At 41.2% G+C, this 144,179-nt stretch overlaps 3 protein-coding genes and 1 pseudogene across 3 annotated transcripts; 3 read left to right on the top strand and 1 right to left on the bottom strand.

Moving 5' to 3' along the window:
• Positions 1-4,474: 4,474 nt before the first annotated feature.
• LOC137281098 (uncharacterized protein KIAA1958-like) lies at positions 4,475-5,922 on the top strand. The gene is made up of 4 exons (XM_067812230.1): positions 4,475-4,841; positions 5,059-5,116; positions 5,424-5,608; positions 5,738-5,922. The coding sequence occupies exons 1-4, from the start codon at positions 4,475-4,477 to the stop codon at positions 5,920-5,922; spliced, it is 795 nt and encodes a 264-aa protein (XP_067668331.1).
• A 2,095-nt stretch (positions 5,923-8,017) lies between these two features.
• Positions 8,018-10,031, bottom strand: LOC137281096 (sodium-dependent glucose transporter 1A-like). The gene is made up of 3 exons (XM_067812229.1): positions 9,909-10,031; positions 9,373-9,664; positions 8,018-9,096 (listed from the first exon to the last, which is right to left on the bottom strand). Exons 1-3 carry the CDS (start codon positions 10,029-10,031, stop codon positions 8,018-8,020), a joined length of 1,494 nt encoding a protein of 497 aa, XP_067668330.1.
• A 31,885-nt stretch (positions 10,032-41,916) lies between these two features.
• On the top strand, positions 41,917-42,934 carry LOC137281095 (uncharacterized; annotated as a pseudogene).
• A 13,574-nt stretch (positions 42,935-56,508) lies between these two features.
• Positions 56,509-119,537, top strand: LOC137281776 (enolase-phosphatase E1-like). The gene is made up of 7 exons (XM_067813391.1): positions 56,509-56,648; positions 102,998-103,257; positions 103,892-105,087; positions 112,882-112,956; positions 114,078-114,167; positions 116,089-116,204; positions 117,034-119,537. The coding sequence occupies exons 2-7, from the start codon at positions 103,013-103,015 to the stop codon at positions 117,229-117,231; spliced, it is 1,920 nt and encodes a 639-aa protein (XP_067669492.1). The 5' UTR covers positions 56,509-56,648; positions 102,998-103,012; the 3' UTR covers positions 117,232-119,537.
• The last annotated feature ends 24,642 nt before the right edge of the window (positions 119,538-144,179 follow it).

The following is a 144,179-nucleotide window of genomic DNA, read 5'->3' as shown; positions in this document are numbered from 1 at the left end:
TCTTCAAGTTGTATATGATCAAGTCCCGAAGCCCTGTATTATTGTGGATGATTTGAATGGGCACAGTCTACTTCGGGGTAGTGCAACAATAAACACTAAAGTTAAATCACTGGAGGAGTTTTGTTCAGATCATGATTTACGTATTTATAATGATGGTTCAGATCTCGACTTATCAGTCACCAGTTCAGATCATGATTTACGTATTTATAATGATGGTTCAGATCTCGACTTATCAGTCACCAGTTCAGATCATGATTTACGTATTTATAATGATGGTTCGAGCACATTTTTACATCCTGGTATAGGAACCTATTCAGATCTCGACTTATCAGTCACCAGTTCAGATCATGATTTACGTATTTATAATGATGGTTCAGATCTCGACTTATCAGTCACCAGTTCAGATCATGATTTACGTATTTATAATGATGGTTCGAGCACATTTTTACATCCTGGTATAGGAACCTATTCAGATCTCGACTTATCAGTCACCAGTTCAGAACTGCTAAGTGAATTTGAATGGTCAGTTCACGATGACCTCTGTGGAAGTGACCATGTTCCTACTATACTAATTCCTGTAATTCCACCTGATGTTCCTCCATTATCGAGGCGGAATTTTAAAGGTGGCTAACTTGACTTTATATGAAACACTGTGTGCCGTCAAACTTAAACCTTGATGTGTTATTGACGTTCCTGGTGCTATTAACATGTAAATGGGTTGTCAGTCCAGATTTGAACAGGTGATATTCAACGATGTCGTATTGGTAACACCAGATACACTCATGAATACCTATTGAAAGGTGAGGATCCTCCATTTTGCAACCCCTTGTGATGAAAGAATCACGATCAAGCGTGTTTGCATCACCGAGTTGAATATTCCATCACGGGAATACCTATTTCACTCACATACTATGAAGGATCTTTTTACTGACATCAGTCCTCACTTAACTATTGCATTTGTAAAGGAATTGGATTTGTTAAATGAATTGTAAATAGATATTCTTTAGTATTGTTAGTCTAGATTAATAACTGAGATAGTTACTGGCTGTACCCTCAAAGGGTGTTGATGTATTCTAAAATTATTGTCCTCCTGAGAGTCCAAAAGCATTCGATGTAATTTTAAGTCTACCAGGTTTTTAATCGTAGTATTCATGGTGTTATAATTCTGGCTACGATTTCGTACACTCTCCAGCGGCTGAAGGGAGGATGTAAATCCAACTAAGGTCTATGTAGGTAGCAAAGGTACTGCAAGTCCCCATATTCCCTAGTATGGTGATCTAACGTCAGTTGTTGGAGATCTATAGCAGCCCGTGTTTTATATTGTATCGTCTGCTTTAATTAAGTTTACTAGAATGTTTTACTGTGTTATACACATATCTATGATACACTACTATTTCACTGTCCATCGTGACAGGTTCCATTCTTAAAAATATTTTCATTTTTGTCATATAAATTGTTTTCGTCACTTTATTGCTGTGATATTGCTGATACGATGTTAAATTTTAACTCACTCACTCATGTCCATGTCTAAAACGTTGAAGGAAGCTGCGCATGCTTGTTGACAAGACGTAATCCTACAGCAAGTGTTTCCCACTAACATGGCAATGTCCTCCATCGCTAAAGAAGAATGAAATATTTATAACATATTCATACTTTTTACTTTTTGCTGACACACAATATGTGTGAAATGACTTGTGTCTCGATAATCACCCAATGTAGGCTGTGGACAAAACTGGGGACATTGGTTAAAATGTTTTATGGAATACTGTGTTAACATAAGTTCGAAAAGGGGACAAAGTGTCACGGTCATATTGAAAATAAGATCAAGGTCACCCAAATAAACTGGTATCTGCCTAATTCCTCAACGTCACCAAATTTGAAGACATTCGGTACAGCAGTTCATCAGACTTTGAAAATAAGGTCAAGATCAACAAAATGGATGGTTTTCATGCAGGCTGCAAACAAATTTGAATGCATTGGGTACAACAATTAATGAGATATTGCATTAACAAGAGCTTGAAAAGTAGTCAAATAGAATCGGTGACCTTGAAATTAAGATGCATGGACCCCGCTTGGGATTTATATCATTCCTTAAGCTGATGGCTGCTGTAGTCAGATTTTGCCATGATAAAAAAACACAAAACTTCTGGGCATAAACACCTGGTAGGTTATTAATTTACTTTGAAGGACTCGTGACCCTCTCAAGAGGACAAGTTCAGCTTGCCTATGATGACATGTGTACTAGTAATGTTGACAGAAATGATTGCACCTGTACCTCGTGGAAGGTCGTGGAAGACCACTCCAGTGGAGCATATATAGCAATAAACACGCAGTGATCTTTGCGTACGGGACATATGACGGCATTTAATCTTCATGGGGTGCCATAGTCAATCATTTGTCAATACAATACCATTTGAGGGTGATTACGGCACATTTTAGGCAAATTATTGGTTTACCTAAGGTGTTTCCTTTAAATTAAGTGGTCGAGAAATATATGTTGTTGTAGACAACGTTTATTCAGAATAATCCTTTGAATGACCTTCAATGTTGACTCTAGCCGAACACAAGCACGTGTTTAATTTGTTCAAACTCAGCCGTGTGGTTGGGCAGCGCTCGATTTCCCACTTGCGTATGATGTGTGCAAACAACATTCCCCAGCCGCGATATAGCTAGGATATTGCTAAAAGCGGCGTTAAACCAAACTCACTCAAACACGTTGAAGCAGCTTTGTAGCAATAATGGCCACAGTTTCTTCAGCTATGGGCACGACGACTGTCGGAGTTCATGAAACTTAGGCAATAAGTAGTTATGAAAGAACGTGGAGGGTACATTGACCACACAGTGACAAAACCATGCAGCAATCACACAATACGCATTATACAAAATACATTATAAGACCGTGGAAAATGTAAGTAAATTAGTTTTTACTCCTGTCAGTGACTTGCTGGATCTCATATAAATATAAGGAGATCTATCTTTCTCAACTTACTTATGTCCTGATATTACGTTAAAGAATGTAGTATCAGTATATTATGCCGCAACTGATGATATTGTTTATAGATTAATAATATATATTCTTCATTCTCAATGTAATATTTCTGTCTTAAAAATACTGGCTTAAAATGTCTTAAAACAATGTAGAGGAGTATCTTCGCTTATTAACGGCGATTCTTAGTTACTACATCTAAATCTGGCTAGACCAACCTTAACCTGTAGTGGTAAGGGGAGATAAGGCATGTTTCCATTTGTGTTTCCATTAATGTGACAAGTGATCATCTTCCATATGTCATTGAGATAATCTGAGTGTACAAACAGTCATCATTCACTACCAGAGATACCCATACAAATCCCTTCATATGACCAGTCCATGTGATTCTGCCCCCACTCCTAATGATAAACGTCAAGGATCTTTTTACCACTATTGCTTCTCATTTAGTTATTGGTCTTTTAAAAGAAATTGATTTTTTGGTTGCATTTTGAATATGTTCTGTAAATAGATGTATTTTAAATATTGGTAGCTTAGATTAGTAACTTGTATTGTTAGTAGCTGTACCCTCAAAGGGGGTTGAAGTATTGTAAAATTATTGTCCTCTTGAGAGGGTACGTAATTCCCAAAACATTCGATGTAAATTTAAGTCTACCAGGTTTTTAATCGTAGTATTCTCGTCATTTTAAAGTTGGCTAGCATTTTGTACACTCACCAGCAGCTGAAGGGATGGTGTAAATCCAGCTAGGGTCCATGCAGGTAGCAAAGGTACTGTAAGTCCCCATGGTCCCTTGTACGGTGATCTACCTTCGGTTGTTGGCGATCTATAGCCCGTGTTTTATAATGTATTGTCTTCTTTAATTACAATGTTATATTTTTTCATGCTGGTTTTATATTCATATCTGTGATATTCTAGTGTTTGTACTGTCCTTTGTCGACAGGATTTTATATTACACATATATTCCATTTCAGTGTTAAGTTCCCGTCATGATATGTATACGTTAGCACCCTCCTCAAGGGTGATATGGATATCAACGCTCGAGCCGTAAGGGGGTGGGGGGTGCTAACCTACTTACACCACGTGGGCGCTGAATGTCAGCGTCCATTGCTTGTCGCACGTGCCTTTCCTGCACCGCCAAGGTTATGTGTACACGTGGTTTGGGGAAATAAGTCAATGTGCAAGATGAATTCTAATGATGAGCTTTGTCGGGCCTCGCAAGAAGCGGAGGCATGCCATATCAACAGCGATAGCGACTCAGAATTGTTGGAAGCATCTCAAATTATTGAAAAAGAATTACAAGAAAAAGGTAAAACTTCTGAATGTTTTTATGAGGCTAGTGATGGTGAAATTGGGAAGCGTGCGTTGGATGCTGTGCCTACTAACACCCAGCGGCGGGATAAATGGGCGTACAACACGTTTACTGCCTGGGCTATCGCCGTAAAAATCGGAGAGGGGTTGGACGAAAACCGGTTACTCTTTTGGAAAATATGGGACTTGACGAGTTGGCGTATTTCATGTCAAAGTTTGTTCTGGAAGTCAGAAAAAAAGATGGCTTGGAATACCCCCCGAATTCACTCTTTCAGATAGTTATGGGTATACAATCATACATAAAGACTGTTTCTAAAGTAAATGTTGAATTTCTCCAGTCTGATGTGTTCGAAGAATTCCGCCAGGTTCTTGACGGAGAGATGAAAAGACTGACACGTAACGGATTGGGACAATGCGTTAAGAAAGCTGAAGCTATCAGTGTTGATGAGGAGGAGCTGCTATGGAGGAATGGTCAACTTGGAGACCGGAACCCGCGAGTACTGGTGAACACCTTGCTTTACCTGAATGGCAAACATTTTGGACTTCGTAGTGGCCACGAACACAGAAATCTCACAAATATCCCTTAAGATGGGTTCTGAAGGACACGTGTACTTGTGTTACCGGGAAGATTACTCCAAAACTGTGCAAGGGGGGCTGAAGCACAGAAGAGTTACCCCTAAAGAGATCGAACATCACACCAGTAGTAATCCTGCCCGATGCCATGTTCGTCTGTTTAAGAAGTACTTATTACTATGTCCTTCAGACGGCCATGAAGACGCTTTCTACCTTCAAGCTCTTCAAACTCCGACAGATAAGTGTTGGTAAGTGTTTCGTGAGTTTACAACTTCCGGTTTTAAAGTGACAGTGTAAGGAATGCCAGTAGGCATCAAGATATTAAACTAAATATTATGATCAACGAAATGAAACCTGTTTCACATTCAAACCAGACCACTCGCTCAAACCAGTGTATATACTTTATCCTATACATGATAGTCAATGAATAGCAGATTTATTGTTAGAAATAAATGAAAATAAAATTAAAGATGATAATTATTGAATATATGCAGTACACCCAGCGTTCAGTATTGGATTGGTCAGTCTATAATTACCAATTCTCCCATGTTCCAGGTACAGCCGACAGCCACTGGGTCACAACACGCTACAGAAGATTGTCCCTGAAATGTGTCGGAAGGCTGGTGTGCAGAGCTACAAGACGAACCACTCACTTAGGGTTACCACGGCAACCCATCTGTACCAGGCTGGGGTTAGCGAACCATTGATAATGGAACGAACTGGACACAGGAGCGTTACAAGTGTGTATTATTTTTCACTAAAGCAATCATTTAAGTGGAGAAAGTTCGTTTCTTTCAAACTAAAGTTGCATTGTTGAGCTTAACTACATATGCTACATTACTAATTTGATCCAATTTTCTTTCAAACAGGTGTGCGCAGTTACACCAGAACCAGTGAGGACCAGAAAGCCATAGTAAACGCCATACTGAATGACGAACAGCTGGGAGATGCTGGCACGTCAACGGAGACCGCATCATGGCCAGACCAGGAACATGGCAAGGCCACCTCTGCAACCTCTAGCTCTGTCGGCAGCACAAACCAGGCACCAGATTGACATGGACAACTGCGTTGTAAATTTCACAATGAAATAAATCCAAACATCCTTGTTCATGTTATTATTTTAGATTGGCACCTGGACGGAATCGCTGTATTCACACCCTTTTGATACTTTTATAGAGGTAATTTTCAAATATTGTTTCCAGGCGAAGCCGAGAAACAATATTTGAAAATTACCGATGTCCAAAATTCCGTGGGGAGATAAGTCAATGACCGAGGCGAAGCCGAGGTGTGACTTATCTACCCCAGGTTAGCTAGTCCAGCTGCCAAATAACATACCCGGTTGTTAGCATCATATCAACCTCTGCACGTGCAGATAGAAGGTTGATACATAGAAAATCAACCTGCAAGAACAATGGACATAACACACCCTAGTGGTGTAAGGCTGAAATATTGCCGATGTGACGTTAAATGTTAACTCACTCAGTCACCTAATGATAAACGCATCACGTAACATTGATAATGTAGACGAGAATAATCCATATACAATAATTTACACCTAAATCACATCTCTGCTCACATAAGATAACTGCACAGACATCCTACAGGCACCTAGAGCAATTATAACGTGTATTCCTTTTTACCTTCAATATCCCTTTACGCACCTTAATATCAACACTGTCAATAGTTTTACAAAGGGACGTACCCCATATTACATGATAAAGAACCCTATTGAATTTATCAGGGGTGGGGGCAGTCACGCCATTATTTTTTTTTCAAACGTCCACAATTCATTATAAGCACTGAACGGGTCTCCAAGTCCAAGCAGGAGGGCATGTACAGGCTGCTATGTTATAAAGTTCATATGTTGTCATTATGCGAACACTTGTACAGCTCCAATATCCACTACAACTGCTCAAAGACGCTTTGTTTCCCTCGATCATTGGATGTCCATCACAACACCGCATTGTATTTTCAGTAACCTCTCCCTGTATAACATACAACTCTTCCAGTCAATGTGCACATCGAGTTCTCGCATTCCTACGAGGTACCCTTTCAGAGCTGGGTGCACTAGAGTCAGTGCCCTCAACCACAAGACTCCGATCCTTCACCGACAAAGGGGCGCAACCCACGGCATACAAGTTGCCCTATTCAATCGTGGGTCCATGAGGGAGGAGCTACTAGCATTTCCCAGGTCTCACAACAAAAAGGTTGCCTTTCACTAGTGTCTCCGTCATGATGTGCCATTAAGAGACACCTCGTTATTCAAACCACCCCTCCCATTATTACTTATAAACATAAAACGCTCGAATATGGTAGCATCTATTTGAGTGAAATTCTTCCTCGAGCGAGGAATTATTTAAGGCTGTTTCTAAATTCCATCCCAAAGTAGGTTCTGATCTGATCTTCATTGATATTGTCCTTAACTCCCCCAAACAATGTGACTAATCCTACACGGTCAATCAAACCACCTTGTCAAAGACAAAAGGACGTGTCTGTCCTTTTGATGGAAGACTCGGCATGTGGAATCTCTCTAAGCAAGATAAGATAAGATAACACTTTAATATCCCAAGGGAATTTTGTCTTACAGCACACCAGGTCATAGAATACATTGTTAAGATAGCAGATAACAGTCATCTAAAGGTATGTTAATTGCAACATTCTTTAAAACATATACGACACATATATACAGTCAACACACATTATGCATGGCTTAAAATGGTTGATTACCAAGGGGATGTGAAAATATTTTAAAATAAATCATTAACACATTCATTGTAAAGGCTAATGCTCGTTGGTATGAAGGACTGTCGAGCGCTTTTCAATCTCAGCAGCGGTGGGCGGGTACGTCGTCCTGAAGGCAAACATTTTTACTGGGAAGTTGGGCAATGACTGGTATCTTTGATTATTTTGAGTACCTCTTTGAGTGTTTGCCGTTCCAACATTCAAAAGATATACAAACAGGAAATGAACGAAGGTATGCTACAAGAGGTATCGGGACCAGGAAATGTGCTTCTAACAAGGCGGAACATGTATTGCACTCACATCAAAACTTCGTATTTTAATGCATTTAGCGTGACATAATTAGTTCTGTAACAAATGCCCATGTTACACGTTTTAACGCGTGGCATCTTGTGTTTTGTGTGGACAAATTATGTTTCCATATCATTCCTTGCGCTTTGATTCTGCTCAATAAATGTTTCTTCCATGTGCTTCTCATCAAAAGTACGTTTCGACTCAGGTGAGCCATACTTCTCCACAAGTGTCTTTACAATCAGAACAGTGGACAAGAAAAACACGAAAGCCAATGTAGCCTCGATAAAAGCGAGGTAAATGTACCATTTGTAGGATATTGTCTGAAAGAGATAACCTATCAACAAAGGATTCAAAATTCCTTGCAAGTTCCCCGCTACAAAAATGATTGACGTCACCATTCCGGAGACCTTCATCACATCATGTTCAACATATACAAGTATAGTTGGGAAGATGGCTGACATTCCTACTGAAGCAAGAACCATGCAAATCCAGATCCCTGAGTCAGACTCATAAATAATGCTGAGCCAGACACCACCTAAAGACAAAACACTTAGACCATTAGAAACGTACAAAAGCTGACGAGGTGTCAGGACGCGATCCAGGAGCACACAGAACAGGCGAGAAGTTGCAAAACCTGCCCAGCAGACTGATGCTAAATTGACAGTCTTTTCCTTCCTCCATCCAAGATCCTTTACAAAGTATGCCATCATGTAGCCGTAGATGACACTTGTCGAAGAACAGTTAAAGAAAAAGAAGAATGCTACATTACCAAGGACAAGCACTTGCAGCCAGTTGGGAAGTACCCGGGGATTTCGATGATTTTCATTTCTTGTTTCTCCCTTCGTGTCTGGCTGACCATAAAAACATTCTGCAGTTATCATTACTCCTGACAGAACATTGAGCGAAGCTGCTATCATGTATGAATACTGGATGCGACTTTCAGAAGGGACACAACTCCCTGGAAGAAGGACATTGTTTTCAGTGAAGTTGCCGGGCATGGGTCCGTCACTGTTGTTGAATAACTTTGATATATCATGGGTGTCACAGAGCGTAACGTTGAACGCCTTCTTTTTAGCCAGAAAGGGTCCTGCGATAAGAGGTCCTATCACGGTGCCGATGGCAAACACAAAGTGTAGAATCTGTACGAAAATTTTGCCCCCAACGCCCCAAGTGCTCAATATGTCAACATTTCCACCTGAAAAATAATCAAACGTGTTTTTTGTATTGCTGAAAACTGTTTTGCAATAGAAAATCGGATCGTATTTCGATATTTTGTTAAACAATACTAATAACGGTTATGCATTTCTGCAATTCAACGTTTTAAGATTAATACCACAACCAAATGTCTTGTTGCCATTTTCAAGATAATGCCATTCACACCCTTCCAGTCAAAGCACAATTACTCTTTTTCCAGGAGGTGTCAATGTTCATTGCTTTTATTTTTCCAAACATTAGTAGTAGTAGTGCTTACCTGATTCAAAGGCTGCTGTTAATAATCCATTTACACCAAATAAGCAAATGGTCAAAATATAGTTTTTACTCCGTGGTATAACGCCAACACTAGCCGCCATCAGTAGGGAAAAAATGGCCACAAGTGTTTGTCTGTGTTTGGCCAGTTTATCAATGAGGACCCCCATGAAGACCGATCCTACGAGTCCTCCTACCGCAAGGGACGTATAGAAGACTGATGCCTGCTCTACATTGCTCCCAGTGATCTGAGCCAGGTCCAAGAATGCTGGGCCATGCTGGGCACGGCTGATGCCCTGGAAACAATAATGGGGAATGCAGGATGAATTTCACAGTTAGGAATGGGTATATAGCGTATTTGAAGATTGGGTGAACTCGCGAATTCAGACTAAACTTTCATATATGCAAACTGTGTGCACGACTAAGTGTCTGAATAGAGACTGTTGAGTGTCTAAGTAAGAGCTCTAAAATATTTTCAGAACCCGTGGTTTGCAGTGTCAACCTCACAGCAACTTTCCAGAACATGCATACGAGACTCACCAGTGCTATGAACGCAAAGTAAATTATGAAGGTGTGGATGAACTTCCGGCGGTGCTGAGGATCCTGCAATTGCTTCCGGAAGTGAACTGTTTCTGACGTTGGTCTCACAGATTCAGGTCCCATGGTAAGCTGGAACGATGTATTTAAATTGTAGTCTTGAACACTGGTTTAGGAAGACGTTAAGGATAGGAAGACTACATGAGGGAGAGTGTTGAGAGATGAGCTGAAATGTGATCCCAAATTACCAGGAACCGCCTTGGTTTATTCACAAACGCCCGTTTGTATTGGACAGTTATTATTAAACCTATTGTCATATCGTAACACGACCAGTAATCGACTCTGCCCGAGAGATTTCTCTCGTTTTTGCACAACAGGTACTGGCATTAAAATCTTCGTTGTTAGAAATAATACAATGAAATACCATCTGTTAGTTTATCATATACAGTGTGGTTTCTGTACTAATAACAAATGTATGCAAGATTTTTCCACAACAAAAACAACAACAACAAAATACTTCAGTGTCACAATCAAACAAGGCCTGTTAAATTTAAAGCATCACACATCAACATCATTATTTTGACACTTTTCGACCATCTTAATGAACTATGATTTCGTGTAGTCATAGAAGAAGAATGGCCATTGCCAGTAAACATCACTGATATTATGCTACAAGTGGCTTACCACATGTATATCAAACCAGAAGGATGGGAGTGACATACAAAGCGTGAAACCAGCTGAAGCTATACATTCCTACTGAAAGTAATTTGCCCATCGTTCCTTCCCAGCGTCCCAAGATGGATTGCCAAAACGAATCAACTGGTCACGGCAAAAAGTAGATTTCCGGAAACCTACATGAAACAGCTTCCTGTCCAAAGTGAATATTTTCTATCAAGTGGATATGTCAATGTGTGTTTGGAGTGAGCTCTTTGTTCCCATAAAGCCATTCAGACAAAGCCCAGAATCACAACGGAAATGCATCTATAATTTTGACACACTGTCACTACACGACAGTGCAAATATCCACAAGCTAGCCTAACAGCCTAACTTTTTCTAAGATATATATATACACATGTATTCACTTGAAACTCTCTAATTATAAATGGCCCTGCTACAGGCCAGTGCATACTCTAGTGGCTACCCTGTAGATCGGAATTATTGTTAACCCAATGGCACAAGCTGCTTCCATGGCAACGATCAACATATCCCTGACACCACCAAGAGATCAATGTGAGTATATGACTACACGATTTGGCATCATCTCTTAGGGGTGTTCTCATTTTGCCAATGAGGGCCACAACCTTTTTTACAACCTCTACAGTGGACATTTGGAAATCACTCTAGACTTAAAATCATTGAATACTAAACTCTGGCTAACCCAGGAACTGGAAACACGTTGAACGAGTGCCTCTGCCATTGTAGAATGACTTGTAAACTAAATTGCTGCTTTTAATAACTAAGCTCTGTATTCGTTCGCTGCTTTTAATAACTAAGCTCTCTATTCGTTATGAACTATGTTCAGTATGATCAGTGGGTGAATATACTCAAGCACACTAATAGTATCCTGGCACTGGACTATAAACACTAGCTTATAGCCAGTTAAAGTACAGGCAAAAACATCATACACATCTATTGTACAACATGATTACAAGAGAGCAGTATGAGTTCAAAGCAATTTCATCGGATTGTGAGTACAGTGACAGTTTCCAGCCCCTTATACTTTAAACACATTTTGGATGCCCCGATATATAGTCTTTATTTCTAAACCACCAGCGAAAGGCACCTTGCTGAATATTTCACAGATCACACTCACGCAGGCATCTACAGTGTAGGCATGTTCCTATCAACAGAGACACGAACGGAATGCCTGAGGCGAACTGAATGTCTGAGGTCAGAGAAATAACCTCCCGTTAAAAACAACTTGAGCGAGCGTGTGTGTACTATAACACATTCATTCACCGATAAGAAAATTCACACTGGCCCCTAGTCTGGTGATCTATCTTCTGTTGTTGGCAATCTATAGCCTGATTTTGTATTGTTTTGTCCAAATAGTGATAACAGTTTTAACTTTCCACGCTAGTTCTAAATGTGATATTCTAGTTTTTTTTACTGTCTGCGTTTTGTGATATACACATATTCCATTTCATTGTTAAATGTTCTCGTCACGATATGGCTGAAATATTGCCAATCTGACGTTAAATGTTAACTCACTCACTCACTCACACTGACTAAATGTAATGAAAAGTTACCATCGCCTCTCATTTCGTCTTCATCCAACACATACTGAGAAGATAAGTCAAGATTACCAAAAGCTTGTAAGAGGCCTCCTATCCTTGTTTGTATGTACACATGATAAGACCATAATAATCCGAATTCTCTTTGAAATGATATTACTCTTTTACTGGACTTACGATTCCTCCCTTGCAAGTACAATCTACAAAACAATCTTCAACTATTACACATACTACATTCAGATCAATTCAAGTAAAATACCTTTGTAGTAGATTGCAATGGCCATGTTTTATCTGTTACCTGTATATCGCGCTGTGTCAGCACCTGTCTTGACTGGATCAAGGACTATGATTGTAAACCTTCGCTCTACACGCATTTATAAGTGCAGAGTCACACTGGCAGATGTGATTACGACTGGGCGCATTGCACCTGCTCAGTAGGTCATCACTTGGCCTTCTTATCTAGAGACGATGACATTCCACTTGTATTCCGTTACAATTGACCTCACTGCCTAACGCGTGAGCTAGCCCTAAGGTCGGGTTCGACTTTCCGTAAGGGTAATATGATATGATTCTGAAGCTGCTAGAAATCTCACCGCATGCTGTAACTCACCAAAACACACTGGACTCACTCCAGCCATCCACTTACTCATTCAGTCGCCTCCTGATTCTTATTGGTAAAGTCGTCAGACATAAACTCCCTTCCTCACTCCAATCATTCAATCACTCTCTCATTCACTCCCTCCATTCACGTATTCATACTAGCCAAACCTAAACCCACTCCTCAATCAGTCACACCAACCAACCACTCCAACCACTGAATCATACTCGCCAAACGCGCACAGTGCCTCTTCCTCAATCCCTCATGGCAGTCATTCAACCATCCACTCATTCATTCACGTATTCATTTTCCACCTACTGAACGTCCTCCTAACAAAGTCAAACCACGATTCCATCCACCCATAATTCATCTAGTTCGCTTACCTGCTGTTCCTCTGCAACTGATCAGTCTTCTCCGGACAGACCACTATCACTATGTGATATGTGTGTGCAACACATACAACTCGTGTCTGTATCTACAGGAGCCGTACATGTTTCTCTAAAAAAATACCACGGCCATTTGCAATGATTACCTCAGTTCTAACAAGTGTTTTACAACGTGCAACTCTTTATTTGGTTAAACGGACAAACATGCATGTGATTCTGCCAAATAAACTGCGATCATAATCACGGCATAACTTAAAACCTCGCAGGTTCCTCTTATGCTTGTTGATTGTGTTCAACTGTCTTATCTTTTCAAATTGTTCACATGATCTAGATTAGATGACGCTTTTCGGATACGATCGTTCTGTGGAATTTGTCCAATTTGGTTCTTAGCAGGTGTTAGATAAGGAGTTAAGAGTGAGAGACATCATATGGCATCCACACAGAAACTTGTGCCGGAACAAAGAAATGTTTGCGAGGATTTAGTGGTCAGGACAGCAAAGTCAAGAAATTGGAAGGCACCAAACCTAAAGCCCAAAGAAACTGGAGGGCACCAAACCTAAAGCAACCCCCCCCCCCCAAACCCCAACCAAAAAAAAAAACAAACAAAAAAACTGGAAGTCGCCAGACCTAAAACACAAAGTCCAATGGAGAATCGGAGAGACTTCCAACTTGTTGGAAGCACGGTATTTCGTACAAGAGGTCTACATGCTGATGTTTTCTTAAATCGTGTCAATCGCATTTGGTTCCAATAGACAACTAGATCACTGATCACTGAATTGTTTTTGGCTTGGATACTTCTCAGGATGTATATCGGATATTCCACCATATGGTAAAATCGTGTTTTTAATCTCTCGGTCTTGACAAGAGGTTATTACTTATGGAGAGCCACAACGTGGTTGTTTTGCCTTGCCTCATGATCACAGATGCGTGTCATGACTGACATGTTCTGGAATTATGAACAGAAGTTGTTCACGTTTTGTTGGTTTCTCGTACTTCCACGTGTGCATAAGGGTAGCCTAGTAGATAACGCCTTCGCTCGTCATCACCCATGTTCCTGAAAAGAATATTGCTGAAAGCGCAATAAAACTAAAGTCACTCATTCTAACTTCTCCACTTTTCAAGATTGAATTAAGTTAACGTGCCCTACTAAATGATCCAGCAAATCCTGCTTGTTATCTTCCAACAAGCAACGATTGGCGACGTGTTCTAGAGAATGGCACCCTCTGTCTGGTAAAGCACGCGATACGACATCGCAGCAAAATTTTGGGTTTTAAAAGAAGTTATTTTTATCCCCCTGGCATGTAATGCGTGGGAAATAGTCGACGCATCGTCTGTCTGCCCGTCCCTCCATCCATTTTAGACCAAAATTGATAGATATGGCTATTTACAGATTTTGGGCATTTTTACTTATTTATTTATTATTATTTACAGATTAAGATTGAAATGGAGCAGAGAGGGTTCAGGTGATCCTGGCACATTCAGGCCGGTAAGGCTCATCATCAGCTCAGGGCCCTTGCCCCCTCTACACGCAGCCCAGACAGCGAATGGGACTTCTCCCAGGAAACACTGCCTAGTCGAACCCACCAAGAACTTTCCGGAGAATATGGAGGCTCCCCAACACTGCAGCCTTTAATTATTATCATTATTATTGTTTTGCCATGGAACATTTTGGTGTTTGTCTAATGGTGGGGTGGGCTTCTTTTCCGGAGCAGAACACAAAAACCGTGCAATATTTTTCTGCAAAACTTGGTAGATATATCAATCGGAACCTAAAGTGGTTTCTTTTGCCATTTACAGGTTTTTGTGATTTAGTATTTTCTCGATTTCCTTTGAAACGTTGCAGACTCGAAAGTGATAGGTGAGTTTCGTTTCCGGAGCAGAACTCAAAAACGTCTTAATATCTGTCAGTAAAACTTGGTAGATATGTGTGGTAGACCCCCAAGTTGTGCCTTTTGGTATTTACAGATTTTTGTGACTTATCATTTTCCCAGTTTCCATGGAATCGGTCTGCCTTAGTCTCAAAATGGAGGAATGGGTTTCGTTTCCGGAGCACAACTCGAATACTATGTAATATCTTACAACAAAACCTGGCAGATATTTGAGGCAGATCAGTCTGTTATAATGGTTTCCATTTAAACAATTCTGACATAATCTCAAAATGGAGGGATAGGCTTCGTTTCCAGAGCACAACTCGAAAACCATTTCACATCTTTTAACAGATCTTGGCAAATATATCAGACGGATCTTGAAGTACCTTTTGCTGTTTACAGATATATGGCATTTATATTTTTCATGACTTCCATGGAAACGATTCAAACCTAATCTAAGAAAACATCAAGTGACTGTCAGATGATTTGTCCTTTCAAATATGTCAGGACCGGAGTGGATATGTCATCTTCTGATGACTCTTGTTGTTTTGGACGATGCAATGCACAATCACGTCTTTATTTAACATTATAACCTATACATCAATTCGATATGTCTATTTATATTTATATTATATTTAATATGTGAAAAATGTCATAAAGACGAAATAGCCACATACTTTTGAAATAGCACATTTCCCTTGGTGCTTAAGAGGAATCAGTCGGAAAATCGCCAAAATTCAATAACTTCAGCTTCGTCCCATTATCATCCGACAGAGGATGTCGTGTCAACACGCTACTCATACATCATGTGTCACTGTAGACATCTTTCATAATTTAAACGTCAGGGTCTTACCATCAGCTTCGCCCTTAGGTTCTGAAACCGCTCATTTGTGGAATAACCTCGGTAGACGTGTATATTAAGCTACATTGACACTTGGGCCTACAAAGCACTAAGGTGATTAAGTAGGTCATTAAGTGAGTTAGTGAGTTTAGTTTTACGCCGCACGCTGCAATATTCCAACTATATGGCGGCTGTCTGTATATAATCCAGTCTTGACCAGACAATCCAGTGATCAACAACATGAGCATCGATCTGCACAACTGGGAACCGATGACATGTGTCAACCAAGTCAGCGAGCCTGACCACCTGACCACCTGACCACCTGACCACCCGATCCCGCATTATTGCAGCTCCATCTCACAGGATACCGGTGGCTTAAAAGAGTAGTGAGTAGCTTAGTTTACTTTTACACCGGACTCAGTAATATTTCAGCTACATGGCGGCGGTCTGAAAATAATCGAGGCTGGACCATACAATTCCTTGATCAACAGCATGAGCATCAATCTGTGCAATTTTGAACCGATGATATATGTCAACCAAGTCAGCGAGCCTGACCATCAGTCTCCTCTTACCATAAGCATAGTCGCCATTTATGGCAAGCATGGGTTGCTGAAGGCCTATTCGGGTGCTAATCAAATCGTCCCAGGGACAAAATGCCCCAGACGTTTGGCCAAAGTTGCCCTTGGTTTGGTCAGATCGCCCCAGTGGCGAAGTCATAATGTCACAATTCATAATGGTTTAATATATGCCATGAAATGCATAGTTTTGTAGTCTTCACGTAATATTGCGTAGTTATATTTTCTGATCACATGACACGAAACCGATGACACGATCTTTTGAGTCGCATCGTACGACATTCATGCGGGTTACTTATGAATTCTTGGGCAAGGTCCTTTGGGCAAGGTCCTGCTATAATATACATTATGTAACAGAGTAAAGTGAGCCCAGTCTATTTAGTCAAACACACCTGTAATGAATTTGACGAAAGCATATGAGCCGTATTGAAGCTTCTGATTTAGCCAATGTGGAAAACGCCTAAGAATGAATTGCACAAGAAATGAAATGAAAAGTGTTTTGTTTATGAATGTGACGTGAACCAATCGAACCTCATTCACCAAGATCCAAATGAAACCGCCTGCATGCGTCAAGAGACAAAATATGAGCATATGAGGACAATAAGCATTTTATAAATTTTAGCGTAAAAAGAATCTTCATCTTTCAAAATATTCCCACAAATATCCAAATGCAGTCAGACATTTCCAGACGAGTCCATGCTTGCAGCAGCATCTTTACAAGTTTGGAAATACCGTTTTCCACATTCCGAAATCACGTTAAAAACAATAATGAATAAATGGAGAATACATTGGGACCAAAGTTTCACAACTGGATACATTGAGATTGCCATGTCAGCTTTTGACTGTTTTCCAGGTATGGACATTTGGTAAATATATTTAGTTAGAAGCCGCTACTTAGACCTTTAAATAGTGATGCTTCCATGTTCCAGAATCCAAAATCTCAACACTGAAAGACACTTCCACCAATCAAGGTATTCTTTCTTCGTTCAGTTGGCCCCATCGCGGTATAACGTTCAAGGCTGTGTGAAACAAACTCTCTCTCTAGAGAACTCTCGTCAGTAAACATTTTACGCAATGCGTCTATCATTAGGTGTTTGAAGACTTGGAGATAAAGTATCTATATTCGTGTACAGGTTTCATGACGTGTGAGCGACACCGAATGCATTACATGGCAAACAAGATATGGAAGCTATCCCTAGAGCGTTTGCGAATAACGAAAGACCAATGTCACCAGTCGAAGAATGTCACTGACATGGAGATCAATGTATGGAATTTTGACGTAGTCCCGACGGGAAGAATCACACTGACCCAAACACGTCAGTGTATAAGTGCACGCTGGGTATCCATGTCCTGATGGAGTTCAGCTGTCACCCAGCCATGGGAGTAACTGAGATAAATGCTACTGAACGACCTCCTGTGTAGTACACTGTAAACAATTACTGTGGTTGCCAGCAGATTACCGTATTAAGAATGGTCGTACCGTAAGTACAGCACCGCACTGTATACACAGGCTTACCATGTAGGTACGATAATCTATTGGCAACCAACTGCCAGGCATTATGCCGTAGTTACAGCACCACACTGTAGACACAGGCTTAAAGTGTAGGTACGATAATCCATTGACAACCAACTGCCAGGCATTATACCCTTGTTACAGCACCGCACTGTAGATACAGGCTTACCATGTAGGTACGATAATCTATTGGCAGCCACCTGCCAGGCATTATACCGTAGTTACAGCACCGCACTGTAGAAACATGCTTATCACGTAGGCACGCTGATCTATTGACAACGTGGGCAGAATACCAGAAATAAGCTGCTCTATTCAGAGGCAGTTAACAACCCAACAAAACCAATAATGTATCAATTGGTGATGCGCATGTTCCACACTGAAAATCTATTAAATATGCAGGCGTATATATAAGTACAGACGAATCCTCATTTGAACGTATAAAATCTGTATGTGAAAAGTTACGAGGGCTCGTGAACACTAATCGTAACAATGGATTTACTATGGTAGTCTTAATCCTATATCGGCACCCGTGGCGAACCACCTCCTCGTGGTGGGTGCTGGGTAACGCCAAGAGCTCGCCGACACCCCTGTAGTGGATCGGGGGGGGGGGGGGGGGGGGGAGGGATATTTGGTCCACCAACCCGTTGGCCGTGGGTTGCGGCCCTGTGTCGGCGGAGGAGGGGATCCTGGTGGTTGAGGGTAATAGGAGTCTGCAATCGTGTTCCTGTTGCTCAATACACCACTTTGGCCCTGACTTCGCCTAGACGGGTGGTCGAATGGGCCCGGTTCGACCAATCGGTTGGTCACGCCAAGCCCTGTGCTACATTTGTTTATTGTTGTCAGAAATATTACGAAATTATAATTATGTCTAAAGACTTGGCGAATGTTTTGACCTTAGGAATGTTGTTTGTTTTTGCCTAGAGTCCTATGCCAGAAGGCGGTGGATCATGGGCCAATCTGGTGGAACTATTAATTTTTTAATTTTTCTGCTGGAGTATATCATCCGGGTATCCTTGGTGCTGCAAGCTGGAGATCCGCTTGTTTTTAGCATTGTCCTTGTGATGCTCCGTGGTGGGTGGGGAACTCGGATGATGAAATCTCAACCCTAAATATGGCTTATGAAATCCCCACAAAAAAAACCAAACGTCCTCGTGAAAATGATGTTGATGATTATGACCTTCGACCTTCCAGATCAATTGAGTTTGGGCCACGCTTTCTTGTGATTGAATCCGTTCGCAGTTGCCAAAGGTATTCAAGGTATTGCCGGGGAAGTTAAGAACATTAAACGGTTACGTTCAGGTGCACTGCAGATTGAGTGTGGGAAACGGCAGCAGTCAGTCAATTTGATGAGCATAGAATCGTTTGTTGGAATTCCGGTTACTGTATCTGCTCACAAGACGTTAAACACGACCAAAGGGATCATCAGAGACCGTGATCGGTTGTTTTCTGACATGACTGAACTTGACATCATGACTGAAATGAAAGATCAAGGTGTGCTCGGCGTCAAACGCTTTTCAATCCGAAAAAACAATGAAAGTGTTCAAACCAATACTTATCTGTTCTCCTTTTCATCTCCGACAGCTCCAAAATCATTGAAGGCTGGTCATTGCAATATCAAGGTTGACGTGTACATTCCGAACCCGCTCCGATGTTTTAAATGCCAGAAGTGCGGCCACGGTGTAAATACTTGTACATTGTCCGTTGTGTGTGCTCACTGTGGTGAGAAGACACACATAACAGAAGATTGTACTAGTGATTTTAAAAAATGCACCAACTGCTCAGGCGACCATTCCTCGTTTTCTAAACAATGTCCTGTTTGGAAAGAGCAAATGGAAATAAACAAAATCAAATTCACTCAAAATAGCTCTTTTTCTGAGGCAAAAAATCTGGTAAAAAGTTCTGATCTTCTAGAAGGTTATGCTGCAGTAGCAAAATCAACATCGGAATCACGCTCTAAAATAACAAAATCATCCACAAGCTGCCAAACTACCTTGACTTGGATAAACTCCGATTCTTCACAGCTTTTATCCCCTACTGTATCATCTCAGACTGAGGAATCACTTCCTAGTACCTCAAACTCGTCTTCTGATCACAAATCTCAGTCACATTCAAGGCCTCAATCAACAGCTGATAGTCAGCAAACGGTAAAAAGTTAACCGAAGCCAAAGCCTGATGCTTCAAAACAACAAAGTGGCAGAGCTCCTAAAGGGTCACAGAACAAAATTCAATTGTTCAATAAATATGGGTCTCTTGAAGACATGGACGTTTCTGAAAACGTCCATTCTACGGCACATAGCTTGTCGTCCTCCAAAAGAGTGCGGGGTAGATCCCCAATAAATCCACCCAAAAGATAGTTTATTCCTATAATATTGTACAGTGGAACTGCAGAGGATTGAGGACTAATTTACCTGAATTACAGCTATTAGTCCAAGATTTTACACCTTCAGCGATATGTCTCCAGGAGACATATTTAAAACAAACAGATACATTTGACCTTTAATTTCATTTTAATGCATATCATTGTTTTTCACCTCCGGGTGATAGGGCGGGTCATCCATTCTAGTCAGACAAAACGTTATTCAAAGCCCGGTTTCACTAAATACTAATATGCAGGCTGTTGCTGTGAGAATTACTTTACATGTAGCGTTTACAATATGCTCACTCTATATTTCGCCGTCTTCGACATTTGCCAAAACTGATCTTCAAGCCCTGTATGACCAACTCCCGAAGCCCTGTATTATTATGGGAGATTTAAATGGGCACAACCCACTCTGGAGTAGTGTAACTACAAACACTAAAGGTAAATTGTTGGAGGACTTTTGTTCTGACAATGATTTATGTATTTATAATGATGGTTCCAACATATATTTACACCCTGGTACAGGGACTTATTCTGCTCTCGACTTGTCATTGACAAATTGTGAACTACTAAATGAATTTGAATGGTCAGTCCACGATGACCTCTGTGGAAGTGACCATTTTCCTACTTTATTAAAAGCTGTAACTCCATCTGATGTTCCTCCATCATCCAGGCGGAATTTTAAAAAGGCTAAAATGGCTTTATATGAAACACTGTGTGCTGAGAAACTTAAATCTGAACGTTTTATTGACGATCCTGATGCTATTAAATGCTTTTCTGATGAACTGAATTCCATAGCTGATGAGTGTATACCAAAATCCTCTGTAGTTCCACACATAAGAAAACCATGGTTCAACGATGAATGCAAACAAGCTAGGAAGGCAAGGAAAAAGGCAGAACATTATTTCCGTCGCCATCCTATGGTGCATAATTTAAATAAATTTAAGATTTTAAATGCTAAAGCGAGGCGTACTTTTAAACAGAACAAACGCCAATCTTGGCAAAATTATGTATTATGATTATAATGAAACGTTTTCTATTCATGAACTCCATACTGCTCTTGATCAAGCTCATGACACTGCTACTGGAGCTGATAACATCCATTATCAGCTTCTGAAGCACTAACCAGAATCCTGTTTAGAGACGCTCTTGTCAATTTTTGATGATATTTGGACTTCCGGGAAATTTCCTACTTCATGGCGTGATGCTATAGTAGTACCAGTACCTAAACCTGGACGTGATCATACGGATCCATCCAATTATCGTCCGATTTCATTAACTAGCTGTGTTTGGAAGACCATGGAACGCATGATAAATAATCGACTTGTTTGGTACTTGGAAACAAATAACCTTATCACAGATATACAATGTGGTTTCCGTAAAAACAGAAGTACTGTCGATCATTTAGTGCGTTTAGAATCCTTTGTGAAAAACGCGCCGATTAATAAATAACATGCTGTGTCTATCTTTTTTGATCTGGAGAAGGCATATGACACAACCTGGAAGTATTGCATTCTGAGAGATTTACATGATTTCGGTTTGCGAGGTCGTTTGCCTGAATTCATATGCAATTTTTTAAATAACAGACAATTTCAAGTCCGCGTGGGTTCTACCCTGTCTGATCATTACAATCAGGATCAGGGTGTTCCACAAAGCAGTATTTTGTCAGTCACAGTTTTTAGTATAAAGATAAACAGTTTATCAAAAGTTTTAAACGATTCAATTGATGGATCGTTATTTGTGGATGATTTTAATATTTCTTGTCGTGGTAAAAATATGCATACCATTGAACGGCAACTACAGTTGTGTTTAAACAAGATTAATAAATGGTGTCTTGAAAACGGCTTTAAATTTTCTAAATCGAACACTAACTGTATACATTTTTGTAGAAAATATAAACCACATAAAGACCATGAACTATCTCTAGATGGCACACCAATTAAAGTTGTGAAGGAAGTTAAGTTCTTAGGTCTCATTTTTGACTCACACTTAACGTTTTTACCGCATATTAAATCACTTAAAACTAAATGCCTGAAAGCACTTGACTTGTTGAAAGTGGTTTCAAATTCTAAATGGGGAGGGGATCAAGCTACCCTTCTCCATCTATATCGATCTCTCGTGCGTTCTAAAATTGATTATGGCTCCATTGTCTATGGTGGAGCCTGCAAAAGCAACTTAAAACTATTAGATTCAGTCCATCATCAAGGTCTAAGACGTTGTCTTGGCTCCTTTAGAACTTCACCTGTTGACAGCCTGTATGTCGAGGCTGATGAACCATCTCTTGAGCAGCGACGTATAAAATTAGCTTTACAGTATGTAACAAAACTATATTCAAATGAGTCAAACCCTGCATATAACTATGTTTTCAATCCCCTGTATGAGGATTTATACAATAAGAAATCTTCTCTTGTTCTGCCTCTCGGTTTAAGAATAAAACCATTTATTTCTGCTGCCAGCATTGAGCTGGAAAACATAGCTCCTTCCCGTCTTCTTTCTTCTCCTCCTTGGCAACTGGTTAGGCCACAAGTTGACCTAACATTAACGACATTTAAAAAATCAGAAACGAATGAGTTACAGTATAAACAAGAATATAATCAACTGAAACATAAATATAGCAATTATAAATCCTTATTTACAGATGGGTCCAAGGACGGATGCGTTGTGGCTTGTGTCACTGTCATTGGATCCAGAACAATATCGTCTAGACTACCAGATAACAGTTCTATTTTTACAGCTGAAGCTAACGCCATACTAACAGCTCTTAAATATATTCGAAGACACCCAAAACGTAAACAGTATATATTATATTCCGACTCTCTTTTGTGTCTTCAGGCTATTAAAAATATCTCTTGTAAACATCCACTTTTAATAGAAATTATTGAATTGTATAATAATCTTGCCACTGGCCAATACGACATCGTCTTTTGTTGGTTACCCAGCCACGTAGGCATTTCTGGTAACACAATGGCCGATCTTGCTGCCAAGGCAGCACTCAACAAAGCTGTGACACCACTTCTTATTCCATACTCTGATTATAAAGCTAGCATTAGAACTTACATCCGTGATCTGATGCAGAAGAAGTGGGACACCCAAGTAGGTGTAAATAAATTACATGAAATAAAACCGTATATTGGTTACACCTACTTGGGTTGTCAGTCCAGATTTGAAGAGGTTATTTTAAGACGATGTCGTATTGGCCATACTAGATATATTCATGTGCACCTGTTAAACGGTGAGGATCCTCCGTTTTGTATCCCTTGTGATGAGAGAGTCACGGTGAAGCATATTCTGCTTGACTGTGTTGAATTCTCCATCACAAGGGAAAAGTATTTTACAGTTAAAACAATGAAGGATCTTTTTACCAGCGTTAATTCATATTTATTGGTTTTTTAAAAGAAGTTGATTTTTTTATGGAATTTTGAATGTTATGTTGTGTAAATAGATGTATTTTAATGATTGGTAGTTTGGATTAGTAACTTGAATTGTTGGAGGCTGTACCCTCAAACGGGGTTGAAGTATTGTAAAATTATTGCCCTCCTGAGAGGGTAAGCAAGTCCACAAACATTCATAGTCTACCAGGATTTTAATCGTAGTATTAGTGTTCTTTTAATTTCGGCTAACTTTTCGTACAATCGCCAGCAGCTGAAGGTATGGTGTAAATCCAACTGGGGTCCATGTAGGTAGCAAAAGTACTGTAAGTCCCCATGGTTCCTAGTGTGGTGATCTACCTTCTGTTGTTGGCGATCTATAGTCTGTTTTTATATTGTATTGTCTAAATAGTGATATTAGTTTTAACTTTCCATGCTAGTGTTAATTGAAATTGTGATATTCTAGTTGTTTTACTGTCCTTCGTCGACAGGTTTTTGTGATGTATATATGCTCTTTTTCATTGTTGAATGTTCTCGTCACGATATGGCTGAGATATTGCCGATGTGACGTTAAATATTAACTCACTCACTCACTTAATCCTATATCTGCAGCACGTATCTTGGGGAAGGTAATCTTATCATGTGGCCTCTATGGACGCAACGTATGGGGCAAACTGTCTCTTAAAGAGTATGAAGTGCTCGAAGATTTACAACGACAATTTTGTACAAACGTTCGGGACTACACAAGCGCACTCCCAGGATTGCTGTATCGGATGCCATACAACATATAACAACCAACTATTCAACCACGTCTTCATACATTGAAATAAACGCCTATCAAGACTGTCATACATTCATTCATCCATTATATATTACTGATACATACACAACCGATTCAACCGTGCATCACATAAATTGAATAAATGACACCCTTAACCAGTCATTCAACCGAGCATTCACAAACTTGTAACAAGTGACTATTTAACCAACCAACCAACCAACCAACCATTCAACTCAAAATACTTTATACGACTGATTTACTTACCAGCTAGTCGGCAACTCCTTGATATAAGTAAAATATCTCATTGTCTAATCATTCCCTCAACCACGCCGTGATGTAGCTGAGACAAATAACTAACCAGCCATCCAAACATGCCCTGGTGACACTAAACCCAGGCAAGCTAACCTACCAGTCAGCTTCATCGTATCATACAGCTGTAATAATAGCCTCAAAATCCATCCACTACTCTATACTATGACGTTTGTGCATATATATTTCATTTGTTTATTTCTTTCATTCCGTTTATTACAACTTGTATTTTTATTCCGCTTATTGCAATTTGTATCTTCATTCCGCATATTACAACTTAGGCTTGGTCTGGTTTCATTTTTCAATTCCCATTTTGTAACAGTTACCAAATGTATGAATCTGAAATAAGACACGAATGACTACAATGTTTTAATTATTCTGTCGGAGGGAAGAAATCGACCGACTGACCACTAAACTCAAAGCCTGCCAATCAACCAATCAGCCACTCCTTCCATACATTTTATCAAATTCAACCATATAGTGATACTTTTCAGACAGCACTGAATGAGAATTAGTCGACAGCTTTATTTTATGAAGATCTAGCCACCCTACAATATTGCCCAGTATTTAGATATCCTGTTACACGTCTGACCATATACATACAACCTGGTGTTGAGAATCACGAACATTACTCGGATCAGTTGTCATGATATTCAACCGATGCGTATGTGTATCGAAAAGTGTCAAATATGTTGGTAGTTCGTGTGTTTTCGTCGCTCTTCGCTTAGGCTACACGGTTGGTAGTCAGATATGGACAGGCTGTCATGGCAAGACAGGCTCCGGTCCAGCTCGATTGGAGGAGAGCATGTCATGTACTGGTTGAGCATGACCTCGACATTGCTTTACATTGACGCCTTGTAGTATTGTGCTGATTAACTCTGAGGTAACAATTTATTCCGATGTAACGAATTCATTTGTAGAATAGACAGTATTGAGAAAAATACGTTTTAAACCAGTGACAATAATATTGTTTCTAAGATACTTCAGTGAAAGATCAAAGGCGCCGACAGTACTGTCGCCCTGAACTGTTATATCGTTAAAGCACTCGGACGCAAGTGTGCTCGTGCTTTAACTATAATAGTTCGGGGCGAAAGTGTGCTTTATTACACTATACATGGTGGTAGAACGAACTGTAATTCTTAATCGATGTTATTTGCGTACCTCATATAGGTGTTCAATTTAGCTGCGAATCTTTTAATGATAGGTACTATTATTGATGTAAATGCCTTACATATGCACATGCTGCGGGGATGATGTAAATCCAACTAGGGTCCATGCAGGTAGCAAAAGTACTATAAGTCCCCACAGTCCTTCGGTTTTTGGCTATATATAGCCAGGTTTTACATTGTACTGCCCAAATAGTGCTATCAGTTTTGACGTCCCATGCTAGTTCTAAATTCTAAGTGTGATATTCTAGTTGTTTTACTGCCCTTCGTCGACAGGTTTTCCACAATATACATATATTCTTTTTTATGTCACGTATGTTCTCGTCACGATATGGCTGCAATATTGCCAATGTGACGTTAAATGTTAACTCTCTCATTCACTCATGTTCAAGGTGTGTCCGTGCGTGGGTGTGTGCGTGTATGTTGTGTGATTGGGGTTTTCATACTCTTAGAAATGCGATTAGTGTTTTGGGTTTAAAGTATATTTCCACCAGCTTTGATCAGGACACGAAATAACAAATAACTGCACGATCATTTCATATTTTGTAATGGTCTACATTGACCCCCCTTTGTCCGGACACCCTGCTTCCCGGGCACTTCTTCTGACAATATTTACTAGTAAATTTTTATTCCTAGACACCAGTGGCTTCTTATTTTCGTTAATCCAGACCCATTATGTTCGGATTATCGGAATGTCTCTGTCAGTTCATTATGAATGTCCAATCACATGCCAGACGGGTTAATATTTCTATTGTCAAGCACAACAGAATTCCTGGGCCGAGTAGTTCTTGATGAACATATATCGATAGTCAGGCCGACTATAAATAGATGACACATGTTGGGTTACACTTCAAGATTGTGGAGGTACTCTGATTTATTGCCGTGTGTACGTACATCGCGTCTGTGTGTTTATTATGGAATGCGAGATCGTGAGAATGTCCCTTACATTATTCCATAGTTTATTGAACCATGGAGACTCGTTAAACCAGTCGACCGATATTATGGATAAAAGGCGTTGTTTGTAAACGTCCTCACAGGCCGAACTTGTCGTGAAATGTTACTCGACGTAAAAATTACATTTTGTTCCTGAATGGCTTGGGGCAGCTGCACTTCCGATTTACGCCCCGTTAAGTGAGAGGATCCGAGTGTCCGCATGCTGTGATTATGATTGTTGGATTTTGACCAAGGAGATTCGCCTAAGTGGGCAACGTCCACGTTGTTTTGGACGCTCCACTGGCACTACGTCGACCCGCCGATATAAACTGTCGGGTGAAGTTGAGTGATTTTAATTTTGCGCCGCCCCCAGCAATAGTTCAGCTATATTGCGGCAGCCTGTAAATACTCGAATATTCTAAGATAATCAAGTGCTAAACAGCGTCTCAAACTACCTGTCGAGCAAAAGAAATTACACAACCATTTGGTGAAAGCTAGTGATAATTATTCGATTGTGAGGAGGTCCGTGTTAGAACTGAGTTAGCTTGTGTATGTCATCGATTCCCCATTAAGCAGATCGATGCTCATGCTGTTGATCACCGGCTTGTTTGGTTCAGACTCGATTATTTATATAGCGTCGTTATATACGTGGAATATTGGGATGTATGTGACATGAGTATCATACTTGTGTTTTCAGTCTTTTGTTTGCAGGTCTTCACCAACTGCCTTACGCCTCCATTTGCATTGTTTTGGTCACGTGCAATTTTCAAGTGTTTACTTTCTTTTGTTTGTCATTATAAATTGATTACTGTGGAAAACAACATATCAATAAAGGTCCTCACTATATTTAGCATTAAAATTAACAGTTTAGCTCAAGTTTTAAATGATTCAATCGATAGTTCACTTTTTGTGGATGATTTCAATATTTCCTGTTCGCGTAAAAACATGCATAGAATTGAAAGACAATTGCAGTTATGCTTAAACAAAATAAATAAATTGTGTCTTGAAAACGGCTTTACATTTTCTAAATCCAGAACGAATTGTTCACATTTTTGTAGAAAATATAAACCCGATAAGGACCCAGAACTATTCTTAAATGGCACACCCATCAAAGGTGTTAAGGAGGCCAAGTGCTTGGGTCTAATTTTTTATTCCCACTTAACATTCCTGCCACATATAAAATTCCTTAAAGCCAAATGCCTGAAGGCACTCGATTTGTTGAAAGTTGTTTCCAACCCAAAGTGTGTGTGTGTGTGTGTGTGTGTGTGTGGCGGCGGAAGGGGGGGGGGGGGGGATCAAGCTACCGTCTTACACTTATATCGATCACTGGTCTGTTCAAAACTCTATTATGGCTCCATCGTATATGGTGGAGCCTGCAAAAGCAGCCTTAAACTTCTTGATTCTGTCCACCACGAAGGTTTAAGGCTTTGTCTTGGGTCTTTCAGAACTTCACCTATTGACAGCCTATACGTCGAGGCCGATACACCATCTCTTACACAACGTCGTATAAAATTGTCTTTATAATACAGTACTAAATTATATTCTAATGACTCTAACCCTGCCTACACCTGTGTGTTCAATCCGCTTTATGAGGATTTGTATAACAAAAAGATTTCTTTCGTTCCGCCTCTAGGGCACAGGATTAAACCTTTTATTTCTTCTGCCGGCATTGAGCTGCAAAGTATATCCCTTTCCAGTCTTCTTTCTTCTCCTCCTTGGCAGTTGGTTAGGCCCCAAATTGACCGAACATTAACTTCATTGAAAAAATCCGAAACTAATGAATTACAAAATAAACAAGAATATCATCAATTAAGAAACAAATATAACAATTACAAATCCTTATTCGCAGACGGGTCCAAGGATGGTGGCGCAGTAGCTTGTGCCAATGTCACTGTATCGAGAACAATATCTTCTAGACTACCAGATAACTGCTCTATTTTTCCAGCTCAAGCAAACGCCATATTAACAGCTCTTAAATATATTCAGAGACACCCTAAACGTAAACAGTATATAATCTAGTCAGACTCTCTTTCGTGTCTTCGGGCGATTAAAAATTTATCATGTAAACATCCACTTTTAATACAAATTTTGAACTTTATAATGATCTTGCGACTGACCAATACGACATCGTCTTCTGTCGGTTACCCAGCCATGTTGGAATCTCCGGTAACACTTGCCCCGGACCTTGCTGCTAAGGCAGCACTCAACAAATCTGTGACACCACTTCTTATTCCCTATACTGATAATAAAACTGCCATTAGATCTTACATCCGTGATCTCATGCAGAAGAAGTGAGACACCCAAGTAGTTATCAATAAAGTACATCTAATGAAACCATATGCTGGTTACACCTACTTGGGTTGTCAGTCCAGGCATGAAGAGGTTATTATACGACGATGTCGTATTGGCCACACCAGGTATACGCATGAATACCTTTTGACAGATGAGGATCCTCCGTTCAGCATCCCTTGTGATGAAATAATCACGGTCAAGCATGTCTTGCTTGACTGTGTTGAATATTCCATCACAAGGGACAATTATTATAAATCAAGAACTATGAAGGACCTTTTCAGTAAATTTCAGTCTCATTTAATTATTGCATTTTTAAAAGAATTAGATTTGTTGTCTGACTTGTAAATAACTAAGTATTTTATTATTGGAAGTTAAATTAGTAACTGAGATTGTTAGTGGCTGTATCCTTGAGGGGGTTGAAGTACCGTAAACATATTGTCCTCCTGAGAGGGTACGTAACTCAAAAAACATTTGAAGTCAAATTTAATCTTCCATTTTTTGTAACCGTAGTATTTCTGTCATTTTAATTTGTGGCTAATTTTGCATACAATCACCAGCAGCTGAGGGGATGGTGTAAATCCAGCTAGGGTCCATGCAGGTAGCAAAGGTACTGTAAGTCCCCATGGTCCCTAGTATGGTGATCTACCTTCAGTTGTTGGTGATCTATAGCCTGTTTTCACGCTAGTTTTATGTCTTATTGTGATATTCTAGTTGTTTCACTGTCGTTTGTCGACAGGTTTTTACCATATACATAAATACCTTTTTTCAAGAATGTTCTCGTCACGATATGGCTGCAATTCTGTCGATGTGACGTTAAATGTTAACTCACTCACTCACTCTCTATAACACCCGTGAAGGTCCAGGGTAGAACAGGCCTTCAGCAACCCATGCTTGTTATAAAAGGCGACTCAGCTTGTCGTAAGAGGCGACTAACGGGATCGGGTGATCAGGCTCGCTGACTTGGTTGACACGTGTCATCGGTTCCCAGTTGCATGTTGCATGCTCATGTTGTTGGTCACTGGATTGTCTGGTCCGGACTGGATTCCATACAGACCTCCGCCATACAGCTGGAATACTGCTTGGTGCGGAGTAAAACCAACTCCCACACACTTACTATGAATGTTCTTTTGCACTTTCTCCCATTCTTTTCACATTTTGTAAGTTCAGAAATTGTGCGATAGACAAGCAAAATGGCGGATCAGACTTCTAAGGAGGGGATTATATGTCAAAGACTCAAAGAGCCAGACTACCAACGGAAATTCGTCCACTCTGTTGTTCTGTTCATATCGCACATGGTTCCGGTAAGACAATGGAGAGTTATGATTAATCCGACGTACTTCCTGAGGCAATGGTCTCCTTGAAGGATGGGTTAAACTATTCTAATCGTCAGCTAGTTGTGACGACGACCCGGATCCGAGTCGTCTACACTCTCACACACACGCAATACCCCCATCCACCCACTTCAATAATGAATTTCATCTTCCCCATGGTATTTTTTGGGCATAGCGAAACAGCAATATCGATTACATGAGAGATAGTATGTAAGTAAATTTCAACTTTAATCCTCTCTTAACATTACAAAGCCAGTAACTGAAAGTGACTAAAGTGATATATTTATATCTATTTGAATTTGGTGGTCCGCGAAATATACAGCTAACGAAACGCAATTTTCGAGAAAAATGAAATCTAATAAATGTGAGCGTTTATGTTAATATCTTCTCAAAATGAAGATCCCGGATCTCGTTTCACACTGCGACTGTAGATTTACTGCATTACTTTACCACAGATTCAAGACTATCGTAAAGCTATGATGTCATTGCGAACTCAGCTCCTGTTATCTCAGGCGCTCAAATCTGCATTGCAAGTAGTACACTATCACATACATGTGCACAATGCACGTTTGATGCATATCCCAGTGATGTGTAGATTGATACTCATGGTGTCAATCACTGGATTGTCTGTTCCATACTGGATTATTTTTCCGAGCGCCGTCATATGGTCAGAACATGACGTTAGACGAACAAGCCAACATTATAAAATGCTGCACAGAAAATACATATTGGATAGAAAATCATCCCAAAGCAGCAGGTGAGTACTTTCTTTTCTACATCAGTATAGATAATTACGTGAATTGTATTGGCATCAATCTGGAACATGCTTCAGTCTACTACACCGCCATATCTGTGGGTAGTTTCGTGGGAACCCTGACTATGGGCGTCCTGTTCGACAGACTGGCCAATCACAGACCACTCTTGCTGGCCAGCGCCAACATCGCAGCAGCCGTGACCACTACAGCTGTACCATGGAGTACCAACTATTTTCTGACAATATTTATTTTCTTTCTGAACACCACCTTCTGTACAGCTTTCGACACAGGTAAATCAAAACTTACTACATCAAGTCAGTTAGGTTTTAAATGAATAACATTAACAGATGAAGAAATATAAGATTTGAAATGTGGAATGAGAGCTTTATTCACCAATGAGGAGTGCCGGTATGTTAGGCTGTCTATGTTGTAAAGTACACCTGACTGCCAGGTTGGGGGCACCCGTGGCGAGCCACCTCCTCGTGGTGGGTGCTGGGTAACGCAAAGAGCTCGCCGACACCCCCGTTGTGGACCCGGGGGGATATTTGGTCCACCAACCCGTTTGCCGTGGGTTGCGTCCCGTGTCGGTGGAGGACGGTAGTCTGGTGGTTGAGGGCAGCAGGAGTCTGGAACCGCGCTCCTATTGCTCAACACACCACTTCGGCCCTTACTTCACCTAGACGGGTCAATCGGCTGGTCACGCCAAGCCCTGTGCATGGTGACTGTATTTTGCACATTTTAACTATTATTGGGTATTGGCCGTTTCTATGTCAAATATATACACTATTTATTGATTGAACTGCCTAGAGTCCTATGCCAGAAGGCGGTGGCTCATGGGCCAATCTGGCACTATTGACCTCCAGGTTCAAATTGTCAGCAATTAAACGTAGGGTCTGAACCTGTTTGGCAATATTTGCTACCTGTGTTGATATTGCTTGAGTATAACATCCTTGTAGCCCTAGTGGTTGTCGTTGGTTTCCACTACAGCACTGTCCTCGTTGACACTCGATGGCGGGTGGGGAGCAGGGATGTCGAATGTTTACCTTCAACATGGCTTCCCCACAAATCACTGGTTCTCGGTACTCAACTAAAAGACGTCATATTGATATAGACACTATTTCGTCTTCTGATGATGAAAGTTCTGTTTTAAAGGTAGAGTCATGGCCACGATTTCTGGTTGTGGAAGGTGCTAAGGGTCTCCCGCTTAAGATAAACCCTTTTGTTGTCTCTAAGGCTGTGGAAGGAATATGTGGCACTGTGCAAAATATTACTCGTCTCCGTTCTGGCTCTTTTTTGATTGAATGTGCTAAAAGGCAGCAGTCTCTAAATTTGCTCAAAGCAACCCATTTTGCTGATACTGAGATTGTTGTATCTGTCCACAAGACATTAGATTCGTGTCGAGGCATTGTTCGAGATCGTTACAAAATGTTTATCTGACATGTCAGAAGAGGAGATTGTGGCAGAACTCATGACTCAGGGGGTGACATCCGTGGAACGTTTCACTAGAAAGGTTAATGACAGGGTTGTCCCTACTACCACCTATCTGTTTACTTTTGCGCTATCCAAACTACCCAAATCCATCAAAGCTGGATATCTTAACATCGGTGTGGATACATATATCCCAAATCCACTCCGTTGTTTTAAATGTCAGCATTTTGGTCATGGGGCAAGTTCTTGTAACAACTCCCCAATTTGTTCCCGCTGCAGTGGAAATCACGAGAACACTGATTGTACAAATGCCATGAAATGTCCAAACTGTAGTGGTGAGCATATGTCTTACTCTAAGCAATGTCCAGTGTTTGAGAAAGAATCTAGGATTATTAAAATCAAATATTCAAACAACATTTCTTTCTCTGAGGCCAAAAAATTAGTTGCCGACCAGACACAAAACAACAATTTAACAAAACCATATTCTGCCGCAGTTTCTTCTTCTATCCAAAAAGTGGATTGTATGTGCCAGACAGCCATTAGCTGGGTCACCGATCAGCAAACACTCCTCTACTCGGTCAGTGCAGTAACTTCAACAACTGACACGCAGACTGATGTACCATCTACCCCCCAGTCTCAAACAGTTGATCGTAGACCAGAATCTGTGCCAGAACCCCATACTGGGAAAAAAACTGAACCAAACAAAACTGTCTTTTCCAAAGCAGAAAGAAAACAACATAAAAGAAAAGAAGCAAAAGCTCCTAAGCACCTTGGCGTATCTTTGAACGATTCTGTCGAGGTTCGTAACAGCTTTGAACCTCTGGATATGGAAACCTCTCCATTACAGTGCAGAGGACCTTCCCCTCATTCACGATCTCCTGTTAAACCACCATGACTTCCCCCACCTGTTTATTACAATGGAATGTTAGAGGACTTCGGAACAATTATAATGACCTCCAGCTATTAATCCAGGATTACAAACCATCAGCTTTTTGTTTACAAGAAACCTTCCTCAAGACAACTGATACATTAAATTTAAGACAGTACGACTCGTACCATTACTTTTCACCTGCAGGTGACAAAGCAACCGGAGGTGCTTCTGTTCTGGTACGACAGGGGGTAATTCACAGTCCAGTTTCTCTGAACACCCCTCTCCAAGCTGTTGCAGTACGTTTGACACTGAATATTGTTTTCACCTTGTGTTCTTTGTATATCCCACCGTCCTATTCTCTCCACCAGTCTGATCTTCAGGCACTTTACGACCAACTTCCCAAACCCTGTGTAATAATGGGTGATTTGAACGGTCATAACCCACTTTGGGGCGGTAATGACACTAATGCAAAAGGAAAATTACTTGAAGCTTTTTTCTCAAATAACAATTTATGCCTTTTTAATGATGGTACTAAAACCTATCTACACCCTGGAACTGGCTTGTATTCCTGCTTGGACCTATCAGCTGTTGATTCCAATTTACTAAATGAATGCGAATGGTCCGTTCATGATGACCTCTGTGGTAGAGATCATTTTCCTACTGTATTAAAGTCAATTACACCATCTGATGTTCCTCCGTCTTCGAGATGGAATTTTGCTAAAGCAGACTGGGCTCGCTATGAAACTCTTTGTTCAGAAAAGCTAACACCAGATGTTTTCATTGATGTTCCCGACTCTATACAACACTTTTCCGATAGGCTTCACAAAATAGCTGATGAATGTATTCCGAAATCCTCTATCATTCCCCACATACGTAAACCTTGGTTTACTGCAGACTGCAAACAAGCTAGGAAGGCACGGAAGAAGGCTGAGCAATATTTCCGTCGTCATCCAATGGTCCATAATTTGAATAAATTTAAAATACTCAATGCAAAAGCCCGGTGTACTTTTAAGCAAATCAAGCGCCAATCATGGCGAAATTATGTCTCGAAGATAAATTCACGAACGCCAATGTCAAAGGTATGGAACATGATCCAGAAAATTAAAGGTAAGGGTAGCAAATCAAGCATACACCATCTCAAATGCGGAGATGAACTGCTGACGGATAAATCTGATATCGCCAATAAACTGGGTGAAACACTTGCGAAACATTCTTCCTCAGCTAACTATATTCCTCAATTTCAAACATACCAGAAACAGCAGGAAAAGAGTATTCTCAATTTTCATTCAGATAATGGGGAAGATTATAATGAAATCTTTTCTATTCATGAGCTTCATACTGCTCTTGACCAATCCCATAATACTGCTACAGGAACTGATGGTATACATTATCAGCTCCTAAAACACTTACCGGAATCCTGTTTAGAGACACTATTGAATATTTTCGATGACATTTGGACATCAGGTAAATTTCCTCCATCCTGGCGTGATGCCATAGTTATACCTATTCCCAAACCTGGACGTTACCATACCGATCCATCAAATTATAGGCCCATTTCTTTGACTAGCTGTGTTTGCAAAACCATGGGACGCATGGTCAATAACAGATTAACTTGGTACCTGGAATCTAATAATTTAATCACAAATATCCAATGTGGTTTTCGTAAAAATCGCAGTACCGTTGACCATTTAGTTCGACTGGAGTCATTTGTCAAGGATGCCTTTATCAGCAAGCAGCATGCAGTGTCGATCTTTTTCGATTTAGAAAAGGCTTATGATACCACCTGGAAGCACGGCATCTTAAAAGACTTACATGACTTTGGTTTACGGGGCCGTATGCCTCAGTTTATATCACAGTTTTTAACTGACAGGCAGTTTCAAGTCCGAGTGGATTCTACACTATCTGGTCATTACCATCAGGATCAGGGTGTCCCACAAGGTAGTATTTTGTCTGTCACTTTATTTAGTATCAAGATCAATAGTTTAGCTAAAGTTTTAAATGATTCAGTTGATGGTTCACTTTTTGTGGATGATTTTAATATTTCTTGTCGTGGGAAAAATATGCATACTATTGAACGGCAATTGCAACTGTGCTTAAACAAAATAAACAAATGGTGTCTTGAAAACGGCTTTAAATTTTCTCAATCAAAAACCAATTGTATACACTTCTGCCGCAAATATAAACCACACAAGGACCCAGAACTCTTCTTAAATGGCACTCCCATCAAAGTTGTCAAGGAGGCCAAGTTCTTAGGTCTGATTTTCGACTCACATTTAACTTTTCTGCCGCATATCAAATCCCTCAAAACTAAATGCCTGAAGGCACTCGATTTATTGAAGGCCGTGTCCAATTCAAAGTGGGGAGGTGATCAAGCTACCCTTCTACATCTATATAGATCACTTATCCGTTCGAAGCTTGATTATGGCTCAACTGTATATGGTGGAGCCTGCAAGAGCAACTTAAAATTATTAGATTCCGTCCATCATCAAGGTCTAAGACTTTGTCTTGGCTCCTTTCGTACTTCACCCGTTGACAGCCTGTATGTCGAGGCTCATGAACCATCTCTTGAGCGGCGCCGTATAAAATTAGCCTTACAGTATATAACAAAACTACATTCCAATGAGTCAAACCCTGCATATAACTGTGTTTTCAATCCTCTGTATGAGGATTTATACAATAAGAAATCTCTTGTTCCACCTCTTGGTTTAAGAATAAAACCGTTTATTTCTGCTGCCGGCATTGATCTGGCTACTACAGCTCCTTCCCACCTTCTTTCTTCTCCTCCTTGGCAGTTGGTTAGGCCACAAGTGGACCTAACGTTGACCACATTTAAAAAATCAGACACTAATGAACTACAATATAAACAAGAATTTAATCAATTACATACTAAATATAAGGCATATAAATCCTTGTTTACAGATGGGTCCAAGGACGGTGGCGCAGTGGTTTGTGCCACTGTCACTGGATCCAGAACAATATCTTCTAGATTGCCAGATAACAGCTCTATTTTTACTGCTGAAGCTAACGCCATCTTAATGGCTCTTAAGTATATTAAAAGACACTATAAACTTAAACAGTATATAATCTATTCAGATTCCCTTTCTTGCCTTCAGGCTCTTCACAATATTTGTTGCAAACATCCACTTTTAATTGCAATTTTTGAATTGCATAATGATCTTGCTACTGGCCAATACGACATCGTCTTTTGTTGGTTACCCAGCCATGTAGGCATTTTCGGGAACACAATGGCTGATCTTGCTGCCAAGGCAGCTCTCAACAAATCCGTGACACCACTTCTTATTCCATACACTGATTATAAAGCTTCCATTAGATGTTATATCCATGATCTGATGCAGAAGAAGTGGGACACCCAAGTGGGCATTAATAAATTACATGCAATAAAACCTTCTATTGGTTATACCTATTTGGGTTGCCAGTCAAGATTTGAAGAGGTCATCATGCGGCGATGTCGTATTGGCCATACGAGATATACACATGAATATTTATTGAAAGGTGAGGATCCTCCATTTTGTATTCCTTGTGATGAAATAATCACAGTCAAGCATGTCTTGCTTGACTGTGTCGAATATTCCATCACAAGGGATAAATATTTCAAATCACCAACTATGAAAGATCTTTTTAGTAACATAAGTTCTCGTTTAATTTTTGCATTTTTAAAAGAATTGGATTTGCTAACGGATTTGTAAATAGATAAATATTTTATGATCGGAGGTTTAAATTGATAACAAAGATTGTTAGTGGCTGTATCCTCGAGAGGGGTTAAAGTAGTGTAAAATTATTGTCCTCCTGAGAGGGTACGTAAGCCCACAAACATTCCAAGTAAATTCAAACTCTCTGCTATTTTAATCGTAATATATGTGTCCTATTAAATGCATGGCTAGACGTGCCTCAATTGCTAACAACTGAGGGGATGGTGTAAATCCAGCTAGGAACCATGCAGGTAGCTAAAGTAATGTAAGTCCCCATGGCCCCTAGAGTGGTGATCTACCTTCGGTTGTTGGCAATCTATAGTCCATTTTTATGTTGTATTGTCCTCTATAATTAAACTGTTTTATAACTCCTTACTAGTCTTAGATGGATATCTGTGATATATACTAGTGGTTTTACTGTTCTTCGTTAACAGGGTTTTAGTTTCTTATATTATTTCATTCCACAATGTCATTCTTACTTGTTCCCGTCACGATATGGCTGCAATTTTGCCGATGTGACGATAAAATTTAACTCACTCAACTCACTCACTGCCAGGTTCGGGTTTTAAAAATCACGTCTTAAGCAACATTTGATGCATATTAATGTTAAAGTTGTATTTGTATACAAATCTCGCGAGAGGTTCTGCAAACTAATGATAGAAAATCAAAAATAGATCAGATCCAAGAAATCGAGAAATTCCAACTAAATGCCTGAGGCATTCCTATGGGACATTGGGCTATATTTCGTGCTCATTACCAAACTAAGTCCTTGAAAAGCACAACTGCTTTACGTCACTGTAGGTCTATGAAGACATCTCGAATTACCTTTCACAACGGACATCATGCGGATCTGTTACAGTGGTCGGACATATTCCGATACTCTTTGCAAGAATACCAATTTTCCTATCGAACTATCCCCAAATTAGCAAACTATTTGACCATCAACATCCGTGACAGCCAAGCGTGGTTGTACACTAGGTCCTTTCAAGTAAGGTCATATTTGGCGGCCGCACAATTTGTAACCAGAATTGGTTCTTGAATATACGCTTGACACCGGAAATCTGGTACTCGGACCAGGCTGATCCTTGTCTTGTCCGTGGCAAGCTGGCGCGCGAGACTTGGAGTTCGTCCAGCCGTTTTCAGATTGTGAGAACATTCGACCTGTAGAGCTTCTGCAAGCACTATGTGCCGTACCATATGTTTATCTGTAGCACGACTTAGCAGTAACCCGTTCGTGAAGCGTCATAATTTTTCCATATATACAAGCCCTGTGTTTTACTTGAGGTTATTGACAGAACAGGAACCTTAATTGTACGCGTCAAGAAATGGTTGCATGTGCCATAAGGCGCTGTGTGAGTGGGCAATATCATCATCATCGTCGTTGTCATCATAATCGACACTATCACCAACATCATCATCATAAACGCTCTCCTCGTCATGATCTCCTATCCTTGTCGCCATCGTTGTCATCATCATCATCATCATCATCATCATCATCATCATCATCATCATCATCATCGTCATCATCGTCATCACCATCATTTTCATCGTCGTCGTCATAATAGTCATCGTCTTTCTCTCCAAATCTCCTCCTCCTCCTCATCATCATCATTATCATCGTCGTCGTATTAATCATTGCCCACTTCATCCACCTCTTCATTCTCCCCGTCATCATATTGGTCAAACATTACACTAAGCATCTGATGCCCATGGGTAAAGCGAACCTGGCATAAGTATTGAGAATGCAGACAGCTGTACATTAGGGGTGACATGTGGGGACAGGTTACTTCAAACAACTGCACAACTAATGCACACGTCTTCCCACTTGGCACCGACATGGTATCACAATGAACCCCATATCACCAGATAACGTTAGTGTCCATTCTTTCTGCACACAGCCCCAACAATCACGTTTGATATAATGAACAGTTGTTAATACAATTCGTTGCGTCCTGTAAGTGACTGTGACCATGCATTCGGATTGTCGTGATTAAACCCCTTAAAGGGGCACTGATGCGGAGCAATTTCCGTGGACTGGTGTAAACTTTTGTTATTGTTTTTCTCCAGTGAGTACCCGGATGATATCCCAGAATTCGTGACTGGTTCGTGACCTCTGCTGCGCAGTCCGTATGTGCAACTGATGGTTTAATTATAGACAGATCAACTGAGGTGAAGTCATTTTTACTTCATTACAAATGTATTATGAAAACAAATGAAACACTTTGAAGTTTAATCATCTGCCAGTGGTAGAAATGGTAAAAAAACTATTAGGACGGGAAAATATCGAAGCCAATGTACGTCTCTATATTTTGTCTCATAACCCTAATTAGTTTATTGTCATATTTGTATGATTTTGAAAATTAATAAAAGAACACACGGTCTGCTTATACTCATAGTAAATTTCTAACATAACAGCAACATTTATACATTGTATAGATTGCCAATGTGGGTCCTATTTCACACACATACGCGATCTAGTGTGTGTTTTCTGTCATATCGATTCTGCGGAATGCTACAACAAATAAATTAAAACAAAATGCAAATAATGAATGTAAAACAGACTAATTTCATAGCAACTACAGGCTGTCAGGCTACTACCTTGTTCAGGAATGTATCCATCAATATCCACGCAAATGAAATCGTATTCCATTCATCTGCAGCTGGTAAATAATCCTGCTCTGTGTCGCGTGTCTTACACAACTGTCTAATTTGCGAAAAAGTAACACATCGTTTCACGTCTTTCGTTGGTGAAAACCTGATAAACCTCTCACTGGTCACCAAAGATAGCACACCTGGCAACTAATTGTATGATGTCCGCTATTCTAAGTAATTTAGTTAACGAATAATGAGCAATCAATCAATCAACGCAAGGGTGGTTAATTCTTTGAAGGGAGGATGTTGTTTTTACAATCGCACTTTACGATAGGGTGTAGTCATCTACACACACTACCTTTTGACAAAAGTAATTAATCAATCAGTACGTTATCGGCTAATCCTTTGATCGATGTTTGTTTTTGTAACTCAGCTGATAAACCCTCTTGCATCACTTACATGCACATATTACATAACATACAATACATTTGTCATTACAGACTTTAATTTATAATGTTGAGTATTTACTCCAGACATGAGAAATGCCAAATGGGAACCTTTGTTGAGTAACCTGAGTGGTGTTACTACTAATTATACCTGTTATAAATTCATTAATTGACCATCCAGAGAATGATGACAAATAACACGTGTAGGTTTACACCATCAAACGCGAGTTACAGCAAGGAAGCTGTAATCTCTGTGTCGCATGCAGCCTGAAAACACTTATGGGCCGAAACTGTTTTGAGGATAGTTATTACCAACGGAATTTCGTTACATAAGTAATACATACAGGCATTAACTGTGTACTTGGGTAAATAGGTGAAATAAGGGGGTTTTTTTTACGTAAGAAATTTTTCAGATTTCTCCACCAAAGGCAAAGTCGTCGTTTATTGTTTACGAATTCAAATAAATCAACTGTGTGTTTTTATTATCATAAATAATAAACCACTGTAGCTGCCATAGCTACCAAACTTTACGTATGATATTTGCTATCACAGCTGAACCAACACTCAAAATTACCTAAATATGAAGTTTTGCAATCTTCCGGAGTGAAACAAATGGCTTGCTACCTTCCTGTAGACATCATATGTTCATGTAGCATGATTAAATATCGAGGTTAAAAACAGAGAAATGGGATCAAATTGAGTAACTATACCATCCAAGCATCATATTTTCATGTAACATGATTAAATATCGAGGTTAAAAACACAGAAATAGGATCAAATTGAGTACCATCCAAGCATCCGAAAAAAACTACATTGCTGGGATATTTTGTTACGATCATACAAGGAATACCATGGATATTTTTAAATAATGGCATATGATGGGCATCCGGCCTCCTGACTCTTTTGGGTGAAGAAATTCTGCTAATATGGACAGGAGCCCAGTTCCTTTGTCCGTCACGGTCGAAGGAGCGGGCGCTGACCAATTTGCAGTTTGGTTCCGTAATTAGACCGTTGGTGAGAAACATTATTCGCTCCGCATCAGTGCCCCTTTAAGTTTTCTGCATTGTGACAACCGTATTAGAATACGGATCATCTATATATAATTAGTGATAGTCGGTGTAGAATTTCAACGAAGGTTTTTTAACAGTTAGTTTGTGGGTAGCTTTTTTGCACACGGGTACTTAAAACATCGCAAAAGGAAGAGCTTTGTTTACATTTGAGCTCATGAAAATTTTAGTATACATTTAAACTGTCCATTTCAATATTATTGTGTCTCAGAGGTTAAAATGTTATAATAATATTATTATTGTTTGCTTCAACATTTTAACATGTCACATTAATAGTTTTTATTTTGTGTTATGCTGTCTCAAAGATTTAAATATTGATATGTTTTGTATTGGATATTTGGCTTAATAAATTAGCATGTCGCAATTAAGTGTGCACAGTTATATTCCTTGGTAATAGTTGTATCCAAAGGTCAGGTGTTAGCTTCCCGGATTCGATGAAATTTGATCCTTCAGAATAAAGCACGTCCCAATGTTTGAGGAATTTAGCAAACTGACAGGATCAACTAAATTGGAGGGATTGCCTGTCTCTTCCTCCAGTCATTTACTCTCTCACTTTCTTCCTCTGTTCCAGGTGGAAACACGGACTTAATGAGCACATGGGGTATTGAAGGCAAGATTTAAATGCAATTTCTTCAATTTTCCTTCGCAATTGGAACTATCATTTCTCCCCTTACAGGGGAACCCTTCTTGTCGGAAAGAGGCGCCATCAACACAACATGCCACCAGTTCGTTATGACAGAAACAATATCAGAGTCAAATGACACTGAGTCAGACAACCTGTACTTGAGGTATTCAACTTCAATCGCATTCTAGTGATTGCGTTCAACAAAAGACCCGTGTACAGTTTGTTTACTTAATTGCTGGAATACTTTTCCTGATGTCTGGTATTCGTATCTACTTAGAGTCGTGTCTAAATAGGGGAACGATGACCTCTGATTCCAAGGACGATCACCGGAACCCTCGTGTCCGTCCAAGATGGCTGTTCGGTCTGGTGTTTTCACTGCTAGCTTTGGTGAACTTCTTCCATTGTGCTTGTGGCATGGTCATAATTGGTTAGTTAATGGTGTTCTGTGTTTCTGAACGAGGTTGGAGTAAAGACAGAACGGCGCAGCTGGCACCCGGGCTCTGGGCAGCTGTAGCTGCAGCTAGGCTCCTGGGAGTGTTCATCATCCGATTCCTGGCTGCGGCAAAGCTCCTCTTTATCTGCAACGCCACGGTGACTCTGACCTTGGCAGCATTGTGGCTAAGCGTGGTTGTGGACAGTGATTCTGGCTTCATGGTTTGCATCATTGTTGTTGCTGTTGGACTCGGAATTATCTTCCCAACTGGGATTTGCTTCGTGCAGAATGACATAATGAAGGTTACTGGTATGGTGACTTCTATTATCATGGTAGCCGGACTTTGACAGGGGATGTTGAATCCCCTGTTGCTAGGCTACCTGATGCAGGAGGTGTCCATGATGTGGTATCTGTACTTGTCGTTTATTGACGACGTCATTTGCTTCTTGGCCGTCATCGCGCTGGTGGTTGTGGTGAAGGTCCTGGTATCTAGGCATGGTGTCGATCAGGAACCACGGATAGAAGCTGAGGAACTAAGGATTCAGTGAGGACTGATGAAAGTGTTACAGATGACGGGTAGCATCTTGTGACGTAGTATGTGATCCATGACACACTGGAACACACTGACACACATTTGAAGATTATTTACACAGACTAGGCTTCAAATTCGTAATGGAAAGGGTGATGCTGAATGTGCTGATGACGAAAGCAACTACAAAGATAGCTTGTGAAATATGCCTTCATCTTATCCAAAGTGAGTGAGTGAGTGAGTGAGTGGGTGGGTGGGTGGGTGGGTGGGTGAGTGAGTGAGTGAGTGAGTGAGTGAGTGAGTGAGTGAGTGAGTGAGTGAGTGAGTGAGTGAGTGAGTGAGTGAGTGAGTGAGTGAGTGAGTGAGTGAGTGAGTGAGTGAGTGAGTGAGTGAGTGAGTGAGGTTTCACGCTACTATTAGCAATATTCCAGCTACCCCACGGCTGGAGAACACCAGAAGTGACTTTCACCCTTTGTAACCACATGGTTAAACAAACCATGGCGGCTGTCGTAACAACTCGGAATTATCTTCCCATGGCTGTTGTCGTAACAACAGTATTAACTACTAGGCTATCCCCATCCGAAAACTGTAAAGATGACTTGCGAATATACAGCTTTTTCAAAAGGGTTCCACCATGATCTCCGTCAGTACTCCAACCTACAAAATTGAAACAATGTTTCAAACTAGCACTCTGAACTTGTATGTATCGGACTGCCAATCAATTACTGAACCCAAGAATAAGTCAGTGTTCAAACAGTTCAAAGAAGAAGGTTTTATTGAAGCCCACTCGCCACCACACGTATGTTATGGTCCTATGCATGAACTCAGGTCACAAATCCGTTGAAAAGATGCGTGCGGACAGCCATTGTTTAGTAGCTTCTGAAAGTGTGAAGGACTTCGGTCCTGCCCCACAACGAAGCACATGTAACAGGTCTTACCTTAGGCAAGTTAGTTTGTTCATGTCACCTAGTATGGGACGGGTAACGCAGCTTGCGTTAAGCCGTTAAGCGCACGTGTGTGGAAAAGACGCGTTATAAACGGTCATTATTCATTATTATTGAGCAATGTCTTAAAACTCTGTACCGTCAGTGTACATGATCTCGCTGAGCCTACCCTCTATCACCTTGGTCTTTCGATCTAGAAAACTGCCTTAACAGCAGTGTATGTAAAATATGTTTCCAAAATGAGTTAGTTACACGTGTTCCAAATAACTGATAGGCATATGAGAGGCTTGTCATATAGAAATTTGCAAATTTGTTCACCTTTCATTTGTCTGTCATTTAGTTCACATTGATCACGCGCATTACGATAACATATATTCCCAAATAGATTCACGTTGAACCTTATCGTAACAGCCTGTCGAAGAAAACGCCAAGCGGTACACTCTGAAACAGAATCCAACAGAGGTCTACTATATTTACAAAGAAGTATGAAAATAAGAGGGAAAGATCCCTTCAACACCCATAAAAATCAATATTTACAATTACAATCTTGACTATAAAATATCAAAAGATGAGCGTTTCCCATGACGATCCTGGTTAGAATTGATCTTCTTTGTGCTTGTCGAAAGAGTCGACTAAAGGGTCCTTCACACTTGATTCACGACAGGAATCAAGGAGAACCATCCAGAAGAATATATTTCCAAACTTCGAACCGCATTCGTGAAAGAATGTCAAAATATACATTTTTTTCAAGCTTAGTTAGAATGCAAATCCGAAATGCTATCTGACGTTTCCGCGACAGGTTGTCACGTCTTAAGGCGATTCAGCGATGTTCTGATGACGCCAAGGCTCATTTGAAGAGCATCCGGGACGTTCTGACTGCATTCGGGATGTATTTGAGGTACATTCGAGCTGTAGTCGGGATGTATTTGAGGTACATTCGAGCTGTATTCGGGATGTATTTGAGGTACATTCGAGCTGTAGTCGGGATGTATTTGAGGTACATTCGAGCTGTATTCGGGATGTATTTGAGGTACATTCCAGCTGTAGTCGGGATGTATTTCAAGTACATTCCAGCTGTAGTCGGGATGTATTTGAGGTACATTCCAGCTGTAGTCGGGATGTATTTGAGGTACATTCCAGCTGTAGTCGGGATGTATTTGAAGTACATTCCAGCTGTATTCGGGATGTATTTGAGTTACATTCGAGCTGTATTCGGGATGTATTTGAGGTACATTCGAGCTGTATTCGGGATGTATTTGAGGTACATTCCAGCTGTAGTCGGGATGTATTTGAAGTACATTCCAGCTGTATTCGGGATGTATTTGAGGTACATTCGAGCTGTATTCGGGATGTATTTGAGGTACATTCCAGTTCTAATAGGATATTCGAATATGTGCAGAATATTTAGAATGCAGATGGAATGCAGTAAGAATACTTCGTACGCAGTTCAAATGCACCCTAAATGCTGTTCGATAATTTTTCCACTTCGAATGTACCTCGAAAGTTTTGAACATGTTCAAAACATTCGGGCATGTTACAAGAATTGACGTAAAATCGAATATATAGATGGAATGCATTCTGAATGCAGTAAGAAGTTTTAAAATTCAGTTAGAATTGCAAGGAATCTCCAGAAATTTCCATTCCGACAGCATTCCTGCTCCTTCCGCTTCAGGTGTGAAGAGGATATTATGGACGGATCGGGTGGTCAGACTGGCTTAATTGGTTTAGACCCGTCATCGTATCCCAGTTGCATAGATCGATCCTCACGCTGTTGATCAATGAATTGTGGTGTCGAGACTCGATGATTTACAGACAGCTGCCATATGTAATATTGCTGACTGCAGCGTAAATAAAGTTTAGTAAGCACTTCCTTTGAAAAAAATCAGGAAAGCGTGTTACGAATAAACATGTGGAAATTGCATAGGACATGCAGCATGACATGTGTCATTGAAGCGTCAGTTGTTGAAATTCCGTCCATTTGTTTGTCATAAACTGGTTATAACAGCTTGGTCGCTGTAAACTTGATGAACAACATGACACTCGCTCGGATGTGTCTCAAACGATGGAAATGTCAAAGGCTGGACATGTTAGAATATGACTTGACATGAAGGGAAAGAATTATGGGAAAGTTGAAATACTCCATTTTCTCATACAGCTGTGTCAAGTCGTTGTGTGCCGATCTCAGCCCACGTCTTGGACACACGCAGTAAGATCTGATTCTACTTCTCGCTATCGTACCCGTGAAGATCCAAGTGATATTTCGTCTTCAGTAACCCATGCTTGTCGGGATCGGGTGGTCAGACTCACTGACTTCGTTCACACATGTCATCGGTTCCCAATTGCGTACAGTGATCCTTATGATGCTGATCTCTGGATTGACTGGTCAAGACTCGATCATTTACAGACTGGCGCCATATAGCTGGAATATTGCTGAGCGCGCCGAAAATGTAAACTAACTCACTCATTCACTTACTCTATCGCTCAACACTCGGGCCCCCAGCTTTGACGAATCAACGAAATGATAGTCGACGGAGGATTAATGACACTTAGTCACGAAGTTGAACTGGAATAACAGGCTCCGAACTAAACGGATCAGCATCTATTACGCCTGGACTCAAATGTTCCAAACAATTTATATGAAGGATAAGATATCATTGGGTCCGGCAAACTCAGTTGTAACAAACAAGGTCCGTACAAACACAGTCTTGACTAACGGAATACCAGGATCTCGGAGCAACGGGTATCTCGGACTAACACCTTCAAAATTCCTTTCACTCCTACTTCTCACATCTTTTCCGATAACACACAACCTTCTTTGAAAATTGTTTTAAGCGTGCATAAAATCACAAAGGAACTCTGAAAACTGAAACAACTTCCACTGGAGGCAGCAGGCACTCAAAGTTGATGTCTACACGTTTATAATATAGACTAAGTATGACTTTGTACATATTATTTAAAGTACAGTGGAAGCTGTATAAACCGGCACTCATTGGAACTGAAGAATTAATCCGGTTTAGACAATGTGCCGAAATGTAGAGCTGGCGATAATGTAAAAGCCGCAGACTGGACTGAGATTTTATGCCATTGTCGACAAGTTGCCGGATTGGACGGATGCCGGTTTTGACAGCTTCCACTGTGTACTTACCCGCACTTGAATTCATACAGCGCATACAGTCATTTTGCACAACGTCCAGAGCAACCACAGGTTTACTATCGTAAAGCATGGCTATATGCGTAGATATATTTCCATGACAACAAATCACAATTAACTATAGGGAGGAGAAAAAGAAAGAGTCCACGTAAACAAATTATGGGTGAATTACATGGATCTAAATCACGCTTACGGGTAATTTCACCTTTGCTGGTAATTTTTTTGTTCTGAAATATGCGTCTAAATATCCTGTTTACTAGGAGTTGTTTATTTATTTTGTGGTTTTATAGACAAACAACGTATATGGGATTCGTTTGTGAAAACACAGGATGAAAAACTTTGAAGTATGTTGCCCCCATAATCGTGCTAGCTTTCTCCGTGCACAGCCATAAAAGTGTCCCAGGTTTGACAGGCTGTGTTCAGTCAGCTGTGGGCCCGAAAGTTTTCTCACGGCAAACACATCAAAGTTTGATGTTTTCCATTTTGCGCAAGACCGATTGGATTTGTGATCCTCTTAGAAAGATGTCTTAATTCACGTTTGAAATGATCACATGATGTGCAGCCCTAGGTTTATGAATGGCGGAATCACATTTCTTATTCAATGTAATATAGTTTATGGCCCACTGTAGAATTAAAGCCGTCCAGATAGCAAGGTGTGGACAATTTGATTGGTGTAAACCAACCATAGTGATATACTGGCCAAAACGAAAATGGGAATCGGGTGGACGGGTTCTAGGACAGGTGGTGTGTTGATCATGTTATCAACCACTGGTATCTCTTGTCCATGGTTTACGGGCTGCAACGCCTCATTCTAACTGAACTGATACCGATCGCTGCTTTGATAACAGGTAGCCAGTACATATCCTTTGAGGGCGACGTTATCACTGTTTATAGGATGTTTATAGAAGCGCACTTATTTGTATTCGGGCACTTCGTACGTGCTCAAGACGCTGGTATTTTCCCTCGATGATCGGATGTGAGTCTCAACGACGCATCATATTATCAATCTCAACTCACTGGGTAGTATACAACCCTTCCAGCTACCGAAGTATTGTTTTCTTATCCTTAGGCGGTAACCATTCACAGCTGGGTGGACTGGGACACATAGTCAAAGTACTTTGTCCAAGTTAGCTGCATGTTGCTGTACCCGCAACAGGGTGTTTGCACATACTCATGTGGCCACCATCTGGTCATATACCAACGGATTCGTGGGTTCTTTTAAGTGGACAGGGTTGTGTACTGTACACTAGGGGTTGTGAAGGAGTCTGAAGGTTGTGAAGATGACTCCAAGGATTTTACACATGGTCACAGGTGGACTCCGACCCCGACTCCTCAAGCTCTCTGGATCACGAGCCTGGCGCCCAGCTGGGTAGTGGTTCAGAATTTCGTTCGTCACGGGCAACAGGGTGAGAATGTCCATACGTCTGAGTGTGAGTGAGTTTAGTTTTGCGCCTTTTTCTGCAGTATTCCAGCAACATCACGACTGGGGACACCAGAAATCGACTTAACAAAGTATCGCCATTTCGGGAATCGAACTCTGAACTTCAGCGAGAAGAGCGTATGGTTTAACCACGAGGCCATCCCGCCGCCCGCTACCCGTTTGAAAGTCTAGTACTGACCAAAGCAAAACCGAAGTGGTAACCGAAATGGTAACCGAAATGGTAACAGGTGGGGTTTTTTTTATAAGGTACACACTGTAACAGTGAGTGAGTGAGTGAGTGTACCTTTTTGCCGGAAGCGAAGTAAAGGTCACATCACTACCTTAGTCAATTAACCTATGCTCATTATACAATTGCCATCACGTTACTTTCCATTGCTGCGAACTGGACGGACTTAATGGTACACAAAGATTTATGTCAGCCATTAAGATCAAGACTAAAGGTCTTGTCTCACCTTGACTTGGATGATCAATCAACACGTACCTGTAAAGGTTCCCTGTGAAGGTTTCAAGTCCATACATCAAAGGTTTCTCTTCAACGTCCACTCCCTTTCATCATCAAGATATGCCGTAAACAGCTTACGTAACCTATGTCGTCGTCAACGTAAACACAAGGGTCTAGATTTTCGAAGCTCTCTTAATGTTACTGTTACGATGAATAATTTAAAAGGTGTAAGAAATCCCTTCAGAAACAACAAATTATAACACAGACAAGTCTAACACTTTCTGTGAGAAACAGTTATACTGAATATAACACGGCGTTGTTGGCTGAAGGTCAATGCTGACAATCAGTCGGAGAGATAGATAGATGTAGAATAGGCCTAATGATGACAACTCCAGTAAAGCCCGTGTGTGTCATCAACACCTTATATACACAGTCACTGTTTCTTGGGCATGCAACGAAATATCGAAGCATTGCGATCGGCAAGTCAAAATACACCAAAGGGAGGTAACTCAAAAGCGCTACCTTAAAGGCTTGCCACTAAAACACTATTACTGTGCGACCCATAATAACTGTCACTCAAAAGTCTGAATATTCTGACCAAACATAACTATCACTATCACGATAGTCGTAAGTGTCATACATTAACAGTAACTTATGACTTAACGCTAAGGAAGCGTCGAAAATGTCGGCCTAGGTTTTCGAAGTTCTCTTAGCGCTAAGATACCCGTAAGTGCCATTAGGTGCCATTAAGTGTCATACATTAACATTTAATTACGCTAAGGGAGCTTCGAACAGGAGGCGTTCTGGGATCGTGGAGAAAGGATGATCGCAAGTCCTGTACTTCCGCATAGTCTTACGACTGTCGTAGCGAAGCGATCGCCCTGTGGAATCGTCCTTGGAAAAAAGTGATGCAGAGGTTACGGTATGAAGAGCCAGTCCTTTTTGAATCGTCAGAAATGACTTTGGGAAACAGAGATTTTTTATACCTCTGATTCACAATAATAAGATAATGAGGCATTGGGGAATTTCAATACCTATGGCGACTTATATCCAGAACTCACTATGGCGAGTGATGATGTAGTGGAGACTCGTTATACCCAGGGCTCACCATGATGAGATAGTGATGTGGAAATGGATACTTGTTATATCCAGAACTCACCATGACGAGTGATGATGTAGTGGAGACTCGTTTTACCCAGGGCTCACCATGATGAGATAGTGATGTGGAAATGGATACTTGTTATATCCAGAACTCACCATGACGAGTGATGATGTAGTGGAGACTCGTTATACCCAGGGCTCACCATGATGAGATAGTGATGTGGAAATGGATACTTGTTATATCCAGAACTCACCACGACGAGTGATGATGTAGTGGAGACTTGTTATACCCAGGGCTCACCATGATGAGATAGTGATGTGGAAATGGATACTTGTTATATCCAGAACTCACCACGACGAGTGATGATGTAGTGGAGACTTGTTATACCCAGGGCTCACCATGATGAGATAGTGATGTGGAAATGGATACTTGTTATATCCAGAACTCACCACGACGAGTGATGATGTAGTGGAGACTCGTTATACCCAGGGCTCACCATGATGAGATAGTGATGTGGAAATGGATACTTGTTATATCCAGAACTCACCACGACGAGTGATGATGTAGTGGAGACTTGTTATACCCAGGGCTCACCATGATGAGATAGTGATGTGGAAATGGATACTTGTTATACCCAGAACTCACCATGACGAGTGATGGTGTAGTGGAGACTTGTTATACCCAGGGCTCACCATGATGAGATAGTGATGAGGTAGTTGCGACATGTTATACCCAGATCTCACCACGATGAGATAGCGATGAGGTAGTGGGGACATGTTATACCAAGAACTTATCATTATCAGATGGTGATCAGGTAGTGGAGATATTCCCAGAAATCGCCATGACGAGATACAATACGCTAGTGGAGACCTGTCATACCCAGGACTCAGCATGAAGAGATAGGAATAAGGTTGTGGAGACTCGTTATACCCAGAACTCGCCATGACGAGATACAATACACTAGTGGAGACCTGTCATACCCAGGACTCAGCATGATGAGATAGGAATAAGGTTGTGGAGACTTGTTATACCCAGAACTCACCATAACGAGATACAATACGCTAGTAGAGACCTGTTACACCCAGGACTCAGCATGATGAGATAGGAATTAGGTTTTGGAGACTTGTTATACCCAGAACTCACCATAACGAGATAGTGATGAGCTAATTGAGACATATTTCACCCAGAACTCAGCATGACCAGATAGTGATGAGGTAGTGGCAACATGCTACATTACAAAACGATGACGCGATAGAGATGAGTTAGTGGTGACATGTTATACCCGGAACTCACCATAACAACATACTGATGAGATACAATGCACTACACAGGAACTATGACCACTGTCATGACGTGATAGTGATTAGGTCGTGGAGGCATGTTATACTCAGAACTCACCATGGAGAAGTAGTGATGAGTCACACCACAACTCTTGTGACAGGCACCGCGAATAAACGCTGTAACCGCATATACTTTAGCTTCTCAGACGCGAATAGCATGTTGCGTTTATGTTACAGGAATGGATGTTCCAAAGAACCAGTATGCTTCTTACTAATCCAGGTTTGGTTACTGTGTGATGTCAAAATACAAGATTGTGCTGTGATGTTAAGTAATAATGAAAACACGTGTGTCGCAGGTATGAGAGCAATATAATGTCAAATAATCAAGGACAGAACACGATCAAAGAGAGTTTCTTTGGCGAGCATGATTTGTGTTCTATATAGTCTCCAATACAGAATACAGGACAAAGACCTGTCGCTAGTGTGCCATTGCTTTGATAATTATATTGGCCGGGAGTCTTTGAACTAAATAGCTGCAGGATCCATACTGGGAAATTACGGAAATAGTTAAATACATTAGCAGTCTTTATCCCTTCACTGTTAATCATTTTATTATCCTCGGTAAAGTCCATGTCGAATTGAGCTGTCTCATATCCGTAGGGACATATGATAAGCACAAAAAGTACCACATATGGCACAATATTGACGGTGATGTGTGGTGAGACAAACATGAATCTGACGTTTTGTTCGGGCGTCGACATGATGTATGTTAGGATTCATTTTAAAAAGATAAATCTCAAAGAATATACTTGGAGCGTAGAAGCGAGATTTTGGAAGACTCCAGTAACATCGCAGTAATCATAACTCAAAAGTGAATGGGACGAAATTAATCCTTCTTGCATTGGGACTACAATTGTCTGCCAAAGGGAGCACAAAAGCTCTGAGCACTGATGGGGATATCATGGTAACAAAATCCCAGAGATAACAACGTATATGTACATTTAATTTGTATGGCAACACTAATGATTTAACTCTCATGTAAATACACTTATATACATATTAAAATTGCGTTCATGTATTATTGTGACCACCTACTGAACACAATGCAAACCCACATTGTGCTTATGAGGCGATCTATAGTATGTTTTTTATATTGTATTGTCTAAATAGTGATATTAGTTTTAACTTTCCATGCTAGTTTTAATTGAAATTGTGATATTCTAGTTGCTTTACTGTCCTTCGTTGACAGGTTTTTATAACGTACATATGATCTTTTTCATTGTTGAATGTTCTCGTCACGAAATGACTGAGATATTGCCGATGTGACGTTAAATATTAACTCACTCACTCGTGCACATGCTGTTGGTGATTTCTTATGTCAAGAATCTGTAGCAGTTCAGCCTTGACGTGTCAGGAATCAATGCGATACAGCATGGTCGAGACATTGTCGGTCGCAGAATAATCCAAACGGGTTTTTAGACTATACACGCACGCACGCAAGCACGCACGCACGCACACACACATACACACATGCCTACATACCTACCTACATACATACACACACACACACATACCTACCTACCTACCTACCTACCTACCTACCTACATACATACATACATACATACATACATACATACATACATACATACATACATACATACATACATACATACATACATACATACATACATACATACATACATACATACATACATACATACATACATACATACGTCATCACTGTCCTGATTCTGGTCACTCCAAATCAGCTGCCAGCCCTGGATTACCATTCTTTCAATGCCGAATGAAGGCCACACGTGACTCCGAGACACCCATTCTGGTAAATTGTATGCCTTATTATCTGTGAGCGGCTTATCTTGACCCATGCCGAATCGGGCATTCAGAACCTAACCACGCACATCACATGCGTCTTTCTCATGGTGATGCAATTATCCTTGTTTTCTGAATACGCAAAGGGAAGCTGCATAAAAAACCCGTAATGAATCTGTTCACAAAAGACATTTCAGCAATCGTCTTTATTGTATGTTGTGGTGTATTTTCTAGCGCCGATACATTAATACGTTTGTGAGTATATTTCCGTCCTTGGCTTTACAGTGAGAGTCAGTTTGAACCTTCATTAACAATGCAACATGTTCAATGCAGATGTATTTCGGGCGATGTTAAACAGGTGTAGTTCGGGCGATGTTAAACAGGTGTAGTTCGGGCGATGTTAAACAGGTGTATTTCGGGCGATGTTAAACAGGTGTATTTCGGGCGATGTTAAACAGGTGTAGTTCGGGCAATGTTAATCAGGTGTAGTTCGGGCGATGTTAAACAGGTGTAGTTCGGGCGATGTTAAACAGGTGTAGTTCGGGCAAGATCTATTTCGTGTTCAATGCAGATGTATTCCGGTAATAAATAAATCTCATTCACTTCAGGCAGGGTATGAAACTCACAAGTATTTCAACTAGAACACAGGGCAGGTTTTAAATTTTAACCTGACCGTCGGGCAGCCGAATTTGAGAATCTGGCAGTCCGTGTTGAAAATACCCCATCCCGGGCGGTCTTACAGGCAGGTATTTCGAACGCTACTTCGGGTGTATTTTGGTCAAGATGTATTTCGCATTCAATGAAGATATATTTCGGGCAGATCAATAACAAGGAACTCAGTGTAAAAGGAAATAATTCATTCTCTGTATGTGATATTGTAATGGCAGGCCATAACTAAGCATGTCTATCGCCTCAGCAGATGAAGTCATCAGACCGAAGATGTACTTTATCATTACCCACAGGTTCCAGGGATGAAGACAGCATGACCTCTACCTCGTCCTTTGAAAGCAGATAATGCTCAGCTGGAGATGTGATCAAGTCATGTTATCATCAGACAACATACGACAACATCTTCCTGGATGAAGAGTACAAGTTCTAAGCCTCGCATATACTCACGGAAAGAAAGGAAGCATATTAACTTTTTTCATAAAAACATATCAAAAAGATATGAACAAGAATTCGATGGATGTAAGTTTCATGTGTTTTAAAGCTGTATTTTGGCACCTAACATTCACTGATTTGCGCCTGGTAGCTTTTGGATAACGTTTGTAATTATCGTTCGTTTATTTTTCACAACAGCCATTTGTTTAGTGATTTAACTTATTTTGATTTCATCCTGTCTGGTGACGGTTTTTCAAACAATCTTTACATGTATATCTACATAGTTGTTGCTATATTAATCACAATTGTTTTACCTATACATTTTTAATACTAGTATGTGTATTTTGCAGTATATGTACCTGTCTGAAACGATGCTTTATTTATGTTATTTATCATATTTATATGTGTGCCCTGACACAGAGAAAATTCCCGTTTGGGTAATAAAGTGTATGTTTCTTCTCCTCTTCTTGATAGGTGTAATAGTGACAGTATTTATGAAGGCATTACATGGAGTCACCGGGCTATACACAAAACCTTGAACAGCTGTGCGAATTCTTCGCCATGACAATCCAGTACTTTTGAAATCTTTTCGAAAGCCTCCTTGATTGAAAACCTTGTGTAAACTTTGCTTTCTTAAGGCTAATAGAAACCACGCTCTACGGAAATCTTGTCCCCCACATACTGTATGTAGAAACAACTAAAATGACATCATGCTGACTTACAATCGATGGCCAGGAATTATTATGTCCACAGACATTGGGTACCGTATTTTCGTGAAAATTATTCATATGACACAAACGTTGATATTTCTTATCGCTGTTACCTGGGTTTGAGGGCTGATGGTGTAGCCTAGTGGGCAAAGCGTTCGCTATTCACGATGAGCCCGAGGATTTCAACTTCAAGTGTCAATTTCTAGAATATTGCTAAACGCGGCTTAAATCTTACTGAGGGACATAAGTGGCCATGTCGTTTCATACCTCCATATTCCATACCATCACATTCGTCTTGGTGATCCCGCCGTGTTATATCTGGGATATTTCTGAAAGCGGCGTAAACCTAAATGTACGCAGTCACTCACACTGGGTTCGAATCCTGCTCCTTTTACGATCAGAGTTAGTTGGCCCTCCAAACCTACATGACTTCTGGCTTTACATGAACATTAAGTTGGCCAATCTAATCCTTAAAAAGCGTACGTTTGCCTGACCTTTCAACACTTTTTCCGTCAGTTTGTCTGCCCATTTATATACCTTTGAGAACCGCGTTAGAATTGGTCTTCACCAACTGGTCCTCACCGAAAGCCGACTAAGGGGATGGTCAAGACTTGGTTAACACATATCATCACATCCCAGTTTTGTAGATCGATGCTTGTGGTGTTGGTCACTGGATTGTCTGGTCCAGACTCAATTATTTACAGCTGGTCACCTTTACTGAACGTGGCGTTAAACATCATACAACCCCGTGTACCGAGGGCAGATTACCTCAGGCTATATCATGAATACTGACGGCATTCCGAACTGCATTGCTTTAAAATGGATTCTAATGGTGTGATGGTATACAGCATGATGCTCATGACCACTGGCATGTCTGGTCCAGACTCGGCTATTTACAGTCATAAAGCTGGAATATTGCTGAATGTGTTGTTAAATACCAAACCGACCCCCAAAAAAGAAATGTCTCCCAGTCTGCACGTCTGACTGTCTGCATGTCGGTCGGCCTGAATGACTGTCTGGCTGTACGGTCGTACGTACAGTGCACAGTTCGATTTTCGTACGTTCTGTTTTTGGCAACAATGTCTTCGATCAGCGCTTTAACAAGCTATGATGTAACGGTATCTGGCACTCTATGCTTCCATTAGCGAGATCACTTCCAGTGCGAACGCCCAACATGACGTATGATAATCTCGATCTCGAACAGAAACAAAACCCACTTTTATTGCTTGCATCCATTATACAATAATGTCAGAGCAGTAGATAAGGATAATAACACTTATATTCGCATGTATTGTCACCATAAATATAAACACCGAATCTACCTTACCCACATGTAAAAGCAAATCTAATAATCCAAAATGGCATCGCCAAACAGCTCATATAAATAGCCACAAAGACTTGAAGAATTTTAAAATATTTATGAAACGGGTGGGAGTGTTTTCGGGGTATCTTGACATGTAACGTTACTTTCCATCCTGCACGAACCTGCGCAAGTCATATGACTAAAATCACAAGCTTCCGCACGTCGCCATAGCAACAGAATCAATACAGCACGCGACGGTGCGGCTTGGCATCACCGTGTTGGCTTGTGGATCTGACATCATGGGCAGATCGATAGTCGGTGCTGGATTTAAGCTGAGAGCTGGATCTGCCGCCATTGCCTACTGCCTGCCTTGCTGCCAGCACGGCAGCGATACGGGGACTTAACATATTGGGATAACTTGCTACCTGGTAAGTTTTGACCATTTTGTTATATTCCACACTACAACCATGCTTCATGTCCTTTAGCATCTGGTCTGGCCATCGAGATGTCTGTTTGTACAATTGTCAAGTTGACATTCAACAGACACATCTTGGTCAGCCTGCATGGACAAGGTATGGACTCGTTGAGGCTTATAACTTGATGTTTGTTTTTCTCTTGTGGTCAGTCATATATGTTTTATGTATATATTAAACATGACTCCTATATTAATATGTGTGTATTAAATGCATTTCTTGCTTATTAAGAATGTTAAAGACTCATGGCATGCTTACGTGTTTATTAAGGTATGTTTACCAACACTGTTCTCTATATGGGTGTAATAATACTGTATAACATAGAGTTGATCAATTCAGAAATTTGAACTCATTGTGAGTAATTAATTATTTGAACCGAAAACATCATACACCATATCCCAATGCTGATTGTGGCTAGATAAAGAAATATATAAAGAAAGAAAACACCTCAATCACCTATTTCAAAATGAAGTACGGATTTGTTAAGAAATTCGAACCTGTAATCTTCTTGTCTGTTGTTACAAGGTCGGTGGATTGTGAACGTGCTAAAAACGTTTTAAAATGAAACTGCATTTCAGGGTTTTTTTTCAATGTTGTATGGCTGAACCGAAAATACTTTCATCCAATAATTCGTTGAAAAAGGATGTAACTTCATGGTTCTTCAAAGACGTAGAGCTTCTGTGGCTCAACATCATCAATTGCCTTGTCTCGAAGTCTGATTGATGCGATTTTCCAAACGACTTCAGTGGCATTTGTATATATGACAGTTTAACATCACGTTGCTTTCATTATTACCTATTGACACTGTTTCCTTTCACGTTTCTATTCCTACCTGTTTGTACTGATCTACCTGAGACTGTAGCTAGGATTCTAGTTAATATAACATGGCGTCCGTGTATTCAGGAATCATCGTTAAAAAGGACATCTGGTATATTTCTAATTCAGAAATTAACTTGTTCAAATAGGAATAGAACCGATCAGATTCATAATTACCTTATTAAGTTATTTAATATTTGCTAATTGTCAATATCACTGCCATAAGCCTTATCTTAAAGTTCACCCTCGCTAATACGAACACTAATGTACGGATTATTGAGTGTCCATACTAATAGAATTTCAGTGTGTTGGTCGAGGTGTATGCGGCTTGGAAGTGTATATTAACGATAGGGTGTTCTCACCCATTTTTGTTCCTTATTGTTTTTTACTGTCTCCATACATGATTGAACGAGTATGTACAGATTTTGATTTTTCAAAAGGCAACCTTGCATATACAGAACACACATTTACATCTGCTGGGAAATATATCAAAACACCATACATGTATATAAACATAGGTAGCCTTTTTCGAGGTTTTGCATCCTTAGAACTAATTTATGAGATAAAATACGATAAAAGATAAAATGTCAGTTTCAAAATTGTTTCACATATTAAACGACGCGAGTAATGGCCAAGTATGATGCCTTACTGTAGGCTGTGGTAGCCTAGTGGGTAAAGAGGGTGAGTTAGTTTAGTTTTACGCCGCACTCAGCAATATTCCAGCTATATGGCAACGATCTGTAAATAATCGGGTCTTGGCCAGAAAATCTCGCGATCAACAGCATGAGCTTCGATCTGCGCAATTGGGAACCGATAACGTGTCAACCAAGTCAGCGAGCCTAACCACTCGATCCCGTTAGTCGCCTTTAACGACATCAGGGTCGCCTTTTATGGCAAGCATGAGTTGCTGACGGCGTATTCTACCCTGGATCTTCACGTGTTCTGGTGGGTAGAGCTTTCTTTTGGGTCGATTACAAGCATGGCTTTAGTGTGTAAAGCCCATCACTGGTGTCCCCCGCCGTGATAATGTTGGAATATTGCTAAAAGCGGCAAAAAACTAAAATCACTGACGTACCCACGTGTTACGCAAGCCAGAGACGGGATATTTACCCAGAAGCAAAAGGTTCTTGTTTACAAATTCATTGCTATGTCACAGGCAGGGTAACATCAAGTACCTTTTCTTTCAACTGTCTTTTAACGAATGGATCGACCCCAGACCTTTCTCTGTACTTGAGGCTTGTAAGACTTCTTGAGGTTTGTAAGACTTAATATTACAATGTGTTCGAGTCGCCATGGTCTCGGTAGAATTTTCAATGAAGTGTAATACAACACTTCACTTGTCAAACTTGGCGTATATTACCGCCTACTCCAGTCTGTTTCAACTTAAATGTTTGGAAAGAGCAAGCAATTATGACATCACACCTGGCTCCGTGTACTTGGGTCCGCGTGATCGGCGCTAGTGACGTCTATTTTGACAGTGTGCGTGAAAGTAATCATCCAACATTGGAATCCATTATGGTACGGAGTCGCTAATGAGCTGGGAATAACCCTAAAACCCGTTGACCTTTCTATTTGCGACCTTCTCACCCCTGGTACGTCGCCATCTACCACTTCACCAACCTAGCCTGCGTTGCAAACAAGATTTTCTAATGAGTGTTACTCAGTATTATCGAATAGCAGAATTTCTGCACTAAACGCATGCATCGCTCGAAATTTAGACTCTGCTTTCAGTTTCAACAAAGGTAGTATTGACATTGTCGTGAACCTGGATTGTCTGGTCTGTCACTGAATTGTCTAGTCCATCCCTGGATTGTCTAGTCCATCTCTGGATTGTCTAATCCATCCGTGAACGGTCTAGTTCATTACTGCATTATGCAATCCATTACTTGGTTGTCCTGTCCATCGCTGGATTGTCCGGTCCATCACTGGCCTGTTTAGACGTCTAGTCCATCACTGAATTATCTGTTTTGTCTGACCACGACTCAGTTGATTACTTGCCGTCGTATGTCTCATAAAGATAGCTTGGCTATGAGTACCCGTGTACTGATGTATTATTGTCCAGACATCTATTTGTGACCGTCAACATCTCTTTCTTTCATTTTAAGCCACATTGATATGGTCGAACGTTGATTCAGCTTTCTCTCTGACGTTTCCAGCATACATTTGTGACACGAGACCATGATTCAACTGATGTCTTGGAAAATGCTTTCTCCATTTTATCGCCAACACCATGTGAATACGTATAGTACTTTATTGTACCCTGCTTCGATTTACAAAGACGTGCATTTGGACAACGCCGAGCCTCCAACAACACATATAATGGTTTAAAACAGCTATGTGTAAATTTCTCATAGTATAATACAAGTCTTTAAATTTTATTCATATTATTTCATGAATTTCTCTTCAAGACCAATTCAGACATTGTGTTATGCATAGTGCTGGTTAGGAAATTGTTTTCCAATGTCTTGAGACCGAATGGTTGGGTTTGATTCCACGTATGGGTACCATCTCGGGTGTCCCCTGTGATATGTCTGAAGGGACGTAAATCCCACCTCACTCACTCAATCAATCAATGTCGTAATAGAGCGTGCGGGAAGCGCGACAACACACTCTTCCAATTTGGCCAATACGATAATAAACTAATTTTTCTTTAACGATTAATTGGAAGTTTATCAAACCCATATCAGATGATTGTGAGTGGCTAGAAAACGTTATTGATACCACATTGCACCGTTGTTAGAAACAAAAAGACTTTATGGAAGCTATATCGCACCATGGTTGATAATCAGAAATGCAATCTAACCATACCGGCTTTGTTAACACCAGAAATATCATCTTAATATTGTCACCCAAACCAGCAGCACTCTCTAGGCATTAGGTTGCCCGATCGATAGTCATCGTACTCCCGTTATGTAAATCGGACCAGATTCTAGTTCTTAGCGGTATGGTTTCCGAAATGAACTTGATCCTGTTAACCAATTCCTCAACTCTAGTAAATGTAGAATACATCACCAAGGGAATTGACGCCCTTCTACTCCCAATTCCACAAGTTTCAAACAACATCGAAAAAGCCCATAGATCAATAAAACTGAAATGGCTTCAAGAAATTCATTTTGTAATTATCGTCCAGAAGAGGCAAGTTCCAATTCACGTCACTTTATAATTCCCATTGCACACATACAGAATTATGCTCTTACATACTCATTTAAAATCTCATTTTGAATGTTTTCATAAAATACAATTTAAATCATCAAAATATGAACCATTTATATCCATGTTCGTAATTCTATTCAGTTACAATTTTGGGAGAAACATGTATATGCTGACGCATAAGACGGCGGTCAGTTTATCGTAACACATATCCTGGCCTCTGTTATTACCCAAGTTAGAATCGGATTTTATCGAATATCGATACCTCAATAGATGCTGGTGGTCCTGCGGTCCCTCGAGGCGGTGTACTCCATATAATTTGCCCCTCGCCTACAGCACAACACGTCAACTACACTTCCATGAAAGAAAAGCATTAACCCAAAGCCGGGACAATAAGACAACGTGGAAATACATTTATATGAAGCCAAGGATTTATCGAGTGATAAATCAGCAACAATAACCAGGGCATTAAACACAAGCGCCTCGAAACACCGTGTTTATGTCCAATCTCCACGGCATATCATTCCTGGAGATTGGATAGGGTTGGTTAGCAAGTCTTCCAATGTTATTTCATTTATAGCTTAATGGGACATGACAAAACGTAATTTGGAAAACCGTGTGTCTACGGGATTTTTCTTTTGTCGGTAAACTTTATGTAGCGGTTGGTTTTGCTAAAATGACATATACTTTCTTGTCAGTATATACTGTGTGTCTCGACGTAATTTGGTATCTAGCCGCAAGCAAAGTCGAAAGCTGAACCTTGTATTTTCAGGACTGAAATTTGCAGAAATAGATAATCTCACCTAAGTGTCTACTGATATCAAATATATCAACACGAGTGGAATAAGTAAAAAATACGTTTACCTTTATCACCGAGTGTTGATATAATTGATATCAGTAGACACGAGGGTGAGATTCGATTAATCATCCAAAATCATTCTTTATTAGTTTTCAATGAAAGAGGTACATCTCTGAACACAGCACTGGCATTAGATTTGCAGTGCAACGAGGTCATAGCATTGTGATTTCATCAAGTTCATGACGCCATAGCATTGTCAGGGCATTGTTCAAAATCTACTGTCAAAACGATATCTCCTAGGAGATATTGTCTGATCTCACACAAGTGATATCTCCTGCGGAACACATTCTTGGATGATAAATTTACATTTCAACTCGTTTTATCCCCGAAGGTTTTTGGGATTTGGCATTTTGGGTTTGGGTTCTCCTTGAAACATTGCATCTGCCGGATCAAAGGTTACGAAAAGGTAAACAACCTTAACTGCGTTGGACAGATAGTAAATTACATTCAGGACATAACAATGGATCAGCATGAAAATACCCTGTGTGACACTCTCTGTAGTAGATTCATACGTAAATAGCGCAGTTGTATAGAACAACAAGAGACAGATAAATATATATCATAAAGCTGATGTAAAAGAAAGCAGTTAATTCCTTAATGGGTTTTTAACTGGCAAAGGCGTCAACGCTGGCGGCGGAGAGGAGGTGTATGGTTAACATCTCAGTACGCTTGGGTCTATGCCAAACTCAAGCAGTGTATTTAACATGAGTTCTATCTCCAGGCAATGACGCAATGAAAGATTTCACCTGGTCAGTCCAGCGAATTAGTACCTGAAATGAAAATGCGATTGCAGAATCATTAGACCTTTGGCAGGATACTCCTCATGGAGATGCGAATGCAAACAAAATGCATAGAGGTCCGTTTACTGAAGTGGTGCTTGCACATAAATTGTTTCATACGTTGTTTTTAATTAGCGATTTTATTACACATTGTCACGGGTGGTGTGTTTTCATGACATCAAAACACGGTCAAGCCTTGCGGCAATATGAACTTTATAGCGCATTCCTCAACTAGAATATTTTGCCATTCGATCTGTCATAACTTAACCATTTAACGTTTAGGTGGCAGCAAGGAGTTCTTTATATCAAATGAAACACAATGAAAGGAAATATTTGAGTATATTTTGGGTTAATTGTAAGCCAGTAATGTGAGATTTTGGTAAACGATTTTGAGTAAATGTTGAGATCTGTATTCCGATATACAGGAGCGATTTATATTCTGTCGATTTATTCAAAGGTCTTATAAACCTGTAAGTGTCGGAATGATTATCCGGAAATGTTAACGCTTTAAATAAACGTGTGTTAAAAGATTTAACACATCACATTATACACTTATGAGAAATAAAAATAGAAGAAATCTTCTGCATTCCTGTCTGGACCATGGGGCTGCTTCTCGGTTGTGGAGTTTGCTCTGGTTCGATTCCCCACGTTGATACAATGTTTGAGGCCATTTTCTGTTGTTTCCCGCCGTGATATTACTGGAATATTGCTAAAGGCGGCGTAAAACTATACTAAATTCTCTCACTCACTCACTCCTTTTCTTCTTCTTCTTGCCTTGAAAGACATGAGTGATCATCTCGCTTCACAGATCTATATTCCATACCATCGCGTTCCGTCTTCCTCCCAACCTTCAGCTGATATGTCGCAATAGAACTGGAGAATACAGCACCGCATGTATCAGTTTAGAGGTGACATTACATAAAGGTCCCGAAGCAATGGTAATCGAATTATGGAGGGTTCATTGATATGCAACACTTCCTTATATGCCTTGGGGCTTAATATTACCAGGTAATTTGATCATATAGCTAAGAATTAAATACGTTTACAATGTTAGCATCAGAATAAGGGAGATTCATGCCCATATACTTTGTACTACGGCAGAACGAAGGGCTGTATCGCTCCCCTATTACACTCACGCACTCACGCACTCACGCACTCACGCACGTACTCGCTCACCTTGTTACAGCTTGGTGTTTAGATAGTACCTGACTTTCAAATGTACTGACCCTGTGCACTTTCAATTATAATATCTCAACACACTTCAAATATAATTATTCAAATTGCGGAGGTTGAGATAAACGTTATCATTCCAAACCATTCACCCAGTTTTTGCAGTTCGGAAACCTTTACAAACTTGGTCCTGGGTGTATAAAACACTGAAATATGTGGCTGTGAGATTCATTCTCAATTGACTGTGACGTCATGGTAGAATATGACGTCACGCTGCTCTGTAAAGCTTCATCATCATCAACTTGCAGGACACATTTTTGGAACGAAAGTGATGCTACATTTGGAACTCCTGGAATTCTCTGTACTGTTGTATATATAGCATCAAAGCATCAAAACACCGTCAGTTGAGGTGGAGCTTTTCTTGGCGTTGAACATCCGACTGTGTCAGTCTACAACACTGAAGCATTTTAAACTGTATCATATTTTATCCATGTAGCTGTAGCTTCTGCAGTTAATCATCCAAGGGAAAATAATCATTCAGTTCTGGCGTCGTTCCAGCAGTACAGTCTCGTGAAAAAGGTCTGAACGTCAAAACGTAACGTACCATTATACGTTGTTCACTGGTCACCAAGTCAAGGGGGTCATGGGTTGATGAAACCCCGATGTTTCTCTATGCTCCATGAGGCCGGGGGGCAGTGATCAACGTATTTATCTTACCGAAAACCTCAATGGTAATTTCGAACTGTTTGAAGCATGGATATCGAATCGTACACTTCAGTCAACCTGTATGAATGAAACGATTATAATCCGCCTCCTATTCCCCTCCCCACCCGCAGGCATAGTCTAAGTAAAGTCGAGACAGTGTAATTCACCTTCTTGCTATTCACAGGGACTACATTTGAACTTTTTGTCAAAATGTATTTATTGGAATGCGGGGTAAATCTTTTCGTAGCCATCGCTAGATTTTGAAGACCACACAAGAAAAACAGATTTAGAGTCATCCCCCTTCCAGTAATTTGCATTCGCAAGACATCGGTAATTTCCGTAAATCATGCGTAATTCAATGTTATATTCCACGCTCTGTTGAATGTCATATCTCTGGTCCTGTAACGTTACCCGCACTGCTCTACTGCTTTACTGCTCTACTGCTCTACTGCTGTACTGCTGTACAATGGCAAAAACCGTATATGGAGAAACTTTCACCTACAAACAGTTCCATTCATTATTGTTTCCTAATGCATGACTCGGACGTCAAGCATTAAGTTATCAAGGTTATCATGTTAATAATTATGTTTTACACTTCAGTGAAAAACAGCCCAATATATAATTCATGCACCACTAAGTAAGGAAAGGAGCGTGCGAACCCTCTTGTGAATTTCACTATTTGTCTATCTGTAATTTCAAGCTATAAAATATTTACGTTTGTTTTCATTGCAGTTAGTTCTCCTTCACTCTGTGGATTATCGATCGCAGACATGAAGTCACTAATTCTATCTAAAATAGATTCTCATGTGCCACTGTTGGTGGGTTTTTTTTCAAATATAAAAAGGTGTTGACGTTATTCAAGGGGAGGGAATGAATGTCAATTCTAAGATACGTCCTATTTCCCACCTCAAACCATTTTTTAAAGATGCTTCTATATTTTATACTCGGATGTTCAGTTTTGGTAGTAAGGGTTTAAGGAAGAAACTTGAGTTCAGCATTGTAGATAAATTGCTATGATTGCGTCATGCCAAATCAATAATAGTGTCATAAATAGATATAGAAACGAACATTAAAATCACTTTCAGGAAGATAAACATGAAACTACAATCATTAATTTACTTAAAGGCACTGCATTAACGGCGTTTTACATGAAACAACATCCACTATATTTGACAGGCGACCGCATTTAGACATTAAGAATAGTCGTCAGGAAAACACGATCTCGGTCTTTTTCATGATATCACTTTCATGAACCTTCACATGAAGCAACTTTTGTTGTCTTTCACGAATTCACACCGTACGGTGTTTCATATGAAACTACATTCAAGATTGTTTGACACGAGACCACATGCAACTTTTTCGATGCAAACAACTTTCATGATTTTCCATATAAAACCATGTTCACTGTATTACACATGAAACAACATCGTGGATATTCCACATCAAACCACATTTACGATGTTTCAAGTGAAACCACCTTTACAATCTCTCCCCTGGTACTATATTCATGACAGTCCACATGAACTTGCGCAAGCTGACTAGCATCGTCAATGCAGAAATCTGATCCATACATTCGTCGATGACACAGATACATGCAAAATACGATCCTACACACTCCCGTCTTTCGCCGAAACGATCCCTCTGCACTGGACACAAATTTCATTACGCTCAATGCCACTCCGTCCCGGACATTCCTGACCAGCCATGTTGGTTATTACCCCCCGCCGCTGTATCCCGTACAGCGCTGATTCCCCGCCTACTGCATCTTCCTTCGGAAATGTGTTTGTCAGTGTGAGCGGAGCCATCATTAGTTGGGTTCATTGTACCCTCCCCTCGCAATTACTCATGACCCGTGGGCAGGCTGCTTCTTGGAGCTGTAAGAGCCCTCAGCATTGCCCGAGCCGTCCAAAGTCTCCGTCTTCAGTTGGAAATAAGTTAATTTACCTGTTTTTATACAATCCGGTCTGTTTAATGTCCTCTGCCTTACGTCAGTCAGCGCACGATATGACCGGGGGCATATGAGTCAACCAAGGCTGAAAAACACGCATGTTATTTGGTTTTAAACATGAAACTTATTTAACATCGACAGATGTATAGGCGGACGTACAGATACAACTTGGTTTGATTAAACGTACCGTTAAACCTTGGATTAGTTCAATATTTTGTCTGATGAGTGTGTCAGTCATCGCTATATTGTTCCCTCCCTCTCTCTCTCTCTCTCTCTCTCTCTCTCTCTGTGTGTGTGTGTGTGTGTGTGTGTGTGTGTACGTTCGTGTGTAGATGGATAGGTGGGTGGGTGATAGGTTGATTGTTGGTAGGATGCTGGATGGTTGGGTGGGTGGATGGGTTGCTGGATTGTTCGATGGGTGGATGGACTATTGGATTGGTGGACGGGAGGCTGGATTCTTGGATGGGTTGCTGGATGGTTAGTTGGTTTGGTGAGAGGGTTCTTGGATGGTTGGTTGGATGGGCTTCTGGGTGGTTTTATGGGTGGATGGGGTGCTGCTGGCTGCCTCGATAGTTGGGTGGTTGCTGGAAGGTTGGATGGGTGGATGGATGTTGAATGGAGGGTTTGTTGGATGGATGCGCGGGTTGCCGGATGGATTGGTGGTTGCTGGATGCTTGGGTGAATGGATGGGCTGCTGGATGGTTCGATGGGTGGATGGGCTATTGGATTGGTGGGCGGGAGACTGGATGCTTGCATGGGTTGTTGGGTGGTTGGATGGGTGGGTGGGTTGCTAGATGGTTTTATGGGTTACTGGATGGGTGGTTGGTTGATGGATGGTTGAATGGGTTGTCAGATTGTTGGATGGGATACTGGATGGGTGGTTGGTTCTTGAATGGGTGGATAGTCGCTGGATAAGAGGGTGGGTGCGAGGATGGAAGGTTTATGGATGGATGGATGGATGGTATACTGGAGGGTGGGTTGCTAAATGTGTGGAGATGGGAGGCCGAGGGTTATTCTCGTTTGTAAAGCTTGCTATTTATTTCTCCGTGCACCTTCTTTATCACCTGTACTCCCGACACTACAACATCCATGTTTCTGGGGTCCACTTCTCGGAAATGTACACGCGTGACCTGCGTCGTACTTTAAAGCATTCCTGTTGCAAAACGATATGTCGTCTAGACATTGAAAAACTCTCGCAGTGGTGCAGGTTGTGGACGTTTACGACAGTCTTGAAACTTTCCAGGGCGGATACGGATCTAACAGGTTTGGGACTCTGGGTTTCAAACCCATGATTATCGGATCCTGTCCCAGCTTGGGGCCGCAATTCAGCACACCAGGTTTTGGCAGCTGACTGGCTAGCAATCATCACCAGCCAGATTCCAAGAGAGTACTTGGTTGTTGTTTCATCTTTAATAAAATTTAATGCATCTTGGCAAAATTAATTGGACATTGAAACAGCTAGTATACACATGTACTCTATTTCCCCAGTAGTAAACACAATTTTAAAATCCGTTGGCCTAGAGATCAGGTTGGTTTAAGCCTTCATTGTGGGCTGGGGGCGAAAAGAGGTATTTTAGATAGCGACCGCTCTTTTTGGGTGAATATTCTAAGTTACACAACCCTGCTCATGAAACACCACGACAGGCTCTTAAAGAAATAGTGTACACTATATCTGGCGACAATTTAATGTATGTTGCACACAAAGAGCTTTGTTAGATTTCGTCGTTAAAACGGGAAATATGACATCATTTAACTGAACACATATAGATGCAATAGTTTAAGTATTAGGTGCATTTTACGGCCCAAGGTCGCCCTAATACTTTACCTACCTACCTACCTACCTACCTACCTACCTACCTACCTACCTACCTACCTACGTATCGGCAACTTACATGACTAATCAGGGTTCGCAGTAGAAGGTAGATGTCACGACATGGCTCAAACGTTATACACACTGCTTCCAGCCCATCCAGCAGATACAGTAGTAACACCATCAGTCGGCACTGACAAAACCGTTAACTTTATTGACTGTTAGAGTGTCGTGGCACTATAATCTCGTCATACACTCCCTTCCAGGTAGGTTTTCAAATATTGATTCATATGACCGATGTCATGACGTACAAGCCGAATATCGAATGTGATTTGAAGTGTTTCTTAAATACCATATAGATAGGTGTTCAGCTTGGGTCAGTGACCAGATAGAGTGAATGACCAGCGTTGAGTGAATGACCAGATAGAGTGAATGACCAGCGTTGAGTGAATGACCAGCGTTGAGTGAATGACCAGCGTTGAGTGAATGACCAGTGTGAGAGAAGGACCACCGTTGAGTGAATGACCAGTGTGAGAGAAGGACCAGCGTTGAGTGAATGACCAGCGTTGAGTGAATGACCAGCGTTGAGTGAATGACCAGTGTGAGAGAAGGACCACCGTTGAGTGAATGACCAGTGTGAGAGAAGGACCACCGTTGAGTGAATGACCAGTGTGAGAGAAGGACCACCGTTGAGTGAATGACCAGTGTGAGAGAAGGACCACCGTTGAGCGAATGATCGTCTTGGTCAAAGATAAAAGAAGCTGTAGTAGGATTAAGATGAGTGTGAGGAGATGAGAGAAGTCGACGTGACAAAGACAAGGAATCGATTTGAAAGAATATCAGAGGAGAATCAACTACTGGGTGAGTGAGTGAGTGCGTCAGTCAGGTTGGAGCCGAACAACATCGGAGCCTTACGAGTCCAAGGTACATAACTCTGCATTTCGAATTACCACCCAAATCTCCCTATCCAAGCTAAATGTAATCAACGAAAGGTGATCATTTTCAATAATATCTGGACAGACACAGCATCGGTAAAAGTTAGCTCTGAACAAGTCGATATTTTCTGATAGTTTCGGGGTGTGTTTCTTTTCAATTTTTAGAAGGTATTTCCATTCTTTGACATTCACCTTTAACGTACAACTCAAATGAATGCTACATTCATACACAATCGTATTCAAGTGTTAGCAAATTGGCATTCAATGAACACTGGGCCAAGACGTGCCCATGCATTGATACAAGCAGAGTCCGTGCAGTTAACTGAAACAAGCATCGGCCCAATTGGACCTTGATTGACATGTCTGCAATAAGCAATGTTTATCAACGCTACTTAAGCAAATGGCATCGATCCGATTTCCGTGGCCTATGTAATTAACAATCAGTCGAACACGTCGACATGATAAATACAGTTACCTCGCAACCGGGCAATTGACTGAATTATACCACTCAATAGAAATAAAAGAAAAAAACCCGATTCTTTCATTGTATATGGGTAATGTGTCATGCCAATGCAAGATTAAACTCTTGTCGTTTATGACAGATCAACTGGAGTCAAATATTAACTATAGTTCTATGAAAGAATCGGATGATTTTTAAGTAAACGCAAGATAGATTAACTATAATCATATGTAATAATATGATGTTCTTCAACTAAAAGTAAGGCATATTAAATACCTTTATATGAAAGAGCCGGATGGTCTTTAACTCGTAACATGACAGATTAACCATATGGAACAATCTAAATATGGAACAATCTGGTGTTCTTAAAGATTAAGTATCGTATCAGATTTACTTTAATTTCATGGTATGAGGGATCAACATACATATTTATTGTTATTACATTATTATTATTAGTTGATATGTAAAGGTCAGAAATTCCTTATCATATTTTGAGCTATATACGTCTTCTCTTCTCTGCTAGACAAACAACAACACCTCCACCCCATTCCATTACATTTTCTTTTATTTACGTGTTTGATTGCTACATTGATTTTAGTAGTTTTTGTTTATCACTGACGAATGCACATGTCGGTAGCATAGTTACGCTTAAGGAGAGTTGTGGAATGAAGGTATAAACCTCTTTCCCAAAGACTTTGCAACTGCGTGCTTTTAATAACGCGATTCATTTTTTGTTCCATACCACCTTAGAGTAGACAAGATGAACAGTAGACTGTTTTTCAAATTGCAACGCAAATTTTGGAAGTTAATTGTGTTCCCCCAAACCAAATAAGCACACAGATTAAGAAAACACATCTTCGCAATAATATATAGTCTTTTGATGTAATCGGAGTGCAATGACTGAAGAGCGATTGTTTGAGATTTCCGCATATTAATAGAATTCATTTTGAAGCAATACAGTACGGATTGCTTGCAACATTCATGTTACAGTTTGGGGTAATTTGCACTTGGTGCACAGCGTAGTATGTTGTTTAACGCCGCATTTAATAATCGCGCAACTCTATGACGACCGGCTATAAATAATCGTATCTGGACCACTCAATGCAGTGACTGAGTATCGATTTACTCAACTATATGACGGCGGTCTGTACAATATCAAGGTTTGATCAGACGATCCAGTGATTAACAGCATAAGCATCGCCGTACGCAGTTGTGATCTGATGACGTGTTACCAAAGTCAGCAAGCCTGACCACCCGATCCTGAAAGTCACCCCTTAAGACAAGCATGGACTGCTAAAGACCAGCTCTAACGTGGTTGGGTGGGATGGTGAAGTGACTAAATGAGAACGGGTGGGTGGGTGGGTTTAGAATGATGGAATGAGTGGGACGATGGTCATGTTACAAAATCACTGAATTGCCTTTCGAGACACCGGCATTTTTAAAGACTGTCGTCTTTTCCTTGAAAATTGCGACGAAACACGCAAATGAAATTCGACACATCGTGATCCACATGTCGTGTTGCAATAAGCTAATCCCGTTACACGCCTGTTAAGACAAGCATGGGTTGTTTATCAATTCAGTCCTGCATCATCACGACTCTATGGTGTTCAACTGCTTAATGACCTATTGTATTAATGTTCGCTCTCCTGGGTTTCATTTACACAAACTGATCTATCGACATTTCTCTACCTCAGGTAAACATAATAAATAATGATAAGACTATCCTTAGTCTGCAAGCAGTATCTGGTACACACCGATGTCAGGTAGTGCGTGTTTGATGGGAACATTGTGTGGCAGTTGGTCCTCTTGGGTTTCATTAAGCCCTTAACAATGTGACAGAAACCGTATGCAAGGATCCTGTTCATTGTATACAGACAAGTGAACCGACGGGACTGACACCACGTTATAAACACTCTTCTATTTACTCAGTTTTCAGTGGGTACCCGAGAGGATACGATTGTAAAATGTCTCTTACCTTCTCGAGCCTCACATGACACTTGGGCTGAATACTTCCAAGGGAGTAGGGAATACGTTATTAGAGTACACTGATCCAAATTCTTGTGAGATAAATAATCATTTATTTACCATGTTTTTGTTATGAAAAGAATTGTTGATTATATGTATTGATAATACGTAGATCTCATCTTTATTGGACCTATGATCTTTCATGCAATACAGAATGAACTGAATTTCATTGACTCTATACATGCAAGCATTTCCTTTTATTATTTAGTCGAGAACTAGTCAGACAATTATAAACGGTGTATCAGATATCAGTCTTTTATTTCTACAATAACCAAAATAAATGTTTGTCTTCTCTATATGTTCCATTGTGTGCGAGAGAAAGAGAATTCAAACTCGGAACACAGACGCTTAATCACTGGGATGTTTTATTCACCCGAGATAAGGTTGGTTTAGCGGATTTTAATTGATTGAATCAGGATCAGAACAGATCGTCGTTTTTGTTTTTGCTCATTAAATACGATGTAAAAAGTGAGGTCTTATGTCGAAATTGCACCGGATGACTATAAAGAGAAGAGCACGTTCGTGTCAAACCGCCACAGTCTGACAGCACGTGCTCGACTAATCAATCAAATGTCACTAATTCGCGTTTTACGACGTCGGTCTGGGTTGAAAAATGCATGGTCCGATCAGCTGATTGCTATCAACATGCAATGTACATCGCGGTGAAAACGGCGTGGTCCTGTTAAGACTGGAGCGTCTTGAAAAGATTGGAGCCTGCTTTTGACGCTTCACGACAATAGCAGGTTGATTGTCACATTAGCGAGGCTAGCACGTGAAGCCCCGGTCTCTCTCAACGAGGTACCAGAGAACTCTTCGAATCACCGCAACGTCGGAATTATGCATTGCCACGCGTCTTGCTGATGTCACGTGGACCGTCGGGCTTCTACTGACTGAGAAATAAACGCTATGGAATTGAGGTCTGGTCTGAACAAAGCGATCTTGCAGCTACGATTGTGGTAGACCTATGTTAAAGAATGGTAGTGATGGAGCCCCCAGGACTACGATCGTCCCTGGTAATCCGAGACCAGAATTCTCATCTGCAATGCAAAATTCATATTATCTGCTGCACTTAATGTTAAATTCGGAATTGAAAACATGCTTTATTTCCTTGTGACCAGACTTTTGCTTGTACTTAAATTCATACGTTTTTTAATCTTATTATTTAGATGTTTAAGTAATTTATGAATATAGCTTTCGTAGATGAGGCTATTTGACGTTTGAAGTTTATTGCACCTATAAATCAGGCCGTTGTTATCCTTGGTGAAGTCACGTGGTCGTGTGTGTAGAGCTGAGTCTTTGGATGGGTCACAGTGTTGGGTTGAGCAGTTTGACTCCTGACTGTTTCTAGGAATTCAGTCCAGCTCCATAACGAAGCAAGTGTGTTACATGTGGTCTCACCTCATGCAAGTGAGTTCAAGACTGCCTCCGTTCACCCAGCAGAAAATGTGTATCCGGTGGGATAAAGTCATGTAACCATAACCTTGACAGGAAGCTTGGGTTATCCGGAGTGAAGATAAGTCCTGAAGATCAACTGTTTACCCCCTTTTTTCACGGGTAACCTTTGTACTTACACAGACTCAGTGCAGTCGGAACGGGCAACGATATTATGAGGGTGTGAGTGAGTTTAGCTTCATCAATTTTCCAACTGCATAGAACGGTATTATATGGTAATAATGTGACAATGTTTCTTTCAGAATATATGTGACGATTCCGCTGTCTATAAGTTACATTTTGTTACCCTGCCTGACGCTCGCCATTAAGGAGGTATTAAAACAAGACCTGGACAACACGGAGTCAGTATACTAGGTACGAGTGAGGTTAACCTGCATCATTTTATCACAGTTGATGAATACCTAGGGTAACTCTAACCCTTAAACAATACTCTTGATTGAAACAAGCAACTGCATTTACGCTGAAAAGGGATTGAGATGAGATTTTCACAGTGGCAAAGCTAAAGGTGATTCATTCAGGACCTAATAGCCGCACCGACGGGTTTGTGATACAATGTGACACCAATGTGTACGTCACTATAGCGACGGAAGTGAAGTGTCCAAAATTATTGCTGTTTCACCAAAATTCACGTTAATGAGTAACAGCCTGTTATGGGACCAACCAGACCTGTAATTAAAACCTGTAATAATTTGTAAAATTTTGCTGTTCAGTGTTACGTAAGTCCCACCTCCTTTCTAGATGTGCTAATTACTTTCATGACGTAAGTGTGATGCAGGGGTAAGTTATATAAGGAAGAGCTGAAGTTGGGTGCACCGTTAATATTCATAACACTAAAGTAACACCACAACAGAGGCACAAAATTGACTTAATTAAACTCTATCATCCTGATCAATTGCCCCGCCTTTGCATGTGTTTGATAAACCCTTTATAAACACCCGGCAATATCACTGGTTCATAGTGATTCAAAAACAAATGTTTACGATGTAAGCACAATGGGTGAGTGAGTTTAGTTTTACGTCGCTTTTAGCGATATTCCACCAAGGATGACACCAGAAGTGGGTTTCAAACATTATTCCCATCTGGGGAATCGAACCCAGATCTAAACCGTGACGATTGAATTCTTTAACCACAAGGCTACCGAAGCGCCCCTGGTGCAATCAGAATTGTCTCAGTTTTTAACACTGATTTCGGAAATGGAAAGATACTCTCACGATTATTTTAAAGAAATGATCACTATAAATCTTTTTCAAATTTGTATCTGAGTCGGAGTTATTGTGACAAGGGCCTATATTTTTTTATATTCTTGTTATTTGTTTATATGGCCTATTTACAGGAGTATACTGAATTTATATATTTAGATATGCAACCTATATTTAGATGTGTAAGTATCAGATGCATCTACAGTCAGGAAAGGTGGAAAGGTGCTTCCATCATTAGACTTCCAAATACAGCTTCACCATCCTTGTACACGAGTACCTGATCAATCATCTATAAAAAAAACATTAACTTGCTGTATTATAGTGACATCTGGGTTCTTGACAACATCATTTACTTTGAGGGGCAGCGGTTGTATCGGCTTTTCCAGCGTCACATGGGTAATTGTTACGTCTATAGTTGATGGAAGTGTATAGTTCGTTAAATGCATCGCCATTAAGTCGATGTATCGTTTTCAGCAATTCATCTGTATAGATCGCTTGCATCGATTGCAAACTTCCTATAACTTGCTATGTTTTCCTAACTTGGACGAAAGGTTACCTCGACACATTAACACGTCTTTCGTGCAGAGCTCTTACGAATTCACGTTTTGGACCTTTTCAACATGTGGCTGTATTGATATGTTTATAGTTTTCAAAATATCAGCTGATGAGACAAATATCAGTAATCGAATTCTACATTAAAGTAAATAACAGAGTCACACCTACCCCACATATCTTACACACAGCTCCCATCAAGCTCATCGATCCGTTTTGACGTGTCAGTATAGTTTTTGGGCATCTCTTTTAAATTGGAATCCAGCGGTGTTCAAAGTATTTAGTATTTTTATAACGTCGGCATCCGAGGTGTTAAATAGTCAGTGTCACTTGAGAGATATTTACACAATGTCTGATAAATTTCTGCTAGATATATACAAATGTCGTTTTGAGATTCCATTGCAAAGCTATTGAAGGCCTCACAGAGATGAATAATTTGCTCTTTATCCATGAATTAAACAAAAAAATCTCGATATGTATAATACTTCTACATTTACATTTACGGTACCCTTAATACATCTACCTTCATTATCTCGATAATGTCTGGACACAATGCTTGAATGTTGACTGGATATTTCGAACGGCGAGTTACCTAGATTCCTGGTAACAGGTTCGTAGAGTGGACGTCTCACAATACGTAAGCTGACAGACATATTTTCTGTAGCCTACAATTTTCTGCCATCTTTATAATGATTCATCGACGATGCACAAAGAAGTCTCCCTGTAGGCGAGGGATGGTGACTTAAACATTTGAACGACACGTTTTCATAAAACTTTGGGTTTTTTCGAAATTGTTTTTCGAAAATGATTATTCACTGACTGAATATTTTCAAATTTCTTGGAAACCTCTCAGTATTCCCAAGTCATACTACACTCAGAAACGTTTTTTTTTCTGATCAACTAGAACCTTTAATCGCTGGTATTGGGAAACGTCTGACAGATTGACTGCATGTCCGGTCACGCAAATCCTCTCGAGATTATGGTGAACAGAACGAAGAAATGCACATCCAAGTTATCTAGTAGATCCGTTTCTAGGACACAACAATCAGTGAAGTGAACGTTTTGACTTAGTTTTCAATGATCCCCGGCTGATCAATGATGCTTCAAGATAGGTTTATTAACTACTAAGGAAATCTCTGTCACATGTATCCTGTCTGCCATTTTGAATCCTTGGAGTTGATGTTTATGTGTCACGTGGCACTGTCGGTGAGACTGACCTACTTAGGGAGTTCCCAGAAGACATTTCTCATCTAATGATCTGTTTGAATATCCCTGAGGTTTTATCGTTCTACAAACGAAGTGACTTTACAGCAATTTTGTTCTTACGAGCACCATAACGTCTCACACGTGCAGACCATGGTGGGGTAGCCTAGTGGTTAAAGCGTTCGCCCGTCATGCTGGAGACCTGGGTTCGATTCCCCACATGAAGCCAATTTCTGGTGTCCCTAGGCCTGATACAGATGCGTTTCTGTAGAAGTATAAACATGAATGTGTGAGTTTAGCTTTACGCCGCACTCAGCAATATTCCAGCTATATGGAGGTGGTCTGTAAATAAGCGAGTCTGGACCAGATAATCCAGTGATCAACAACATGAGCATCGATCTGCGCAATTGGGAATCGATGACATGTGTCAACCAAGTCAGCGAGCCTGACCACCCGATCCCGTTAGTCGCCTCTTACGGCAAGCATAGTCGCCGTTTATGGCAAGCATGGGTTGCTGAAGGCCTATTCTACCCCGGGACCTTCACGGGTCAGTGTAAACATGAAGACATACTTACTATGTACAACGGTGTGTTAGTGAGATTAGTTTCACGCCGCTTTTAGCTTTTTTACTCCAACAATATCACTTTGGGGGAACACGGAAATGGGCGTCACATTGTATCTATTGGGAATCGGACCCAGGTCTTCGGTGCGATGAGCAAACGCTTTAACCACAAGGCTACCCCATCGCCCCAAACGTGTGTGGATGCTTCAAGGACAAAATAGTGTCAAACGTGTCAACGTTTATGCCACTTGACTCTCTCCATGATACCGCTAGATGCTTGGTAGTTTAACGTCTTACTGATCAACTATCTACACATACTCAAGTCTCCCTCAGAGTGGTCAACATCGTAAATGGATACAAGGATACGATGACACGTGTCTGGGCGAGACAATCCAGTGATCAACAGTATGACAATCTACGCAAATGGGATACGGTGACATGTGTCATCAACGATGACAAGCCTGACCACCAGATCCCGTTAGTCGTCACTTACAACAAGTATGGGTTTCTGTAGACCAGTTCTAACCCCGATCTTCACGGGCAGACTCACTCCATTAGTGCTTACGTATCCTGAATAATGAACGTCTCTAAATTGACGTCATCAGCCGTTATCTTCGAGAATTAGATGAACTTATGTTTCAAAGACGGCACTGAAAGCTTGAATCGTTTTGTAGAAAAAGTAGAAACATGTTTTACTTAAATATCCACCCAAGTCTTCAATAGATATGTTCTACAAAATCAAGGTCATTGTCCTTTGTGTGTCTTGTGTAAAAGCCTCTGTAATCCGGACTGGTTTCTCCTTCAGGTCCGGGTTATATATTCCCACCCGTACGTGACCGATTTCCATAATGTGAATAATGGTTTGCAGAGATAAATATTTGACCTCCATCACGTTAAGCTTTCCTCCAGGGATGGGTTGAAATACTGCTGACAGTGTCGTGCACAGAACTCACTCACTGGTTAACCCATCATATAGCTGGGATATTGCTGAGTGCGGCATTGATCAACAAAACAAAACAGAAAAACACAAGTTAATGTAAACTGTAATGCTAAATAGTATATGCCCGTAAAGTGGAGTGTTGTGTATTAAGGAGAACCTGGCCTCCGGGGGTCATAAAGGAAATTCAGTGGATCAACGTTAATTGCATACATACGAATGTTTAAGTTTTCACATAATACTACACTTTGTTTTACGACATAGAACCACGCAGAAATATTATTTAATATTGTAGTTTAGTGTGAGGACAACATCACTGACGTGATTTCAAACATATTAATATAGTAATCATCATAATATAGTTTCTGTCTTAAAGTAATTAAATGAACATCAAACCTGATAACATTTAGGAGAGATGAATTCATAATTAATACCCAAGCGTGTTTATATTTAGAAAATTGAAGTATAGTTTCTGACTTATTATGTATAATAAACAACTAAAAGTCATGAAATTCAAATGATCTTAACTGATAGTTATAATATCTTGTTCATGTTGGTGTCATTGAACTCGTATGCTATCGACTCAGCTGATTAAACCATGGACGACACAAAGCTGTATTCTCCTTGCATTCAATCGAGGGTGATACTATCGCCCGTTCATTAATGCCAAACATAGAGTACATATTAGAGATGGTTTCCTTGCAAACACAAGATCCCGTTGTCATGGAGATATAAGTGAACTTTCAATCAACCTTCCTGTGCTCTTATCGCATCCTTAACATCTTAAAGACTCAGTAATAGGTGTTGCTATAGGGATGTAGAAGGAATTAATCAGAGGAAGATGATAAACAGCATTAATGGCACTCTTCACCACTAAGGATGCCAAGAGAAGAGAACCAAACTGTCTTAATGGTGCCGATTGTTCACAACAATGGTTATCACCTGGAATCAACGTGTTTTTTGTGGTCTTTGAAGTCATCTGTTCGCGTAGACGTAATATGAATGTGGAATCTGAGATTAACTGATTGTTAGGACTGTAAAGTGATTGTGAGGAGAAAATCTTTTAATGATCAGTATTGATAGGAATCTTGAAACTGTCAAGCATTGTCAAGCTTCGGAGTACCAGTTTTAAGCAGACGTTAACAACTTTGAATCCTTTTAGGACTCTTGTCGTCAACGTTTGAGCATCATCTTTCTGAATCATGTTCAGAAGTGCTGTTACTAAATGTCACGAGCACTGACTCATGAGTTATTACAAGTTAACAAATTACCAAGTTATATTTATCATTCACGGTTTCATCAAACCCCACAGAAAGGAACTTTTCTCTTTGACCATCTGTTCATTCTTTCTCGTCTTTCTCTCCTGAAACTAGCCGTTTGTCCCAGAATCTAACAGAACTGCGAGCCAAACATCATAAACAAGTTCTAGCCTGCAAACTTGACTTCAACAGACACATATCATATTGCTGAAAATATTCAATGGCGGCTAAGTGAATGCATGCATCACTTTCAGAAACCAAAATTAACCCGGAGATGATATGAGGATCGGAATCAGCTTAAAGGGATTAAGAGTCATGCATTTTCATCTAAGATTTGGTATGTTCTGCTGAAAAAAAGAAAGAACATGACAATGACAGTGATAAATATGACACTATGGAAGCCTCATGATGACTTTCAGTTGTTTGAAATGTTTGCCTCACAAAGTCAACTCCACTTCCATCGGGAAACAATCCGAGAACCGTACTAACCCAGTTCACAAGTACGCTGATTAAAAACAGACTATGAAGAAAACGCGAGACCAAAATCAGGCGCCAGCAGTCTTCGGGTTCTGAGAATGCGCTCTGCCAGAACAACATCCGTTGTTCCTGACCAAAATGGAATCACCTCCTGTTCAGCTCTCGGTTCATTTGCAGCATCAACGCTCTGGAGTTGACTCTCAAGTTGATGATTTCCGTTGTTGGGTGAAGCATCTGCACAAGAGTATGTTGGCCAGGCTCCAGAAGGTAGCATCTCAGCCATGTTGCTGCATCCCTGCATCCTTGGTAAGCTTGGCTTGCATCTCTGTACGCCAACCACTTGTGGCGCGTGGTGACGGAGGTCGAAATTCAATTAAACCCACATACTGTTTTTGTCAAAGACAGGGATCGTTGCAAGTTTCCATCAGAGGTCTGAAGAGTTTGCTGTGAGGCTGTAAGCGTGTTTTTGTTAAGACCCGCTGGTTTTGTTTTTTTTAATGTACATTTTCCTGCTATTGCAGGTTTCTGGCAAATGGCGAATAACGATGCACGCTATTTGTATGGAAAAAATAAATACTTAACTTACGAACAAGCGGATATAACCGAGTTTAAAGGACACATAAGTATGTACTCCACACGTTGATGAGACCTTCTTAAGCACGTCGAGTTATCCGAACCTCGATACAACCGAAATAATGAATACATGTATAAGAAGAATGTGTCACTTAATTTGTACATTGAACATAGTTGGGGTCACATTGTACATGCAATTCAATAAATATCAGAACACCCCACCCCAGCCTTAAATTATGAACTGTCCCTTACACCGAAACAACGGTCGACATTTTATTGTTTGTAGATAGGACTTTAATGTCAGAAAATAGGCATACGTTGATATGTATTTCATTGGGCTAAATGGGACAATGTTGCTAAGCTCGGAGTAAAATCATAATCATTCAGTTATTTGTTTATTGTGCAGAATAATGCAAATTAGCCACGAACAATATATGCTTTTAACGTTGACACCCGGTGTTCGTGTTACAATAAACATATGCTAAAGCATTGTGACTTCGAACCCACAACCCAGATCTGCCATTGGTCATAAGTCAGTGAGCTCATACTTTGTACCACGTCGGCAGTATTTCAGCCGTCGAACTGGTCACTGCCAGAGCCCCGAACACCATCTTTTACTTTAAATCAACACCACTCATTTACAAGCCAGAGAACTCTGAGCTAGGAGCCAGCCAAGGCATTAAACCGCCAATCAGCCCAACCTGATCAGATAACTCGCTGTTGTTGTGGTCCATAGACACTAATCTCCTGCTAATAAAACCTTAATAAAACCATAATAGAAGCAGACCTAGTGCCATGAAAAGCCGTTATTACTAAGTCGCTAATCTTGGCAACGCACAGAAATGCCATCTCCTTCACTACACTGAATTTGAAGCTCTGGTGTGATGAAGTTTTGGATTCCTTACAACAAGGGGGATGGTATTGACAGGTATAAACACTTCGGTCGATACGGTTTAGAAATCACGTGGATGTAAATCACCTGAGCTGTCAATACGTGACGTATTTTTACGTCATTCGCTTGGTGTTTATGACAGATATCGCCTGGAAAACTCCGTATTTAGACCTGTAGGATTCGGCCCGAAGATGACAGCATCTGGTTTAGACATCAGGCACAATCAGTGAAACAGTTCTGGAATAATTTAATGGTAATGCTATATTCTTGAAGTGACCTTAAATCGAAAGCTGATCAGTTGTGATTTTAAGCTATGTATTTTTCTCGTGCAGACTCATGGTAGTTTCAGACAATGGTGTCACAATAGATATTTGGGATTGTGAGTGAGTGAGTTTAGTTTTACGCCACAATCAGCAATATTCCAGCTATATGGCAGCGGTCTGTAAATAAGCGAGTCTGGACCAGCTAATCCAGTGATCAACAGCATGAGCATCGATCTGCCCAAATGGGAACCGATGACGTGTCAACCAAGTCAGCGAGCCTGACCACCAGATCCCGTTAGTCGCCTCTTACAAGTATAGTCACCTTTTATGGCAAGCATGGGTTGCTGAAGGCCTATTCTACCCCGGACCTTCACGGCTCGAACAGACTCTGATGCCAGATTAGACGTTCAGGTGTCGGTGGAGACAGCGATGTCATGACCGACATTTTTGGGTCGGCATTGATCCTGAAGTCAGAAGAACCGTCTCGGAACGAGTCACAAAAGACACATTGAGGTGTCTTTTAGGCACGGTGGAGGTCAGAGGAGACAAACTGAGATGAGTACCACCATCTATAATCCAATGTCACACAACACAGATTGTAATCAAACAGTGTTTAATTGTTTATTGTAGGGCTGAGAAAATACATTTCCCTTCTAACGCTTCAAAAGAAAAGGCAAGCATTTCAATTATTGGACGTTTTTTCTCCTGATTCCAACCAACTCACAACTTAGCGAGGAGTGATGCCTTGTTCAATTCCCATCATGTGTATTTCATTAGGTCATAAGCCCTCCCTTTCGCTCTGGAGTCGTATTGGACAATGTCCGTTGGATGATTTACGGCATGAGATTCACGTAGCCACTGGTGGCGTGTGATTGATTCTGACGAATTTAGCCCGACAATATTCGATAGCGTGCTGGCTTCATTGTCTCCCGAATGTTTTTGAATGGCATTACTTGCTAAATTCATTCCACGGTGCCGAGGACACTGAATCGGTGAAAATAACAGCATTTTTATTTCGCGAAATAAAGATATAAATTAGGGATGAACTGAAGGTTGATTCATCTGACAATAGTTGTCTGGCTTCCTTCTACATCTCTGCACCCCTGCATCACTGAAGAGTCGGATCTTGACATTAACGTTGATGCGTTTAAGATGCATGAGAATATTGGCGCACGCAGTTGTTTACACACAGTCTCTCGCTACCTCTATAGTCACTCCCTTTGTGATATTGCTGGAATATTGCTAAAAGCAGCAAAAACCCATACTCACTCACTCTTAACCGATACCCCAACCCTTCACCGCTGAAGCCTATCCCGACAACAAAGGGAGATAATTGGCTTGGTTTATCGCCTTATACACAATTCAGTAGAGGTAGACGGGAAATGGCATTCACGGTCGCATTCATGATTAATGCTCTTTTATAGCGCATTACTGGCACGTATGTCTTACAGTGTATACTGGCGCAGATACCACGAGTAACCCATTGAGGGTAACCGCGCTCAGCGTCTAATCCCTGTTCATCCTCCAGGCAGGGAAACACCAAGTACCATATTTTACTTTAGTTTAGTATCACTCTTGCGGAGACAGAACTAGCTGCCTCCGGCTGTCAAGGGAGCAAGGTTTTTACTGTGTCGGGATACATACTTCTTTATATTATTAGGTGAAACCAACGACCTTAAGTGTTGTATTAGCAGTAAACGTAAACTAAAGGTAAATCGGGATTCTGGCATAGCTAGGGAAATATGATCATGGTTGGACATTGTCCAGGCTTGGTACTATCTCTTCGTCAATCAGTAGAATGTAAGTTGTTATCTTTCATCAGAGATCGTATCTCCGTACAGGAAGTCGTTAGAGTAATTTGTCTTTAAAAGGAAAAGCAAATGGACATCTGAAATAACTACTTGACTGGCTGACTGACTGACTGACTGCTTACAAACTTTCACAGTTCCAAGGTAATCTTACCTGCAGATAGATTCTGGACAAAACTGAATAGTATACGAATAGCAGGTTAGCTGTTTTCTATAAGACACTAGAGTGAGTGAGTGAGTGAGTGAGTGAGTGAGTGAGTGAGTGAGTGAGTGAGTGAGTGAGTGAGTGAGTGAGTGAGTGAGTGAGTGAGTGAGTGAGTGAGTGAGTGAGTGAGTGAGTGAGTGAGTGAGCGAGCGAGCGAGTACGCCGGACGTACGTTCCTACACTATCCTACAGCTGGAACTTAATGCCAAATATAGCATTTAACTATTTGGATTTCTCATGGCAAAATTATCTAATATCGATAAAGATAAGTCAGTCAGCGCCACATCCGTCATGTCGTAAATCAATCGGGTGACTGGCAAGAAGTATACAGCACATATTCGATCTGTTCACCTCATCCTTTGCCCTGACACTCGACTCCAGCCAACGGTAGCCTATTGCACGCTCTTTAGTCAACTCGAAAACAAAATCCAGCTCCATTTGTGATGAGTGTCCTTTGGGCAATGAATGTGATTCTGCCACGTGTCAACTACGACGGTCAGGCTCAAGCCCTGATAGGAAGTATCATGTGACAGACTGGTTCACATGCACTCCTACAGTGTGGATTTGTTAGGTTTGTATTGACTGTCCAACAGAAGGAGAGTGATCTTGATTAGGTATTTTGTAGCGGTACGTATGTATCCACGGGGAGAGTTTTCTCTCCCGTTTGGCATTTGTTACATGTAAATATTTATTTTGCCACTGTTTGATGTAATACGATCATTTGTTTAGGGACACACATTTGTCCAGTGGAAATTGTGACGGAGTATCAAAGGCATTCCAGGGCTACAGTTACCGTTAATCAGTCCCACGAGAATTTAATACCAAAGACTATCCTCTACAGCTTTTAGCTAAGCCAATCCCATTTGCGGGAAGACAATAACGCTCAGTTCCGGACTGAGTTTACAAAAAAATAAAATTCATGCAATGAGAAGGAATGTTACGATGGTAATCTTTGTGTGATGATGTGAAATATGCCGCGACATTCTGTTCCAAATTGTTTCTGTCTTTCCACTTTCGCCATTCGTCCTCATGCTCTTTTTCACCAAACGAATTCGAAAAGCTCTTAGTAGCGTGTACAGTGTAAGTGTTATTGTCCTTATGGGAACAGATGTGAATATAGGTCCGACTTCAACCCATCTCTGTCACAAATGGGCGCTGGGAAATGATCGGACCACAGGCGCGAACACACGTTGCCATTAATGCCCCGAGTCAGATCACACGAGATATATTAACACTTCCACATACATTACCTGCTCGTCATGATAATGGTTTGTGTCAATGACAATGATGAGACCCGTGAATATACGGGTTATAGATTGGTCTTTAGCAACCAATGCTAGTCGTTAGTGGCGACTAACGGGGAAGGGCTCCCTGACCTGGTTTAGAAAATGTCAATGTCTCCGTAAGTCGACAATCATGATGTTGATCACAAGATTGTTTTATCCATAGATATTGCTGAGTGGGGCGTAAAGCTAAATTCACTCAGTATGAGTGTGACAATGCAGGTACTGGGTACTCTTGCTTCTCCATCAGAAAACCGGAGTAAGGCTGTGATGTCGTGTTTTGACGACGTTAGATCCCACAGCCGTCGGTGCAAGTGTGAATGGAATCAAATTGACGGCTATTAATTGCAAATGTGATGGATAGGACTATAGGATCAAAGGCCTAATTAAGATTTGATCATATCGTACCACAAGTCGCCCCAAGGCAACCGAGGCTGAGAACGGTGCAGCAGGGCCCCACGCGGACAAGAATTGATCAGGGATAGGTTCAATCGATACCATCAGATTACATCTTGTGGGTGGGCATCGAAACCAAAACATCCTTCAGAAGGTGGGCGGGTGAAAATCAAACATGTCAATCGCGTGTCAAAGTTTCTATGAACTCTTATTGAAAAGTGACGTGTAGCTATGAGCGTTTGAAATCAATCACCAACACAATTATCTATTTGTAGGACCATCTGCCCACATCTTGACAGGCTGTTTGTGACGGTGTTTTTCACATGTACCTGCACATTCTGCGTCACATAGAATGAACAATAACAATAACAATAAATATAACAAAATGAACAATAACGCTCACAACAGTCATTGATTAGAGTTATTAACCAACACCCTTCAGTACGAAACACGAGACTTTGAACTCGAGGAAATATATAAGATTTTAATCCAACTGGAAAATAGAGCATTCAGCGTGTTGGCGTTTTGAACTATTTCACAAGCATACAATTTTTCCGCAAACATGCTGTACATCGAAGCTTTATGTCTCGATTATCGATGCCATTCTTTATTTGTTACAATGAGAAAACGGTTTGAAAAAGGTGGACGTCAAAGGAACATCTGCACTTACAGTGTTTTATAAAAACGAACTATGATTCAAAGTTGATCTATTGGGAATTCTATAGGATTAAGAATCGATGTCATCAAGGGTAAATGATATCGATCTTGGGCACTAAGTAGAATTTGAGTATGGACTGTAGAATTTGATCAATTTCAGATATTACCCATATTGTAAAATATCAGCAATAGGACGCCATTACATATTGTCCAAGGCTACCGTGTGGTCCTCCGGGGATCCTTATCTTTGTAATGGTCACGTGATGCCAACACCATTGTCTCGAACAATGCATAAATCGATGTGTTTGGGCGGTCTCGCGAGTTTTGTATAGGCGTACAGGGGTCTCTCTTATCCGAACGCACAGTACAATTACATCACAATTTATGATATCTGATATCTTATAATACTCTACGAATAATTGTAAGACCTGGTTTTAATCAGGATTTCATTGCACATTATGCAGACGTGTAATATATAACCAGTTTACTGTTCAAGGCAGTATTTATAGCCCAGTAAGTTTACATACGTTTGAATTGTCAGTTCAGGTTAATTTTGGGTCAGATCAAGTTTTCAGGTGTACACTTTGTTGTGCTCGTCATGATGTCTTGTTCAAGGTCAAGCGTTGGAAGTGTGACATCGAGTAATAAATATCTCCTAAATTCTTCCAACACCTGCCTCGATAGATCCCGACCAGCTGCTGTTGACTGTCGGTTGTCGTAAACGAGGCGCAGTTCTGGAAGGTGGGAACACTCCATTCTCGTGAAATCACAATAGAAGCGACAAAATCTTTTCCACATTAATAAGAATATCTCCCCAAAGCAGTGAGTGAGTTTAGTTTTACGCAGCACTCAGCAATATTCCAGCTATAATGCGACAGTATGTAAATAATCGAGTCATGGCCAGATAATCCAGTGATCAACGGCGTGAGCATCAATTTGCGCAACTGGGAACCGATAACATGTGTCAACCAAGTCAGCGAGCCTGACCACCCGTTTCCGGTAGTCGCCTCTTACGACAAGCATAGTCACCTTTTATGGCAAGCATGGGTTGCTGAAGGCCTGTTTTACCCCGGGTAGACCTTCACGGGTACTCCTCAAACCAGTGTCGAGTGTACAACTATGACTACATCATCAGCAGATATTTGTTTCAGCAATATTTTGTTGTTTGTAAACAAAGCGGGCCTGAACCCGACAATGCAGTGATTGTCACCATGCGATACGATGCCAGAGTATATGTTTATAAATTATTTTCAAATAGTGATCAAACCAGGAGTTCGCGAAAAGGTGGGCGTATCCTGTTTCACCCGTGGTACCATATATTAATTTAGTGATTTATGGTGAGTTACGTTTTACTCCGCACTCAGCAGCTATGCCTTAGCTACCGCTTATTGACGTACCGAAAACGAATGCACCTCCCATTGAATAAATCAGCTTAATCAAGAGACAGAATGAGGAAGGTGAAGCTTCCCCCCAGCTAATTTTGATATTGCTGCTGTGTTATTAGGAGTCCTTTCTATGACGCAATGTGCCAGTGTGTGTGTGGCGAAACATGATAGATCAGAATATTCACAAAGCGTCTTCTAGACAAAGAATCTTCAGGCTTAATAAGACATACCATTTTCGGCATCTCTTGTGTTTGCACAATTGAAAAAATAACGATAAACACATGAACGACTCGGTGCACGTGTGTGGATGCCTAAGTAATTATACAAGCCCTTGCTCAGGTCGGGCTTTCAGTAATAGCCGACTGACATGCCCTAGCAGTAGGCTGAGGGGCGGTGGTTAAAGCGTTTGGTCGTCGTGCCGAACACCTAGGTTCGATTCTCCAGAGAGTGTGAAGGCCATTTCAGGTGTCCCTTGCTGTGATATTGCTGGAACAGAGCTATAATCGTAAACCTAAACTCACTGAAAAGATGATTGTATTCATCTCACCATCGTTCATTTCACTTCACTGAATTTCCAGTTTGTTAGCACTATGCTTTCCCTTCCTACCACGCGAGTCCGCATGTGTGAATATCTCAAGCAAAAATGTCATGGTGTTTTTCCGGAGATGAATTTTACTGTGATGTGAAAGTCTCATACGTCAAGTAGTCCTTCCTTCCAAGCAAACCAGTGAGTGTGTTTTAGTACATTTCCAGTTTGTTAGCACTGTAGCTTCCCTTCCTACCAAGCGAGTCTGTGTGCGTGAACATCTGAATGCCACGGTATGTTTCCGGAGATTGAGTTTCTTATGATGTGAAAGTATCATTCGTCCAGTAGTCCCTCCTCCGAAGCAAGTCAGTGAGTGTGTTTTGGTACATCTGCATCTGCTTCCAACTGTTCTGGATATTCTTCCAAGCTTCAGGATGAGCTCCCCGGGGTATGATTAGTTCCCCACAGCTAGGCTCCATTTGCTGGAATATCCTCTTGTTTACTACCGCACAAAGTGTCTGTGATGCCGAGAGGCTGAACACAAATCAGGATTAGTGACAGCTTTCCATGAAAACAATAACGTGGACGACAACAACGTGGACGACAACAACGTGGACGACAACAACGACATGTATCATTTACACATCGATGCTTCTGATGATCCTCTTGTGACGCACATCAGAAGTCGCCATGACTCAATTATCTTAAGCTAGGCAAGGGTATAGGTTTCGATTCGATTCGATTCGGTTCTTTATTCAGTAAAGACTTGTGCCATATGACCCTCGTCATCATTTTACATCGTATACATGGTAGAATATGTTTATTCATTGAAATATACATAATGTTACATTTACAGAAAGAGGATGGACAAAACATTTCGGTATTCACATGCATGTAACTTTATATCTTTAGATAGTAAATAATTCCAAGAATGTCAACATACTTGGTTTCTTCCAAAAATAAGATTTTATCAACTGTTTACGATGTGCCCTGTGTTTTGGACAAATTAAAACAAATTTGTATTCATCTTCAATTATATTTACATGGTATCATTTCTCCCTACCAATATTTTCATAACGCCCAGTTTCAATTTTTAATTTAAGACGGGCAATTTCTATCATACTTAAATAAATACCTGAAAGTGTTCGCAATTAAAGCATCTAAGTATAATTGATATCCAAAATCACTTTTAATGTTACTGTATAGCCATAATGTACTACATGAAGTAATGTCATGATGCCAGTTTTGAATAGAATAATCAATCAAGCGTTCCATAAAAAGACAACAAAACGTACCGTCGTACTATGACATAACCTCAGTGTCAGTGTTGATTTGTTAATGGTTCTGTGCTTCAAGTTACAGACTCGTGTGTCCAGCCAGAGGACTACCAAATCAAATCACTACAGACAGGAAACGATCAGAAAAAAAACATGTTTGTCGTAAAATGCGACTAGCGGGATCGTGTGGCGTGGCTCGCTGACTTGGTTGACACATGCCATTGTGATGCGTACATCCGAGCTCGTTCTGTTCGTCATTTAATTGTCAGGTCCAGATTAGATATAGTGGAAATATTGTTGTGTGTGACCTTAAACAACTAATAAACAAATGGGTTCCAATCATTTGTCCAGGGAAAGTCCCCTAAACGACCACTGAATGTTTGTACAACGTGAAAAGACGAAGGGCCCCTCCGAGTCCTTCACTTGGAGGAAATCGACTGTCCCGAAAAGTACAACAGCAGGCTTTTTTTTCAGAACTATTCACCTCTCACCATGTTGAAAATCACCCTCTCATCTTAGGGCTACCTTTTAGAGAACCAGTGTTAATTTGCTTTGAGACACTGTCATCTTGTTTATATTCAGTATTATCGTGTTCGGAGTCAGTACTGACTTGGTGAGACCGCGTATCTATATTTTGCTTCCCAGCATCAGCCGATCGAGATCCAGTATTAACAAAATTTGAATATCTGTATTCTTTAGTGTTACTCAGTTTCTCTCAATTCTAATTGGTTTTGACAGAGCATTACTTCGAGACCCAAACTGAGCAGTAACAAGAAGGCAGTATTAATCTTATGAGACACGAGATTATCTTGTCAGTGTTGTCCTCTTCAAATCCTGGTCTATCTGTTCTCTCAGCACTAACCTCTGCAGAGCCAATTATAAGACGTTAATATTTTTTCTGAATTCTCGTATAGCTCATTCACTCTTCCATTACATTAATGGTATGGTGGCCCCGTGGTTAAAGCGTTTGCTAATCATGCGAAAAGTCACGGTTGGATTCCCCACATGGGTACAATGTGTGAAACCCACTGGTTTACTTCGCCGTGACATTGCTGGAATATTGAACAGAGATGTAAGACTAAAGCTCCCTCACTCCTTCATCAAATCTCTCGATGCAGTAGTTTTCCTTTACTGCCGAAGACAAGCTCAGGGCGTCATCCTTCCGATAAGACAATCCACATTATACACAGGCAGCAACAGTGTCAGTATGCCACCACCGGGCAGCCAGTCTCCTCCAGATGCTAATTGTATCTATGAGTCACATACCCCCGGGGGACAAGGGACAATTTGCTGGCTTTGGCCAAAATCCCGTCACGTCGCCGGCTTAACCAGTAAAACAAGGCTCCTGTTAATCAACTAACTGCTAGTCTGTTTCCAACCCCAGTGGGTTGGTGACGTCCACGTGTGGTTATTTGGAGTCATCAATCGACTACAGCAGATGTAAAGTTAATTTGTATCCTGAGACCTGATGTACCTGTACGGAGGGTGACGTTTATTTCCTCGTTGCTTGATGATACTTTCATTAAACAGGAACAAGGCACAAACCGTTTGACTCTCCAGGCAGTTTGACTCAAATTGGTTAACAGCTTGAGTCGAATTCATGACGTCAATCACTTGATTGTGTGATCCAGATTCGACTGTTTACATGACCGCTGTCACACAGTTGGAGTATGCTTATTGCTCAGTATTGCGTTGGTGAGTGAGTATGGTTTTACGCCGCCTAAAATATGCCAGTAATATCACGGCAAGGGAACCAGAACCATGTGGAAAATCGAACTCAGATCCTCTGTGACGAGCGTTAATCACTAGGCTACCCCACCGCCCCTCATCATTCAGACGACCGAGACAGTATACTGACGGAAAACTAATTAGGATAGAATCACTCACAAGTCATCCACAGATGAGCGTGGAAGGTAGTACTGTGTGTTTTCTCCCCTTTGTAAATTGAAACCCTGTCAACACTGTTGTCTTCACTCGGTGTAAACTCAAGATACTCATTAAACTCAAAAAGAGGACCCGTATTTTGAGAAAGCAATTTAAAGTTTTGATGGAATATTTTCTTGCATTATTTACGCCTTGTGTTCTTAGAAATGTGTTGCTTCTCGAAGGAGTGGTTTTCAATATTTTTGTACTGTTTGGCATCTTGGGTTAAGTGCGGTTTCCATAGCGTTGCAAAACGAACATTCCAGCTATTTAAACTTGGCGATATGGATGCGTGTGTGTGTGTGTGTGTGACTGCATGTATAAGTTCAGCCTTAAGCCGCAGTAAAGCATGAATACCCCACTCGAACACATTATACTGACTTCGAGCCGACCAGTCCCTCTTGTGCCCTAATACCATATCTTGACGTCTTTTGGCACGACGGGAACGGGATCGAACTCGCGACCTTCTGCTCTCCCGGCCGACGTTCTATCCACTACACCACGCCTTTGGTCAAATCCGGCCCTTAAAGACCATTGGTCAACCACAGCAAACAACCTTGCACACCGTATCAGAATGCACGAACGGTATCAATGTGCTCGTACCACTGGTGGAAATTGCGTGATTATGACTTAGATACTAAGTTTGCCAGCCATACTGAATCATATATAACTTATACATACATTCCATCTTCTGTTAGCATAAATTTTGATAAAAAATAGATCAGCTGTTGTTAATCCAAAGCTGCTCATATTTTTAAAATGATCATTACATATGAAAGACTTGTGGTTAATGTTAAGCTTAGGCTTTATAAAAAATTTGGTTAATAAAATACAGAGCGATTAAAGTTGCCAAAAAGTCGTCTGCTTCACTCTCGACCGCCACAAAAAACACAGACAGATTATGTAACTCGTCAGAACACTGCAGCGAACCGCAGTGACGTCATGTGAGGAAGGATTTTCAGTTTTTTTGTATATAAAGTGTGAAACAGGCTCGTCATTTTGCTGATTTCTCGACGTCAACAAAGACATGTCGACATTTACGTTGCCGTCAATTGCTCTCAGGGGTCGTGTGATGGTGTTAGGTACCATGCACAGATTTTCACGGGACCCGCAGTTCATGCTAAATGGGTTATGTTAGAGAGTGCGAAGCGAGCGTTGTAGTAGCCTGTAGTACATAATAGCTAGGGTGGCTCGTCCCGTACCTCTACCCATACAGGTATACAAGACTTATCTTATGATTGTTCTTCTTTTTCAAATCCAGTCATCTGTCATGAAACTCTGAATGCTCTAAATATCTGATTTGTCTTTTCTAAAATGTCTGAAATTATAGTAAAAAAGTAGTTATTGGCAACAAAGTGACAAAGACGTCATATGTAGAAATATTACACTCTCTATTTTCCTCGTTGTTACTAGCAGTTGCTTCTGATATCTGCAACTTGCAAATATTTCTGTCCTGAGTAAATCCAAAAAGAAATCTTCGACACTTTTGATTTCTAAAATGAGAGTCTCTGAGGTGCCATGTGGTTGAAGCTTTCGATCATCGGGGAGAGTTCGATTCCGTACATGGGTACAGTGTGTGAAGCCCATACCGTCGTGATTTTGCTGAGATATTGCTAGAAACAAATCACAATTAACTTACATTTCTAAAATATGAGGCTGGTCAAAAAGTTATTTAACTCAAATAGATTAACTAGTTCGAAGGTAACAGGGCCTTGAAGCATACTGGGCTATGCATACGAGTACAACGTGGAAGATGATGAGGGCTTGGAGGTCTGATTTTACATGACAATGCTTCGTCTCACACCTCTCGACTGGCAAAGTCTGCAGTACACCAATGTGGCTTCGAAGAACTTTTTCATCCTCCATATTCACATGACCTGGCCCCAAGCGACTTTCACCTATTTCCAACACTAACGGAACATCTCCGTGGAAACAGCTATGCCGGTAATGACGAGCTCAAATCTGCTGTACTCGTATGTATACCCCAGAATGCTGCAAGGACCTGTTGCTTTTGAACTAGCTGATCTATTTGCGTAAAATATAACTGGAAATGCTGATGAAAAACACTGTCCAAACACCACTCCTAAGATTAGTTGGTGTCACCAGTGTAGAAGTTATGTTGGCTTAGAACTTTTTGACCAGCCTTCGTAATTTACACATCAATTTTATCGTCTTACTCTGCAACAGCTAAAAGTTTGCTTCTGTGACGTCACTCGCTCGCCAACAGGGGATGATGTTCAATTTCATCCTCTTTTTCTACCTTAAGTGGTTATTTCGATTAGAAAATTAAAAACAAAATCAATACCCCTAATCAATACATGCCTATTTATGAGCTTTAATGCGTAATGGTCGAGTACCAAAACATGGAGTATATGATCAGATAGAATCGGAATCGAAGAGGTTTAAGTCATAGCTCAGTCAGAAACACATATGTTTAAAGAGCGAAAAAGTACATTCTTTTCGTGACCTCAAGGCAAATGAAAACAAGGGCAATAATCCAGTTCATCCAGGCTTTATAAGACTTCATTCTTCTCGACACCATGTCTCAGATTGCGAGGCTTCTTGACGTAACGCTACCGTCCTGATATTGCTAATGTCTGCCCCCTGTTTTCAGAGGCTATGGGATATTTTTACGTCTTAAGCCTTATCATTAAACATTGACAGACACAAGACTTGTTTTTGGTGATGCGAGCGCCTGTTTGAACACGTTCCTTGGTTGTGTCTGTGATATATAGATCAAAATAGATTTTACGCCATTATATTTTATTAACGCTCATTTATTTCTTTTGTATGCTTCACTGATAAACTGCAACCGTGAAATTTGTAAGCTGTTTTCTGTCATAACCAGGTGGTAAGCATCAATTGTGTAAATATTTGTGGGATTCGAACCCCTGGAGTATGATTTGCGCGTGTTAGGTGAAACTTTATCTTGACCAACCCACTGAAGAAAGGAGTAAATAATTAGGAGATAAAAGTACTGTATTGGAAAATCAGACGTTTTAAATCAAATTTAGAGCTATTTTAATTTCGTTATATACCTCTGACTTTCCAACACAGTACGTTTATTTCCATTCTACCATAGCCGTGTTATTCAGATTTTAAACAAATACATAATGTGTTGGAAAATCAGAGGCATGTAATGTGATTATATAACTCTGAATGACTTTGATTAACCAATCACAATCCAGTATTTACTGAAGTCATCGTAGAATATGTTATCGTTGTTCATTCATTTAGAACAAATACGGCGGTTACCCTTTCGTGGTCTGGAATAGATGAGTCTTTTCGCAATACGACCATCGGTGGTCTATTTACGTCCATTTAACGCGTGCAGGTGTTGTAATCGAATTCCCTAGACACCTGGGTTTGTCTTCACAATGTCCCATGATAAAGGTCTCAGAGCTATTGGGGGCTTTTCCTCCAGGACTAAGCTCACAAGTCATGACAGAACTGCCATTCTGAAGGTCTTTGGACCTGTCCATAGAGCGCAGGTCACAAATCAGGTGAATTTACGCAACATTGGGTGCGGACAGTCCTTGGATGGGTGGGTGACCCGGTGTGGCAGTTTGACCCCTGAGAGCTTCTAGGACTTCAGTCATGTCCCACAACAATGCACATGTGATACGTATGGTCTCAGCTCAGGCTGGGGAGTTTGTTTAAAATTTCCTCGGTTCATCCAGCAGAAAATGGGTACCCGGTAAAATAAGTCGTGAGACTATTAACCTTCTAGTATCAAGCAGCCAGCATGGACTTTCCACGGTTATAATGATTTCTTTGAGCAGGATATGTAGCCTGGAAAAGGCATGTTATAAATGATCTCCTCATTTTACTGTTCATGTTGGCGTTAAACATAGCCGATTTCTCTCTCACGCAAGGCAGTTTGGTATAATTTATTACAAGATGCACTGAACTTATTCTTACCAAAGTCAAGCAAGGCATGAAAAGTAGTCTGTCACGACGAGGTGAAATGTCATGATCTGTCAGCTTCGTGATGTCTATAAAATAAACCAATGCAAAATCGAATAAAAGGATGGCAAATGTAAAAATACCCTGAAATGTTACACAACCGCGTCATAATGAAGTCATGATTTAGACTGAACTGCACAGAGTATCGATCGATCCTCATGACAAATAGTCTTCAAGACGCATTCAGTCATCGAAGTCTTGGTGAAGACCATTGTCGCCTATGTTGCCACTGTGGCCTTAGGTCGATGGGTCCATATTATGACTGATATTACATACACAATCTCGGTGTGGGGTTAACTAGCTGACAAACATGCGTCATGGTGAGAGTTTATCCCGTACTTAATCTACTCCACTCCATCTTGCTGCCAGTAATGAGGGATATGCCACGATAATTGCTCCACGATATGTCAGTCACTCGATAGCGCGTGTGATGATGATGACGACGACGACGACGGCGACGACGATGATGATGATGACGATGCGGGGGGGGGGGGGATGATATGACGTTGATGGTGACAATGATGACGATGATGACGATGATGGGGTGATGACGTTGATGGTGACAATTATGACGATGATGACGATGATGACGATAATGGGGTGATGACGTTGATCATTATGATGATGAGGCTGATGCTGAGGAGAAGGCTAATGACTTTAATGATGATGATGATGATGATGATGAAGATAAGGCTAATGACTTTAATGATGATGATGATGATGATGATGAAGATGATGATGATGATGATGAGTTTGATACACTTGAACTAATTTTAAGTGCAATTATTATCATTATTATCATACTATATTTTGCACTATTACGCAAACGTACTCAACCTTTCCTCTTTAAAAGCACGATTTTGTCGATCTGTAAGATTTAATTCATTCATGCACATCAGTTGGTTTGTAGCTGTATGGTAGACTGGTTCCACTCTTTCCCATCTGTCTGTTCCTGTCTGTCAGTCTTGCATAATGAACATAAATAGTTTTATGTAAATACTCCAAGAGAGGGTGGTTTAAGTTGTATCACTTGCACCTAATCCTTTTCTCATGAATATACCGATTTTTTTTACCACTTTAGTTGTTATTCGTTCATCGATAAAAATCTACTTTCGTTTTAAATAAAATCTGAACATCGGTGTCATGACCATCGAGTCATTCCGAAAAAAACGAACGAAGGTTATGATTACAATTATAAAAGTGACGAAGGTGATGTCAAATAGATGTAAAATTCCATTGCCATTCGTGTCCAACTCGAGCTATTCCCGAACAAGCCGAATAGTCTTCCGGGAGGCAACGGAAAGGGCCGAGAAGTGACGATTGATAATCTCACGTCTTACCACAGTCTGTCATACAGACTCTGAGACAAATAATCAAACAAAACTGCATGCAAATCTAGAGTATGTGGCAAGTATAGATATTTACTGTTCAGAAACTGTACAGTACAGTTGCAGTCTCTGGGCTCCTTTTCATTATAATATATGTCAAGTTTTATAAACATTTTTTATGAAAAATATATTCATTCAGAGACGAGACGTTAGTCTAGTCTGACCAGGGCCTCTCGTTCCATGTGTATAATTGCACCTGGTTTTATCATCGGCTATTTCAAACTGCAAATGTTATCAGGAGATATATTTCGAGAAAGAACGAAGCTAGAATGTCATTTCGATCAGATGATTCGGTTTTTCCTTCGAGTCATTTTATCGTGTAAATCTGTCTACAACAACTTTTCATGGGAAGAAACACTGCAAGACATTAATCACGACCGAGCCAGACAGATTTTAGCCTTCTATAAAGACTCGGAGTGTTTGGTTAGCTTGATCCCGACGGAGCAAAACATTGCTGTAAAAAATACTGCGTGTAGTTCGCCTAACGTCACGATTCACACCACCTTCAGACAGCTCTCCCCTCGAGATTGCACCAGCGACGTGGTATCCGGCAGCCGGGCACCTCTCCTCAGGCTGTAGACGTCGTGTACAATAGATTTTTCTCGCGTTTAAAATTTCTTCCCACAGACTTTAATACAGTATTGACTCAAAAGATATTTATTCTTATGTACGCTGACATTTGATGCAACTTGGTTAGATATAAATATTTATGTTTATGTCATTTAATATTCCTTTTTATGTTACATCGCGACTAATATCATATACATGTGAAATTATTTCTGCTGTTTTCATCTTTATACTGGAAGTTGCATTGTCTTGATGTTTTCTGTCGGCGTTGTGGCTGTGAAGTCTTAACATCTCTCTCATACCGTTCCATGACGTCAGCCACGACTAATTGCCCGTGTGTCTGCCTGCTCGAGGTCCCCGTTGCTCAGTTCCAGCTCAGGAAGATGTCATGTGACCGCTTCACTTACCTAATGATACCTAAAGGACGCTGAATGACGTCATATGTGTGTGGTCGTTGTCGACGACATGTCGGCTGTGAAAAACGGAAATGATAGATGTTCTCGAGCTGGCACCCATTTCAGAAACAGTCAAAACTTTTAGTAGCATTGCGAGCATTAGCGTGAAAAGGTTCATGGTTAGCAAATATGTAAGAATTAGTGTGTGGAGCGGAATACTCTCGAGGGGCAAATTCAATATCCAGTCCTATATGTGCCAAGTTTCCAAAGTTGGGAGGAAGCCGTTAACGCCATTAGATACATGTAAAATGTACGTTTATACCCCTAAGGTGTGTATGTGTAACTTTTGTTGCCGTGCCTTCATCTCAAGGGAAGAGACTCTCAGCTTTTATTGAACTTCAGTATGTTTTTACCCGGCACTTTTCTGGCAGAATCACAGCGCGGGTTATCGGCTTGGGGATCGTCTCTCTTATGAAATGCATGTTTTGAGTACTAATACCAATTAGACATTGTTCCTGAGGGAACTGAAACAGTGTCAGTAGTTGCTAATCATTAATAACATAACGCAGTCATGAAACTGGCGGCAGTGAGTAGTTAGATGGGCGTCTGACTTATTATGATTATTATTTAGTCGCTTTAACTTGTAAGCGTGGCAATACTTTTCAAAGGATTGATCCGAATTACATGCTATGACCTCCCAGATACGTTACTCCATATGGGCACAAGGTGTGAAGTGAATTTCTGGTGTTCCCTGCCATTATAATGCTGAAATACTGCCGACAGCGGAGTAAAGCTCACTCACTCACCAAATACTGGCAATGTACCTGGTTGGTTGAAACATCAATACAAGCAGCCAGCCCGGTGGCAAATTAGGCTGTATGTTCCTCGGGGAGCTGAAAATACAATATGAATGCATGCTGTTCAGTTGACTAAGGTAATGGCGTGTCATCTACCCAGATCATGTTTCATCACCTTCGTTCCCGGATTCATTTTCAAACGACATTAATGTATTCCTGCACGACACCATTATGGAAATATAACGCCATACTCCTGAACAATGGCTCCAGGTAAATTAACACATACCCACCCGAGGCTCGCTGTGTACAACACAAAAACATTTACCCTCCGGTTATATGATTTCTATAGGAGAAGAAAATAGCGTGATGTGAATAAATGATATTCCCATTGGTCGCCTTTGTGAATGTGTTCACTGTGTCTGCGACGTATCAATACCCCTGAGCGAAACATCGATATATTATGGTAATGGATTGATAATATGTCACTGAAATCCAGCCTGCTGTCATGGGAGTCGGGTATTATCAGATCCTTTGCTCAGACTGATGTTCCGATTGATGGGATGAGTGTAAAAACCTTGGATGATTTTGAAATAGTTTTTTCACTGTGGTCAGTATCCCAGTGTATGAAATACATGCTTGCCTGGTAGTCCGAGGCTACTTCTGAATATACATCTGAAGACTTATCATGTCAGGCGTCTCTCCCACATTAAACAGACCCGACCCAAAGTTACTGGAAAATATTCTTGAAATAGGTCTTATCTCCAAATCACCCTCTCACGCATCGTGCGCTGTAATAATTCATTATTAACGAATTCAACTAGCATCAAAAGATGATCCTTCACTAAAAAAGATAGAATCCAAAGTGTGGGAATGAAGTGTAAGATTATCATGCCTAGTACGATAACATGGCGCTAGTTCTGCGCGGGACAAGAAAGTTGCTTGACACTGACATTTTAAATTTACTACAAGCTCAATACCAGATTTCTTCTTGAATTTGGTAGTCATCATCTAGATGGTAAATATCTATGGAAAGACATATTCCCTCACTGCCTATCGCTATCTTCTGCTCAGTGCTATTTCCGTCTATACTGGACGTCCATGACGTCCATCTTCCTTCCCAGGGCTCCGAATTCATACCAGCAATTTAGCGATTAAATTAACGCACAACAGATCGATGCACCTGTTTCCCATGCTTCTTCAGGCGAACATTTGACCTGCCTTTGCACGTATTTATGGCATATGTGACAGCGATAGCTCACCTTCCATTAACTTGACATCAGCTCATTTTCGTATTGATCAATGAAGACATGCTCTTGAAATGGTTGGATTCGTGCAGTTGGCGTTCTCCAACCCAATGTTTCTTCTGATCACAGAAATGGTTTGTCGTTTGTGGTGTACATGACCCACGAGGCTCTGCGTCATAATTGATCTTCATGCTTTCGACTCGTGCTGACTTGGTTACCACATGTTATTGTATTCCAACTGCGTAGATTGATGGACATACCGTTGATGACGGGGCTGTCTGGTCCTGACTCGAATATTTCCAGACCGCTCCCATATAACTGAAAAACGACTGAGTGCGGCGGAAAATTAAACTCACTCGCTGAACATGTGGTGTACACTTTACAGATTTATTGAGTTAAATTGATAAGGTGCTCCTAAGGACGTTGCGCCCTGTTCTAGAGACGGCACGTGTTTGAATATCAAGGGTTGTGCATCTCATGCTATTTAGATGACTCGTCACCGTGGATTCACTCAGGTCAAATGACACGAAGCCCATTACACGCTGAATCAGATTTGCGTTCATTGCAGTGGCACCCGTAATTTACTGTGTGTCGTCTAAGATCGCAACATCTTATGGCGAATTTTGTTCTCTCCCTCACTGACAAAACACAAAACTACAGTTTGCCGGTATAGTATTAAAGCGAGTGAATTAGCGTTTGCAGGGTGTCAATAATAACACGGCAATAGACACAAGAAAGTTGCTTCATACAAGGTACCCATGTAGGGAATCCAACTCGGGGAATCGGCGTGACGAGCAAACAGTTCAACCACTTGGCTTCCACAGCTTCCCTGAGAACTGCAACATACGTTCAAAGTGAGAGGTCCATTTCTGATGACTTTTCATGGATATTGCGTTTTAAGAAAGCCACAACATACACCACTCTCTTAGAATGACTCTGATTTAGATTTATGTACTAAAGTTTATGTACATGTTCATGTAATTTGGACATGATACAAACTTGAAGATGCCTCCATATCTGAAATTATTTCAGGCTTTACTATTTTTTACATGATGACCAATTTTGGTGTTTTTATCATCAAACGCAAAGTTCTTATGGGAACTTAGCCGCTCCTCTATATTAACCATAAAACAAATTAACCCGAACAAGAGTACCTGGCAAATAGCTACAGCCATGAGATCAAGCTTTGACGACCTACGTCTGTCAGAGCTCAGGGAGACCTGTCTTTTCTTACAGTTGATCATAACCTGATTGATGCTGTTCTTCCCTTTGATCAAAACCAAGAACAGTAAACAGATATTTCTTTCTGAAGACGTCATCACCCACTAAAGTGTATTACTGACGTGCATCGGTATGCGACAATGCGGCAATCAAAGCGATGGTAATAAAGTATTTATTCTCCGTCCTCATCAACTCGTCATGCAGCCCAAATCTAAAGAATCTGACGTTCTAACATTAGAACAGATGCGAAGAATAGGGTAGAATACGGGGGATATGGTGTGCATAAACTGGTTTAAATATTCATGTACTCTATACATCGGTGTAATGGTACTTATCTGGAGCGTTAAGTCTCTGGAATCGGCGTCTCTGACCATTGATTCTGTAGTTCTGTAGAAAACATGGTAAATAAAGCATATAGTTGGCATATATTTAGTATTCACGAGTCATTGTTGTGTGGGTGTTCTGTATATGCATGACGTCAGGAGACACTGGTTCTCGTGTATACAGAGTATATTGCTAATTGGTATATTCACCAGTATATTCATGGATGCTGTTTGTTTTGTGTTGTCAGTTGTTCTTGAAATGTGGCCAGGGTGGGTTCTTGTTCGATCAGGAATGGTGTTTACCGAATAACTAAGTTATCAATTATATATAGGTTCATGAATGTTGTTTCTATTCAGTGGTCTAACAATTGATAGGTAAATTTAGGCAGGCTAGTCAATTTAAGGTCAGGATTGCCGTTTGTACAAGTATTTAGGGTAAAGTTTCATGAATGTTGCTTTTGTTCTGTGTCAGCAATCGTTCTGAAATATCTCAAAGATTGGCAATTATGAAATCAGGATGTGTATTTACAACTACATATATTGAATAGTTTCGTGAATGCTGTTTTGTTCTGTGTTAACAATTGTTCTGTAAATATAGACAGGGTGGGCCATTATGAGGTCAGGATTGGAGTTTACGAGTAAACAAGTATTTGGTGTAATGTTTCATGAATGTTGCTTATCTTCTGTGTTAGCAATTGTTTTGTAAATATAGACAGGGTGGGCCATTATGAAGTCAGGATTGGAGTTTTCGAGTAAACAAGTATTTCGTGTAATGTTTCATGAATGTTGCTTATCTTCTGTGTTAGCAATTGTTCTGTAAATATAGACAGGGTGGGCCATTATGAAGTCAGGATTGGAGTTTACGAGTAAACAAGTATTTGGTGTAAAGTTTCATGAATGCTGCTTATCTCCTGTGTTGGCAATTGTTCTGTACATATAGACATGGTTGGCTATAATGGGGTCAGGCTTGGTGTTTGCAAACAAATATGTAGTGATAGAATGCTGCTTCTGGTCTGTGTTAAGAATTGTTTTGAAAATATAGACATGGTTGGCTATTTTGAGGTCCATTAGCAGTTGCTCCATAGATATAGAGTTTTTGAGGCCTGACTTGGTGTATTTAGTGAATAGTTTCATGAAGGTTATTCCGCAATTCTGAGCAATTGTTGCATACATTCATGCAGGGTGGGATATTGTAAAGCCAAGCTTGGTTTTTTGTTCATTAAAGAATTATTACATGTATAGTTTCATAAATGCAAGACTGGTTCTGCATTAATTGGTATAAAAAAGTAATTGGTATATAAACATGGTTCTTACTGAATATATAACTACATGTACTTACATTATCCAGCCAGTAGTTTCCGTGAAGATTTTTTTTTAAAAATATTTATTTATTCTTTTATTTTATTTTTATTTTTGCTGTACCAGCGGGTGTTTTAAATACTCACCCAGCACTAGTACTTGCGAGGCTGGATATGGAAGTGACTGAGCAGAAACAACATACTTCTGTATTCAACTAGTACGGATTCAGAGATACTGGTTTTATACTGTACAAGTGAGGGGTATTGTGTAGTGATTAGAGCAAAACGAATGATTAGTTTTAATGTATTTTGTGTATATGTTGCTTTGCCTAAAGTCCGTAAATACATAATACAATCTAAATGAAGTTAAAATTGAAATTTTGGAATGTTGTTATCATCAAGCAAAAATAATCAATAAAACGTGAAACTCAACCCCTCCAAACCAAGATCAAGCTGAATGTATTTTCATAACACCTGAATATCAGATAACCATTATTCATTTGTTCTCCTTCGATGTCCACTACTATCCCTGACCTCTGGTTCATTTGTGAGGCTCAGTGGGCATATTTACTCGTAGACGATGAATGATCCCTTGATTAAACATGTTTTGTCGGGACATTAAACTGTACGTATTATTCAAGGACATTTGGGATGTGCACAAGCATTAATAATGCATGGAGAGAAGTGGGGCGAGGAGAGAAGAAATGGGAGGTTCGTGTCTATGAGGGCGTCTGAATCAAGACATTAAGTCATTAAACTCGTGATACAGACACCGATACAGACTGAAACACGTCATTAAACTAACAATTCAGAGACTGAGACAGGTTGAAACATGTCATTAAACTCACAATACAGACACTGATACAGACTGAGACACTTCATTAGACGCGTGATACAGGTTAAGACTGAAACAGGTTAAAATTTTAGCAATGTTTTCGCAGGGTTATTTAATGATGTAGCGGCACACGCGTTAAATGCCTAAAAATGGGTAATGTCAGACGGCCATTATTTATTTGTTCTCCTTTGATAATCACAACTGCCTATGCCTTCTGGGTCATTTCTGAGGCTCTGGTGGCATGTTTATGAATGATCCCTTGATACAGCACCTATCCAAACTGTTTTGTCGGAAGATTAAAGTGTACAATTCAAGGAGATTGGGGATGTGCACATGGCATTAACAATGTATGAAGAGGGAGTGGGGGAGAGTAGGGGGACATTTCATTAATCTCGTAAAGACTTATACAGGTTAATACGTTTGGTCCAGTCTTCTCGGGGCGTTTATTTAATGATGTAGCGGAATACCCGTGGAATGTATGTGCGTGCGTGCGTGCGTGCGTGCGTGCGTATGTATGTATGTATACGTACGGTACTTATTTAAGTGATGTGTACGTGGGTGTGGAGTGTTGGGTATGGGGTGTAGGTGTGTGTGTGTGTGTGGGGGGGGGGGGGGCGGTACATGTATGCGTGCTTGTGTATGAGAGAACCCTGCGTGATCCAACATTTCTTCAACAACAATGATTACGCTGGTATAGGCAGTTCAGTGGGCAGTACACCAGTGCCTGAGAGTCACTGGAAATTTGTTGTTTTTTTATATATTTTCACATTTCAACACATTTCAGGATGTTGTAGCGGAGATGCAGTCCCGCAGTTCCATGGTCGTGGTTCTCTGGCTGGCGGTACTGTGCTGTGACGTCGGTGGTTTCTCCATCAAGCGTCGCGAGTCGCCCAGCACGGATCTTTCGGAGGCCTTCCGAGTGTTGGAGCGTCAGAGGCGGCGGATCCGAGAGGAGGACTATCTGGCGGCCTCGCGGTTGCCCGAACCAAGGGTACAGCTCTCACCCTCAGATCTAGAAGACTGGGGTCAGGGGGTACCAAGCAGGTAAAACGATTATTGCTACTGTTGAGTGAGTGAAAGATTGCTTTGTACGCTGCTATTACAAGTCTTATCACGCCGGCATATACGTAATCAAGCCACAAACAGTGTTTGGCAACATAACTACAAACTACGAACTGTTTGTTGTTATTGAAATAATGAATCTCACTTGATATTCATGTCTTTCTTTGTAATAGTGGTGAGGTAGCCTAGTGGTACAGGTTTTCGCTCGTCACGCTGAAGATCCGTGTTCGATTCTCCATATGGTTAGAATGTGAGAAGCCGTGATGCTGCTGGAGCATTGCCAAATGCGGCGTAAAACCAAACTCACTCACTCGCTCCTTCATAACAAATAAGTGAGTACGTCTACTGTTACCCCGCACTCAGCAATATTCCAGCAACATGGCGGTGGTCTGTAAATAATCGTGTCTGGACCAGACGATTCAGTGATCAACAACACTGTCATCCGACTGCGCAAGTGGGAACCTGTGACATGTCAGCGAGTGTGAACACTCGATCCCGTTAGTAGCCTCTTACGACAAGCATGGGTTACTGAAGGCCAGTATTCTAACCCAGACCTTCACGGGTCACAACAAATTAACTACCACATGACTCCATAGTTGTTGTTTTTTCTTTTCAGGGAGGAAGAGTGGTTGCAAGATGCTTATGGTTTATCGCCTTATGATGAGGACTCATATGCAGTGCCCGAACTTGTGGACGAATCCAATCAGTCGAATGAAGGTCCTCTACCTGAAAAAGTTGAAACATCTAAAGAGGAGTTACAAAGTATATTTGGAGACTCGGACAAAGATGCTGAGGAGGAGGATTCAGCGAACGAAGGACAAGACTCTGGTAAAGAAATTGCCGCAACATCTGAAAGTGAAGAAAAAGGAAACGAATTAGATAACCTTACTGAAGACGAGTTCAAAGCGTTAATGAGCGCAGTAGAAAAATTACAGAAAAGAGCTCTGAGTAAAAAGGACATCAAAAACAGTGCAGTTAAAGTACCTACCACGGATCCAGTGCCTGTTAGTAAAGAGGAGTTGAATGAAGTGTTTGACGACTCACAGGATGACAGTCAGCCTGATTCTGATGCTGTCGCAGATGAAGTTTCAGACGTTGCCATCGGAGAGGCTGTTCCATCCAAGGATGAAGAACTCCAAGAGGTTAATGACCAGGTAGCAAACGAAGGCGAAAAGGATCCGTTAACATCGATAGAGAACTACTGGTTGTTGAAGGACTACTTTAACGGCGATGAGAAACGAAAGAAGAGGTTTACAAAACGGGCACCTATTGCCAAACCTCCAAACTCAGTTCCTCTTGAGGAAACATATATGAAGGAGATCCAGACGCTCCGGGATGAGATCCAGCAGCTAAAGATGGTTTCAGAACTGGAAGATTTGGAAAATGATGCACTGACCCAGACCTTGAACGAAGCCACCTTGTCGCAGATGGAAGGAACGGTGTCAGATAAGGAGTTTGGGTCTCTGGAACAAGCCATTAAGCTCGAGGAGGCTCTTCAGGATCTCAAGAACGGGAAGGTTGATCCTCTGATCGTGGAGCTGATCGCTGCTAATGCATTGGGGGAAAAAGATGGGATGAAACGTGGAGAACCAGTCTGGAAGAAGAAGAAGAGGATGGATGAAGCAGATCTGGAACAGAGCTATCCAATGTTTCCTAGTGACAAGAGAGCTGCCAAGAGGATGTTGATGTTGCCTAGTAACAAGAGGTCACTGAAGCGTGTGCAGGAAGAGGAGGTGAACCACTGGTATGACAGACCAATCGAAGAGGAAGAGGAGGCGGAGGAAGAACAGCGGTACCTTGATGCCCAGGATGGTGAGTCAGGAAATCTTCGTTAGGTATCTCAAGCACAGATATGTCGAATACTCCCTAGCATACCGTTTCTTTCATATCATCCATAGACACACCTGCACACCGGCATCAAGCCGCAAGACCAAACCAACAACACCTACACCCACGACAATACTCAAAACCAAAACACAACACTGATACAAACACATATCACCACACCCACTCCCACACCGGCACATACACCCACGCCCAAATTCACGTCCACGTAACATCACTCACACACCCACACACACACCGACAAGCACACCCACATACACATGAACACCCCAGCTGCACCCTCTTATACTCCCACACAGACATCCACATCCACCTACACCTATATCCGCCCACCCACACTCACACCCACATACACACACATCCACACTCACACTTACACCCCCACCTATACCCACACACCGACAACCACACCTACATACACATGGACAACCACACCCACTTATACTCCCACACAGACATCCACACCAATCTACACTTATATCCGCCCACACGCAACCACAACCATATCCATCCACATACACAGGACAGACACGACATCCACACCTACACCTACACCTACACAAATACACACCACACATCACACAACACACCACACACATACATTCACCCACCCACATCCACACCCATACCCACCAACATCCACACCCACACCCACACCCACACCCACACCCACACCCACACCCACACCCACACCCACATCCACATCCACATCCACATCCACATCCACACCCACACCCACACCCACACCCACATCCACAAACCCACACCCACACCCACACCCACACCCACACCTACACCCACACCCACACCCACACCCACACCCACAAACCCAACCCACACACATCCACCCCCACATCCACACTCCTACATCAACATCTGCTTCAACACATACTCCTACTCCCACTCCCACACCCATGCGAATCCACATCCACATATCAATCCCTACATCCATATCGAAAGTCACATCCACATCCATATCCCCCTAACCACATCCGCACCTACATCCACACGCCTACACCCACAACTATACCCGCACCCTCACCCACACTCACCAACATCCACATCCACATCCACACCTACATCTGCACCCGCACCAGCACCAGCACCAGCACCAGCACCCACATTGACTCCCTTCCACCCACCCCCACACACATACACCAACACCCACATACATCCACATCCACACACCAACACCAACACCAACACCAACACCAACACCAACATCAACACCAACACCAACATCAACACCAACACACACACACGCTCACACACCCACACACGCTCAGACATCAACACCCAGATACATCCACATCCATATCCACATCCACATTCACACCCACACCCACACGAACACCAACACCCACACCAACACACCTTCACACACCCACACACGCTCCCACACCCAAACCCACACCCACACCCACACCAACACCAACACACCTTCACACACCCACACACGCTCCCACACCCAAACCCACACCTACACCCACACCCACACCCACACCCACACCCCGTCCCACTCTCACTCTCACACTCACCCTCGCCGACATCCACACACCCACACCCACACCAACACAAACCCCCACACCCACACCCACACCCACACCCACCATCCACCATCCACCATCCACCACCCACACCCACACCCACACCCACACCCACACCCACACCCACACCCACACCCACACCCACACCCACACCCACACCCACACCCACCACCCACCACCCACACCCACCACCCACACCCACCACCCACACATATCCACATCCGCATCCAAATCCACTGCCACATACACCCACAACCATCCATCCTTCCACTTCCACCCCATCCCCACCCAACCAGATCCACACCCACACTCACACCCACACCCACACCCACACCCACACCCACACCCACACCCACACCCACACCCACCACCCACACCCACCCACACATATCCACATCCACATCCAAATCCACTGCCACATACACCCACAACCATCCATCCTTCCACTTCCACCCCATCCCCACCCACCCAGATCCACACCCACACCCACACCCACACCCACACCCACACCCACACCCACACCCTCATCCACACCCACACCCACACCCACACCCACACCCCTCCCACTCTCACCCACACCGACATCCACACACCGACATCCACACACCCACACAAACACCCACACCCACACCCACACCCACACCCACACCCACCACACACCACACACCACACACCACACACCACACACCACACACCACACACCACACACCACACACCACCCACACCCACCCACACATATCCACATCCAAATCCACTGCCACATACACCCACAACCATCCATCCATCCAATTCCACTCCATCCCCACCCACCCAGATCCACACCCACATCCTCATCCACACCCACACCCACACCCCCTCCCACTCTCACTCTCACCCACACCCACACCCACACCCACACCCACACCCACACCCACACCCACACCCACACCCACCACCCACCACCCACCACCCACACCCACCCACACATATCCACATCCACTTCCACATACACCCACAACCATCCATCCATCCATCCAATTCCACTCCAGCCCCACCCACACCCACACCCACACCCACACCCACACCCACTCTCACTCTCACTCTCACTCTCACCCACACCCACACCCACACCCACACCCACACCCACACCCACACCCACACCCACACCCACAAACCCAACCCACACACATCCACCCCCACATCCACACTCCTACATCAACATCTGCTTCAACACATACTCCTACTCCCACTCCCACACCCATGCGAATCCACATCCACATATCAATCCCTACATCCATATCCAAAGTCACATCCACATCCATATCCCCATCCAACACCCACACCAACATCCCCTCCCACTCTCACCCTCACCCACACCCACACCCACACCCACACCCTCATCCACACCCACACCCACACCCACACCCACACCCACACCCACACCCACACCCACACCCACACCCACACCCACACCCACACCCACACCCACACACACACACACTCCCACTCTCACTATCACCCACACCCACATCCATCCAAGAGTGACAGTGACGTTCCCGTACAGTTGTCAAGCAGAAATGTGAACAATATCCTCACAAGAAAGTGATATGATGCATAAATTGCCTCTTGTTTGGAAACCTTATCAAACGTAATTAAGTTCAACGATTTTGATGCATTTTTTAGATTTATTTATAAAACCTTTTAACTATTCTGTATGCTAAAGACGAGCTGTGACATCGTCGGAAGTGGCCAAAACCTAATGTAAGGTCATCTAAGCACTCTGCTGCTGCGCCCCGTATAGATTTATCATTAACATTTGTTGTCCTCCTATTTATTTACCCAATACCATTGAGCCCACGGCGTATTCAGAGTTGACAAGGCACTTACTCTACCTGGGAAGCTAAAACAAAGAGTACATTATGCCCGATAACTTCCGCCTTTCATGTTACGGACTACCTGCCATAGATCAACATAACTCACTCGCTTCCATTCACTCCACCGCTCTGGTGAGAAGTGGCCCATTGTGACAAATAAATGTCGATTAAAATCGCCTGCAGCATTATCGTTGCTTAGAGTAGGAGTGCTGCGGTTGCGCATATTCCCTAGGAGCTTCACTACTGAGAAATCGTCCCGGCTGTAAATTGTGAATGACCATGCGTGCCGAATGTTGCACTTTAGTAGACTCTGTACACCAGACGCGTCCACAATTAGTATGGATAAACAGGTCCTCGGGGAAAGTCCACGGAACACTAATGAGGATTGTTCAGAGACCAGATCTCGTCCCCAAGATTGTCCACAGCCTCCGGTTAGAGTTATTTGGTCCTCCGACTACTTTTAGAACCCTGGCAGCGAAATAATCCTACATATTAAAATGGACTCTACTAATGACAAGCGAAAATGACTTGCAGGCAGTGGCCACAGCACAGCTGGCTGGACGCGTCTCATGTTCGTAAAGACGTTTTTAATGTTTCGTATTCTACGGTAATACTGAAATACAGACCTATCATTGATAAAATTCACAGACGTTCGTGGGAAATACTTGATGTGAGTTAAAAAAGTGAGTGGGGGCTACCTTATTACTCACAGGCTTTGGACAAGGAGTAATTGATAAAGTGAGTGGGGGCTACCTTATTACTCACAGGCTTTGGACAAGGAGTAATTGATAAAGTGAGTGGGGGCTACCTTATTACTCACAGGCTTTGGACAAGGAGTAATTGATAAAGTGAGTGGGAGCTACCTTATTACTCACAAGCTTTGGACAAGGAGTAATTGATAAAGTGAGCAAGTGAGTGCATGCGTGAGTGAGTGAGTGAGAATAGCTTTCGACAATGTTTACTTAAACACAACACAGGTTGGTTTAACATACCGTTCACATGGAAATCAAATCCTAACCCCCGGCCTGATAACCGAACACATAAACCGCTAAGCTTGCACTGTATATCCTGAAGTAATGCCTGAGAACAGAGTAACAATATAAAATCGTCCGTCAACAAACCTTATTTCAAAACAGTAAAGTCACTATCCAGTGATAAACAGACGCAGAAAAGAAAGGACACAGTTTTGATAGTAACTAAAGCAGCTCCATCAAATCAATCCCACCCCCATCAAACAGACATATTTTGATGCAGCCTGATAGTTATGTCTGAAATTGATACGATCCACTAATCGCGTTTCTGTAGATCAATAACCGCAGGATGTGTGTTTAACATTGTCATCGTATCGATGAGTGGGCCATATCCATAGCGCCGCGGTAGACGGTATAAGGCTGCTGGAACACGGTGTATTGGGCGCGATGGCTATCGCTGAACGGTTACGTCAACAACACCGCATTATACCGTCTTAACAATATAAACGTATATATTACATCTGTTTTCTGTACACTATTAATCAGTGATGTCCTGGAGGGCATACCGTAAATTCTGAAATAGAGACCCCTTAAACAAAATGTTCTTTTGTTTACGACTGTCGCAAATCCAATACCTGAAAGATCTTCATTCGGTTCGATGTCGATGTTCTGCAAAAGTTGATCCACTATCATTGCGAGAAACGTGATATGTAACGGTAATGTTTTACAAATTTCGTAACACTATACATTGAGACTGACTTGCGACAGTTGTAGCATTATACATTGAGACTGACTTGCGACAGTCGTTACACTATACATTGAGACTGACTTGCGACAATTGCAACACTATACATTGAGACTGACTTTCGACAGTCGTAACACTATACGTTGAGATTGACTTGCGACAGTCGTAACACTATACATTGAGACTGACTTGCGACAGTCGTAACATTATACACTGAGACTGACTTTCGACAGTCGTAACACTATACGTTGAGATTGACTTGCGACAGTCGTAACACTATACATTGAGACTGACTTGCGACAGTCGTAACACTATACATTGAGACTGACTTTCGACAGTCGTAACACTATACATTGAGACTGACTTGCGACAGTCGTAACACTATACATTGAGACTGACTTTCGACAGTCGTAACACTATACATTGAGACTGACTTGCGACAGTCGTAACACTATACATTGAGACTGACTTGCGACAATTGTAACACTATACATTGAGACTGACTTTCGACAGTCGTAACACTATACGTTGAGACTGACTTGCGACAGTCGTAACACTATACATTGAGACTGACTTGCGACAGTCGTAAAACTATACATTGAGACTGACTTGCGACAATTGTAACACTATACCTTGAGACTGACTTTCGACAGTCGTAACACTATACGTTGAGACTGACTTGCGACAGTCGTAACACTATACATTGAGACTGACTTTCGACAGTCGTAACACTATACATTGAGACTGACTTGCGACAATTGTAACACTATACGTTGAGATTGACTTGCGACAGTCGTAACACTATACATTGAGATTGACTTGCGACAGTCGTAACACTATACATTGAGACTGACTTGCGACAGTCGTAACACTATACATTGAGACTGACTTGCGACAGTCGTAACACTATACATTGAGACTGACTTTCGACAGTCGTAACACTATACGTTGAGATTGACTTGCGACAGTCGTAACACTATACATTGAGACTGACTTGCGACAGTAGTAACACTATACATTGAGACTGACTTGCGACAGTCGTAACACTATACATTGAGACTGACTTGCGACAGTCGTAACACTATACATTGAGACTGACTTTCGACAGTCGTAACACTATACGTTGAGATTGGCTTGCGACAGTCGTAAAACTATACATTGAGATTGACTTGCGACAGTCGTAACACTATACATTGAGACTGACTTGCGACAGTCGTAACACTATACATTGAGACTGACTTGCGACAGTCGTAACATTATACATTGAGACTGACTTGCGACAGTCGTAACATTATACATTGAGACTGACTTGTGACAGTCGTAACACTATACATTGAGACTGACTTGCGACAGTCGTAACACTATACGTTGAGATTGACTTGCGACAGTCGTGGAACTAAGGCGGTTTTGAGCTCAGCAGTTACAACATTCGTAACTATTATAACTCTATGGATTTAGTAAGACTTACGGTGTCATCAAACTATACTTTTTTGCCACGGAACATTGACGCTGTTTTCGTAGAGACTTCAGCTTTACGACTATCGTATCTCAATGCTTAATCACAGGATGTACTACACAAGCAGTTCTGAGACAGGGTCGCTGTTAGGGTCAATTCGCATATAGTCAAACACCGCTATGTCGAAGGAACGTACGCGACTAGTTACCTTATGTTGGACACTACAACGAAATGCTAATTAAAGAAGGAATAGTCGGGGATCAACACTACTTCGAGACAACCGAATGTTCGAACGTACCAAAAATCGTCACAACTGTGTTTGACGGGGCAATACAGGTATCAAGAGACCTGCCAACCCCATTTGCCTTCGAAGTGTATTCGCTGGTCGTGGTGGCTAAAAGTGTTTTGAGGTGTAAAAGTGTACAACCTCAAAAGGAATATAATCTGGCTCGTCCCAGCATGCCTCCCGAATGCACAATATTGATGTCTGCACATCAATACACATACTCCTGTAGTTGACCTGCTTATTCCGAGAATGGAAGTGCATTTCACAATAAACTTTTGATGGAAGGATAATGTTTTGATTTTCGAATTCTGGGGTTTGTCAATGGCTTTGTTAGCCATGCTGTGGCCATTCGTAAGCAATCGGAATATATCGTTAGGACTCGGGTATGCGTGTTGATGGCATTGATAAACAATATTGGAAGAACAGACAAGGACGCTCTCAATGATGGTTATTATTAAAAGTTGAACTACAGTGTGGAATGAAACTATTTTTTGACGAATGTAACTTGATTGGCGTACAATCTGCTGTGTGAGCGTATAATCGTATTTACTGATAAAAAAAGTCGTGCAATATACGCCCGGTAGACAGGTCTGTATCAGCAATGTCATATCTTAAAGAAATAACACCGATTCTCATTTAGCCTTTGGGAAACACACAGTCGCGCCTGTATTGGTGAACTTACGGAACATGGTGGTAAAAGTTTAAGTATGTTGTAACAGCACTAAAAGCTAAGCGGTTTGGATGAACGATAAACGCAATTACACGAAGGATTATTTCATTGTAGGTATTGACACAGCTAGATCGATGTAGTTTCTCGACGGAGGGGATGGAGACGGCAGACGCGAGGGTAGCTGGCAAACACGAGAGTATCAGATGTGCTAATGGCTGTTTGTTCTGTTGCAGCGATCGATGCCATGGTGGGACGGCTGGCAGAGTCGGAACAGAACGACTTCACCGACGATGACATTGAGAGTGAAGGTTGGTCATGATAGTGATACACATGATAAAGTGTTGAAATGATTGATTGATTGTTAACTGTACTGATTTATTGCTTTTGTACAAGGAAGCGAGTTTATCGATTAATCGATGGTTTAATGGGCGTAAGGAGAATGTTAAATTTATAATGAGACAATGATGGCGATATCGCACTGCGTAATAAGCTATTAACCGTTAAAGGATTGGTTGTTGGCATAAATTATTTATGAAGCAAGATGACAAGTCTATGCTTCTAAATATATGTTTTGCGTGGGTTAAAGTATCTCTTTACTGATGAAATCACAAGTACATGAAAGAAATCCATTATTGTAAGAATATGAATACCATTTTGAAGCCTACAAAGAGTGGGTACGTCAGTTGGAATATACAGCGACCCAGCGGTAGAAAAAAAAAAACAGTGGACCTCGTTAAAACAAACTCCCATCTTTCACCCAAGCGTCAGATTGATTTTCCAGCCTCCCTTTGATGGTCAGTGACGTACTCTATGGGCTGTCGGGTAGTCCAATGGTTAAAGCGTTCACTCGTAACCCGAAGATCCGGCTTCTGTTCCTCACATGAGCACAATGTGTGAAACATATTTCTTGTGTCCCCCCACTCCCGTGATATTGCTGGAATACTGCACAAGGAGGAGTAATACTAAACTCACTCACTTCCAACTGTGTCGGGCTGTGTGTAAACAGTTACATTGTGGGAATACAGCCACCAGTCTTTGTATGACACTCCCACTCTTGTTTGAGTATGTGGGTATGATTTTACGCCGTTTTAGCACTATTCTAGCAATCCTACAGCCGAGTTCACCAGCTACTGGCTTCACACACTGTGTCTGAATAGAGCTAGATGTGTGACTTAGGTCCTGTGACAATTACCGGTTAGCCTAACTCCCCAACAGCACATGGTAGCACAAGAGACGCTGCAGTAAATAGGGTAGATAGTGGTTATCGTTCTTGCACCAAGACTCCGGGAATCGTTGTTCACAATATCAATCATTGGATGTCCGTTCTAGATGTTTACAGACCGCCGTGTATAGATGAAATGTAGGTGTACGCGGCGTTAAACAACAACAATCAAGAAAATCTAATTGTAACAGTATCGCTGTTTAACAGGTAACTACAACAGGATGGCAATGGCTCCTTACTACAAGAATACGGACAAGAGAGTAGCAACCTACCAAGACAGCACCCCGCCTGACTCAGGTACGAGTACATCGACTACAATGTGCCGGCTTATACTTCAAAACATACAGAGATGATTGATATATTTTGGATGTCATTTATGTGAGCTCATCCTTCATTACCAAAATATCCCAAAAAATATACACGTTCCCGATCTTATTTGGTATAATTGGTTTGGCGTGGCAGGGTTCAAGACAGTCGATCTTCGTGCTGTTGATCACCGGTGTGTCTGGTCCAGACTCGATTTTTTTACAGGTCGCCACCATATAGAATATTACTGAGTGCGGCCTTAAACAACAAACCCAACAAACAATCAGTACAAAGTATTGATAAACATAAGGTCCGTAAGGACACATGGCCAACAATCCTGACATTCCATTAGAATACATATTGTATATATCATCGTAACTGATGCCCATTTAGCCATGGTCCAAAACGATGACATGGCATCTTACTACAGTGCCAAGTCTTGCTTCAGAACCCCTCTGGACTATTCCCCTGGGAAACACGTCCTTTTAAAACCTCTGAATATTTTTTATAATGCCAGTTCCAATCATCTCACAATGGACCCTTCAAGGTGGACTTACGTTTTGTGTTCTTAAGAAATTCAGACTTGACCAAACTCTTTCAAATTTTACACTAATACTTTCCGACACCAAATCACTGTCGACTACACACATCTGGCTTCTTCTGGCATGTCCTTGACGCCATGTCGCGCTGGTGCAGACCATCACTGTAGTACACTTAACAGCCTCTTTATGAGGGAACTTCAAAGAATCAGCCATTGGGTGCAATTATTGATTATGGGTTGAAGTGTTTGTTTGAAGCTTTAATTGTGGAAACATTGACTGGAACAGTGCGTCACAATTAATCCATCAACGCGTCACGCCTGGAGACGTTTCGTGTAATGGACACAGTCATCACATTGAGGATGAAGACTTTTATGGATAGACAACTTCTTTCATGCAGTGGATGAGACCTTTTGGACCCAGGGTGAAGAAATACAAACAATTAAATGTTGGTCGGGAGGGATATGATCTTTAAGATACTGAGCAAATAAGAAAATTAATGAACACACAATGCCACTGAGAAATTGGTCAGATGTAACATATGTTGTAATTAGGATTACACTTTATCAGTGAAGGACATTTTTGTTACATTTGTTACGTGGAGTCCAACACCTAGATTCAGACATCTACACAAAGTACTAACAGGATCCGGTGGTCAGACTCGCTGACTTGGATGACACATGTCATCGGTTCCCAATTACATAGATCGATGGTCATGCTGTTGATCACCTGTCTGTCTGATCCGGACTTATTTACACACCGTCATATAGCTGTAATGTTGCTGAGTGCGGCGTATAACTAAACTTACTCGCTTGTGCACAAAATCGGCGATCTAACCCACTAAGCTACCGCCACTTTTACAAAAATGGAACTATTTCACACTGGTAGTTCAGGTCACGTGGTTTGTGTAAAATAATTATTAAATGTAATCCCAAATATAAATGTGACATATGACCATTTTCAGATTGTGTATTCACACCTTTCGTTCACGGATGCCAATTTACACGTGTCAGAGGGTATACGAGTGCACAAATAAGTGCACAGATATAAGAAAGAAGAAATATATAAATGATTTACTAAGGTGAAAGGTCATAGTTGCGTTTGCGTATGGGTTTGCGTTTGGACATGTGGTTTTCGGCGACTATCTCATCCACATGGCGTAATGACGAAGTTGTACTTTGTTTACTCTAATCCAATAGGGGCGGTCGGGTAGTTTAGTGGTTAAAGCGTTCGCTCGTCGCACTTCCCGGGTTTGATTCGCTTTGGGTATGCAATGTGTGAAGTCACTTTATCATGTTCCCTCCATGACATTGCTGGAATATTGCTAAAAGCGGCGTAAAACTACACTCACGCGTTGTTTGATATTCTTACAGGCGTGTGTCCCTCTGACGGACTACTGACGAACTGCAAGTTTGCCGACCTACAGGGCCTGCCTATCGACGAAGAGGCAAGGGAGCTGTGTAACAGACATGAGATGTGTTATACTTGCGTAAGTAGAGGCCCTGTAATGTGTGACCTTTGCCCGCTGTATCAGTACCGAAAAGTCATTCCGTCACTGACAATGAGAGATTAACCTGTAATTTCTAATTTCAGGTCGGCTAGAGGACGTTGTTGACAGCGTCTGTACTCGTTTCATTAAATTAAACAATTATTTGATTACCCGTTCTATAAAGGTTTTTACGTGATGAATATTGCATGAGATGTGAACGCCTGGAGCTTAAGTTGACTTAAGCGTTTCAGGTGCATATATATTTTAATAGGACTGTCTAAGCTTGTACAATTGTCTAAATGAGCTATTTCATTTCGTGGTTCTTAGTGCAGGAACTAAACTGCATTACATTAATAGCAAAAGATAAGGTGTGTTGCGTTAATAGTAGCAGACGAAGTTCTGTCGAGAGGGTGCTAATTAAACTAGAAGTAGAACAACAGAGTGGGTGAGTGAGGTTTCATATTGTGTTCGAAAACATTCTCGGTTGAGGTCATCTGAAATGGGCTTTACTCGTTGGGAAAACGTTTATAACCACTAGGCTATCCAATCGTCACAGGGGGGGGGGGGGGGGGGGTAGCCTCGTGGTTAAAGCGTTCGCTTGTCACGCCGAAGACCCGGGTTCGATTCCCCACATGGGTACAATGTGTGAGGCCCATTTTCTGGTGTCCCCCGCCGTGATATCGCTGGAATGTTGCTAAAAACGGCGTGGGAAGTCATGAGACTGTTGTATTTTTTTTGTGTTGGTGATGATTTTTACGAAAGAAAAATGTTTGCAATGTGGGCAGTGTTGGGACTGATAGAATAAACACTCTTGATTTTCTCCCCTTAGGGCGCCACTACCCACGTGAAGCAGGGCGAGTGTGACAGTCTCTACCGTGCCGATGCTGAAGCCTTATGTGATGACGATGGCGACTGTGTGATAGAGGCCGAACTATTCCTCCGGGAACTCAAGTTAAAACACCGTTACAGCACGTATTACGAACCAGCTTGCGACAATTCCTGCACAGCGGAATATATTGGTCTCTAGAGGGCTCTGCAGATTTACCTCCCCTGTCTCCCAGAGACGGGAGTGTTTACAACTGATTGGCCGAAACAAACGTTTGCCCGACCAACCGGTGACGAGAAGCAATTTGCGGATATCATAGGATATGACTGATTGTTGAAAGGATTGTATAAAACCGACAGGCTTGAGAAGGTGACGAAGGACAAAGAATTTAACCCATCATCAAGAATGGACATCCCGACTTGTGGCAGCAATAGACGGAGTGATATGAACATATTAGCCGTAGTTTTGTAACACACGGAGGGTTCAAAATCATTTTACATCACGACAACCAGAAATCACTCATTGGTGTGTTCGTTTAATCATTAGGTGTCTTTCTAAAGTAAAGCGTAGATGGACCAGGTTTGTGTTCAAATTGAGTTTGGTGGTAGGCAGTTTGGTGCTAGCTACTGCGTTGGGTTAACGATAGAATACTTAAAGATATATTTATTTTAACAGAGATGATTTTGCAAGCTAAAAGTTTTCATTATGATGTTGATAGACAATTCTCACATTAGATGTCGTTTCGTAGTCATGTTTATAGTGGTTTCAGATGTCGTACCTATTTGAAATAATTACGTTTATTGTATACATGTTAGGTATATGTCGTCACATGGGTTTCAAGTACGTAACACGCATTCTGTTACGCTCTCACAGTTACACTGCATTTAAGTATCAAAACCATGATTTCTATACGCCTGGGCCTACAGTTACTTTCATATAGACAATCAATTGCATGTTTAATTAATGAACCTTTTATGGTCGAGAATCGTTATGTATTGTAAGGCGTTGTCGTATGTGTCTGTAAAACGCTGAAACTGTTTTGTCATTTGCAAATTAAAACAAATCGCGCCATGAACTCCTTTGTGAAACTAAATCCAAGGTGACTCAGATGTTACATATTTGGCCTGAAAGCATCAGTGGAATGAGGAAATCGTGCAAATTTAGACCAACAATTTAGTCTGAAGTTCACTGGCAAATATGTCAAACATAATGTTAATCAGCGTTGATTATATATATCACAGGCGTCATGCGGCAATGGTGATCTTCAACAGTATTTGTGTTTTGAATAGTTCTCATACGTGGATGGCACTTCAGGTACTAAACACATTAAAACCATACCTTCAGCTGTTTACATACAGGCTATGTCTGTTATCTAAACCACCATGGAAGCCCAACATACAGATTTTTACAGACACTGATTCGTCTGTCATCTAAACACAAGGAAGCCTAGCGTACAGCTTTTAACATGCAGGTTAAGTCTATTACTGGAGCCCACCAGGATAACCCAACGTATAGCTGTTTACAGACAGTGATATTGTTGTCATATAAACACAAGGAAAGCCAACGTACGCCTGTTTACAGGCAGTACTTTTATGTTATCTAAACCCACTGAGAAACCCAACATACAGCTGTTTACAGGTAGGTTATTTCTGTCATCTAAACCCACCAAGAAACCTAACATACAGCTGTTTAGAGGCAGTTATTTCTGTCATCTAAATCCAGCAAGGAAACTCAACATACAGCTATTTACAAGCAGATTCTTTCTGTAATATAAACACACATGAAGGGCAGTTTACGAGTGTCAAGGGATAGGCTATACCTTTCATCTAAACACACATAGAAATTTCTCGAAACACCGGCCATTAATCCCTGATATAGACACATCCGAAATCTCTAAGTACAAATGTTTCATGATAAACCTCATCTACATAGATATGTCCACTACACTTTAATGAACATATCGACAAAAGTCATGGGCACGTTGACCTGCCTGGTCTTTACAACACTAAACCATGTTAATCCGTTTTTACCACATAGGATTCTGTCCCTGACGTTTATGGATATGGGAACCTGTATACAATCTGAAAACCGTTCTTAAACCAGCCGAAACCGTAATTTACGTATTTACTTTTATTTTATTTAATTTTTTTTTAATTCATGAAAGAATAAATGTTAATTCGAATAAAACTCTGATATGTGTCACGTCACTACACCAACGATGGTGGCGCCAGATACGGCAAGGTGTTCACGCTTATTATTACGGTGGTGTTTTCCGTTGTTTTGTTCAAGGAACTGACATATCGTTCCTTTGTTCAAGGAACTGACATATCTGTTTAGACTTCGAGTAGCTACCATATTGCTTTTACAGTTGTCCAGCTGTGGCCGATACTTCTCCTGGTATTCTTCATTGTAATTGCTGATCCTGATTCTTTCTGCAAGGTTTGCTGTCTATCAATCAAATAACATCTGTAAATTATTGTTGAAAATAAATGACTGTGATAAACGGATTGGCGTTTGTCAACTTAATGGTGTGTCATTTAAGAAGCAAAGGAAAATCATTAACATATTGGGAGCATTTTTATACGAACCCTGAACACATATTTCATGAAAATATCCCATAAGATATCCTTGTGGTCACGTCTGAATGAATGAACCGCATGTGTTCTGAATTAAGACAGTTTGTGTTTCGCGTTCAAGCTGTCTAAAATAAATACAGACCAAATGCAAAATAATGTATATGTATATACCCGATACAATGTCCCTGTAGGGGAAATCGAACCCGTGTTTGTTCGTAACAAACGAACATTTTGCCTACCACACCCTCCCATCCAGATACCATGTCCACTGTAGATAGGAATGTTTTTACTCTACTCTGTACAATATTCAAGTAAGGGACACAAACATGTACGCATTGTGCCCATGTGAGGAAGTGATGTAAACGGCAAACGTTTATTCTGTTCTGTTGTGAGTGAGATTGTTTGTGACAATATTCAAGCAATATCACAGCAGAAATGGGCTTCATACATTGTACCCATTGAAGGGATCCAACTCGGGATTTCGGCGTGACGAACGTTTTAACCACAAGGCTACCCCACCTCTCCGACCTTTTGTAGCAATGTGTATATGTAGACAAGTACTCAGAATATCGGAATGAAGAGATAACTTGAAATGATTCCCCAGTACAATATCCAGACTTAGCGGATCCTGCTTTTGAATTTTCCATGGTACAAAACGAATATAACGCATGTGGCAAAGTGCTTATTGTAATGACGTTTCGCGAGGATAAAAGTGGCATCTCATGTGGCAAAGCCGATACTACGATGCCGTAATGTAACGCGACAAAGGATATTCTGAGTTGCATAGTCACCTATCACAGAACATACTAAAGCTATTTGTCCAGAAGTTATCGTGTGGAGTCACAGCTTGGCTCAGTCTTGCGTCAAGGCCGATTTGTTTCTCCCAGTGTACCAAAACGTTTGTTGTTACTGGACATGGTGAACATTTTTAATGAGTGAGTGAGTTTAGTTTCACTCCGCTTTTAGCGAATTCTAGCAATATCATGGCGGTAAATGGGCTTTACACATTGTACCCATGTGGGGAATCGAACTCGGGTCTTCGGCATGACGAGCGAATCATTAACCACCTAACGTCCCTGAACACTTTGGAACTGATATAACTGATGCCCCTGGTTTGATTTTACGTTTTCTTTTCCTTTTTTCTTTGATTAATTTTGATCTTTTTTGTTTAGTCCATACAGTCGGAATTACACATTTTTACAATTTTCTTTGTAATCTTAATATCTTTCATTGAGTAATCATCGATCACTGATAAGCGACGGTATGCGTTTAATCATGTATAACAGATATGAAAGGTATTTCTGCATGATCGTATAACAGATATATCTGTTTGATCGCATATAACAGATATTTCTGGGGCGTAGCTTTGTCATGTTTAAATGCCATTTCAGCACACGGTCGCAGCAAGAATGACAGAAGACTTGGTTCCTTTGTTTAATGCCCATACATCCCTGATACAACGGATTGTCCAGCGTAAAACCAGCCCACGTCACGTTCACGTTGCTGATTTGTGAGTCCCAGTACTAATGAATACTTTAAAGAACAACCAACAAATACTGCCCCTCATAATTGAGTTAAGATTGTCATTATTCCTTTTAGATCTAATGTTCCAACTCACCATTAAACCCACACAAGTTCTGGCTTGGCAGTAGTAGACGGACTCCTTCCAATTAAAGATATGTTTCGACCTGAAGTTTTGGTAATCACTTTACTGATGGTATTCGGATAATTGCTGAAATATTGACTTAAACGTTGACATCCAGGCACGGACGGAGTAGGGTCATGTTTTCAAAGGAGACCCGGGGGATAGCAAACAGGAAATCAAGCCTGATTGTTGATGAACCGTCCTCTTTCCGAGGACACAGACCTTTCTCATGGGAGAATCAATCGACATCAATTTCCGATGAATCCCGAGTGAATCCGAATTTAACCACAGTGTTGCTGCAAGGATTTGGTTCCGGCTTCCACGCATGTGGGCGACTGATCGACGGGGTGACGTTGCAATCGACAGCATCGTCAATGACGTCATGGACGATCATATGTGTGGGAAGAAGATATTGGGTCAACGAATCAGAATGCCATGTTGCCAGTTGTATTAAGCGATGATGATGATGATGATGATGGTGATGATGATGATGATGATGATGATGATGATAATGATGATGACGATGACGATGACGACGATGGTGGTGGCGTTTGTGGTGGAGATGGTGGTGATGGGTTTCCCCAATTACGACAAAGACCGGCTTTGATTACGCACAATACATTGTGTGAAGTCCACTTCCTGGTTCTCTCGTAGTGATATTGTTATGGCGCAAAACCCTATTCATCACCCCATTCAGATGAAATGCACTGATATTCAAAACAAGGAAAGAGTATGTGCATTGAACGATAAAAGTGATAGTATCGGAAATATATTAATGTTCCATGAATCATATCGAACAGAGGAATGATCACTTTCACTTTGTAGATCTGATAGTCGTGATCATTTTCATCATTTGGATATCAAGAATTATTGCCTACGAACTAGTATATTCATAACTGTTAATTAACACAGGCATACGTTAATGTCATTAAACTCGCGACAGATCAAGAAGACGTAAGAGAGCCAATTCGCGATTAAGATGCGCCTATTCACGGATCCAAGAAAATGAGTCTTGACATTTCCAGAACCACATCCAGAGCTGTAGGCGAGAAATGTCAGTCTACTTGATGAACTATCTCATGTTTCTCGTGTATTGGCACCATGAGTCATGACAGAGATCACGTTGTAATGTGCATATACTATATATAAAACACTGTACTTCATGTCGTTTTGCTCGGAGACTTTACTTGGAATAAAAAGGTGTCCGTAATGCGATATGGTAACGTCCGCTCTCGCCCACAGGCACCTCGACTTCTGCGGGTTTGTTGGACTGAAAGAGAAAGATACCTAAATATATTTCAATATATAATAAGACAACATGCGCGTTGGAACGGAAATCTAAAAAAATACATATATATGAGTATGCCCATACATATTCACACCCAGGTATTCGAACATACTAGCGCGCGCGCACACACACACACACACACACACACACACACACACAAATACACAGGCTCGATCACACACGCAAAATAAGCTCACACGCCAAGCCATGTAAGCGCTCTCGCACATACACACAACAGCATGCACACACACAATCACACACACACAATCACACACACACACACACACACACAATCACACGTACACGTACACGTACACGTACACACATGAATGCAAACACACACTTTCACACAAACCTAACCCGTGAGAAAAATCTTCGTTCGAAAATATCTATTTTTGTAAAAGATATATGTGTAGACTGATATGCAATAAAATCTTCTTTGGAAAATATAACTTTAAATCAATTTCTAATAAATCAATGGTTAATCCTCGCCAGCTCAGTCTTGGACAATCAGCATAGCTCAGGATTCCATCAACTGGCTTTCACAAGACAAAGGATCCCGAGCCTATTTAAGCAACAGATTGCCAGATGATCTTCACTGCGCAGTATACAATCATATCGCCAGACTCCAGAGGGAGAGAGATTCACCCCTATATCATTTCTGATCTGGCTAAGTACGGAAAATACTTGGCCGAGTGGCGTTCGATGACTGACAGTTGAAATACAGATGAGAGGATTAGACAGGTTTTTCTTTTCTTTTTTTTACACAGGGGGATGGGAGATACGGTTTTAAGTGAGAGTAACTTGTGTTTTTAGTGCATTGGCAGAGAGTTGTCTTGCTGCGTGCAAGGAACATCCTTCACACCGTGTTGCTCTGCTGCGTGTAAGGAACATCCTTCACAAAGTGTTCCTCTGCTGCGTGTAAGGAACATCCTTCACAAAGTGTTGTCCTGCTGCATGTACTGAACACCTTTACACCATATTGTCCTGCATGTACTGAACACCTTTACACATGTTGTCTTGCATGTACTGAACACCTTTACACCATGATGTCCTGCATGTACTGAACACCTTTACACCATGTTGTCCTGCATGTACTGAACACCTTTACACCATGTTGTCCTGCATGTACTGAACACCTTTACACCATGTTGTCCTGCATGTACTGAACACCTTTACACCATGTTGTCCTGCATGTACGGAACACCTTTACACCATGTTGTCCTGCATGTACTGAACACCTTTACACCATGTTGTCCTGCATGCACTGAACACCTTTACACCATGTTGTCCTGCATGTACTGAACACCTTTACACCATGTTGTCCTGCATGTACGGAACACCTTTACACCATGTTGTCCTGCATGTACTGAACACCTCTACACCATGATGTCCTGCATGTACTGAACACCTTTACACCATGATGTCCTGCATGTACTGAACACCTTTACACTATGTTGTCCTGCATTTACTGAACACCTATATACCATGTTTTCCTGCATGTACTGAACACCTTTACACTATGTTGTCCTGCATTTACTGAACACCTATATACCATGTTGTCCTGCATGTACTGAACACCTTTACACCATGATGTCCTGCATGTACGGAACACCTTTACACCATGTTGTCCTGCATGTACTGAACACCTTTATACCATGTTGTCCTGCATGTACAGAACAACTTTACACCATGATGTCCTGCATGTACGGAACACCTTTACACCATGTTGTCCTGCATGTACGGAACACCTTTACACCATGATGTCCTGCATGTACTGAACACCTTTACACCATGATGCCCCGCATGTACTGAACACCTTTACACCATGTTGCCCTGCATGTACGGAACACCTTTATACCATGTTGTCCTGCATGCACTGAACACCTTCACACCATGATGTCCTGCATGTACGGAACACCTTTGTACTATGTTGTCCTGCATGTACTGAACACCTTTACACCATGTTGTCCTGCATGTACTGAACACTTTTACACCATGTTGTCCTGCATGTACTGAACACCTTTACACCATGTTGTCCTGCTATATATGCTTATGTATGTATACTGCATTACGTACAAACAATACACATTATCGCGAGAACAGATGAAATTTATCAACACTTCTTGTTAAAGTAAGGAAAGTAAGGAACATCTGTGTAAAATATAATGGTGTTATAGGACATTCTCTGGTTGACTCACAATAAGATATATTTTTTCACATGTCATCAGCTGAGCAGTCAGGATCATCCTTACTGGGAAGCCACGTTCAAGTTCACCAAGGACATTACAGATCCGCCGTTCTTTGTGAGCCTCTTAATCGGACTTGATTAACCCCAACGGAATTCTACACCAACACCACACACCACCACCACCCCGATGCGGTAGTGCATACGTCCCACAGAAACTAAATTCGTCTTCTTCGCAGCAAGTAGTTCCATGTTCCTACACGATGCTTACATTCAATATACATGATACGTTCATTTACGTACATGATAATACATTCAGTTTAGAAGTAGGTGTCGTGCTGTATCGAATTATTGACCTGGTAACCACATATGCTTTAGTTATTAACAATGTTTTTTTTTGTAACCTACGTCTAAATTTCGAAATTTGATTTGACGTCAGTCCTTGATAATTCTTTATGAATTTCTGTAAGAACATTCTACAAAGTGAATCTTCATTAAAATGTGTCGCTGTTTTGTTGGAAGGAAATTATTTGACTTCTTCTGTTTAAACACTGATACTTTGAAAAGCTTCCACTTGGTTCGGAAAATGCAGGAAAGTTCAATGAAATATATATATAGCTATTTTAAATATGTTAATACATAATTCCCGACCATGCAATCCGGTGATTTACACCTTGAGTATCGATCTACCCAATTTGGATACCTTGTTCTCTTTGGTAGAGTTTTGTTGTTGTTGTTATTGTTGTTGTTGTTGTTGTTGTTGTTGACGAATCAGAGTGTCATGTTGCCTGTTGTATTAAGCGATGATGATTATGATGATGATGACGATGATGATAATGATGGTTATAATGACGATGATGACGACAACGAGGAGGAAGAGGAGGAGGAGAAGGAGGAGGAGGAGGAGTACGACGACGACGACGACGACGACGACGACGACGATGATGATGATGATATGTGTCAGCTGAGTCAGGTAGCCTTACCACCCGATCCCGTTAGTCAACAAGCGGCGTCTTCTCGGGAAACATGGGTTATTGAAGATAAATCTACCCTGATCTTCACCTCTCTTTGGATACTATCACAACTGGATCCTATTAGCCGCCCCAACAATGGACAAGCATGAATTCCCGAAAGAGACATAGAATTGAAACAGAGTGCGTTTGTCATGCAGAGGGAGGCAATTTGAAAGTTTCATTTTCACAAAACATAATTTTTTTATACCTTCCTGAAGCAGGACCTCTCTATTGCAACGATCGTACAATTGTGCTTCAATACATTTAACCATAGACACGTGATATTTTTTTTTCATTCTGGACATCCAGTTGCCCGGAGATCCCAATCTTGGAGAAAGGTATTTACACAAGTTCACAAACTGAATGGGGTTATAGAAGAATACTTTACTTTGTAATTACATGAAGACGTGGGCACGCACATTACCTCACTTTAACATAATTCAGCTACATTATACTAACTACAAACCATAAATTCAGCTTATTTGGATGCATACACCTTATAATTATATATTTGCATTAAGGAATTTGCTGATATTTGATTCTGGAAGCAAAGGCAACTATTGAAAGTCGTCTGTTACATCAATGAAGACCAGGAACTGTATCCCGTGACGTCTGATCATACGAAAATGCTGGAAACAAGTGGCCAATCCCCGGGAGATATTGACCAGTCTAGATTCCAAGATACTGGACATGTTAGTCGATTTGTCTTTCTTAACAAGGGATTACGGATAAACCAGGCCAATTTTCTATAATATGGTTCCATAAAATGCTATGGTTGGCATCAAGTCTAGACAGCATGTAGATCCTAATCAGACCATACCCCCGTGAAGATTCAAATTGGAAATGGCCTTCCACAAACCATGCCTGTCGTAAGAAGTGACCTGCGCGATCGGTCTTTTTCTGACTTCGTGTCTGTTTATGACATGGTTGTTCGAATTCATCGAGTTCTGCATTGCGTAGATCGCGATCAGTGTTTACTGGATGGTCTGGTCCAGATTCGATTCTTTACAGATCGCAGTCGTGCAGTGTGAATATTGCTGAACACGAGTAGACAAACAAATAAACAAACAAAGTCGTATCTTCCATGATGGCCGCAGAGGCTTCCTATGGACGCAATGCTGAGTAGGAAAGTTATGGTGACCTCTTGCCATCAGCTACCAACGAGTATGCATATTCACTACAGCAAGAAAAACAACGACGCTACTAATGGTAATAACAACGATGACGACGACAACGACGACGATGATGATGGTGGTCGTGGTCGTGGTTATGATGATGATGATGATGATGATGATGATGATGATGATGATGATGATGATGATGATGGTCGTGGTGGTCGTGGTGGTGGCGATGATCTGCAGTTGGTTAAAGCAATTAAACAAAACTGATTGATATGGGTTTTAATGTGTTTGACTTGCAATACTGATTCATAGTTTCCAATATTGCTTTCGTCGTTAGCATCAAGACATACACATTGAGGGGTTAGAGTGTAATTATAACAAGAGATCTAGAGTTAATGAATCATACGAACCAGTTCTAGAGATGAGACAACCAGGTCTACTCCCATTTGTGAGAACTCCCATTTGTGAGACGCCCAGCTGTGGGACAGTGGAGTAGGTACTTAGCGAAGAAAACAGACCTTACTCTCCTGTTTGATGGAAAACATCAGTCAAAGTTATTTGGGGCATAGCTATGTAACTGAACCTTGTGAAACAGAACAGCTATTTTATTCTACAATAACACAGAAAAGATACAACATGTTGATACAAATTTGAAAATTTAACAAAGTCCAGTTTTGATCCATTTCGCAAGGTTAGAGTTATTGGGAAATAAGTTGATGTCTAAAGGCACTTAGTGCTTCACAGTATAATGTAATGTGGCTACAGCCTCCTAGCTGTTTCAGTGGGCAACCTATAGTTTGAAATTCTAAATTTAGTTAACCAGAGTCTGTAGTAATAAGGTACCAGCGAAGGTCTCGGGGTAGAATAGGCCTTCAGCAACCCATGCTTCTGTTATAGTGTCGACTTCATGACTGTCCTGTCCAAATATTTCTACAAACCAAAAACTATGTAGCCAGGCTATATGATATTTAGTTATGATTATTCAATCTACAATCGTGATCTTTATCACTACCGCAGAGTACATTGTTTTGTCAGCTACCTTGTTCCTCTTTGTCACTTCCATTAATTACTGTATATGACATTTATGGCCTTTATTGGTCATCCCCCTTGCCTGTGTCTGTCATCACATCAACTGTAGAAGGAAGTGCTATTAGTTTCTCTATCTGTCCATTGTTGAATCTTTGCCTGTCTATTGTTGTTAAAAACTATGTATATGTATGCTCACATCTATACTGGTCGTGAGACGTGAGATGTGAGTGTGGAGACCGGCATTCCGATTGTCTTTGTAGGGACGAAGGCGAGCACGATTATGCCGCTCGCAGGAAAGGCCCTGGGATTGAGCTGGAAGTCCGCTCACCTCATTCAAATATACTTGTTTGTCATATCTTGTGAAACCAACTAAAGAAGTTTGAACAACTAAACTATGTCTTCGTCTTCATCAACGTATTTATTTGTCTTCGTCAACGTGATGTTCACCTAATACCGAACTAATTCTCCAGTCATCCTATCCATGAGCCGATCCCCAGTCGACGCACCAACCATACATGAACGCGTTGACACTTCCCATAAAAGGCGACTATGCTTGTCGTAAAAGGCGACTAACGGGATCGGTTGGTTGACACATGTCATCGGTTCCCATCGGTACCCGATGCTCATGTTGTTGATCTTTGGATTGTCTGGTCCAGACTCGATTATTTACAGACCGCTGCCATATAGCTGGAATATTGCTGAGTGACGTGTAAAACTAAACTCACTCACTGTAGTAATAAGGTAATTATGACAAATAAGGTTATGAGAAAGCACATGTTTATACATTATACAGCAATAACCTTTAACTGCTTAAGCTATCAATAGGACCGACTTGTACATTATTGCTTAAGCTAAACATCGCTACGTACAGATTGGGTGAGCGCAATCAGTATAACCCAGTATCCTGTAGGATACGATACCCTTGACACTGGAAAATGTAAACTGGCATTTGAAGAATATATATTGTACATAACATTATAAATAATGGTACTTAATCAGCAATTTCCACATAACATTTTAGATTACAGCTATATGGGTGGGGTGTCAACTTCATTCACTGTAAATCATAAACTCTGACTGCAATGTCTGTTTAACGATAACTTATATAAATTTATTCAATAACCTTTGACTGTTCTTTTTTATCACTATTAAAGGGAGGACCTTCAGCAAGTACTGATGTCAAGCTAGTCGCTCCATACATTTCATAATCTAACTCATTATTTTTGTATCTATCGTTATTCTATAATGAAAACCATGACTGCTGTTTAACAGTGTCTTCGGCGTTAATTAACTCATTAATGAATTGTGTCACTTGTGGGTATTCTTCAGCAACTGTCCCGTTCCCACATTCATTGTAGGGATGTAGAAGCACCGCCAATGTGCTCTGAACCATTAAGTAAAGTGTCTCATAACTGGGAGTTCTCATAAATGGGAGGACACCGATAACCACATTCACAAGTCAAAAGCTAACACGTGCAGACCCAGCACAAACACGCTGTAAATGGCCCTTAACAGTAATGGCTAACACGAGGCCTTTTGTTGATTAATTGAATTGTTTTCCTCATTCTTGCCACAGCCTTACCGTCAATTGGATCCGGTGAACATCTGCAAACTGAACATGAAATCCTGTAATAGCCTTTTGTCGCTATTAGCTCAGTTACTGTTGGTAAATCTCTTGTTTTATGGTCAGAGAAATGCATTGTAACACAATCCTGCCTTACAAACAACTTCCATCAGCCCATATACCACGACGTTAGTGAGCATGGCGTGTGACCTTGACCTTGACTTTTGCTTCTGGGGAAGGTAAATACCATTAATCCGTCAGTTCGGTTGCGCTGGTTCTGTTGGTGTGTCTGCCAGTGTGTGTCTGAGGTGTGTCTGCCAGTGTGTGTCTGAGGTGTGTCTGCCAGTGTGTGTCTGAGGTGTGTCTGCCAGTGTGTATCTGAGGTGTGTCTGCCAGTGTGTATCTGAGGTGTGTCTGCCAGTGTGTGTCTGAGGTGTGTCTGCCAGTGTGTGTCTGAGGTGTGTCTGCCAGTGTGTGTCTGAGGTGTGTCTGCCAGTGTGTGTCTGTGTCTGAGGTGTGTCTGCCAGTGTGTGTCTGAGGCGTGTCTGCCAGTGTGTCTGAGGCGTGTCTGCCAGTGTGTGTCTGAAGTGTGTCTGCCAGTGTGTGTCTGAGGCGTGTCTGCCAGTGTGTGTCTGTGTCTGAGGTGTGTCTGCCAGTGTGTGTCTGAGGCGTGTCTGCCAGTGTGTGTCTGAGGTGACTTGTCGTATTAGAGGTGATCAATAAGGCGTTAGCATCATCGTAGTGGGGAAGTTAATCGTCAGCAGTTAATGACAATTCGGCACCACTCGACCTTCTCCGTAACCATAGATAGAGGTTACGTACGGAAACACGACAATTGGAATGCGAGTATTTTGGTCACAGAATCCTTCGAAAATAATTTATATTTCACATACGTCATGGATCTAAAAATACTCCAAGTTTCTATTAATTGTGTCATACTGTATATCTCAACGAGTGCTCTATGTGTTTTAAATACGATATGTAACAGATTTGATATACGATGAAATATACCGTAAACAAAATGTTGTATTAATCCGAAAAACTGAAATTCTTTGAAATATGCCGGTTTTCGCTGAGACTAAACCCAGTCGAAAACAATGACAGGGGCATGTCAGGAAATAAGACGAGTTGGAATGCACTAGTCTTCGAGATGTCTTGTAAAGTTTTCATGTTGCATGGATCAACAAGCATATGTCTTCAAGTCTGTTTGTCTGTCAGTCGTCAATATGTTCGCGTGCCTGATAGTCTGTCTACCATCCTGAATGTTTCGTTCAACTAATACATATCACCTCAAAGCACCTTACTTCACTCCACCTCACATCACGCTCCAGACTTGAATCTTAATTACCACCATGAAAGACAGCTTATATATGTTGACACAAGCATACCATTACATATTATCACAAAATCACAAAAATAGTCGATACAATACACGTGCCACCCGATCCCCGAACAGACGGCGAAGCGTGTTCTAAATCAGAGTGAGGAGATCAGTCTCCTCTGGCGTCAACTTCCAATGAACAATCGATACACAAACACACCGCCACAGCGATTAGTCTGGACGTTTGCACCTGTAACGTGACATTATAGCACTCTGGGTGTTTAATGATGACAGCCCAGATAATTAGTGTTTAGAGGTGATCGGGAACTCGGGACATATATATCCTTGAAAACAGCTCGACGTCAACAGCGACAACACGGCTACTTTGGGGAGCATCGACGTGAGCATCAACCTGCTTGTTTTAATTATAGAGTTGAGCGGGCGTCAGGTTCTGCCAGCAGTCACGTGACATTTGGGAAATTCTGAACCAGAATGTATCATTGCAGCATAAAGCAATCTGCAGGTCGCTGTCGGTATTTTCTCTGTCTGCCACCCGCCGTGATGTCTCTTGACAGGTCAAACATTGATTACACAATAGTCTCGTTCCCTTTGACTGGGTTTCGTCCTATTGCGCAACTTAGTGCAATGACTAGTCCAGAAGTTTTAGAATAGTTCATATAACTGGATACACTTGTAAATAATCAGTAGGATTTGATGGTCTAAGCAATTGTATACTGCAACACTACGCCCCTTCTAAACCTTGCAAACACGTCGTGCAGCGTGAGCACAGCGAGCTCTGACAAACTGAAACCTAAACAACGTGGAAATTCCCAAGCGAGATTTTGCAGATTGGTACGGAACTGATATGATATCAGTCTCGTTGTGCGTTACAGAACTAAAATGAATAAGAGCTACAATCAAATAACAGGTGTAACCCGTGAGTCAGTTGCAGTGTGAATCATGTCACGACCTCATCAAACAGTGACAGCCTATGACGTCTTAGTTAAAGTCACACTGCCTACACCTAGCCATAAAATATTGAAATACGATGCTATAAAAGCTTAAAACTAAAATTCATTTGTAAATATCATTATCTTAAGAAAGAAGAAATTGGAACTCACTGTAACCAGACTTGTTTGTGATGTTAATTTTCACTTCCTCAGTCTCGTTGTGGTGTGACAAAATTCGGATCTGCTGGAGAGTAGGTCATTGGTTATAGGTCAATGAGGCTCATGTTTTGGTATGTATTGCTGAAAAGCGCCGTATAACTAAACTTACTCACTCACTTACCTATTGCATTCACTCAGAGTAACACCTCAGTGGTCTGATGGTCTAGCATCTATTTGAAGTGGCGTGTTCGACACCCGCCCACGATCGTCGTTAACGACGTCATAAGATGGGACCCGTGAAGGTCTACCCGGGGTAGAATAGGCCTTCAGAAACCAATGCTTGCCATAAAAGGCTACTATGCTTGTCGTAAGAGGCGACTAACGGGATCGGGTGGTCAGGCTCGCTGACTTGGTTGACACATGTGATCGGTACCCAATTGCGCACATCGATGCTCATGTTGTTGATCACTGAATTGTCTGGTCCAGACTCCATTATTCACAGACCGCCGCCATATAGCTGGAATATTTCTGAGTGGGGCTTAAAACTAAACTCATAAGATGGCACTTGTTGCTTCAATATGCATGCGCCTGGCGTGTGCGTGAGTGAGTTTGGTTTTACGGTGATTCCAGCAATATTCCAGCTATATCACGGCGGAAGACACAAGAAATGGGCTTCACATATTGCACCCATGTGAGGAGTCAAACCCGACCTTAGGCGTGACGAGCAAACGCTTTAACCACTAGGCTACACCAACTAGCGTAATGAGCTATCATGCTACAGTGTAAGGATGTATTTATGGTTATGCTTCACTGTTTCGGTTACAGCTTAGCATGAAGAAGTCGGTGCGTAATTTCCTATGATTAGATAGCCAAGTGTAAATGAGTGTAGCAAGTGTAACTTGGAGCAGCTGTATTCACTAAATATATGGATGGTTTAGTTCGCCGAGTTTGTTGACCCGTATCAAAGTCATAGGTCGACGCTCAGGTTCTCAGTTACTGGAACGCTTGTATTTTCAAGACCCCGTCATATATCTCGAATACATCTCAGATAGGCGCTACTTGGTTCACATTTGGTCTACGTTGCCCGTAAACTGACCGTTGCTTCATGTCCGTACGTCGGCAGGTGCAGCCCGTATGGTTATCACACGATTTTGGGGCGCCGTAGCCTGTACAATTTTGTCCAACACCGAAATTTGACAAATTTGAGTAACATCGTAAGCCCGTAGCCCGTAGGTGGCTTTGCGAGAGCACCGCACAGAGGTCGCAAGATGATCGTGCTGTAAATGCTCTATTATTTTAAACAAAGGAAAGAATCTACGGATATCCGCGCGGCCATCGCATGGCATCGTAGGCGCGGTCTCCGTAAGGTCTCCATGCCATCTCCGTACGATCTCCGTGCAGCCTCCATGCCGGTTAGCCTCTGTCTGTCCCGAAGGAAATCGCACGAAGCCCGTAGACAATGTGAACACAAACGTTGTAACCCACGATCGCCTACGATGTCTAAAACATCGTACTGAAAATAGCGGACTACTTTATCGTACCTCGCCCGTTGCAAATTTGATCCAGGTGAAAACAAGAACATGCAAAACACAAACTGCATCAAATACGCGTTCACAAAACAGGTTACAACAGTCAACATTTGTATTTTGATGTCTCATAAACATGAATAAATATTTCACTTATGATTTGAAACGTCCAGTCCCACGTGCTCTTGTATACCATACAGAACAGTTTACACGTGAATTCAAATACCGTAATCTTTCGAAAATGGCATTGCCTTCTCTTCCTATTTCACGCAATTATACTTTCAAACCCGCATAGTTCAGCATGTAATTTCGGCATTCATTCCGTTCCTATCTAGTGCCGTATTTTATCAGAGCCATCCTAGAAAGTTAACATTGTCATTTAGCTGTGTTATTGTCTTGTTTGTAAAGCACAAAAATGTACATTCCGACATCTTTAAGTATAGCATTACAGTATTACATGTATTCTACGTTATTGATAAAACTCCGTATATATCGAAACCGCTCGTTGTCCACAGCGACATCAGTCGGAACACATTTACCTTAGTCACCCAAATAATTCATGATAAAACAAATTAGCATTACTCTAGCTAAAACTGTACCTTCTCCCCTGTAGTTACATGTATTATGTCACGCACCGTATTGTATTGAGAAAACATTTGCTAACATTGTAGTTAGAGTGCGTCTTGCAATACCGGAGTTGAATGGCTTATGTCCAGTCAGTGCACTACATGCCGTTTACCGCATTTGCTCAATGCATGTATTTTGATAGTTGAAAACTACTGTCATTGATCGTAAAGTTTTACCGTAGTTAATGCATCAAGCGCGACCTACCATAACGGACATTAATCCAAACCGTAGTTAATGCAATAGGCACTACATACCGTAATTATCGTGCGTGGACCCATTACCGTAGTTAGAATATTAGGCGCTACACCCCTAATAGTCATAAATCGTTACAGTAGGTATCAATTTACCCGCAAGATTAGGTTATGTTGTATTATTTGTATTGTGTTTCTGTAAGCAGTTACCATACATACTCTGTTATACCACTCACTGCTTAAATTACTTGACTTATATTGAAAGTGTATTAGGATATTGATTGTTATGCTTAAATTACTTGACTTATACTGAAAGTGTACTAGGATATTCATTGTTATGTCTATTATTTGTGTGTCATTATTATGTATCAATTGGTGTATTGTGAATGTCATCTCAACACACTTGCTTGAACAAACCCAAGGAACTCACTGCTCTCTCCTTTCTTGTTTCAAGGTTCGCTCCCAATAGCTAATTCCCCAAATCGAGGCTTGACAGCCCCTTTAGCCTAGTAAAGTTAAAGGTTGCCCTAACCGGCACAAACAAGCTGTCTTAACACAAATTCACATGGGACAAACGCATCGTATTCAATGCTTGAAACAAATTAGTTACTCACATTAGTACGAAGGAAGACACCAGACACAGGCTCCACACACTGCACCCATGTAAGGAGGGAACGTGGACCTCTGAGTATGCCGAATCGAAACTTTAACCGCTTTCTCGCGACTTTCTCGAAGAATGAGACCATTATTGTAGGAATCGTTAAATACCGTGTATGTGCTGCGCTAATTTTAGGTTTTGGTATAGCCCAAGTTTTCGTATTCCGATATATTGTTATATTGACTACATCACGAAAATTACCGATCATGATCACGACAAATGCCGACTGTTTCGGCTGAGCTGGTTCGCGAAAAGTGTACCACAAATATATCGTATTTCAAGTTTGAATTGCAATATATCACTTAACTTGTATTATTCCCAACACATAGCACAGCAAAAATAACTTCGTTTACGTACACAACCCCTAACTGAAACAAAATGAAAACTTCAGTTTCAGTTAGGTTTCCGGATCGTTTCTTTACATTTCCTTCAAGTTTCCGGAAAACGGAAACTCACAAGTTATCCACAATCCGGCATGGCTCAAGAGAGTTTCCGTTGCCCAGATATAGTTCATTGTGGCATCGTGTTCCGAAACACACATTACTTTCTTCATGCTCTCGGTACTTCATTTCAACAAGCAGCCATTATCCAGCTGGAGTATTCCGGCGTCAGACAATATTCATTACTCAACATACCATCCCCATCAACACACAATCCAAGTCAATATACCATCCCCGTCAACGTACCATCTCTGTCAAGGTACCATCTCCGTCAACATACCATCCCCATCAACATACAATCCAAGGCCTACTTGCACAAAGCGATCTTAGCACTACAATGATTGTAACTCCCATTCTCCAGTATAGGCTTAAGATAGTTGTAGCGCTAAGATCGCTTTGTGCAAGTGGGCCCATGTCAATATACCATCCCCGTCAACGTACCATCTCTGTCAACGTACCATCTCCGTCAAGGTACCATCTCTGTCAACGTATCATCCCTGTCAACGTACCATCTCTGTCAACGTACCGCCTCTGTCAACATACATACCATCTTTGTCAACGTACCATCCCCATCAACATACAATCCAAGTCAATATACTATCTCTGTCAAGGTACCATCTCTGTCAACGTACCATATCCTTCTACGTACCATCTCTGCCAACGTACCATCTCCGTCAACGTACCATCTCTGTCAACATACCATCTCTGTCAACGTACCATCTCCATCAACACACCATCTCAGTCAAAGTACCATCTCTGTCAACATACATACCATCTCTGCCAACATACCATCTCTGTCAACGTGCATCTGACATGTCTCACGCAACTGACCTTCATCCCGGGATGTCTACAGCAATCCATCAATGACAATTGTTGGAGTATCGATCCAGACATACCAGCAAGGCCGGCCATGACTGACGAGCGGACACTGGCCACAGAGGGCAAACACACATAGATGCAAACAGTCTTCAGTCATCCTCAAGTGGAATTGCTTGTTCTGAACGCATGTCGCTCTCCTGGCTTGTTGAGTTGCTGTATCAGGGCCAGGATGTGCTGATGTGTCTCCAACTGGAGCTGGAATTTGAAAAACGAAATTAATTGTGATATTCTCCAAATTTTAACAAAGATGGAAGATTTTAACGTTAATTTGATATGTATATATTGATGCCTGTCCTCACGGAACTGTGGTGGTTTAAGTTGTTGATATGGGTTTAGAGCTGCTGAAAGTGTTTCAACTAAACTGTATATGGCAGCTCGAGTTAAATATATATTTAACAGACTTTTATTCCATTTTACACACTTCTATTGGACGAGATCAGTTGATGACAAAACTAACTGCTACTGATCAAGGTAAATAACGATTACATTAAGAAACTATATGCTTGCCATTCGTTCTGAGACAGATTGTTGGTCAAAGCTTGATCTGATAGTTGTGGTCATTTGCCACGTGCTCATTTGTTGGTTACTGTTTTATGGTCAGTACAGCTTTAGGGTAATTCATTGTGAGCGGTATAGTTTATAGCTGGTTCGAAACAGTATCCCTGAAACTCCCCCTTTGTAAGCAACATATGTCATATTTGGGATTTCACTTTCTTAGTAAGTATTTCACTTTCTTTGTAAGTATTCGGGATTCAAACTCCAATCGACAAATTCAACAGAATCAGATATATGTTATGTTTTAGTTTTATGGACGGTGAGGTGGCCTAGTGGTTAAAATCCTCGTTCTCCTGGGTTCGATTCCACATATGGGTTCAATGTATAAAGCCCATTCCTGGAGTCCCGGTAGCCTGGATTGTTAAAGGCGGCGGGAACCACTAATCAGTCAAACCTGCAGGGTGGTTGAGTAGCCTAGAGGTTAAAGCGATCACGCCGAAGGTCCGGGTTCGATTCCCCACATGAACACAATGTGAGATGCTCATTTCTGGTGTCTTACGTCTGGATATTGCTGGAATATTGTTATCAGAAGCATTCACACACTCACTCACAACCGTCATATATTGATATTTAACTTTCCCCAGGTATGTTTGAAATTACCTAAACACTGACGAACTAGTTTCAGTTTTAGACGAACCCAATGGACTCCGGCGTGAATAAATGCGGAAGCGCACTTTTTGATGAATTAGACTCTTCAATCTTTAACTCGGCCTTTTCGCACTGACTGGGAACCTGTTTGCGGCATACCTGTTAACAAATATCCTCGCAACGTCGGGGAAATAGACAACCAAATTACCAACTTGATCTGTGCTGACAGATGCTGTCGACGGCAATCTGCCCGCAGGATTAAATTACTTCAATATCTATTCACTTATATCATTATCATATGTGAATTATCGATTAATCGATCAACGATGACTGGCACCTAATCGCCGCAGATTCATTGCCGACTACGGACATATCCCTAGGGACATTGATCCTGGCGGGCATTTTGTCGTGGTGCATGTTACGTGTATAACACAGCGTTGACACTGTCGCTGACGTACGGAGCGTGTTCGTGACAAACATCGCTCTCCTTATGGACCGATCATCATTTATGGCTTGGTGGGGGTTATGATGAGTTTCACGGAGAAACATGTAAACACAAAATTGTTTCATATTTCCATGGAGGAAATTGCTGACCCTTTCGAGAACATGTGTACAAAAGAGATGACACCCCTGCATCTCCATCCTCAGAACAAAACGACACCTGCTTAACCATCGATGTCAGTAGACAGAAAGAAAGTCAGAAAGCAGTTCTTTTTGAAAAGTACGAGATCACGCTGTCATCATAATACTACCGCCTAAATAAATCTCGAATATGGCTCGGAGCGTCGGTAAACAAAATATACACTCGCGCATACACACAAGCACACGCACACAAATGCATATTTCGCTTATGTATGGATAGTGATCAGTGTTTGTAGTTTGAGAGTGTATCACTTAATCTAATTATTGGTTAAACCTTGGTACAACAAACGAAAGTGTCCAATAATATCGATTTCTTATATTTGCTATTTATCGACCGCTAGTAGTCAAGATAAACAGTCACCCGTCAGGGTGATATATACGCCATTTCTTAATATATCCGTTAGTTTGTTATGCTAGTCATTTCGTTATACCCGTCAAATTAAAATACCCGTCAGTTCGTAATACCCGTAAGTTCGTAATACCCGTCAGTTCGTAATACCCTTCAGTTCGTGATACCCTTCAGTTTGTAATACCCGTGAGTTGTTTTTATATCCACTAGTTCGTACTATCCATCAGTTCGGTATATCCGTCAATTCGTGATACCAGTCAATATTTTTATACCCGTGAATTCGTTATAACAGTCATTTCGTCATACCCGTCAGTTTCGTAATACCCAAAAGTTCGTTATACCCGTCAGTTCGTTACATCCGTCATTTTGTTACATCCACCAACTCATTATACCCATCAGTTCGTTAGATCCGTCAGTTTGTTACATCTGTCAGTTTGTAATTCCCGACTGTTCCTTATATCCGTCAGTTCTTTACATGCATGTTTGTGATAACAGTAGTATGGGGCATATGACTCCATGTATTTCGCAATGAGTCGGTGATGAAAGCATCCTCACAGATAGGGCACAAAGATTGATCTTCTAATTCAAATGCTCGAAATAATATTGTTTCATATATTTCATTTTTCAACACTTCTATCAACGAATGACACTGAGTGAGGAGAACTATAGTATGAGCAATGTTTAAGCTACGTAACAGTGACGGAATCCTGCTGACTTACTACTGCTTTTAGCCAATGGATGCAGTCGTGTTGATAAGCCGAATTTTCGATATGTATACACACAATAACAAGTAGCGATATCATGTCCCATCTGTTAGACATTATCTCTGATATGTACAGAGCATGTCAACATGGAAATGCACTCAATCTGTCCCCAACCGTTACACTGATAGATTATAACATCATCATATCGCTAGTCATCATTATCACATCCAGCACACAAATCATTGTTTCCTTGTCAGCTGTCATGTCGGACATTGCACGTATGTAATTCCATCATCGTCACCATCATCAACATCTCCATCAGCAACACTGCGACAACCTCATCCATCAGCAGTCCCATCACATCGGCTCCACAGTCATGCTTGTTCCGGCTTCAAACGCCGCCGCTCTCGATTCCGACATCGAAACTGCAGTTACGGCACGCTGGCCGCCATGACAGTTATTAATCACGTGACTCGGCGTGCGACCGGTTCCGCCCTACGAATCGTGTTTAAACATCCAGCAGATCCTGATGGGGCACTTACCTCCGTACCGTGTGATGAAGAATCAAAGTCTACCCCCAGGGCATTTGCAAAGGGGAGTGGGGACCAGGGCGTGTTGCACAACCGGAGTGTTAACGTTCTCGTCACGGACAACGTGGTCATCTCGCGAGACTTACAGCGTCGTCCTCAGGCAAAGCGGATAAAGTGTTCGACGCTCATACTGGGGTGGACTGAGTACACGGGGTGACGTTCTGGTAAACCCTTTTCGATTCTGACTGTACATGAGGATTTACACTCGGGTAGGAGGCCGGATTGACATTTGCCAAGCATGAACTAGGGATGTGACCAAGTGGGTTGAATTCAAATATTTTGTATTAAAAACAATTCTGAGTTATACGCATTACAGACTGAGATAAGGATGAAGTCGGACAAGCCGTTGTGGGTGCAGCATATGGAGGGGACGGTGACACGTCCCGGCAGCGACTACTGGAAGACGACAGGATCGACGGTAATATTTCATATTCTTAGTAAAACTATATATTTGTATACTCTTATGGGTGTTTTGCTGTTACGTCCATCTGTTGTTTCAGACCTGCAAGTCATGAAAGTTTCGTAAGAGATTAGTTTGCGCTTTAGTTCGCATTCTTAATGCGCGTTAGTCTGTCTCACAGTTCCTGAACCACTTTTTGCCAACTGCCAAGCCTTCTCTGCAGTGCCAAAGTCTTAAATGAAGCAAGTCTGGATTTCCTCAGGTTTAGGATCTTCGGTCTCCCTGGGTCTCCTATTCAATGAAAATGAGTTTGTTTGTTAGTATCAAAATTATATATATTCAGAGACTAAGCCTCAGTCTAAATGCCAATTAACAATTACATGCCTGTTGTTAGCCAATCAACCAATGGCAAAAGAGTGAGAGGTTTAGGTTTTGAATAGAATTTATCAGATATATCAAAATCTGTGGACTTAATGAGGGAGGATAGGAGGCAGATCTCAGATCTTTACCACAAATATAATCGTAACGAATCGAGAATCGAATCCTGCCACAGGGTAATAACTCACCCAAGGGACGCAACCCTGCACAGCATTGCTGATTGTCGGCGTTACAGAAGTGTTCAAATACAGCATCGTTGATGTCCAGACAGCGGCAGAGACGGTGGGAGAGCCTAGTGGCTAAAGCGTTTGCTCCTTAATCCGAAAACCCAGGTTCAATTCCCCACATGGGTACAATGTGAAGGCCATTTCTGGTGTCCCCTGCCGTGCTATTGATGTACTATTGCTAAAGGTGGCGTAAATCCAAACTCACTCACTCACTCATATCAGACAAAGGCACGTGTAAATTAAACCAGGATGGTGGAATAATCAAGCCTAACCCACGCACACTCAACTGATGGCATGAGCATTGAAGTGAGGATCATGACAGCGTTTAGATCGCCTCGTGGTCAACGTTCGAAATAATCGCCAGCCCGGAGGCCCACTGCCTGATTGCTAGGCCAGCATTTTCAAATATTTGCATGCCCTTGTGGCTTTCAGAAAATTATCTGTCTTTTTTACAGATAAATACAGTTGTTTTTAATTCAGTTATTAACGTTCGGGAATCGCCCGTGGTCCATCATGTTACGACCATTGTGTTAAACTTTTAGTAGGCATAGGAATGTCGATACCAGTCATTATCAAGTAAATATGTCTCTCTGCGCCATGGGCTAATCTAACTGATTATGTAGGGACAGTGTGAAATCGTGTACAGAGTAGGCTATATTGTTTTTATCGATTTTTTAACAAATGAGGCTTCAGATTTTATTCAGGGCCCGTTGGCACTCGAGGTGCTCATATGTCCTTCTCGTGACAAGTCGACGTATGCGCAAATGAACATTCGAACGTCGTTAAATGGGTCATTTTTTTATACAAAATGTAACTTGCTTTGTTTTGTTTTTGTATTGTGTTAGTGTCCAATCGGTATTGACCAATCAGGATCATTCATCTATTACTGGTTCAAAATACAGTTAAAATAATACAAAATATAGCCATGGAATTAAATCAAAGTTGGTTTACTTCTTTTTCGTACAGACATAAATAGTTTTATGAGGCTAGTGAAAGTCAAGCCGGGCCAGACTACCTTGAGAATTTTCAAGGAGGCCATTTCGTAAATCCATCACTCTCTCCGACTTGCTTAGTTATAATACACTTTTATATCATGCACGAGTATGGTCAGAAAGCCATGGTGATAATATTAACAGCTTAATGATGAAGTATGTGTCTTGTCGACATTGTCTTCATCTCATCTAGTATTGCAATGTCATGCTTAGTTTCTTCATCCAAATGTCGAGCTAGAGAATTACTTTGTAAGCTAACAACTTCCAGGCACAGCTGGTGAGGAAAATTTGGAAAATGTTTCGACACAAAGCGTATGGTATGGTTTTGGCTGAGTACAGAACATAATCACAGTAAAACCTTGCTGAGAAAAAATGAAGGACCTGGAACAACATCGTATTCGCAGTAACCAACAGTGACTTGCTTGACACTTTTCAATTACAGACATCACGTTCGTTATATTGACTTGAGACAATATAACAAAACTAACAGTCATGGTGTTTACAAATTGTATTCATGCTTAACTTTGACTTTGCCGCAGTTTAATCACAGAAGCATGCCTTTCTTTCATATACGTATGTCTCAATGAATAGTCACGAGGTTTCCGAGGTGCATTTCAACGTATTTAACCTTAATTTGCAACCCCTACGTCCTATAACAGACGTATATTTGACCTGCACAGAAATTGCCTTTAAATTGGTTATCTGATCATGAATTTGCTTCTAGAAATTACGGTCCCAAATTTTGCCTCTAGAATTTGCATTACGTGATCTTGCATCACGAAATTATGTTCCATGATTTGGCATTCAACCCACTTCTGGCTAACAGATCTTTGTTTGTTTGCTGGCTTGTCAAGCCCACTGTCGAACAGCATATAACGAATTTCTGTTATAAGGCACTCAGATTAGAGCTCATTTTAACGTTTCCCTAAACGAAAGACAATCACCTATCTAAGGGTAGCAGATGCTTCTCTCTCGATAACATCGCTATCATAATAGTGTGGTTTTATGCCGCATTCAGTAATATTCTCTAATATCAGTGCTAGAACATATAAAGACGGCAGTCCATAGTTTTAGCTTTAGCTTCTCAAATCTTGGTTTATTTATTTAAATATTTTCTTTTTGTTTGTTCGTTCGTTTGTTTGTTTGTTTGTTTGTTTGTTTTGGTTAGGGTTTTTTCTTCTTTTTTATACATATTTGTTTTTGTTGTTGTTTCAATCTGGGACGTTACGGAGAAATATCACAGTGCATCACTGTATCTAATTACTCATGAACACTGTCAGTCCACCGGTACTCGTTAGAGAAAACACTCCCGGTTAAACAAGGTGCACACCCATGATTGATGGAGGTTCAAGATGTAACAGACACGAAATCTTAATGTATTTGATAAGGCTGATATAGCTGTGCTTTGTTCGTTACGGTTGCATTGTTTCACCTGCTGTTTTCAACATTATAACGTTTTAATGGCGCTTACAATTCTTGAAGATTTTGGCGCTAATAATTCTGGGTGGTATTACCCTACTTGACCAGGAAGTTCCTTGACCAGGTAATTCCTTGACCGAGTAGTTATGTGATCAAGTAGTCCCTGACTGGACAGTTCCTTGGCCAGGTAGTTCCTTGATCAGGTAGACCCTTGACCAGGTAGTTTTTGACTAGGTAGTTCCTTGATCAATAGTTCCTTGACCAGGTAGCTCTTTGACTAGGTAGTTCCTTGATCAATAGTTCCTTGACCAGGTGGTTCCTTGACAAGGTACTTCAAACAGCAAAGACGGATGAAGCATCTTATTTCACGCATTATTCAACACACATGTACCAAAGAAACATCATTGTTATAAAAGGTTGGAAATCTGTGTTGAGATTAAAATTATCCACAAGATGAACCATGAAAAAAATCTACGTTTTGGCATGTTTCCTTTACTCATAATTGGTTTGGTTGCTATGTAACGTTGCACTGATTAATCCAATGATTAACATCATGAGTATTGATCTACGCAATTGGGAAACGATGACATGTATGAAACAAGTCAGCAAGTCTGACCACTATCGCGTTAGTGGCTCTTACGATATGTATGGGTTACAGAAGAGTAATTCTACCACGGATCTTCATGGGTCGCTTAACATGGCAACCAACACCCGCGTCTCCAGAAAGACATTTGTTTGCTTTGCAGTATGACTCTACTGATCACTACTTCCGAAAGAAGATACCGTTGTGTTTATTTTGTAATACCTCTGTGTCCTTTGTCTTATACAAAGGTTAACCGTTTACGACGGTATTGTAAACAAGTCCAGACATTACAACCCCACAAGCCTTTCGCCGTCACCATGTGTTTTACTTACAGACACGATCAAAGATGTTTTCATCTAGCAAACAGGCCGAACTGGTTTCTGAGTTATATTCTACTTATAGCGAGGGATTGCGTGCGTCAAACTTACATATCATGATTAATTAGTTTCGTACAAAATAACTTACTTTAATTGTGCCATGAGAGAGGTTATCTGCTTACTATTCAGAGTTCAAAGCTTAGTAGCTTGCTTTCATCTATGTTCTTAGT

Source organism: Haliotis asinina, chromosome 4 (genome assembly GCF_037392515.1).
Source record: "Haliotis asinina isolate JCU_RB_2024 chromosome 4, JCU_Hal_asi_v2, whole genome shotgun sequence".
Classification (NCBI taxonomy): domain Eukaryota; kingdom Metazoa; phylum Mollusca; class Gastropoda; order Lepetellida; family Haliotidae; genus Haliotis; species Haliotis asinina.
Note: the sequence above shows the minus strand (reverse complement) of the source record. Positions and strands in the feature narration are given on the sequence as shown.

Bases quoted from the DNA above. Each gene is read 5' to 3' on its own strand.
- LOC137281098 (XM_067812230.1), top strand. From the start codon at position 4,475: ATGGGACTTGACGAGTTGGCGTATTTCATGTCAAAGTTTGTTCTGGAA. The intron at 4,842-5,058 runs GTAGTGGCCACG...TATGTCCTTCAG, and splicing joins TGGCAAACATTTTGGACTTC to ACGGCCATGAAGACGCTTTC. The intron at 5,609-5,737 runs GTGTGTATTATT...TCTTTCAAACAG, and splicing joins TGGACACAGGAGCGTTACAA to GTGTGCGCAGTTACACCAGA.
- LOC137281096 (XM_067812229.1), bottom strand. From the start codon at position 10,031: ATGGGACCTGAATCTGTGAGACCAACGTCAGAAACAGTTCACTTCCGG. The intron at 9,665-9,908 runs GTGAGTCTCGTA...TATTGTTTCCAG, and splicing joins ACTTTGCGTTCATAGCACTG to GGCATCAGCCGTGCCCAGCA. The intron at 9,097-9,372 runs GTAAGCACTACT...ATTATTTTTCAG, and splicing joins AACAGCAGCCTTTGAATCAG to GTGGAAATGTTGACATATTG.
- LOC137281776 (XM_067813391.1), top strand. From the start codon at position 103,013: ATGCAGTCCCGCAGTTCCATGGTCGTGGTTCTCTGGCTGGCGGTACTG. The intron at 103,258-103,891 runs GTAAAACGATTA...TTTTCTTTTCAG, and splicing joins GGTCAGGGGGTACCAAGCAG to GGAGGAAGAGTGGTTGCAAG. The intron at 114,168-116,088 runs GTACGAGTACAT...ATATTCTTACAG, and splicing joins CAGCACCCCGCCTGACTCAG to GCGTGTGTCCCTCTGACGGA.